The sequence below is a fragment of the Phoxinus phoxinus genome (assembly GCF_949152265.1).
Source record: "Phoxinus phoxinus genome assembly, chromosome: 12".
Lineage (NCBI taxonomy): Eukaryota > Metazoa > Chordata > Actinopteri > Cypriniformes > Leuciscidae > Phoxinus > Phoxinus phoxinus.
Window position 1 is genome coordinate 29,189,949 of NC_136887.1, and position 143,738 is coordinate 29,333,686.

Genomic DNA, 143,738 nt, shown 5'->3' on the forward strand with positions numbered 1-143,738 from the left:
TTGATAAAACGCCTGTGAGGTTTATTCCCGTTGATCCATGCAGCCCAACTCTTGTGACGTTTACAGAATGTCGAGGAAAGGATATACGGACGTTGTGCATCCAGCTTCGTGTGTATTCTCATCCCATCAGGACCTTGAAAGGAGTCCGTCGCTGATTTAATCAGCAGCCTTTTTGTTGACTTTTTCTCAGAACAGGAATTATTGATTGGTGATGTCACCGCGATAAGCAAAAATGCCAGATAAATGGCGATGAAAGACATGCAGTTCGCAGACGCCTCACCTTCCTCTCAATCAAATACAGTGTGCCGAGAGAGAAGCTCTGATGCAAACTGTGAATGTCACTTTCATTCTCATTACTGAAATTTCCCAAAGGACATGCGCGGTGACAACGGTTAATATACAATCAACAACAGCTAGTTAATAAACAATTAAAAGAATGCCTCGAATAATTGAAACCGCCTCTGATAGTGTTACTGATTAGATTGTTAAATCGCTTCTTATAATGTCTCAATTATGAGGAACGTATTGTTGCATGACTTAAATGAAAGATATTCTCCCTTAAGTAAATCACTGTCAGCGAACTAAACATAGAACCAAGCTTCATTTGATATTGAATTAGATTGGATTACAGATAATTGCACCTCCTGTTAAATTCCACAGCAAAACAGGTCATGTAATGAGGTGACTAAATAAACCGATGGCAGACAGAAATGAAGACAAATTCTGGAAAAATTGAACAGACAGGGACATGTTGGAAACACTAAAGGGTATGACATGAGGGCATTTTTGAGAGTCTTCGCTGATCAGGAATCCAAGTTTGAAACACCCAGGACGCCATGACATTTCTCCCACCATGAATTTAATTACTGGGGTTACTAAGGGCAATAGGAAAAAGGAAAAGGACAGAGAGAAAGAAAGAAACTTGATACACAACAGCTACAAAGTGGAGCACTACTGCCCTCTGTTGATTTGAAACATTAACCCATTTGATCTCATATTTGTCAGGATTTTACTCTTTGGATAGGGCAAAAAACATAGAGCATGTTTTATTCCTGTAACACATATAGCAAACTATAGCTAAAATAGGCTCATTATAGGCTAATGTAAATTGATTGATGAGATTGATTACTTAAGTCACTGTTTACCAGACAACGCGAGGTCATTCAGATTTAAAAGAAAAAAAAAGAATTGTATATTTCATGATCTTTCGCGTATGAACACGAGAACACGAATGGTTTTCGTTCTGCCTCTTGTCTTCAACAGTCGCGCGCACGCACATTGATTATTTGGGGTGATTGTTTTACGCATACGTGTTACGCAATAGATGATGTCATTGAAGGCACCGAGACGACATATGCCAGTTCATTTTTCTCTTCGACGAATAACAGTTCAATGAAATCGGCCTACCAGCTGTTTGGCAAGAATTTAATAGGCTTATAATCCTCGGAATATGGGTCTGCCTTAAGTTTTGAGTGTCTGTTTGGTATATGTTGGGTTTATAAATAAACAACTTTGAAGAAGAATGTTTTTATATTATATTATAATATTTCTTTATTAATGACCCAGGTGTTTGGTAAAATCAAATATGTTAAAAGTCTCTGAAGCATGTTCGTCCACTTCGGGAGCTCCGCTATTGACGGTACATTACTGCCATCTGTCGGGATAGAGAAAACGCCACGACCATTTGAACCCCTCTAGATGCATTCCATATTAGTTTTTAGTTTTTTTTTAAAGAAAATAGATACATAAACAGCACTGGTAGGTGTTTTCTTGCTGGTCGTGGATGGTGGTGTACAGGTTTATTATGTCATATTCTTATTAGCCTTAATTAATTATTATTAGTCAGTATAGGCTACATCAATGTATAAGTAGAAGACATAGTCTCATTACTCCCTCTGTTGTTTGCAGCCACGTCTTTATTTAAAAAGGACTCATTAATTACCTGCAACTCTTCAGGTGTGGATTGTATGCAGACCTCTCTGGCAATCACATGTCTCAGAATGTGTTGTGAAAGCAAAGTTATTTGGACTTATTGAATTATGGGTGCCACTGCTAAATTGTTTGCCTATGAGCCACGTGCCTCTCGGTTTCCATATGCCACTATGACGCGTCATGTTGAGTTTTACTGATGATCATGCAGAATTATAGTTGATTTTCAGACTACCATAACACTTTATAATAACTTTCAGTAATCCAACTTCACAGTCAACATACCTTCTTTTCTTTTTTTTAAGAAATTAATGCTTTTATTGAGCAAAGATGCTTAAAAATGTTTAAAAGTGACAGTAAAGGCGTTTACATTGTTTAATATATATATATATATATATATATATATATATATATATATATATATATATATATATATATATATATATATATATATTTCAAACGAATGCTGTTCTTCATCAAAGAACCCTGAAAAAGTCTATCACAGGTTTTTACAAATATTTAAGAACTGTTTTTGCACTATTTTTTATTCATTTTGAAATTACAGCCTTATAGCACAAGAGACTTATGACCCCAAACTTTTGAATGACAAAAATATAAAATATAAGATAGCTAAATATATGTAGCCTAAATAGCCAGCAATTTGGATGAAGATCCTAATGCCTGCAATTCCACATTTGCTATGTATATTTTTTGAACGATACCTTTCTTGACAAAAATTAAGAGTTTTTAACAAAATCACTAGAGTAAACATATTTACGCAATCAGACTTTTGACTCAAAACCAGTTAGCCTACTGAGATAGGCTAACTCCTAGTGAAAATATAAAAAATATATTGTTTCATACATTAAACTATAATAAGGAATGTTTCAAAACTATCCATGTCACAGTAAAAAGAATACAAGAAAAGCATGGGACATGTTTTATTGTGCATGTTAACCCTACTTTACTGCACATCTATGGTTAATATTGACTGTGCTGTATTGCTAACTTGCACTCCCAAAGTACATATTGCATTAACTGACTTCAGCTGAACTTTTTTTTTTTTTTTTGTAGAGCTTCTGTATACAGTTGAAATGAACTCATTGAATAATTTTCCTGTTTATCACTGTAAAGCTGCTTCGGAACAAAAGCGCAATCTAAATAAAGGTGACCTAACTTGACATAACCCAATGTTGGTTTGGCCTACACTTTTTGTCAGGTCCCCTGTGTTTTTTTGTTTTTGTGCATTATAGGCCTATAGGCTATTATATGCATGTGGTGTAGCCTAGTGGTTGGAAAGTGTTCATGAAACCCCAATAAAAACAGCATTAAGAAAAAAGTTTTGCTTTTGGTTTAATATGTTAATTATAAATCATATTTTGGTAGCTCATCTGAGCAAGATTGGCCGCTATAAACATCAAAGATCTGATCAATGGAACAATTGCATTGAACAAATGGTTAATGTAGCCTAATTATTGACGGCATTGATCCATCATAATATAATGTGGATTTTAATGAGCCCTTAGGCTCAACAGAATATTACTTCCCTTCCTAAAATTAATGAGCCGCTAATTTGCTTAATTTGCGGGTAAACCCCTAAATTAGACTCAGAGTGACAAGACAGTATCTAAAGCAGCACGTCCGTACCTCGGGCTGAATTGGAATAATTACATGGGGCTGAGATCAAGGGCGGTGTTGAGATAGGCCGAGCGATTTTCACTGTTTCTCTGTGATATTGTCTATTGTGTAAAAAAAAGTGGAAGCGTTCGATCTCTGCAGGTCTTTAATTAACTAAAGGAAAAACAGGCGATGCACGCGCACCCCGGGTCAGACGCGGATCATTCACCCGCGCTTGACTGAGCTCTGAAGAAAGAATCTATCGTTTCAGGCTCCCCACCACTGCTGGAGTTTATCGACGTATTGTTACTATTACTTCTTACATAAACACGGGCCTAGATGTTCTATTTTTACAGTCTTTCATGTTTGTTGTGGACACGTGGGCGGGGCGCATAGGCCTATTTTCACCTGTGGCAGGTTGCATAAACTGCTAGACCGCATCACTTGTTTTGTTTTCTTCAAAACTGGTCCTGACTTTTTAAATTCAGTTAGCCAACATAAAAATGCATCAGTCTTATTTAAATCGAAAAAAAAGAAAAACGAATAATGACCTTTTGATCAAACTTCTTAACAGTTAGAGGCAAGTTTTTGCAAAATAGACGCGCTCACAAAAGCGCGTGCCTACAGGTAACCATAGACCTTATTCAGAGCAGCGTCATGACATGAATGAAAGCGAGCTGTGTGTATGACCGAGGGATAGATTTACAGTGTTTTCAATGTCCACACACTTTTCCTCTTTTGTCTACTGAAATTTCTTTGAAATAGCCTATATTTTTTGCAGTGTTTCGTCAGCAGAACAATCCAAAAACACAAAAGAAAAGAAAAAGATCAATAGCTTAACTAATGTTTTTAAAGTCAGTTTGTATATTAAGTTGCAATGACTTAAGTATCCAAGTTCATTGAACTTAACAATTTAAGGCAGCAACTTTTTTTCTATCTCTCTGGCCCTTCAGATATTGTGAACAAGGTCTATAATGGTTGGGCACTTGACAAAATATATAATACACTTATTTATTATAAGGCTAAATATAAAAAATAAAGCATAAACAAATATGTCAAATAAGCTGACATTTGACGAAGGGTGCGTGGCAATTTGGGTTGCAGTCTTATTAATGACAGTTGATTAACAATTATTCCAATTATTTTTGAAATAATTATTTTTTTAAGAATTTATAATCGAAAACAATCATTTTAATTGCAGTCATATAGCCTCTTCTTCTTCTTCTTCTTCTTCTTCTGTTTTTCATTAATCACTCGTCACTTTTGACGCTTTTCTGCCAAAACCTTACTAAACACTGTGCATCAATAACAATAATGACGCCATGGGAGCTCATAAATTGACCTTTGATATGTTCCCAACACCTTCCGCGGTCCTCCACCGTCCGCCACCCCCGTCTCAAGGCCTATACAGCAGATGGGGAGTGTGTCTCTGTCTGCTCAGGGCTGCAGGCTGTTGCGCTGGCAGTAGGGTAGCGAGAATTAAATATTCATGTAAAAAATGAATGGAGAACCCCTGCGCGGAGAGCGTGCCCATTTATTCAGCTCGCGCAAGCCTCATTAACCCGATGACTGGCTAGCAGGTCACGCTGATTTCCTTACCAACATTTAACATCTACCGCCTGTCTCCAAACACACACATACACACCAACAGAGCGACAGAGAGGAATTTCAGACCTTCCCTTTAGAGTTTCAGAAAATAATTGGCCTATTCAGATAAAACTGGGTATAGTTTATCATGTCTATTCTACTGTGTCTATGGTTTTGATGTTTTGTTTTTTTATGTTCAGCAAATGCAGAAATTCAAATGTCTTTTTTAAAGTCGCTCGTAGGGGCTATCCCTTACAAATATTTGACCACAGTTGTCAAAATACCATTATGTTATTTGCCGACACTGACACCAAAAATAACGATATTAAACAACAAATTACACAAAATGTAGCCTATTAGGCTAGTTTTTTTTTTTTTACTTAGCCTAAAAAATTCGTAGCCTAGGTTAAATTTAGTAGATGCAGCTAGCCTACTACAAGAGGTATCATTTTTGCGTTTAAAAGACGTCCAACCACAGCCCTGACGTCTACATTAGGCCTACAAAAAATAAAAAAATTGGGACTGTAGCCTATAAGTGAAAATGTCTAATAGTCTAACCTTATCCCAATAATAGAAGCACAGGCACGCGCATAGAACATGTCAAAGAAATGAAACCAAACACCTTGTAATCACTGTTGACTTTGCTTACATGATGGGATAGCCTATCATAGCCTACATCACGTTATTTGGTCAAAACCGACATAACCAAATTCAAGGTTATTTCAGCCGGACTATATCGTGTATTTAACCACGACGGTTAAATGACAGCTATTGCTTGCTAGGATAGCTACATTTTTATTTCAAAAAACATGCAGTGCACTTTTTGAAAATGAAGAATAGGCCTACTAACTGTGATTTTAAAGAAGCATCATTATTCCATAGGCTAGCCTACTTTAAGAACTGCGCGCGAGGCTCGAGAAAGCTGGCCCTGTAAATTAAAATGATGATGTTGCAGTGCTCAGTGATTAACACTGTCATGGATGAGGGGGAAAAGTGTGAAAGTTAAACGATCCCTGGACGCGTCGCAGCATATGGGAGACGTTAGTGTCGGCCTCTGACTGTGAGACGGGTGCCAGGGGACAACAGATGACTGGGCTGAAGTTTGCTACTCTATTCAACTCTCATGAAGAGCAGCCTCAGAGGGGCCACTGTCATCTCTCTCTCTCTCTCTCTCTCTCTCTCTCTCTCTCTCTCTCTCTCTCTCTCTCTCTCTCGTTTTACAATGTTGACATAGTATTTTAGAAATATGGTTCTCTGTGCATTTACCAAATTTGATCATTATGGCATGCACATACAAACAAGCAAATAAAAACACACTAGGCTATAATTAAATAAACATGCAAATACAATATAGGCTACCTTTCAACGGCGTTTTTAAATATTTCAGTAACCACAAGAACAGAAGTCCCCTTCGCTTGAGGAGGTAACACGCAGTTTCCGTTCAGACGCACGCCGACACAACATAAATCCTGTCATTGTTTATAAAGGCTATTTCGAGATTGTTTTGTTTACACCATAAGCACATTCAAAAAGAAATAAACAATTGGTGTTTTATTTAAAACTTCGTTAAGACTTAAGTCAACTGCTGGCTTAATAAAAATATGAAGAAAAAGAAGAATCAATATGCTAATGCATTAAGTAATTTTCTTTAGGCTAACTCTAATCAACACGGTCGTTTCGCGTGTCGTTACTGAGCGTCTCCACCTATGATTTGTCCAAATATTGTTTTGCTTCATTGCTAAATGATTTATGGCGAGACTGAAGACACTTATCAGTTTTCCTGGACTTCGCTGACGACAGGTGCGACTCACGAACTGCTTTCCACCTGCTCGTTTTATTGCTGCAGATTTTACAGTTTATTTGAGAAGAAATATGACGCTGCTATGCAAGTTTCTTGCTAGATTTTATTGGATACCAATTCCGTTGCTTATCTTAAATATAAAGTGGATAAGGATGTTCAAGTCCCCTGAGGTTTGAGATTTGAGTTCTTCTGACTAGCTTTTCTAGCTTTTTTTAGATGCATATAGGCTAAAACAAGACTGTTTTTATTTTATTTTTTATTTATTTATTAAAACAACCCAGAAAACACACCACAAAATATGTCATGATTAGATGTAAATAAAATAAAACAGTTTTAACATAAATATATGCTATTTAAATCCGAAGTAGGCTAGTTAGGTTAAACCAAATGTTAATTAATTCCAGTTGGTTAAATTCTAATCTGTGTTGTGATCATTCTTTGGGAAATCCACCCCAGGACATGCGAGGAAGAAAAAAAAAAACTCTTTATTCTATGGAAGTTTGAGGAGCATTTTCTATTGGCTGTGAGTACTCAAAAGGAGCATTCAGGGGAGGAGGGAGGGAGGTGATGCCGCTATAAGACCGACAAGGATCCTGTCTGAAGGTAAAGGGCCCACCCAAAGGCACCAAGATTGAGTTCAGCATTCTCCATACTTGATTTTTATTTTTTATTTTTTTTGTAGCCTACACTGTATCAGCCATGACAGCAAAAACCAAACTTTTGCACTGGTCAGATGGAAAATTTCGTGGACGACCGGACGAGTTTTCCCTCTCAGAACATCCGAGGTTGACCCGCAGTGACCCACGGGCCTGGATGACCTCCGCGACCCCCACGTACTCATCCGCAGGCGACCACTACACTCACACGTCAGTGGATGCCGCCATGGACGAGTACATGTCTGGAGAGAACAGTCCTTTGACATCGGAATCTGATCTTGGAGGATCTAAAGCACATGGGGGTTCCAAGCTAAATCCCCCCGGACCTCAAAAACACAGACGTGTGGCCGCTAACGCGAGAGAAAGGCGGAGGATGCACGGACTGAACCGAGCGTTTGACAAACTGAGGAGCGTCATTCCGTCCTTGGAGAACGAGAAAAAACTCTCTAAATATGACACCCTTCAGATGGCGCAGATTTACATCACAGAACTGTCCGATTTGTTGGAAGGTGTTGTGCAGTCGGACTGCAGAGATCTGAGGGATGGATGCAGCGCACCTGGCAACCATGGAAACCTTGGTCAGAGGAGTTCAGCTCAGACTTTGAGGACCAGCAACCCTTACGCAATGGACGCATCTTCTAATTTTGCTCCGGAGAAAAATGATGTCACGTTAAATGCGAGTGATGGCGAATCGTCCCATTTCAGCGACATCGAAGAAGGACAGACTGGAGGACGCTGATGGCTTTGCTGGATTGACTTTGAGACTGTGGCACTCTGATTAATCATAATTTATTTGTCTGTGTTTTAGTAGACACTGAAGGAACCAAATAGATAGGCCCTGTTGATAATGGTTAGTTCTCATAGACAATGCTTCAGTAGGCTACTTGATTAACAACATTTCTGAAAACTCACAAAAAAGGGAAGGGAAAGCCCTTTAATTGCACTTTAAAACAGACAATTACATAAATTTGGATTTTTCCATTCCACGTGTACAAAACCTTCATCAGTAATGACAAAAATGCTATTTATGTCTCTGTGATTTTTTTATTACCTCAAAAGTTTAATAAAGATTTTCTTTTCATATATTTATCGGGATTGCTTCTATTCATACATTGGTTTCAGCAATCTGAATGGCTGAGAGAAGTTGCACTTAGCCTATTACATTAAAAACAAAACAAATCAGCACAGGTTTCATATCACATTCCATTGATTAACCAGCACTAGTAGCTTTTGAAACAGTTTACCAAAAATTCACTCTTTCTTTAGGTTACATTTCTCCAGTAGTTGGCGACAAAGTAGCCTAAGTGTCTTTTAGTGTGTTGTGCGAGTCATTTCAACGGGTTTACTCAATAGATTTGTTCACGACTGAAACAAGTAATCGTTAAAAAAGTTACAGGGTTGGGAAACGCTGCATTAAAGTGATAGTTAATCAAAAAATAAATATTGTGTCATCATTCACTCGCCCTCAAGTTGTTCCAAACCAGTAAGAGTTTCTTTCTTCCGTTGAACACAAAAGAAGATATTTTGAAAAATGTTGGTAACCAGTTGACGGTAGCCATTGACTTTCATAGTAGGAAACAAATACTAAGTCAATGGCGACCGTCAACTGTCTGGTTACCAACATTCTTCAAAATACTTTCTTCAACAGAAGAAAGAAACTCATACAGGTTCGAAATAACTTGAGGACAAGTAAATGATTACAATTTTCATTTTTGGGTGAACTATCCCGTTAAAAGGCACAGAGGCGACAACCGCACCCAACTATTTCATGCCAGCAACCAATTGTTTTAGACAATTTTTGATTGGTTAGTAATACACATTTTTACAAAGACTTTTCTAATAAAATCATTTGCTTTAGTATACATATCCGTTTTCTCTAGAGATTTAATCATTAGCCTATCTCACATATTCTGTACATTATTATTGAAAAAGTATGTGATAAATATAACACATATCACTTACATCAATCAGGCTAGCAGTGACCTCAACTATAGACATAAAACCTTAATCTCTCATCTCCTCATCTATATTGTCTATCTGATCGCTACTTCCCCCATGTGACCTGGAAGGAAATGGGGGTGTCATTTTGGACGGCTCTCTAAAAAGAATGCTAGAAAGGGTTTGTTTGAAGTCGACAGGCATATCGATTGAAGTGATCACGGGAGTTTGCTGGTCAGCGTTTGGCTGCTCTTGACCATCGTTGTCCTCAATCTGTCTGTTCTTTAACTTGGAGGTAAAATCCACTTTGCTATACAGATCCTCAATATTGGGTGAATCCTCCTCGGCAGTAGTCTTAGCAGTCCAGTTAGTGTAGGAAGGAGCCTCATCATCGCTGCTCTCAGAAGGTTCTTGTGATGATTTCCATTCCTTCTCTTTCTCCACAATTACATCTGAATCCGGATTCATGTGAATTCCAACGTGTTGTGGTAGACTGGGAGGTGTTGCGACACTTGGGAGATTCATTTTTGTTCTTGGTTTTGGTTGTGGAAATATTACTGAATACAAAACATCATCTGGGCTACTCACAGAGCTTTTGACACAAGAAGGTGGATCTGGTAAGGAGATGTTTCTGCGTGATACTGCAGGACATGGTCTTTCTTGATGTAAGGTAGCCGGAGGATGCTTTTTAAGCCTGTCCCGTGGTTTGGTTTTAGGCAAGGGTGGCGGCAGTGGAGGGGCTTGATGAGGAGGGTTGGATGATGCCAGTAGCTCTTGGACATTTTGGTGTGTGAGAGCTCCTTCCATGACCCTGTGTTGTGGCTGCCCATATTTCTGCAGTGCAGGTGGGCTAGGTCTTTCCTGATTCTTTTTGACTGGAAAATACTTATTGACTTTAGTTTTGGGTTTTGGTGAAATTGGTGGGGTTGGAATGGCTTGCGGAAGGGGTTTGGGTGGTGGCCGATGCTCTTGGAGACTCTGGTGTACGAGAACCTCCTCAATGGCTTTGTGTATCGGCTGTCCATATTTGCATTTTAATGCTGGGCGCGGTCGCTCTTGGCTCATGCTGATTGGAGGAAGCATTTTCACCTTAGACCTGTCCTGTGGTTTGCTTTTAGGCGAGGGGGGCTGGGGTGCAAACTCTTGCGGAAGAGCAGTAGCTTGTGCCAGCAGTTCTTGGACACTCTGGTGCATGATGGCCTCTTCAATGGCCCTGTGTATTTGTGACCCCTGTTTTGACAAGAAAATGAACTGACCCTCCCCAGTGTGACAGCGACGACCAGCCTCGATCATAACTCCCCCCTGAAAAGACATAAATAGTTCAAATTCAAAAACTTATATTCACTTATATAAAAAAAAGATATATATATATTTTCAATCATTAAAGATTCTCCTTACAAAAAAAAATCATAATTCAATATAATTTTACTATATACATATATTTATATATCAAGTGACAATATTTACATTTAAAATGTTACAAAAAAATGCCAATACATTCTGTTTCTATTCATCAAAGAATCCAGAAGAATTTTCCACAAAAATTGTTAGCAGCACAATTGGTTTCAGCATTGATCATTATTATACCAAATTAGCATGTTAGAACGATTTCTGAAGGATCATTTGAGACTGGAATAATGATGCTGAAAACCAAGCTTTGACATCACAGAAATAAATATTCAAATACATAAAAATTTATTTATTTATTTTTTGTAATAGTATTTCACAATATTACAATATTATCAACTAAATGCAACCTTTGTGAGCATAAGGGGTCATTTACATGACACCATTTTTATTTCAAAGCGGAATTTTTTTTATGCGGTTAGGCCGTTCATTTACACGACAACTGCGTTTTGAAATGACTGAAAACGCAAGCTTTTGAAAACTACACCGTTATCGTCTCCATGTAAACAACAAAAATGCAAATTTGAAAACAGTGATGTATTACGTGTTAAGTTTATAGGCACATTGTGTTTCTCTACAAAGTGAAATTGCCAAATACTGGCCTGACAGCAGAATACAGCGTTTTAGTTGTTTTCGCGGATCCGTGTGAACGGAAAATCGTTTTGACAAAGTTGTCATCTGTACGCAAAACACCCAAAGGAAAAACTTTTCAGTTTTTAGAACATCGTCGTCGTATAAACGTGCCCTAAGACAGTGGTTTTCAATCATGGTCCTTTAGGGCTATATACGTTTGTGTGTGTGTGTGTGTGTGTGTGTGTGTGTGTGTGTGTGTGTGTGTGTGTGTGTGTGTGTGTGTGTGTGTGTGTGTGTGTGTGTGTGTGTCTGTGTGTGTGTGTGTGTGTGTTATATACACGAGTCAGAGGGTTACATATCTCTTTATTCCTCATGAAGCACCTTGACTTGGCCAAATCTCCGGAGGAGCCTGTAGGGCCAGCGGTAGATGGACTGTCCGGTCTTGAGGTCCAGCAGGCAAACAGCCTCTTTCTCAGAAGACAGCAGGTATGACCCAGACATCTTGCACCTCTGAGACGCATCTGTGCTCTGCACTGTCACCTGGAACTGGCCTGTGGGGTGGAATTCATAAAAACATCAAACCAAAGTCTCTCTGGACAAACCCTGTGATGTCAGACCAAGTAGTAGTAGTAGTAGTAATTTATTTATTCGGTCATTATGAACATTTAAATCTTAGGTCACATGTAATTCAAAGATCCTGTACACAATACAACAGAGAGAAAAAAGAAAAAAAAAAGTGTACATTAGAAAGATAAATAAAATGTATACATTAGGAGTTTAAATGCTAAACAATGCCTGACCGAATGGGTTTAGGCATATCCTAACTTTACCAAAAGTTTCTCACATTTCTTCAATCATTCTAGTTAGCCAATTCGCACGCACACACACACACACAAAAATGTAACTCACACCCTTGCCTCATTTAGTATACAAGGTTCTATATGAATATGCAAATTCAGCAGTATTTCTGGATAACTAAAGTACATTTGATACTAAATTAGTTTTTCCAATTTAGCACACTTTAAGAATACCCATTTAGTATGGTAAAAGTACAATTGCAGGGTATTCATATTAAGTACATACTAAAAATATGTAAATGTATTTGTAGTATACTTAGCATAATACATTTTTCTTTAGGATATAGGGCCCTTAGTTTCTAACACTTTTTATGCACACATAGATCTATAGTCCAACAGCAGTACATCTGTGTGGCTCAAAAACAGATTTCGGATAACCGTTACTTTTTCAAAGCATTTGCGTTATCAGTGTCGCAAAGTCATCTTGAGACTGACCACTGAGACTAGACTTCTTATCATTTATAACTGTTATTTTACGCATCTCTGGGTGAGCAGTTTAATACTAAGAAAATGGGGGAAACCTAGGAATGAGCTGCATAATATTTATTTATAAGAAAGAGGAACGTAGATCCCCAAATGTCTTAAATAAATCAAATGTACAAGGTAATAAAACAAGATCTGTAACTTCTCACCAGACTACTTCTAATTAAGACAGAAATATGTCAAGACGCTGAAACGAACAGGGAGATATGGTGCAGCACCAAAGACGGCCATCTGCACGAGTACACAAAACCAACAATAAAATAAAACAAAATATTAGACAGATAAAAAGACAAAAACTTAGACTGAAACCTGAATACTTTTAGACTTAATGTTCAAAGATAAGGAGATAAAACAATATCTTGACACTTTTTATAACTTTTTCATTTATCTACCCCAATAATGTCTTTGAACTGTCTTCATTTTGGGATTTTTCTCAGCAAAGAATATTGATCTGCCATTATTTCTGAATCCTTTTATTAATTAATCATCATATCATGTAATGTAATTCAATTAAATGTTTGACAACCCTAATGATTGTCTCTGTTTATCAAATAGTATGTGTGAGAGTGATTATTTCTGTGCTCTTTTCTTATTATTTTAGACCGATGTATAGATAGGCTACAGGACCACATCATGGAAACAGAAGTACGTCTGCACCATTAAAACACATCCTCTTGCTTAACTGCAACAAACAGTTGGTTACACCTAGTTTAACAATAGCTAATCGTTATCGTGGTTCTGGATCAGGCTTGGCTTACAGCGAGGTGTATTTTCAGAGCCCAGTCTCACCTGCTCCCCAGGTGGAGTACAGTTCATTATCAGCCAGTGGCATGTATTTATCTTTCTGGACTTTCCTGGCATCTTCAGTTCCTTGGGTCTTCTAAAAAATAATAAAAATACAAATAAGGCAGTTGATAGCAATGTACATTAGTGATTCCTCTTTTCATGTTATCAATCTTTGAAAAGAACTATCTTGTGCAATCATAAACTCAGAGGTGTGGTTATCAACACTTCCTCTGTGACAGCCAGGCGAGCTGTTGTATGAAGATGTACCTTAAAAATAAGGTTTCTCATAATAGATGTGTTGTTTAGTACTTGGGAAATGTACTTCCATCTAATGATGACTCGCTTTATGAGGGCTTTAGGTGTCAAATAAAACTTGAACTGGTTTTGGATACATGAATGGATCAAAAAGGGTAACTTCTGAGAGGAGACTGGATCCACTGATATGCTCCTAGATCAAAATCCTTATTCGTAGTTGCTTGAACAATTTATCAATAATATATTTAAATCATTTCCCTTTGATTTTAGCAGTGCCTCATATCTAAAAAAGGCAACATATCACACACAACTTTTTAACTTAATGCAACTAATTCGCTCTAATTGAACTAAAATACTTTTATTTATCTAATGAGATAGTCTTTTGAACTTAAAACTTATTTTCAAGGCAACAAAAAAGCTAGTTGAGCCTTAAAAATTATTGTCAAGGCAACTAAAACTAGTTGAGCCAACTTGGAAAATAAATAAGCCACCCTATCACACTCAACTTTTTAGGTTAACTCAAATAGTTCTCTCCGGTTGAGCCAACTTAAAAACGTTTGCTCATCATTAGTAAAGTAGCCAAACTTAAACATTCTTGTCAAGGCAACTATAGAATGTTTTGCATTTAGCAATGCAAGCAGCTCCCATCTTTGTCTTTCATTTTCAAAGATAACTTCATGACATGAAAATGGTTTGCCTCTTAAAACCAGAGTAACGCCAAAAGTTGCAATGAGATGTACAAGTTTTTGTAGCTCCAACACTCCATAATGGTGCTACCAAAAGGTCATGGGTTCGATTCCCATAGAATGCATGAACTAATGAAATGCAGAATGCAATGTAAGTCGCGTTGAATAAAAACATAAGCCAAATATGTAAATGAAATGTAATTGTCAAATTTATGGTTAAGGATAGGGTTTGTTTGACCCAAGAACACATTGTACACGCAAAATCCTCATACCTGAAATGCTAGCTGGCACAGAACAGAGATCCAGTCCTCTCGAGTGAGAGCAGCGATGGTGTAGGTGCATGAGGTGGTGTTTAAAAAGAAGGCAGAGCAATCCGTGGGACAGCTCTCTCCTGGGGCCGGGGTGATGCTCAGACAGTCTGTCAGGCGTATCACCCGTTTGTCCATCTTCCTGAGCCCCGCAGGCCTCGCAGCGGCGAACCCCTTCAGACCCCCTCCATCACGCATGTCGTACAGCTCCATGCGACCAATCCCTGCCGGGCTGGGCTCGAACAGAATCAGCCACGATTTACGCCATATCTTCTGCAGGAACAAGGGGAAAATGAATTATTTTGTGGGAAGGGTCTATCAGACTGTCTGGTTCGGGTACTCCTCCACTGGGACTGGTTAGTTTCTGGGAGAGCATGCCAGAGGCAGCAGAAGTTATGAAAAGTTCCTTCGTTTTATCTCCTATGCATGATTCATAGCTGTTAAACGCTACCATGAAGATGGAAGTACCTCAGGTGGTAACCAGCTGCCATTTCCCTTCTATATTAATAATGTACAGTTGAAGATGTCTGACCATCTATAATTCCCAAGGCTAGTTGTAAATAATTAAAGAGATGCTTTAATGCTATTATAACTGTGATTAGCAATGATTTTCCTACCGTTTCCTTTCAATTACTTCCTACCTTCCTAATAAATTGTAATTACTTTAAAGGAGTAGTTCACCTGAAAACAAGAATTCTGTCATCATTTAGGCCTACTCACCCTCATGTTGTTTCAAACCTGTATGACTTTTTTCTTCTCCAGAACACACAAGATGATATTTTGAAGAACGTTGGTAACCAAACATTACAGTCCATTCACTTACATTGTATGGATAAAAAAAAATTACTCCACAGAAGAAAGAAAGCTATGCAGGTTTGGAATGAAATGAGGATAAGAGTAAATGATGATTAAAAAATTATTTTCATCACTTTAAATCTGTTGATATTTATGCATCTGCCTGACATTTTTTATCAAAGTGATCATGTTTCATCAGTAAGTGCGTTCCCATGCAAGTTTAACCCATGACCTCGACCTGGCTAACTTCACACTCAAGCAATAAACTATATAATATACTATTAATATATTCTTATTAATATAATCTTATATTAATATAATCTTATCTATTCTATTCAAAAAAATAAAAAAAATAATGAATGCGCGTTGCATTGTACTGTGAAGGGTTATAGCACTTACATACTGTTGTCCTACTGCTAGTTTAATTGCTTCTATTGTTTCTCATTTGTAAGTCGCTTTGAATAAAAGCGTCTGCTAAATGAATAAATGTAAATGTAATATAAGTAATATAAAATGCATAAAAACCAACGCATCAAATATAATAGTATTAATAATACTAGAATTAAAATAATGAATCAATAAAATTAAAGCCACACAATTTCCACCTTGTGTAATTGTTAAATTATCATTTTCAATGAACAGCCTTACCTTCCCAAACTTGACCCCCTGCAAAAAGAGCGGTCCCTCTTTAGAGATTACGTCCATTTTGCTAGTTTGCCTCTAAGTGCTTCTGTTCAGTTCCTGTATTTTCTACAGAAGGTGACGAGAGAGAGAGAGAGAGAGAGAGAGAGAGAGAGAGAGAGAGAGAGAGAGAGAAAGAGAGACACAAGAGAGAGAGAGAGAGACACAAGAGAGAGAGAGAGAGAGAGAGACACAAGAGAGAGAGAGAGAGGTGGATGATGCTAAGTTTGATAATCAAGCATCTGTGAGGGTAGGGGCCATGTCATTCGCCGCCGAGAGGCCTAAAAATGGTTTCCCACAAACGCTGAGAACTTTATATTGATGTGCTTCTTTATTAACAATCAGCCACGCTTAGTCATAAACAGGACGTTGCAAAGAGATGTAATCAGATATTCAAAGTAATCTCAAAGAAGAATTTTATTTCGCATCATAAAACGAAGAGCATGAATTGACGTTCGTATATTTACACTGGATGTAGCAAATAAACAATTAACTGTCAAAAACACGCCTGAGTGGATTTCAGATAAACACTAACACTTTAGCTGTTACATAATTACAAGCAAAACCTGCTGGAACTAACTAACTTCAACATATTTTTTACTTATACAAAGCTGTATTTTTGACTGTATTTTGCAACAAAAGGTTCACTGAAATTAATGAAACAATGTCCAGTTCCATGAATAATACATTTTGTACAAAATGACATTAAAACATAACACCGAAGCCTCTCTCAATGAAGAATTTAACATCGAACGAGTAGACAGCATTAAAAATCCATGGAGCTGTTGGCCAAGTAGTCTTTGCGGCCGATGTTGGTGACCTGTTTTGTCTGCATGGCCTCCAACTTGGGACAATCTGTGATCCTGTGGCCCAAACCGCCACAAAATGTACAGCCTCTCTCTCCTAGAAATGAAAAGCAGAAGTTAAAAATGCCTTTATCTTGTACTTTTGAGCCTCTTTGCACAATCAACCAAATGTTGCAACAATGTTGTGCATGTAAGCCTATATAAACTTGTTTCAGCAATAAGTATGTAGTCTGTACCTCCAATATCCAGCATTGTCTCGTCTCCAGTTTGGAGGACCTGCAGTACAGGAGGAACCTTCTGTTTGGCTTCAACCAAAAGAGCTTTCAGATCCATCAGCACAGACTCGTCTATGAAATAAAACAAGAGTTTAGATGCACAATAACATCTATACAGTATATTCTTGGAAATTATTATATTGGCTGCATCCCAATTCGCCTACTTATACTACGGCCTAAAAGTATGTACTCTTTTTGTGAAGAAAAAGTATATACTTTTGAGTGTGTAGCAAAAGAGTAGGCAAACTTTGGGACATACTACTTCCTCATGTTTAACGGACAGATCTGTCGCGTGCAACCTGTCAGTAAACTGCCCTGTCAATCATCTTGTCACAGTTAAAATCCTCCATTCAATCTTAATTAATTTCCTACCGTTTCGGAGAGAAATGTAGGCACGTTCATCTGCCAGTCGCGGGTCTTTCATGCGGAGACTCTCCTCATGTGTTTGCAATTTGAATGTAATGATGCATTTAAAATTTAATGGCTAAACGTGTCTTTACAAATGTTCACAATGCTGCAGCAGATGCAAAAATATAATGTAGACAACATTGAATAAATACATTTTCGTCAGGTTAGATACTGATAATGAATCACTCAAACCCGTTTATCTAAACCTCTCTACATAACCGCCAGACTCGCGCGTCCTCCATGTCTGTAGTTTTCTAACACTTTTCACTCGTGTTTGTAGTTCTAACCGAATCCTCGTCCAACGCGCGATGGGTTGTGGGCAATATTAGCCGTTAGAGTGCGCATCAATCTGCACATCAGATTCTGACCGGAAATAGTAGACCATCCGGGTGTCTTTGGAACACTCATTTCAACATACTACGATTTGGGACTTACTAATTCTACTTTCGAATACTATTTAGGACAGATAGTATGCGAATTGGGACGCAGCCTAATTGTTTGTGGTAATTTTATCTTGGAAGAAGCAACGATACAATAAATAGAAATTAAAAAGTAAAGAGAGAAATTAAAGATCAATCTATAAATAAATAAAACTTACCACATCCTTTGTTGATAAATGTTGTTGCTATTCCTGTCTTTCCAGATCGACCTGTTCTGCCTATTCGGTGGACTGTGGAATAAATGTGTCACACATTTCATGTTAACATACAAAAAAAGAAAAAAAAGAGGCATCTACAGTTATGCTGGAGCTTTCATCTTTACGAACTACTTTTCTGAACCATTTTTGCAATGACATTTAATAAGCTAATTTCATAAACTTCAGTTAAATGGAGAGCTTATACTACTGTTATTTAAAATAAAGGCCACTTGTTTTGAAATTTTGTTGACATCTAAAACATTCCTACATGTGTGGCTTCTAAATACGTTTTAAACTGTATGAACCATATTAAATACTAGTTTGTTCAAAGGTTTGTGTCTTGTGCTCAACAGTTGATTAAGAATACTGTAAATACTGTAAAAACATCTGGAATTTTATTACAATATAACTTAATTTGTTTTCTGTTTTAATATATTTTCAAATTAACATATCAAGATTGAAAACAGTTGTGCTGTGTCACATTTCTGATGAATAGTCTGCTAAATGACTAAATGTAAATAGAAAAATAAACAGAACAGCATTTATTTGAAATAGAAATCTTTTGAAGCATTATAAATGTCTTTTTATGTCCCTTTAGATATTTTTATACTCATAAAAATCATTAATTTATAAAAAAAGAAATCAAACCTTTAAATAAACAATCATCTGAACACCTACCATAGTTCTCAATCTCCTCTGGCATGTCATAATTGACTACATGCTGGATAGCTGGGAAATCCAGACCCTTCGAAGCAACATCAGTAGCCACTAAGACGTCTTTCTTTCCCTCTTTGAACGCTTCAATGGCTTTCGTTCTCTCTTCTTGGTCTAAAAAGCACAATTGAGGAGTGTGTTACTGAACTGTATGATCTGTTTACTTTTGTGCTGAACAGTCACATTCATAACAGACTATTAGATAGTTTAGGTAACATGCACAGCATTAGCTAGTGCGTATGATCAGTGTCAAGTGAAGCCACAGAAATTCATCGCTCCTTTGAGGTCAAGTGAGTTTAAAAGTTCTGACAGTTTGAACAGTGGTTTAGCACTATGATAGCAGCAGAAACTGACACCCGGTGGAGAGCGCCTGTAGCTGCAGGAGCCAGCATGCATACATACAGCTGATTGATGGTGTGTGCTTTACAAGCAGATTGAGATGGATGATGTGGTACCTTTTCCTCCGTGAATAGCCACCGCCTCCACACCTTTCAGCAGAAGATACTCGTGTATGGCATCTACATCTGCTTTCTTCTCCGCGAAGATTAATACCTAAGACACAATGTACGTAGTATGACCTTTAGAAGAGATAATGTAGGGTTCTCAGATGTGGTTTAAAAAGAACGAGGCGCTACATACCGGAGGTGGGGTCTTCTGAAGACACTCAAGGAGATAAACCATTTTGGCCTCCTCTTTGACATATTCCACTTCCTAAAACACACAAATTAAAGTGAGGATGTATATAAGAAAAACGTTCTGTTCAGATTAGGGATGCACCGAAATGAAAATTCTTGGCCGAAGCAGAATATATTGAAACACTTGGCCGAAGGCCGAATACGTTTTTCCCGCCAATTTTTCCACCATTGCATAAATTAAATAGTCAAAATGTGTATATGTGTACGAATATTTTTTTATCTTTGAGCTTATATTAGGCCTATAACTAACTGCTGAAAGAATGTAACGTTTGTATGCCTATTGCCTACAACAGAAAAGTGCATCTTTTCTTGTTTGATTAACATTAAAATGACAGACAGGTATTTAAGGCTGCTGTCATTTTAAGACCAAATGCTTGGATCTACCGGTAATACAGTATACTGACACATATCCGGTTTTCACAGATCGGTTAAGCCATAACCGACTGCATTTACCCTATGGTATTTACGTGAGAGAGCCTACTCCACATGATGGGCAGTTTGACTGACACCTGTGTGTCAGTATTTCACCATTCAGGCGCAAAGAGAAGTGAATTCGGGATCGCGCGCTGTCTGAGAGAGCGCTTTTGGTGCGCGTGATTCAGCCCGATACAACATTAGTTATTTTTTCACAACTTACTGCGCCTAATTTATAACTTGACACTCTTTTTGAAGATTCTCGTTAAACACACGCGTCTCTGACTTGAATTATACTAAATAGTGCAGTAGCCTAAGTTTCTGAAGATGCACCCCTCGACAATTCAGCAGAACAGTGTCTGCAAATGGACATTTTTTGTATTATCTGTATTATCACATTGATCAATTTAATGCATCTTGGTGTTTTATGACCTTTTCTTTTTTAAATGGTGTAAATAATTAATTTCTTCCAAAAACAACCCCCGTTTTCTTTCTTTTGCAGAACATCAAGGAATATATTTTGAAGAATGTTGGTAACCAAACAGTTTCAGTTCCCATTGACTTCTGGCGGTCACTTGGGAACTGAAACTGTTTGGTAACCAACATTCTTCAAAATATCTTCTTTCAAGTTCCACAAAAGAAATAAAGTCATACAAGTTTGGAGCGTCATGAGGCTGAGTAAATGATGATAGAATTTTACAAAACAATTAAAAGGATTGAATGGAAGATGAGGAAAGAATAATAAAGGGCCATAATCTTAATGTCTTACCTGGATGACATCCAAGCTTGCAGCTCCAGCTCTGCCCACATTAATGGTGATGGGTTTCACTAAAGCACTTTTGGCAAAGTTCTGGATCTTCTTGGGCATAGTGGCACTAAAGAGCAGCGTTTGTCTCTGACCCTAAAGCAGACCATAATATTAGACCAAAAACACTCTTATCCTGGTGAAATTACCCTTGATGATAAAACCACTACATATTCAGCAAAACATTGAAAAGGCAGTGACATTTAATTATATTTACTGACTAAATGTTCAGAATAGATGTGCAGAAAAGTACCTTAAAGTAAGAGAAGATAGTCCTAATGTCCTCCTCAAAACCCATGTCAATCATCCTGTCAGCCTCATCCAGAGCCAGATAGCGGCAGATATCCAGACTCACCATCTTCTTGTTCAGCAGGTCCATCAGTCTGCCAGGAGTGGCCACCATCATGTGCACCCCACTACAATCACATCACCATTCATTAGATTATAGGGATTTCTAACTAAATCAGCATTCAAATAAAGACCCAGTCTCTTTCTTTTTTAAATGGTGTAAATTTAAATAATTTGACTTACTGCTTTACAACCTCCATCTGGTCTTTGACGGACATGCCCCCAATACACAGCGCACAGCGCAACTGTGGAGCCCCTTCATCCTCTAGGAGTTTACAGTAGTATTCAATGATGCTATGTGTCTGCCTCGCCAGCTCCCTCTACAGACGAAGAGAAAGACGTGCAATATAAAATACCATACTGTTGCCATCGGACTCTTGACTTGTGATTTATATGAAGAAATATTGTTACATATAGGTAATCTGCCATATTTCTAGCAGATGACACAGGATGTGTGAGAGACAGAGTGGGCTTACAGAAGGGCAAATGATGAGGCCGTAGGGTCCCTCTCTCTTACAGAAGGGTAGCCGTTTCTCCTGCTCCAGACAAAACATAGTGATGGGCAGCGTGAAAACCAGGGTTTTTCCTGAGCCGGTGAAGGCAATGCCAATCATGTCCCTGCCATAGAGACTAAACAAACAAACAAAAACACAAGTTTATAAAACAATGTTAATATTTTGAAATGTTTGCCATATGTACGTGTGTGTGACTGTGTGTGTATGCATGTATGTATATACACTGTATATAATCATATACTATATACTGTATACACACATTCACACATTTTAATATGAGAATATTAAAATAGTTCAATATGTTTGATTCAAATTCAAGCTAAATGTTTCTTTGTAATTTTTTAAATGAAAAACAAGCTAAAACCATCTAAAGCCCCCCCGACACTGTATGATAATGATTGAATATCGCCCCAAGCAATACAGCCCCACATGGAACTCACATGGTTGGTATTCCCTGAATCTGAATGGGTGTTGGGTGAACGATTCCTTTCTTCTTCAGTCCTTTCAGGATGGCTGGAAAGACCATTAGAGTTAAGAGCGGGCCATTAGCGTGAAGCTGTGAGTGAGGTGCTGCATGTAAAATAGGTGAGATGGATCTTACCCTGAGGAAGCTTCATCTCTCTAAAGCTCTTAATGGGTGGTGGAATGCCTTCACCTTCAACAAGAATATGGTACTTCTTCCGTACACGTTCGTGCCGTGCTGGCGGCATGCCGAGAATGTAACGTGGCGCATTCCAGCTGTAGAGAATATCAGACATGGTTTGGGGTTGTCTTTAATGCAAACACACATTATTTGATAAATTAATGGAGATTGAAAGTCAGCTCACCTTGTTTTTATTGGGTCATCGTATGTGATTCCTTTGGCCATTTCCTTCACAGACATTAGAGCTGATAAAGATAGAGCAGGTTTATGATAAATACTTTTTACCAATACATTTAAGAACTTGGCAAATGATTCTGTTTCAGCTTACCTCTGCCTTCAGCCACACTTTCCAGAATTTTTTCTTCCTCTTTCAACTGCTTCTCCTTTGCAGACTCCTTTCGAGCTAGAATTAATGTAAGAATTGAGAATAAATAAAAATGATGGAAGAAAAAAACAGACCACTCAAGAAAATTAATATAGGCCTATATTTTTTTCTTTTTGAAATTATACTATAAGTGAAAACATTAAAAAAAAGAAGAAATCTTAGATCTTTTTTTATTTCCAGGTTTAAATTAAATTTTTAATCCTTGAATTTTACACAGGTTGAACAAGCTAAAAATTGTGATTAAAAAGCAAACATTTATGAAAGTAACTCGCTAAAAAACCTAATTAAAACCTCACAAACTAAATACCTCAACTGAAAGTTTGAAATGACTGACGCACCAAAGACAATCAAACGGTTGTTTCCATACGTACATACACACACACACAAGTTTGGAAACACTATTTGTAATGTTTTTGAAAGAAGTCTCTTATACTAATAAAAAAAATACAGAAAAAAACAGTAATATTGTGAAATATTATTACAATTTAAAATAATGGTTTTCAATTTTAATATACTTTAAAATATAATTTATTTCTGTGATGCAAAGCTGAATTTTAATCAGCCATTATTCCAGTCTTCAGTGTCACATGCTTTTTTAGAAACCATTATAATATCCTGTTGAATTATCATCAATATTGGAAACAGTTGTGGTGCTTTATATTTTTTATAACTTGTGATACTTTTTTCTGCATTCTTTAATAAATACAAATTTAAAAAAGAACAGCATTTATTTAAAATAGAAATCTTTTGTAACAATATATACTACCGTTCAAAAGATTGGGTTAGTCATTTTTTTCTATATATATAAATAGATAGATGGATCCATGGATGTAATAGTCTTCTTCAGGCTTTCAAATATTGTTAAGACAGTGGGAGGCCCTGAGTAAAAAAGGTTGAGAACCACAGCATTAGACACAAGGGAGGGTGTAGAGACCTTCAGCTTTCTCCTTGAGGTGTTGGTGCTGGTCCAGCAGACTGACATTGGATCGGGGGCCCAGACCCTCATCCTCATCTTTCTGCTCTCCACCACTGTCTTTCTGTTCCTCTTCCGTGAGCCCTTTCCCACGCAGACGCATCACCTTATGGAGCTGAGGGTCACAGCAAAAGAACGAGAGAGTTTTTCAAGAACCATAGCAAATATCCAAGACAGTGGCAGCGAGCCACAGAGCTGACAAAGGAAACAAAAACACATTTCTCATGACAATCAATGACCATGCTGTAGTAGAGATTGCTTACCATCTGCTGTTTTCTAATCTTAACAGGAACATACGGCACATAGTCATCATCCTCTGAGCCTTCTGATCCAGACTTCTCAGAGTAGTTTCTCTGACAATTACACAAGTCACACAGCATTACATGTAATACAAACTGCATTCATTACATATCAAACAGCATCACAGAACGTTATAAAGCAGTTCAGGAGCACACATTCTCTTCGTATATGTGCTTATTTACACTAAAGCAGGGTGAGCTTTAACATATTAAATCAGTTTGTTTTATCAAAACACAAACAAGCACATACTCGTTTGCTTAATCTTCGTTATTAAAACTCGTTATTTAAACTGCTAAAACGTAACTTTATAATAGATAAATATAGTAACCAGTAAGGAAAAATCTAATCGATGTACAAAATCACACGTTTAATACTGTTACGTTATATGTGAGTCTGTTTTCTTTATTAAGACCCATTTATTTACATAATAGTAACGTTACTCACCTTTTTTGGTCGGTTTTCTGTTTCCATTATGCTCGACGTTATTAGCTTTAGTATTACAAATTATTTTACGATGATATTTAGAGTAAAAATGTCAGATAAATGTTACATTATCAAGTATTGTTTTTACTCTCTAGCATGCTACGCTGCTACTGCGCAGCAGATCCGTGATGTGCAGGTTACGAACACTACGGTGGCCCATAAGGGACTAAACGAAACGAAAGTATGTCGGATTGTCCATATTTCTCCCATAATGCTGTTCCAAAAACATTATGTTGGAACACACAAGGAAATATTAGGCAGAATGACAGTCTCGGTCACAATTAATTATTCCAATCCCAAATAATCTGCCTAAAGCTCCTTCAGAAATCTCCGGTTTCAAAAGAAACGAGAGTGAATTAATGATGACAGATTTTTTTAGCATAAACTTTACCTTGAAAACAACTCCACCTTAATTTGGAACTACAATTTTCTAAATAATTCCCATTTGTTTATTATATTTATCAATTTCTTATATTAAAAGATGTGCATGGTACAAATATGTACGTTTAAAAAGCAAACACAACACATTTTTTTCTCAAAACTGTCATGTTTTAATCTTTCGGCATGAAAGATTTTCACAGTATCAAAAGTGAATAATAATAATAATTATAATAATAAAAAACAACAAAATAAAACAGAAAGCCAACATACACTTGGCCATTAATGGTATAGTATAAATCTACATTCCAAATGTTTAAGATAATGTTTTCTAGTTGAATATAACCTGGATAGTCAAAGATGTCGGAAAAAAAAAATATGAAAACAGAAACTCAAAACATTTCTCAAGAGATCTCAATCCTTCAAAGGAGATTCAGACGATCATAAACCCAGAGACCCTAATATTCAACATGATGTCATATCTGTGGTTGGGATTTTTACCAGAAGGGGCTCAGTAAAAAATACAATGCAGACATACAAAGCTACAGAAAGGGAAACCAGATGTTACAAGTGCCGTACCACTGTGGAGAGTCTTAAATTATCATGAAAAGTCCTTGATTGCAAATGTAAGTGAAAACAGGTCTGAACTTGTCACGCACTAGTGGACTGAAACTACACGAGCAGAACTACTGCAAGTGTCTGGGATGAACAAAATGAGGTCATGCAGCCGAAACAAGGGTGCACTGCTGGAGAATCAACTACAAACTGAAACTCACAACAAGAACGTGATCACAGCACAGAACTATATCCAAACCACCACGAGGGAGGATCAGCAGGGACACTACCATAAGATTTTGCTCGGGGAATCAGGGATTTTTGCCAAAAGTCAGTTTTGAACAGCATTCCATACAGTGTTGAAGGAGATGGGAGAGGTTTGTAGTAGCCTACACTTGTCAGTTTTACTCATCATGCAAAGGAAACGTAGCTCATCTTGCCCAACCTTCAAATTTGTGTATAAAAGTGACAGTCAACGGATACAGGTCTTTAAAATCAGTTTCTTTTTAGTGTTGATTCCTTTTTCTTTTCTTGAAAATGTCCAAAGTAATAAAACAAAAGTTTCACACGTCATACATTGTAAGCATATGCACTGATGCTCTCGTTGTTGTTCTAAAGGACAACCAAGTCCATGTGCACGGTTCACTTTTTGTGCATATTAACGGTCTTGGCTTTACAAAGTCGACTGTGAAATCAAATGACAGGTGTGGTATAGTCTATCCAGATCTTTGTATTTCACATAGACAAACTACAAACTTAAACACATCAGTGATCACAACAGTCTTTTGCTGCCTTTTTAACTCCATTATGACAATCAGACATGATACAGCAATTTGAATTTTGCATTATCAAAAAATCTATTCTAAGACTACAGTATATTTGCAGGGTGAGTGGCGTCTGCAAAAATGCATGATGGTGATTTGCAAGTGGAGAAGTACCTTTTAAAATGAACAGCTGAAAAGGGCTTGATGGGTCAAACCGCGCCATTGTTGCAAATTTTAAAACATTTTTATTGTAAAATAACTGTGTACATACGACATAAAGCATATAGATGAACTGGATCAGTACCCAAATGTGTTTTAGCGACTTATGCAATAACAAGATGCAGGTTTTCGGACTGAGGTCAGGGTGCAGTGTGATTCCCCACGAACAACAGGTATAACGAAAACATGTTTGATGACTGGTGGTCAAAAATCAAGGTCCCGTGGCATAGAGGCAGAAAGGGCTGTGAGAGGGAGCAACCTTAGGCCGATCGAGTGTTAAGTACAGTAACCAAAGGCCAAACTGGTTTTTAGTACAGTCTTGCTGGGAGAGGAAGGGGGTCTGTTTACCATCACCCATCTGTTACTGAGCTGCATTTGAGGGCATCTTTTTGAGGCTAAAGTTGGACCAGTTCACGGCCACCTTCTGTCGGGTTTGTTTAGCAGAGTCAAGGCAAAACCTAAGAAAAAAGGGGGAAATTAAAAGAATGTTAAGCAACGAGTGAGACTTTTACATCTGTATAAAATTCTGGTTGGTTCCGAGAATTATCTGTGAGGCGATAAAGAGACAAGCGATATCTTTTCCATGTAAACCTAGTTGATATCCTAACAATGAGCACCAGGAAGTTTTGGTTACCTTATCTAGATTTTAGTCACTATATCTGCACTTGGTAGCCTTAGCGACAGTCAAATCTCATTGGAAAAATGGCAAAATCCCATTTTGCATAACTGTATATTAAGCATCAGATATGTTCTAATTGGCATAAAACAGTAATATTATTACAATTTAAAATAACTCCTCTCTTTAAATGTTTTTTTTTTTTCTTTTTAATGTAATTTATTCCTGTGATGGCAAAGCTGAATTTTCAGCATCATTACATTACTGCTAAAGAAACATTTCTTATTATTATCAATGTTGATAATAATGCTATTTTTGTTTACTGATGCATTTTTTCCAGGATTCTTTGATGAATAGGAAGTTTAAAAGAACAACCTTTATTTGAAATCTAAATATTTTGTTTAACTTTGTCTTTACTGTCACTTTTAATCAATTTAATGGATACTTGCTGATTAAAAGTATTAATTTCTTAAAAAATGCTTTTGGTCTGTAGTGTACCTACAGTAGTCTGTGATGATCACCACATTAGAGCAGATTTATATTTATAAAAATATTAATATAAAATGTAACTAAAATAAACTTCTATATTGTATCCTAAATATGAGCAATAATAATAATGGTGATGCTTGTCTAAAGAAACACAAGCAGAGCAGTTTGTCTTTGTAATGACTGGGTTTTACCTCTTGAAATATTCAACCTCACGATCGATCTCATCCATTTCGGTAGGGTCAACATCTTTGGGAAGGAACACATCATCTATCAGGGATAAAGGGGGTGAAAAGTAATGAAGAGCTGAACATTGTCAAGAAAATATGATTAAACAGACCCACAAGATCAGACCAACTTGCTAATTCCCAAATGTCACTTACCGATTGCACTTGACTTTTCCGTCTTGTTTTTGTTCTTATTTTTAGTCTTTCCCTTCGGTTGCTGTGCTTGCTGCTTTGAACTGTGAGTGTTGGAGGTGTTTTTAGAGTCCACGTCCCGTGTGTCCGAGAGTTCGTTCTTCCCCCTCTGCGTGTTAGACCCTGTATTATGGTGACCGTTTGAAGCTCCGTTGGATGACTGCTTGCAAGCTTTGACCTCTTCTGCTCTCTTATTTCCTGTTTTCTGGGAGTCTGTCTGCTGCTGCTGGTGGTTCTGTTTGGATCCACCTTTGGTGTTCTTATCTGAATCAGCTGCCCTTGTTTCCTGTGCTTTGTGCATCTCGGTTTTTGCTGTTTTCGTATTGGTCGCCTGCTCTTGAGTCGCCTGTTCCTGCTGCCGTTGATTCTGCAGTTTCTTACCCTTCTTTGTCTTGGATCCGGCTGCAGTTAAGGTCTTGGTTTCAGGAACTGCATCGTTGGGTTTGGCAGCAGACGCGGTGCCAGGCTGGATGCTCTCTGACCCCGTGGCTGGGCTTCGTTCTGGTGACTGAACACGGATGAGCTTGGAAAGACTGGGTGTGGAGTGGAGCCTCTGGATGTCTTTGGCTGCAGTGGTGGTGTCCTCCCAACCGTTCACTATGTCTAGGTCCCTCTTGAAGTTCCTCAACGAGAGCGGTGCCAGATCCAAGTCTATCTGCTGCAGATCAGAAGATCCATTGAGGTGAGACAGCAGATGGTTTCCTTCCAGTGTCGCAGCCTTCTTCGGGAAGTCGTTGACGTCCAGGTTGAGGTCGTACATGCTGAAGGAGGCACGGATGGAGTCTTTTATGGTGTTTTTGATCTCCTCCAGACGACTGGTGAGGAAACTGTTAACTCGCTCCAGTTCCAGCTGAGGCCACTCCAACAGTCTGTTCGCTTCCCCATCTCGAGTCGAATCTTCTACGGGATCAGGGGGAGATGCCGAGCGGGGTTCACCGCTGGCTGCCTCAACGCTGCCCTGAAGAGCCCTCTCCTTCTCCTGTTCAAAAATTGTTGATAAAAATCATTCACAATTGTATTTTTTAAAAGAACGTTGGAAGAGTAAATGCTGCATTTGCATAAAGACTACAACTGGCAAGTTGGCTTCAAAAAAACTATTTCTGGAAATCAAAAAAGCCAAAGCTTCAAAGGTACAATCTGCAAACAGAAGCCTGTTAGAAATCAGTGGCTTATCAGTAATAAAATTCTAAATAATCATATTTTTAAGCATATTATTCAAGCACACACACACACACTACTGTTCAAACAATAAAAATAGAGAAATAATTGTTATAGTTTTATATATTAAAATTATAATTTATTTCTGTGATGGGAAATCTGAATTGTCAACAGAAAAAGGTGTCATTTATTTACAATTAGCATAATTGGAAGGCTTAGGTATGCTTAGGATTCTAGCATATCAACATACAGCTATTACTATTTCTGCAGTTAAAAGTGTCTATATTGCACACAGTCAAATGGAAAACAGTGTACCTTTTTCTTCTGTTTGTGCCGTGCCCGTTTAGCAGCCTTGGCACTGTTGATGGGTTTGGGCTCTGAGCTGTTGATGAAGTCCAGGAGTTCATCCACATCTCGATGGTCTATGGCACTCGGTGCTGCCGGGTCTAGATCCTGCCTCTGAGGGAGTTCCTCTTTACGGCGGGTCAGTCTGGACCGAAGCTTCTCCCTGATCTCAGCATAGTTCCGACTGGTGGGGGCAGCCGGAGGCTGTAGAGGGGAAGATGACGAATACTTTTATTTATGGTTGACAGAACACACAAACATAATGTGTTAGAGCCATGTCTAAACATTAAAGATGGAGCATTAGGTAAACAGTACCGCGTTGTGGCCGAAGAACTCGCAGTAGCAACAGTCACAGTATTTCCCGTCCTTCTGATTGTTGGAAGAGGAAGCACAGGAGCTGCGCTCTGAGCTGCTGTCCTCATCATCTCCTTCTTCAAGCTCACAGGGCGGAGCGTGACACAACGACCCATTGGGCAACTTGTGCCCTTTACATGCCTGGTCCCTGCTCAAACAGAACAATACAACTTTAGACACACATTTTCTTCATTCAATTTCAATTCACAAGCTTGTGATTTGGTTTCATTTGATTTGATATAGATTCATCTGGAATGGAAATACTGTATATCAGGAACAGTACATGTCAATTATTCTCAAGGAAAACAAAAATACCTCTCAACTAAAGCTGTAAACTATACAGTGAACCCTGTCAGTTGGTGCATTCCTGTAATATTAAGGATTCAAACTAACAACTGATTAAGGATACAAGCATTTAAATTTGCACGTAAGGCAGTTTTCTATAATAACAAATTTATAAGAAAAAGTTTTTAATGACATAATTATGTTTCTTTAATAAATATATACAAATTAACTGTGCCGTCTTAAAAAGTAGTTTAAATGATTGATTTATTCAAACATACATTATATATTGAAGAACAGGTTAGGTAAAAATCAATGAATATGTAACATGGTGCATATATTTATCAAAATGCTCCTCACTAGGGTTCATTTTTCAAGCTAACAATCGAGCTGTAGACACTCTGAGGTAAATGTGACCATTTCATCGACGTCTTTCTGTGGTTGAAACACTGATTGTGTTGTACTGTATCTTTCAACATACAGTACCTTCTGATGTTCATTCATGTTTATTTCACGATACAACTAATAGTACAGAGGAAGAGATGATCACTAAGGCCGATCCGCATTACAGCGATCCGTTGTGCCAAAACGCCATTTATTATTTGAATTTCAAAACAACATTGACGGACTCTAATGCTGAGACTTTGTTTCATATCATAACAAATTTAGCACAAAGCACAAAGTTTATTGCGATTTATTGGATGGGAGGCACGCTACAAATAATGTTAAGTAACGTTTTGTTTATGCATCAATTGAAAACAGCATAGACTAAAATATAGATTCCTGGGATTTAAGAATAGAATCGATTAAAGTGAATGAGAATGATATTTTCAACAAAGCCCTACCAGTTAACATACAGAGATGTTAAGTAATAAAAACAACCAATGACCAATCCACGTCCACCGATGCTCACCTGCATCCCCCAGACGTCAGATGGCCAGCATTGGAAGAGGCTACAGGGCTGCCGTTACTGTGTCCGTTGCAGGGGTGACTGCAGCCTATGAGTGAGTTGCCGAGTTTGCCGTGTTGCGTGCTAACAGCGGGAATGTGGGAATTCTTGCAGGCGCTGGGCTTGTGCAGGGCCACCGGACTGTCCGCCCCACTCGAGTGCTTGGCTGCGGGAGAGTGAATGTTTGGTACCAACGGAGAGAAAGGAGCATGCGAAGGCAGCCCCGGACTAGCGGAGTTGACGTGAACATGCTGACTGGAGTTTTGTTTGGGAGGCAGCAGTGAGGAATGCTGGGATGAGAGACCCGTTGGACTGTTGGGCGGCACTGACAGGTCTGCAGCTTGGTGGTGATCGTTTGGGTGGAACGCTTCACCTGGAGAGAAACACATATTTTAATACTTTGGATATTTAGGCTAGTTGTCTTTAGGGGACGTACAATTAGTTTGCATTCAGATGGAAGTGATAAATCAACTAGAGTGACACCAACAAGAAACGGGACACTTTATCGTTTTTTTTGCTGTGTGTTCAGTGGCACTGCCCAGTGAAACTTCATTGGTTCATAGTCCCACCTTACATAACAGTTTATTATTAAATATTGAAATGTTCTGATTGGATGTGATTGTGACACTTTGCAGCAACATTTCCTTTGCAGTGATGTCTGACACATTCTTGTCACGTTGAGTATGGTTTAGGAAATGGTGTAAATTTGAAAGCTTTGCGGCTCGCACCCATTACATAATGCGGTGCAATATGAACAACTGAAAAAGCAAATGGTGAAAGTATATGAATTAAAATGCATTAAAATATTAACTGTTATTGTGTACATTAAAGCTGAAGTGCATGCACACATATTCTCCCACACAATCCCTTTTAGTCTTTCTACTGCGCTAAAATTAGAACAAGCGCTTTGACCTGCAATCTATTATCTTCTATCCCTAAACACAACGTCAATAGAACCATTGGGATAAAAAAAAAAAAAACCCTGAATATTAACAGATTCCATATGTAAATACGCCTAAACAAAGTGGTAAATGACATTCTAGTAACACTTTAATTTGATAAAGTTAGTTAATGCATAAGTTTTCATGAATTAACAGTGAACAATAGTTTTACAGCCTTTATTGATCATGGCTAATGTTAAATTCTACATACAATACCATTCAAATGTTTATGGTCAGTACATAAAAAAAAAAAAAAGAATAATTTTTAGCAAGGTATAATGAATTGCTCAAAAGTGACGGTAAAGCCATTTTTAATGTTACAAAATATTTATATTTTTCAAATAAATGCTGCTCTTTTGAACTTTGTATTCATCAAAGAATCCTAAAAAATAAATATTACCGTTTTTCACACAAATATTAAGCAGTACAACGGTTTTCAACACTGATAATAATACATTTTTTTTCTTAAATTAGCATATTAGAATGATTTCTGAAGAATCATGTGACACTGAAGACTGGTAGCCTGGGTTTCCCCAGACTGCCTTTGCGCAGCGCGATTTTATTCACGCTGAAAGGCAGTCTGGATACCATGGACCAGATTTTCGCCTCATCTATAGGGAACCAATCACAGAACGGGGAGGGAGCAGCAAGACGATGACGACATCTATGCGACACAACTAAGCAGTTTGTTTATATCTATGTATATCTATTATATTCAACATGGCAGCAGACGCGAAGCTACCTTTGATGCAGCCTTTTGTTTACACAAAAATATCTTACCCATCGTCTTCTTCCTTGTCTAATTTCTGTCACTCTACATACGTCATCTGGTATAATGGAAACGATTGGCTATGAGCTAAGTACAGGTGCATTTGATAGACATTCTTAGCACCCAATAAACGGCGCCGGGCATTCGTAAACCACGCCTCAAATACGAGAAAATGTAAATGTGGTTCCCAGACCCAAGTCTCAACGAGAATTAGGTCTGGCGTTAGCCAGGCTAGAAGACTGGAGTAATGATGCTGAAAATTCAGCTTTGTCATGACAGGAATAAATTACATTCTCAGTTATTTTAAATTGTAAAAATATATCTCAATATTACAGTGTTTTGATCACATAAATGCAGCCTTAAGATCATTCTTTCAAATATATGATTTATCATTACAAGTAAATTAACATTAGTTAATGTATTATGAATGCACATGAATTAACAATAGCATATTTATAAATGAATATTAACCTAGAAGGTTAAATGTACAAATAATTGTTGCCTGTTGTCAGTTAATGATACCCAGTCCAATAACCAATAAAATCATATTGTGTTCTCACCTGGAGGAGTTGGTCGTCGACACATTGTCTTGAAGTGCTTGGGGTTGGTCTTACATAGATCAGTGGAGGCAGACAGTGTCCCAGGAGAAGCTGCATTGGAATTCTGGGATGAGGGATGACTGTAGGGACAGACTTTAGTCCCAAATGTTTTGGCAGCCTTCCCGGGAGCATCATGAGAAGATCTCTTCTCATGGCAAGCTGGTCCCAACGTCCCGCCTACCAGGACAAGAAATAACACAATCAGTCTGTCTTATTTCTACAGCCAAGTTCTATTTAATACTTAAAGGGGTCCTAAAATGCCCTTTTACGAAGATTTTACACATTGGTGGTGGTGGTTGAGGAGATTCCCCCCCTTCTATGTAAAGCGCTTTGAGGTCTCAGAAAAAGCGATATTTAAATGTAATGAATTATTATTATTATTAACCCTTGTTCCCTCAAGTAGGGAACGGAGACGTTACGTCCAGTTGCCACATTTGCTGTGCTCGCTGGGCGGCCAGCTCACTGGCTCGGCTCCTCGGCACAAAGCAAATGTGCATTGCATCAGCTTCCTTATTATACCCGTGCGACAGAGCGCAAGATGCAAATCTCGCATGCCAAATTTCATTGGCTTTTTTTAGTTTACACTCGAAGGTGATTGGGCTCTCAGGCAAGATCCCAATACGTCGGTGACGTCGACGTAACGTCAAACATGACCGACTGGAAGGGACAACAACTACAAATAATAAGGCATACTTTCAAGTTGTGATCCACAAACAACAGATTGTCCCAACAAAGAGGGAACTGCTCCATTTCAGGAGAAGCTTTTGTGTGTTGTAAGTCAAAGCGACGCTGCTTTTTCCTCAACTCATCTGTTTGACCTTCCTAAGGCTGACGAACTTAGATTGGTTAAAATTTGAAACACTGTTCCTGAACATTATAATCCCAATGTTTATTTGTGTGCTGCACATTTTACGGAGAACAGCTTCCAGAAACTAAGAGAGTATAATGTAGGCTACATAGCAGCAGCTCAGTCAGGCCTTGTCCGCTTTTTTGCGTATTCCGTTGACGGGGATTATTTAAATGAATAACATTATGACTTCACAAACCCGGGAAAAAATGTGTTGTAGTCCAAACGAGCCGTTCATTGTAGTTCTTGAAAAGGGGATTCAGTAAAATAAAATATCTCCCTTTGGAGTGGACTTTGTAACCTTGGAGCTTTTGTAACCTTGCAGATCGTTTTTTATGCTAAAACAGCAATATTAAACACTAACTAAAGTTGACAAAGTGAAAAAGCATAATAGAACACATTTAAGAAAACCACTCGGCAGACTACACAAAGTTTGATCAGGTCTTAAATCAACCCTGAAGCTGTTTATTTTGTCACAAAGCCTATCTGACTGTACATTATCCTGCTTGTTACACAGCTAAGTACCAAATAAATCAATTAATGAGCATGGCATATTGATTTAAGTTTATCATCTGAGAATAGAGATGAAATTATGGAGTGATATGAAACCTGAAACTTGCACAGTTATGTAGAAAAATGGCTGCCTGAGACGGTCAAATCAGTGGAGATTATACCAAAAAAAAAATCTGAACACACAATGCTGCATTTGACCAATCAGAATCAAGTGTTCAAGAGTGCCATGTACTGAAGTAAAAGAGCAGGAAGACGTACCCTGTGAAAGTGTAGGTGTGCTGTGGTTGCAGTGAGACCCTCCATTAGAATGAGCCGAATTCCACAGGCCAGACAGTTTGCGCGCGGAGAGGAAGGAGCTGGGGTCCCAATCCACCGAGCTATGCTCTGGATAACCATTCCCACAGCTCTGAGACTTACATGAGGACGAGTGGGACAGCGGCACCTGGATAACAACACATCCATCTTTTAGACAAGTGACAGAAAGCAAAATGTGAGTCTGCACAATCTTTTAGGGATCTTTAGGGTGCACAGGAAATTCTGTTTCACTAGACATGCGAGCGCTATCAGACTTTTTTTGCCTGTATTATGTACACAGGATTGTCCTCAATGACCTGCTGAGCTTTCCTGTCTAAAGAAGGAACGGTTTTGGTCACACGTGTGACACACTAGGTATGTTTCCATCCACTTATTTTTATCCGCATTTTGGGATGTTACATAGAAAAAAACGCTGGGTGGAAACGCCAAGATGCGCTTAAATTCTAAAAATGCGTATTTGCTCAATTGAGGCGGATACATTGTGGCACAGCAGCATCCGATAAGAAGACATGCACATAAACTATGGCGGAAACACATTTAACCAATAAATCCCTCAATGCGCAACAAAAAAAACTCGCGTGACTTTGCATCAACAGTGGATGAGATTAGATAACTGGACTAAACAGCCGATCAATTTCATCGCACAGGCACTGCATCTCAAATGTGTCATTCTGAAATGCCTGAGCAAAAGTCTGTCATCAGAATGCTTTAATATAATGACCTCCCAGAAGTGTCTCGCATGATTGCGTTCCCAAACACCAGGCATCCGAACGCAAGATAGCATGACAGCATTAATTGTGTTTCGTCTGCGCGTCCTGAGACGCAAGTCATTTATGATGTAGGAAAAAGAGCCACAGTGGCTTCCCCGATTGCAGCAACTTCCATTTTTATTACAGATATTTTGCGACGACTTCCCAGGAAGTGATGATTTTGTTCTCGTGAACACATTCGATGGAAATGCTGCTGTATTTTCGAATCTTTTAGCCGATATTCCAATTCCAATCATAAAAACATAACTACTGTTCTTCTTCATGCAATCAAAGGATAGAAGCAAACGTAACTTCCTAAAATCTTTATAAACACTGCACAAACAGCTAGTGCGATCTTCCAATAAAAATAAGCCAGACAAAAAGGACCACTTGATACAGTACCGACTTACACCTCAATACCTAAAAAGCATTTGGACGTTTAACACACGTAATATATGAATGCCGCTGCATTAAATAAGAAAATATTAAAGTGTTATTTATTTTTTTGTGTTACTGTTTTTACATTTATTTATGTTATTGCATTTTAAATGTATTTCCTTTTAAGGAAGGTAGTAGCACAAGAAAACATTTACAAAAAAGTTTGTTAGGTATGAAATGACGAAAGAATGAAGACAAAGTATTTGGACACGTTGTGGATGTCAAATATTTGTTAGACGTGTGTGAACTTAAAGGGAACGGACTTCATATACGGTAGCTACTAAAGTCACTACTATACTGGTGGTTGATTACAATGAACAAGAATAAGTTAGTTTTCAAAAAGGCTTTAGCATTATTTGTTTACCACTTGTATTTACAACTTGTATTTAAGGCAATGATGTCTATAGTGTCCAAAAGTTTTTTTTTTGTCATTCTATATTATATATTAGGAAGACAGTACAAATGATTTCTTCTTACAAAAATGTTGACATGCTTATGGTTAAGATAAATATGCGTAGATCAGATTCAACGCATTCTGAAGTTGAGCAAGTTGTATCTATAAACACTAATTACTATGAATTAACACATAGCCTAAATATATATGTAAAATATTCTGTCTCAATAACCTGCGTAGTTTGCTCCTGAACCGTTCTCCTCTCCTCCTCTTCCACACTCTTCCTGCAGCTCTGGCAGATCCACAGCGGCACCTCACCCAACAGCGACTGAGAGAGCGAAGGCACGGCGTCTGCCAGCTTGCGGCCCGGAACCTCCCTCAGCAGGGCCTGGGACAGCGCAGGCACAGCCTCCGCCAGTTTGGACCCGTGACTGGGGAGCCCGTTCACCTGGCCTGCCCCCCAGTCTTTAAACTCCCGATGGCACAGCAAGCAGCAAGTATGCATGGACTGTGTGTTCAGAGCAAACGAGTTAACAAAAACAGACGGACAAATTGTAATGAACTCTGCATCTGAAACCAAGAAATTATATTCACTAAAATATCTATGAATTTTTAATGGGATTTTTCTACTGTAACCCACCAAAACAAATACCACACATTCAGAATCCACTGTACACACTCCAATCACGGCAAACCCATTGTTAAATGCATAAGCTCAAACATTTTATCGTTATTGACGTTTTTGTGCATTGGAAGTGTAACATTTTAGAGTGTTACAGATATTAGCAGGTTGGTAACCCTGAAAGGCAGCCAAATTTGAATCGTATGGCAATAATGTATTGACAAATAGTAAATATGCCTCTCAAGTCATGTAATGCACAAACACATAGTAATTGTGTCAGCGCATAAAGTGAGACTGTGGCTGGGTTAGTAGCGCCGCTTTAGCTTGAGCTCTACAGAAATTATTTAGTAGCCAGCCACAGCAATAGACGACAGCAACACACTGTTAGCTTTGTGCTTCACGGACTTTCGTTTAGCTTTCTTGAACCAGCTAACGTTATATCTAAACAACCAGTGACGTATAAAACATTCAGATGTAAGGTACTGCACTGCTTGGGGCTATTAAAACGCTGTGAAGGCAACACATTTATTTATTTATATCGTTGCATAGGTTGCGAGCGAGCTAGTGCTGCTCCGCCCGTGCAGCGCGAGAGCAAACGTAGTGATGGGAAATCCAATTCATTTCCGAGAAACGATTCTTTCGAACAGTTCGTTCCGAAGAACCGGTTCCAAAAGAGATTCAGGTATTATTTTACGTCGGGAAGTAATCGGGCCATCAACATGGGACATATCCATATATTTGGTCCATCCTATGGTGGCATATTATATGCAAACTGCACATATTATTGTTTATTAGGGTTTATTTTACGTTTTATAAAAATGTAATTCCAGGTATCCAACTCCTAGCTCAGTTTGTTTTAGACATGATTCGGCTCATTAAAACAAAGTCATTTTATAATATAAATATAATTTACATTAAACAATAATAAGATTTACATCAGCACTGTAAACATTACAATGTAAACAAACATTTTCATTACGATTTTATAACATTTCTGTTATGGGCTATTAAAATAAATGTAAATAGAGTAATGTGATAAGAGCATACTTTTTCACCACATCACTCAAAATGCTCTTACTATCACATTACTTACCGGCTTCAGCTCCATACAAAGCGTGCGTTTCTGAAAACGGCTGTCAGTCAGAGGTTTTGATCCGAGAACTGCTTTGACAGATTGCGTCCGATTCGTGAACAAATCGTTCAGACTAATTTTACGAATCGGTTCAACCAAATAATAAAAGATCCGACTCCAAAGAACGAGTCGTTCATGAATCGGACATCGCTAATCAGGCGCTACAAAACGCAAAATAAGCGCGAAAACACAAATAACTTTACGTGCAATAGAGCCCTAAATAAAGCGCCCGTTAAAATAGTTTACAAAACCAAGTCTTTAACGGCTCGAACCGGCTGGAGGAGGTGTGCTGTTGGATGGACGTGTTAGCATTAGCTACCTGATTGGTCCTGCTCGCTCCTGCATCTCCTCCAGCACCAGCGCCTCCGCCTGCTGTCGCCGCCGCCGCCGCTGCTGCTGCTGCTGCTCCCGCATCGCCGGGCTTCTTCGACAGGCTCTGCTGCTGCTGCTGTCCCGACACTAAATCCTTGGCTCCGACGCCCTGCTGCTTGCTTTTTTTCCTCGCCATCGCTTTAGTCCGTATTATGCCCGTCGGCTGGTCTCCAGGCTCGGTGTATAAACACAGTTTCGGTTCTTGTGGGCAGTCTCGAATGCTCCCTGTTCTTTCTCAAGGCAAGACAACAGTGAATATGGCGGAGGGCTGGCACGCACACACACACACACACTCACACTCTCTCTCACACACTCGAGCAGGTTCAGGGGTCACACGTACTGATGGCAAACGGCTTCAGTAAGGTAGGGGAAAACCGAGGACTCCATGTTTAATGAGGGCAAGATTTCCAGGTGACAGAATACTGTAAGTCAAACTACAGTAGTGCAGGATAGAAGGAGAAATATCAACATAGTAATCACGTGCCGCTTTAATACGTACATGCAAATATGTTCTTTAATGAGAGGTAATGCCAGTAAAATTATACATTACAATAAAATATCCCTTTTTATGCGCTTATGTTGTGTTTAGAATATTATATGAATTTTAATAATTTGTTTATTTATATATATATATATATATATATATTACACGATCATTTTGAAAATCCATCTATACACTGTAAATAGTCAATAAGTTATGACGACATATGTTTTTACATTGCTTTAACTAATACATTTTCAAAAGTTGTGCAAATTATATAAGATAAGTTATTCAACTCTTTTTAAGTCAGTTTAATAACATTTATAGTGAAATTACTTAAACATCCAAATTGATTGTACTTAAATTTAAGGCAGCAACTTTTTTGTACATGGTATCACACAAAACGTTATCTGTATTTACATATTTAAAAAAAAAAAAAAAATGTACTCACAAAAAGAGCACAGAACATGCATATTTCTTTACCCTGTCATACATCTAAATCACTAACCATACTTTTACTTAATTTCTCTAATTGTTAATTCTGGGTAGTTGTATGATAATAGATTAAACATTGTTTTTTATACACTTTATTTATAAAATGTATTAATTAATATACCTTGTCTGTTTATAAATATATATTCTCACACCTTTCATCTCCTTTTGTCAAAACATTATATGTTCTCATGTCGTTTCTCCTGTAGTTCTGCCAATGTAAAGTTGTTTAAAAAAATAAAACTTAATTTCTCCATTTTGTTTACATTACTGGTGTTGTATGCTGAAGAAAGAAAAGTCTGATAATCATATCTTACAGTGTATTTGTTTTGATCTCCAACTCAAATATTGTCATAATATTTTACTGTCATTTTAGCAGTTAGTTTATAAGTTTCATTTTGAAGAAGAAAAAAAATGACACTTCAACATTTAGGATTTCCTTTTTATTTTACAGGGGAGAAACAAATGAAATTAAACAAATGGCTCATGATGAATATAGTGAATAGTAAACCGATGGCAGATCAGATCAAGTGACAGTAGTGATATATAAAACATTTACATTTATTGAAACTACAAGTGTTAGTTGTTACTGTAGTATTGGCAGTGATTAGGATTTAAGAGTTTGAAATACACGCGCAGCACTGATTTTTAAGAATACAGTTCACAATAAAAAAAAGTGTATTTTGAATCCTCAAATGAGCCCCAGTCATTGCTAAAAATCTGTTTAAGTACAACTCATCTGAATTTGTTAAACTTTTTTTTTTTTTTTTTTCATATCTGAGATTAAATCAAGGGTCTGCCCATGACAAGGCCATTTTCCTGATGCATTATTTTCTAAAAACAGGCAAACATTTGCTCTGCAAATTAGGATATTCTATGTTGGTGAAACAAAAATATAGATTTCCAAAAGTTCATTTATTTGCCTTACAATTCAAAATACTATATTTTCAGAGATCTGCTTCATTAAGAGATTTAAAGACACCTTGATGTGTGAGTGAATTATGGTTTGGAGGCACATCTTTGTCTCGTTTGGTGAATTATGTTTCAGTCATGATTCTATATATGATTAAAGGCAGTGAGGTCAGGAAGACAAGGTTAAGTATGGGTTGGGCACATGTAAGTTCGCTTCAGGTCACTGTGAGTTTTGAGGTGTACCACACAGAGTAACACAGTTCTGTCACTACAACCGCTGCACACTGCCTCCCTTTGGTTACATTTACACAGTCTTCTGTAAAAATCTCGCTCATCACATTCAGTGTTCTCCATCTCCACATACTTTCAAAATTCTTGTCAGTGCTGAGTCCCAAAAAATCCATGGCTATAAGCAGGAATACTTGTGAAGATACCGGTCGTAGGCGTCGTAAATCGCTTGCCTGGAAGTCAACAATCAAGCATGAAATTCAAAAGTTAATGCATGCATTTAAAATGATTGGACATATGGTTAATTCAATATGCTACAGTTTAACCACATAATTAACATTGATCAGTATTAAAGGAATAATTTACTGAAAAAATAAATACACCACAATATATAGTATTGTGTTCAATACACCCAGTGTTCAAATGTTTGGAGTCGGTAGATTTTTAAATCTCTCTTATGCTCACCATAGCTGCATTTATTACAACATTTGTTATTATAATCAATGTTGAAAACAGTTGTGCTGCTTAATATTTTTGAGGAAACCATAATACCATTTTTTTTTCAGGATAAACAAGGACTGAAAAAAAACTTTAAAAAAATTATGCAAAACACCATAAAGAATCATGATGAATGTAGTGCATATGATTTGTGTATATTCAAGTGTTCTGAAGTTGTTAGTTATTCACTAATAATCTTGACTTCCACACTCATAAGAGAAGCTGGGATTTGTGAACAAATCATTCCTTTGAATTTGACTTTTTCAATGAATTGATGTAGTTTATAAACCACTCTAAATGTTTCGTTCACTGACTAAATAATCCATGCTTTTTTAAAGCTTGAACAATTTTGCATCATTGTAACTGCATGGGGGAAAAAAATAAACAGAACATCTTCAACAATGATCTCGTTTTGTGCTCTGCAGAAACACGTATGAGCCTTATTGTAAAGTGTTACCAATACAGGTTTTGGGTAAACTATCTATTTAAACTCCATGGATATTTCCCTTTTCTAAAATTTGTCTGTGCTTACCGAAACAGTCTTTGTTTGAAAAGGTAGGCGCTGATGTGACCTCCATTGAGGTAGCGAACCTCACAGCCAGGCCAGATCTCCTGTAAGCTGCGTACTCCAGTGCGGGGAATATAAGCGTCTTCCTTTGCTTGGACTATAATGATCAAACTGGGATCCACAGGCACTGGAGACAAAGAATGCAAAAAAGAAAGAGGATCGAACCCAGGAACACAAGACAAACCATGTCCAAAACAAAACAGATGTAGTACCTGAAAAATTGGCGATGTGTGTGCATTCGTCCATCACTCCCTTCATGAAGCAGAAAGACTCCCGCTGCAGCGACTGCCGCCTGCCGGTCCCGTAGGTGATGTTCTTAGCATGTAGCATGTCCAAATGAGGCCCGCTGCTGCTCACAGCGGACAGCATCTGATCTAGTCCATCTCGCTCTCTTCGCCCCATCAGCAGGGCGGAGTCTGACGCGTGACCTTCAGTCCCGGGCTGAGAACACGAGGAGCGTAGCCCCATCTGCTGGTCCCTCTCTGTTGAGTGGAGGTCAAGAAGGTCATGGCCAAGATCCAGGTCAGAGAGACTGTCAAAGCTGCCTGGGGCATTTTTGACGAAGTCCTGGCCCATACGGAAAGAGTCTGTCTGAAAATCAGGGGTGTGTCAGTGAGCGATTAGTCAAAAATGTTGCACATTCAACATCAGTCATGTGACACATAATGCAAGGAACAAATCATATCTTCCTCTGTGATCTTTTGTGGTGTCCACAAGCTAAAACACAGAATAACATACTTACCCCACAATACTCCAGCATACTGATGATTTCTTCCTCATAGACTGTGTGAGCCGCATACTGCTTTTCCAGTTCTCTCCAGTTCACGGCTCGACTTAAAACACCCTGCAGAAGTTAAAATGAATAAATCTGATGTTAAGAAAGACACCCAACCGAGTTATTCATGAATGAATAATTGTGAATGGGAATGAGTAACACATGGTGACATCTGTATAACCACGTTCTGATGCTATCTATTCACTGACATAGGAATGAAGACGTAAAGCTATTCATAGCAACAAAGTTTAATAGCTAAGTAACTAATACTGTCTTTATGTCATGGGAAGTCCCTACATACCAGGGTTATCATAGTTAATCTAAAACCATACAAATGAAAAATAAACATTTTCGTTACATCCTAAATAAACCCTGATTGAGATAAAATAATATAAGAAAACTTAATTCAGATAATTGCAAAGGCAACATTTTTATTTTTAGTTTGATTTGATGTATTAAAATAATGTAAATGAATAGTTCACGCAGAAATTAAAATTCAAGTTGTTCCAAACCTGTATGAATTTCTTTCTTCTGCTGAACACAAAAGAAGATCTCTTGAAGTATGTTGTTGGTAACCAGACTCTTGACGGTAGCTGTTGACTTCCATAAAAATGTTCTCCTTGGAAGTCAATGTCTATCGTCAATTGTCTGGTTACCAACATTCTTTAAATTATCTTATTTTTTTATAAGATAATATCTATATATTTTTTCCGTTTCCAGTGTTACTAAAATAACACTGCTGCATACTTTCTTTCACTTTCTTTTCCATTTTCTGACAAACATAAGCTAAAATGCAGGAGCTTTTCAACACTAATGCCATTGATGCTTTATCTATGGGTTTTGTCATCACTTACATTCTTGTGCTGCCACAGAGCCTTACATTTCATTAACCTGATTTAAACTAAATCAAGTTTAAGTTTCTCACTGGAAATTATGATTTTGTGGCATCTTAGAAATACAACCAACCAATCCAAAATGACTTGTAGGCAACATTAATACGCCACAATATTATGCAAAAACATAGTTGTTTATATCTTACTGTGGTAAAAACACTTGAAGCAGTCGTCCAGGATAAACAAGGTATGAGCGGAATTGGTTTGGGCCAGTTTGTTACAGCTAATGATGCCATCTAGGAAGAAAATGAGTCAACAAACCAACTATAGATTTTTTATATGTTATAAAGGATATGGAACATGTTCTTTTAACATAGTTGATTGAAAACAACTTGAAGTAATAAAGTCAGATAATGTAAATGAGGAATGCAGAACCTACATGTCCGCCCATAGAAATGCCAGTCATGCCCAGAGGCCAGAATCCCTCACGCTCCAGCCAGTGTAACAGCACAGCAGACTCCAGGATCAGTGCCCCACCCATCACAAACAGGTCGGATACGTTCTTCAGACTGGAACGACTGCAATAAACGCAAATCATATACATTGTAATAGTAAACATGCATTGTTCATACTAACGCTCCATATAACAAAGACATGGACAACAATAGCTTCCACCACAGCTGCTGCCGGTAATCAAACACTCACAGTTGGTCTTTAGGTTTCCTGTATCCATGTACAGCTCAGAGTCAAGGAGGTGTCAGATGAGATATAGTTATTTTTGATATTAGGAGTCCACATGGCAAACTAATATGTCTATAGTTTAGCATTTTTAAGGATATAATAAGGATTCTCCAACAGAAGAGATGCCATCCCTGATTCTTTTACCATCGGCCTGGCCATTAGTGTTCGCCTTCTCCAGAAAAACTGGAAAAAAAAATGATAAAAAGATAGAGATGCATCAAATTCAAATAAAACTCTAGATGATACTGATATGTTTTGGCCGATAATTGATACATATTAATATTAAATACTATTTCATCTTTATTTTTAAAAACCATAAAAAAATTTAATAAAAAAAGATGAACACCCCTAACTTTTGAAGTTTAGTGTATATTGTTTATCCCAAAGCCAAACTTCATAAATGATGCTGAGATTGAATAGACGCACAGCCAAACAATGGCAGCTTTTGCGCACTCACATGGTCTCCTGTTCCAGCCAGGTGAATACAGACTGGCCTGTGCCTCTTCCATTTCTTAGGTACAATGAACTGGAATCTGGTGGTAAAGTTGAAGCAAAATGTCTTAATTTGAAAGAACTTTGAATACAAGCCACACAATAAGTCACATTAATCCTTCACATTTGCATTCAATGTTTGTGAGTGATTTGTTTTGGCTACCGGGCTTTGACGGACTCGGCTGGCAAGATGCCCGGGACAAAGTGCTCCAGTGGCGATATGAAATGACCGTTGTGAATTTTGCAATCTGTTTGATCTTCCACCTTTGGGCACAGCGGTAACACGCAGTTAATGGGTCATTATGCAATTTTTAATTGTGCTGAATAATATACAGTATATGCATATGCTATAGTTACTATTACTAACAATAATGTCTCTTACTTTGTCAATAAATATTGGGTAGTCCCTCTGTACCAGATCTTTGCACCTCTCCCTGTTGCCAATAATCTTCCGGAACTCAAATATTCTGTAATAATCCATAAAGCAATTTAAATTAAACAAGTTAATATCATTAAAGGTGCACTCAGTGTTTTTTTTGTTCATTGTCAAGCTGGTTGTCAATGTGGATGCAGCATCATCCGAATGCTAAACTGTTACTTTTTGTGGCAATCCACAATAAACCATGATTAATAATTTCCACTATTGAAAGCTTTCAATAGTAGGAAGGTTACAGAGAAAATTTTCTTAATACAAATTACAATCAATATTACCTCAATAAATAATGTTTTTTTTATATACACAATTTAGTGTTTTATTTACTACTACTATTCATTACCATGATGTGACTGATCATGTAATATTCCACTGCCTGTACGCAAGACTACATGCTCAAAATGTTATTCAAACAAAGTCATTTTTAAGTGTGCATTTTTGGTCCCTACACATATCCATCTGTTATGAATGTTTATTTTTGTTACAACAAAAAATAACTGAGTGCATCTATGCATACATCTAGACATACATCAACAAATATAATGTTTATACCACTGCTAATTATTATTTTAGCATCAATATTTTATGAATAATTATCAAAAAAGTTTCTGTGTAAGCTTCACCCCACTAATCATAAGTGAAGTCATATGATGCCATTTGTTTTTATTGTGTCTAGTTTACCTTTTCAGGTCCTCTGGCTTCCCCCATCCTTGGATGAAGAGCTTGGTGAGGAGAAGCCTTCTGTACAGAACATCAAGCCGACTCACACCCATTGACAAAAAAACATTCTTCTGCAGAGAACAAAATACACTTAATCAACATAATCCGCCAGTCAGCTTTAGGCTTTACACATTCCAATATATAAGAACTGAGCAGCACAACACACACTTAAAACATTGGCTAGACCAGGCTTTTCAATCATTTAGATGCAACGGACCCCCAAATATGATCATCCTCATGTCAGGGACCCCATCCTAAAATTTAAAAGGCATCTATCTTTTATAAACAATTTATAAACTGAAAATTGTATATTATAAGTGTAGTATAAGTTTCTATTAACTTACATTATTATATTTTTTTTCTACTCATACGGATTCATGTATTATTTATTTAATTCTAGGCATAATCAATTTTTTTATTATTAGTTTATTTTATTCTATTTTAATATAATCTATTTCAACATTTTTATTGTAATCACATTTTTATTCCTTTATTTTAATCTAATCTATTAATTTACTTATTTGAACACCCCACCGGCCCGCTGTCACTCTTATGGAGCCCCGGACCCCAGTTTAAAAACCCATATACAATACAAATGATCCATCAATTGTTATTAAACTTTTAGAGGGTGTTTTAGACTATTAGAAAAGGAAGTTACTTAACTTAGTTTCTGAAACAGAGCATAAGTTAGACACTGGACATGTCATAACCTCTCATTCATAATGAATGACTATTGAGTTACTATTGACAGACACACATCAATAGGTTTGTGTGAAATCTAGAACGTTAAAATGATTATCGGGTTTCTCACATTGCCCCTAAAAGATGAACAATGTTTGAACATCCCACACTGACTATCTGTTGTAACGTAAATCTAATCAGCTGTCAGTGATGAAGCGGCAGCAGAGTCTTTGTATACAAAGTTACTAACTGCTTGTCTCTTCAAGCCCACAAATACTTGAAAACAAAGTGCGGATGAATGAACGTAAAGAAATAAGTATATACCTCGAGCTAAAAGGACGGAAATGTGGGTTTCTCTGAAGAAGCTGGATCAGTGCACATGACAGAGGGCGAATTCCATTTGATGGCGCAGCGCCATCCCAGCGTTCAACTCACTGCCGGAAGTAGTAACTCTTCTTCTACGCTTGTGATCGGCAGCAGTGATGTACTCAGTTGCACCGGTAGATGGCAGTGTTGTACGTGTTGTACAGGTTCATTTTACAGTCGAGCTCTAAGCAACACCAACAGCTACACTATTAGGCTACACATTATTTTAATGTGTAATTTAAAACCGACACTAACTCTATATCATATTCTTATAGGATTTTCATAGGATTCCAACATAAACTAAATGTACACAAATTCCATTACCACCATTATTATGATTTCTTACATATCCCTGTTGCACATCCAAATTATTTTTATTTTATTTTAAAACGCCTAATGTTCCAGATGCAGTTTCCTACCCCATCTCATATAATCTATACTAAAAACATAGGCTATATATTTACAATATATATATTTTATTTGTATTAGGAATAGTGCATTTACTTCACCATTTTGTAGGCTATAGCCTATTAAAAGTTGATCATTTCATCCTGAGCATCACTGTAATAATAATAATAATAAGCAGAGTATTGTTTAAACTTGGTTTAAACAATGAAACAATGCTTGAAACAAAGCCACTTCAATTAGGATAACTTTTCTGTCCTTTAAGGTGATTTAAAAAAAAAATGCTTTAAAAAGTGTGGGTGTAAATCATAGACAGTAAAGGTGTAAATATGGAAGTTACATGCAAATATATTCTCAACCCTTAAATAAAATATCTTAATAATATCTTAATGTTTAAAATATAAAAGGGCCACTTTCGGGTAATTAATCATGTCAATATTTGCACTGACTGTCTGTTACATGTGGATCCATAAATATTTTAAAATGTCCGATTATTGTCATTGAAATTGAATTAAAAAAAATACGCACCGAGGCTCCGCCCATAAACAACAAATTATGCAAAATGTTTGTTAGTGATAAAATTAGCACGACGTTTTCTTTCGCTTGTTATTCACTGTATTAACTAACTATTTTGTAGAAGTACGTGTAGGGCTCACTGGATTGTTTTGATGGCGCTAGCAGCTAGTTCTGCTAGAATAACATCAAATTGATCGACCGCAGCTAATTCAGTTTGAGAACTTTATTTGTGGGTGAAACAAGCGGAATTTATCATGGTGGGCTGAGTGCCAAATGGAGGCGCGACATATTGGTCAGGTCACCGAGGATACTATTGGGGAAGAAATAATTAACTCTTTTAATAGTTCTTATCTTTTTTTCTTAAGATGCAACTTTCTTCGCATACGATAGATTTAGTCCCCTGGAGTCGCGCGCCGCTCCCGGGATAATCTCCAGACGGGACATTTCAAGCTGCGTTTGCTTCATTCGGGTCGCTTCAGACTGAAACGTGTGGTCTGTAAGCATGGCAGGCATTCCCAAAGCTTTTACTCATGTGTTCATAGGCTTTCTAATAACTGTAATCTCAGGATTAAGAGCCAACTCTCTGCAGCAGGTTTTCGTGAAGGATATCGTAGCTGTTTACGGGAAAAACGGTTCACTGGATCTCAATGGCATTAACAGTTTATTGAAGACAATTGTGCAAGACAAGCCTTTGGATCCGAACATTCCGCATGCTCAGGTAATATGGTTACTTTAACTTTAGTTAGTCCTACCAAACACATTTACTAAACTTGTAAAGAACATTTGACATTTTATTTTCTGGCATTGGTGCCATACATTTTGAGAGCATGAATACAGAAAAACACTGATATTCACACTGTTTAATAGGACTAGTCTCGTCATTATGGCCTTATTTCATTGACTTGTGACCCTGTTTATCAGTGTGTGTCCGGAGAAGATATTCTGGTGCATTATGGGCTTCAGAACCTCTCTCATCTAACAGAGGAGCATCTGGTCACTGTCTGTCCGGCTCTGCTCAACCAAGCAGTGCTGCCACCCTGTTCAACAGAACCTCCCGTCCTCACTGATCCCACAGACCTTCACGGTGAGTCTTCTTACATATGCTGAAGAACCTGGATCAGAGGGTGAAGCGCCATCAAAGACCTACATATGCTGTCGAAGATCTTTCTCCTGATGTAAACCAGCTTATTGGAGATTTTGAATCCTAAAAGCAGAGAATGATGGGATGGATGTGCCACATGAAATAAAGTTGTAGGCCCTACACTTTATCTTAAATTATAATCATGTCAATTAAAGTAGTTTCCCCTCTCAATTCTCATTAACGTAATGCAAAACGATCCTGGGGAAAAGTATCATTTAAAATAGTATTGTATTTGTATTAGTACTATTTTTTTTAGCATGCTATTTGAATAAAACACTGCATAGGTTTTTACTATAAAACATTAAAAATGTTCTGTATGAAAATCAGAGTTGAGAATAATGGCAATTACATGGCAATTACTTTGTCACAAAGCAAAAATATTTTCTTATGCCAAAACACAACGTCTAATTAACTTAGACATAACAATAATTATATATTATTTAAACTGGTATTTTTAAAAGTACTATTTTTGTACTGCCTTTAAAAGATCGATGCATAACAATAGTTTGTACTATAATAGATTAAAATGTATAGTATTACAGTCATGAAAATCACCATTGAGAACAATGGCAATTTCAGACAATTGTGTTTAATTCTCTTAAATATAATATTACAAATCTTTCTTTATGAAAAACACAAATTCTCACAAACATAAAAATGTAGTTTAAAAATAGCACTGTATAACAGTATTGAAAATTCAATGTCAATTACAGACAACTGTGTTTAATTGTCTTAAAAATGAAAGAAAACTATTTTCTTTATGTAATCTCATAGATCAAATATAAAAAGAATAGCTAAAACTTTACAATAAGGTCCTATTATTTTATGCATTAACTAACAATGATCAATACATTTGTTACAGTATTTATTATTCTTTGTTTATCTTAGTATGAAAATCACCATTGAGAATAATGGCAATTACAGAAAATTGTTTAATTGCTTAAATAATGTCACAAAGTTAAAATCTTTCTTTACACAAAGCATTTTCTTTCTCTTTTTTAGAAACTAGGATGACATTTTTTAAATGTATACCTTTCTGTATAACTTTAATTCCTTCTGCATACAGTATGGGGATATGGCTTCTTGGCTGTCACCATCATTAATCTGGCCTCACTGCTGGGTCTGGCTCTCGTTCCTGTCACTAAAAAGCCCTACTTCCCCAAAGTGCTCACCTACTTCATTGGTCTGGCTGTTGGCACGCTCTTCTCCAATGCTGCTCTCCAACTTATACCTGAGGTGAAATGCTTTTTTCCTTATTTCATTTACGTCAGAAGCTTTCTTCATGTCATTTAGGTCAGTTGTTTTTGAGGTCAACCTCTAGGAGGTTGTTGAAGGTCAAATTGGTGGTATAGCAAGATTGTGAACCCAATAACCAAGACTAGATCACATCTTTAATTGCTGCCTTATCAACACAATGATGCTGATGCAGATTATTTATGCTTAGCCTATAGTGATTTCATAATAATATAATACAAAATGCTCTTTGAACTGGACTCATTAATTCCAGACATTTTTATTTTCCTGAAGAGTGCAGATATGATATGTGATGGCATGATCGTTGCATGATATTTGTTTTGCACTGATTACATGTTGTAATATTTATTTTGGGTTTGCTAAACTAATAACATGCATGTTTACATGGGAAAACCTGGATATCTGGCTTGACTTGTTCAAAGACATGATTGATTCCTCTGATTGAACAGGCCTTCGGGTTCGACCCAAAAGCAGACGGTTACGTCCTCCAAGCTGTTGGGATCTTTGGTGGTTTCTATGCGCTGTACTTCACTGAAAAAATCCTGAGGATGCTCCTCAAACCAGGACATGAGGTAGGTAGGTTCATCTCAGTATAATGAGGACTCAACAGAACTCCGTTGACCGTTCGCAAAGACCCGCCCCCCTTAGTTACTGTTGCTATGTCCGACAAGCTACGCCGCTCTCACGCCACACCATGTTCTCACGCAGTGAAAAATACATCGCAGAGCAGAGAGGACACTGACAACGCGCTGACAGACAGGACAGACCAGGTTACTTTTGATATTAAAGTCTCACCTTTCAAATTTGGTCATTTTTTAAAAGAAATTTGAACAATAAATACTGTTTTGTGGCTCTTTAATGTGTCTGACAGATTTCTATAGAGCCTTAGTTAAAGCTGCTCGTGAACCGATCATCTCTTCCTTCTAGTTAATTTATAGCATCAAATAAACATGAATGAACATAAGAAGGAATGTTGTTTGAACCGCGGAAAGGTCTCTGTGGAATACTTGCTTCTGATTAGTCAGTCACATACCCACAGCTTTTGTAAATTATTTTCTTATGTAATAAAATAATTAAACTCAAATCAGTATATCATATTTTGTTTTACAAATACAATAGTTGCATAGTGAGTAGGACAAGGACAAGGTACAGTCAGCTGGTCATTATCGCTGAATCAACTTCAGGGTGATATAAAGTTTATTTTGTCATTATGACCTGTTGACTATATTATCTCATTAATATGCATGTAATCATGCAAGAAAATGGAGGAGTGGCAGAGCTTTATTGATGGTCAATAATGTATGTTCTTTCAAATCGTATATGATAATCATACAATTTATTTAATCCTATCTGCTTCGGTACCTCAGCATGGACACGGACACAGTCACTTCCTCCCCTCAGAGAGTGTCCAACAGAACGGCGTCATCATTGCGGCCGACTCTGACTTCAGCTTTGCCAGCGGTGACAAAGCCAGCATAACCACTGACCCCCCAGTGGAACAGGTACAACTGGTCACATCTAAAAACAAAACACAAATAGTTCCAAGAGATATGCGCTTGACCTAAATATAGCTGCAAGTTACATAAACGTTATAAAATAGCTAATGGTTAGGAGAAAAAAAAAAAAACCCAATTCTGATTCATTCCCACATGAAATGAAGTAAATGTAAATGTACTATAGTAAAACTACATTTTTATATTTTGCAAGTGGAGCTTGTACATCTAAAACACGCTAACGGGATGCCAGGACGTTGCTTTGTGGTTACTAGGGTGTTCTAGATGGTTGCTTACCGAGTCAACTAAATAATAGGTATAATATAAAAAGGATATAATATGTACACTTACTACCATTCAAAACAAAAGTTTGGGGCCAATAAACATTTTTTGGTTACACTTTATTCTGATGCTCCCCTTAAGACATTCTGTTTACCATTGGTACCTACATGTCAACTCTCAAGAGTATTAGTTAAGTATTAGTAGACTGTTAGGGGTAGGATTATGGTTAGTATGTAGTTGCAAAGTTACCTCTAGTCAGTAGAATGTCTGTTAGTGGAGCATATAAAGTGTTATCAGATATTAAGCAGACAGTCTACTAATACTCTACTGACAGTTAGTTGACATGTAGGTGCAACATAAATTATAGTCAGTAGAATGTCTGTAGGGGGCCAACTTTACAGAAATCAAATTAAATGAATGTTACCTTTTTTATATTGAAAGAAAAATAATACTTTTACAAATGATTTCTATTTCAAATAAATGCTGTTCTTTGAACTTTGGACAAAGAATCCTAAAAAAATTGGCTTGGAAATTATTTTATCAAATGTAACTGTTTTTATAGCACCGAATCAGCTTAATATATTGATTTTTGAAGGATCATGTGACAATGTAGACTGGAGTAATGTAATGAAAAAATTTAATTGTAGTAATATTTCACAATATTACTGTTTTTAATGTATTTTTTATCAAATAAATGCAGCCAATGGAGAGCGTAAGAGACTTCCTTAAAAAAAACATTTAAAAAAATCTTACCAACCCCAAGCTTTTAAATGGTAGTGTATGACAAAAATATAAAATATCATACATATGATATAAATAGGCCAGCCATTCCCATGTGAAAGGAAACTAAAACTAGTACATTTTCTGTGATGCTTGTCCATGCAAAAACAGGATGCCAATGTGCAGCTTTGCAGTTGCTAAGGTGTTCAGAGTTGTTGTTAGCACATTGCTATGCGTTGCATACTCTTATAAAGCCCACCTGCTGTATAAAAGGCTCAGGAACCTCCTTCAGTGTAAGCCTGTAGGATTTTGTGCCCGCTTTTGTGCAACAGTCTCCTCAACAAGCCGTATGATTTAAGGTATCATACATGTCTGCAGCACGAACGGTCCAGGACAAGTGATGCACCAAAGTTGAATACTGATTGGCTTAGCAAACAAACACCTCTAATTACTGTACATGTCTCCTACAAAAAAAGACTGTTTAATTATCGCAGTGGTAACCAATTTATGATTACATGAAGGTGTCTGCAATTATCAAATACAGATAAATGCTAATTATTTGTCATAACAACCAGGCTATTACATTATTAAAGGGATAGTTCACCCAAAAATTTAAATTAGCCCATGATTTACTCATCCTCAACTTCAAGTCATCCTAGGTGTATATGACATTCTTCTTTCAGACGAATACAATCGGAGTTATATATAAAAAAATGTCCTGGCTTTTCCAAGTTTTAAAATGGCAGTGAATGGCGGTTTCTGTTTTGAAGTTTCTGTAGAAATAAAATATCCATCATAAAAAAAAAAGTTCTAGCTTCCGGCCAAACGCAGTCTACTTACGCCTAAAGTGCAACTTATGACGTCGAAAGTAGCGTAGTGTGTCATGGCTAGCGTAAATATATCAGCAGTACGTACGTGAGGGCGAGTCATTTATGGGCTAATTTTCATTATTGGGTGAACTATCCCTTTAAGTGTAGCATCAGACTGTAGTCAATGGTTAAACCAGATTCCTGGGTCATGTGATAACAGTTGTCCTTCAGCGGGATCCAGTACAGTTCTTTGAATGCCTTCAATCATGTATGTAACATGTAACACACATACACACACACACACACACACATACACACACACACAAAATAAATAAATCCTCAACCCTGAAAGGTTTTTCCGAGGGATAAAAAGCATTTTTTTAGTACAAAATTAAAGTAGTACATAGTGTACAGGTCAGTGCAACATACAGTCCAGCCGTTGAGACACACACAGCTGTGTTTACTTTCATCTGTTACAGCTGCCAGCAGAAACAAGATTGTCTTCTGACCTTTGACCCTAAATCACGAGCACCATGTAATTGGGATCGTCATCTCGACCCTGTAACAATACAAAAAGTTAGGCCTTGGGGCTAAAAGTAAATAGTATTTGAAATATGAACCCAAGCTCAAGAGGGTACAGTAATGTTGTCAGAGAAGACAATGAGCTTTTAATTCAGATGTGAATGTGTTTGCAGGGGTCTTGCAGATGGCTCAGAGGAAGACGGCTGTCCAGCGTGAAGACGGTGGCATGGATGATTTCCCTGAGCGATGGCCTACACAACTTCATCGACGGACTGGCCATCGGCGCCTCGTTCACGGTGTCTGTTCTCAATGGCTTTAGCACTTCTATCGCTATCGTCTGTGAGGAATTCCCTCACGAGCTGGGTAAGAGGAATACAGGGATTCAACAACAATTTGTCCACCTGGAAAACCTTTCAGTTGTCAGCTCTGACCTTTAACCCCTGAGCCACACCACCTATATGACTACTGCCCTTTGAATGTTGACCTTCACTAAAAGTTAATGGGAAAAACATGCAAGGCACATTTGCGCTCTGTCTCCCCCTGTAGGCGACTTCATCATCCTGCTGAACGCAGGCTTGAGCATTCCACAGGCCGTCTTCTTCAACCTGCTGTCTGCCATGTCCTGCTACGTGGGCCTGGTCCTGGGCATCTTGTTGGGCAACGCGTTTGCCCCCAACATCATCTTTGCCTTCGCTGGTGGCATGTTCCTTTACATATCCTTGGCTGATATGGTAAGAGCAGTGTGGGTTAGTAAATACAGCACATAACATTTTATTTTTGGATTGTTTTCTTGGCGCATTAAAAAACATACACTACTGTTCAAAAGTTTGGGCTCAGTAAGATTTTTTTTTTTAAGAAAATACTTTTTATTAAATCAAGTCACAGAAAAGGGGGGAAAATCTGCCATTGGGTTTAGAAAAATAAACAATTCAAAGGGAAAACTTTTTTTTTTTTTTTTTTTACCTCATTGGCAGATATTATTTCTTGTTTTTAGCAAAACTCACTTAATTTTGGTCAGAAAACAAGACTTAATAGTAATAAGTAAATGTATTTTGATTTAAGAATTTTTAGATATTTGTACCGGAAAACAAAACAAAGTTTTGTTACGGAGTAAGATTTTTTTTTTTACAGTAAAACAAATGCTATTTCTTTGAAATTATGTTTATAAAATAATCCTGAAAAATATAATTTTAAACAAAAATACTAAGCAGCACAACTGTTTTCAACATTGATGCTCCAGAAACATTTCATATTATTATCAAAGCAGCATATTATAATGATTTCTTAAGGATCATGTGAAACTAAAGACTGGAGTAATGATGCTGAAAATTCAGCTATGCCAATAATATTTAATAATCTTACAGTTTATATTGTAATTCTGATCAAATAAGTGCGGTCATGGAGAGCATAAGAGACTTCTTTTAAAAAAAAAACTTTTTAATCTTGCCGACCCTTAAACTTTTGAACAGTAGAGTACAGTAGAGTATTTCAATGCTAACATTTTTACTAAGCAAATAGATTTCGGATTTTTGTCAGAATCTAAACAAATCCTGACAAATAATTTTTGGACTTATACTGACACCTAGAGGTGTGGAGGCAGCATAAAAAGTAGTTTTTGGTTACAGATGCATAGGAGAAACACACTGTTTATAGTGTGCCACAGATAATACATTCCGTGACCGATAATAATGGTGTTAAGATAAAAGTGTGCCGTGTCAGATTGGCCATGTCTCCAAAATGGCCACCCCCATGATGTGACCCGCTCCATGTAAAATAGAACGGCTTTTATTAGGCTAGTCAAATGACTGGAGACTTAGATGATTTTAAACCTAGAAGTATTCATTTATTTAGGGGTAAAATCTTTTTGAGGGAAAAATATGACTGTGGCTCCACTTCCAATCACTAAACGGAACATAAATCTGTTTTAGTGGCGCAAATACTGAATCCTCTTTCTCTCTCTCACTAGTTGCCTGAAATGAACATGATTGCCAGTGAACAAGTTCAGAGCACGAAGGACGATATAATTTTTTTCGCAATCCAGAATGCTGGAATACTGACAGGATTTACCTTGATTCTTCTCATCACATTGTTTTGTGGGAATATTAGCCTGGGCTAATGTCCGTTTCATTCTGTGCCTTTCCTGTCACTTCCCATTCCAGATGATACTCTCATTTAAGCTATTTATTTGAGAAAAAACTACTTTATACTATTTTTTTAAATCATTTGTACTGAGGAAACTTGAAAATCATTAGGTGTAAAGTAATTCGATTTGTATAAGCTGATTATTCTCAAAATGTACAATTCTAGCCATTGTATACTGCTGTAAATAAACTGTACTGACCTACTAATCATGTTTTGTAGAAAAGATTAATTTGTTTGGTCCATTTGGTGCTAACTGAATGAACAAGTTTGTTACTTTGTACAATAGGAACTTCTAATATCATGCAAAATAAAACCAGAACAGAACTGTATTAAAAAGTCCAAATTTATGTCTTTTTTTCTCATTGGACACATCCATCTGTTATACAGCTGATTGATATATCTATACATTTAGTTATTTTATATTCATTTAACACAATGTACACTTAAAAACATCTTTAAAACAGTACAATCAGTGCAATATCTTTACAAACCAAATTAAAAACATATTCTCTCCAAAAATATACATCTATATAGATCTCAGAACATTAATTCTAACCCACTTTACAAGAAGTAAGAATAAAACCATAGCAAGGAGGTAAAATAACTTTAAACAGTTTTGAACAAAGTTATTGGGCAAATCTCATGAAACCTGTCAAGAACGTGTCCGGGTCATATTTCATCCCAAAATCAAAATAAATGCTTAATATTATTAAAAATTATTTTCATGATGCTGTCAAGTATTTACACAGAATTGTAGTCATTGTTGTACTGCGTTTAATTAACACAAATACAACTGGCAATTTTAAGTTTTTAAAAATCATAAATAAAAACAATAAAAGCACTGCACCATCTACACTAAGAAGAATCTAACGACAATAATCAGTGGGAATTATGGGAATTAGTGCTGTCAAATTGATTAATCACGATTAATCGCATTTAACATAAAAGTTTTTGATTACATAATATATAAGTGTGTATATATATATATGTCTCTGTGTGTATATACTGTACATATATAAATATTTGCGTATACAGTATGTATATACACAGACACGCACACACATAGATAATATATATATATATATATCAATATAATACTATTATATACACACACATATGTAAACAAACATTTTTATGTTAGATGCGATTAATTGATTTTGACACCACTAAATTTAATATATTTTTTCTTTTGATTTTAGGAGTAAAATGTGACTGATTTTCGTGAGATTTACCCTATTAGGAGGCACATCAGCTCTAAAAGGACCTAGAACAGCACGGTTCTACTTCATAGTCACTGAACCAGCAGAACAAACAGAATGGCATCGAGTTAAACGCACACGTACGGCAATACTGCAGAAGTTCTCGAAGCACTTATATGAGGCACTATACGGGCCAAACCACACCACAGAACAGCACGTTAACCCGAGGGCTTGTCATGGCAAGAGGCACAACTAATGCAGAAATCACCACTGTACACACTGCTGGCAGATCAATGACACGAGAGAGGGCGAATCGGCGAGATAAGATTGCATCTTCTGATTGGATCTAAAGAAAAATGACAATGAGACCTAAATCATCGGTCATACTATATATATATAATCGAATGCACTTGGTCAGCTTTTCATATCTGTCACCATTCCGAATATTCCCAGACATGATCCATGAAGTGCAGGAAGAAAAGCAGGCGCAAGTCTTTGGAAGAGCTTGGCGGAACTTGATTCTCGGAGTGATGCGTGCCGGTGAGGTAGATGAGGTCAGACAATCGCCCGCCCGTAGGTGGCAGAGGCTTTAATGCATGCCTGATGGGAAGTGGAGCGTCTAACTGATCATACATACAAAATCGAAGGCCAGCCTCATGAATCCATACAGCTGGAGCAGGGCTGACCAGTCACTGTACAGAAACGACATATACACGCCACTTACTAGCAAATATATATTACAGCACTGCGCTCGCCTCTAGCTTTAGCTTTTTCAACAGGACGAGTAGCTTTACACGACTGTCTACTCTGTCAGACGACAGTAACATATTTATTTACTTACAAATCAATGCTTTCACCAGAACATGATGAAGCTACGCTTGGCTTAAAGGTTCATATGACCAGTTCAACTATAAATACAGAACTTGCTACGTGATCTTGCGCGGAATGTTTGATCAAGTATCGTACAGCGTTATATTACTATTAACACCAAAAGTGGTGCATATGTCCACGAACATTCATCCTTTGTAAAATCCACGACTCTTTAGTCACAGTATTTTTCGGTACCGCCCGTTCGAAAAGCTTTTCATCTGTCTTTTACAAAACGGCTGTGATGACACCAGCTTGTTTACTCACGTTCTGCTGAGGCGTGATTGGGCCTACAGTCTCACAGCTAAGCTACAAAATTTATATACAAAGACGATTATCTCTCCACACTTACACATTCAAATGTGCTATTAATGAACAAGAACTAGAGTTGTTTGTACATATATACTGCATTGTTTTGGTTTAGATACTTGTAGAAAGCTACAAGGGACTGCTTTTGCAAATTAACTTAAAGTAAGAAATTAATCATAAAGACGAAAATGACCAGATGAAAGTCAGTTTTTACCATAGCATAAACCAAAAAAAAAAAAGGCAAGATGCGAGTATTAAGTGATAGTCTTAACTTGGCGAAGTTCACGAAACTAGTTTTTGGCATTTGTGATGCGCACAATGGGATTAAACACTGGTTGCTTACTCATATGTGCCATAGCATTTCAGTGATGGACTACTTTAAGACAATATTGCCTCTTAAAAGAAGATGCAGATTGGCAATCGAAATAAATCCGACAAAATGATCTACACCAGCATGAATCTAAGGCAAAAACAGGCCGGAAACAGGCCGAGGGCAGCTAAAGTCCTGAGAAACAGACTGCAGTGCTATCATCTGATGAGGCGTTTGAACACTACAGACTATGAGATGTTAGAGATGTCGGTCTGAGTCATACATTCTAGTTCAGCTAAAGTCAATGTTGATACCCACCCAAAGTGAAACAAAGAACAGAGCAAAGACTCAAAGAAAAGTTGTCAAGGCAACAGTAAAGGGCTGTCAATGAAGTGTTTGTGAGGCTTGTCACTGCCCGCCATCACTGGGAGCGGGACTGTCGGAACGGCCTTCCTTCAAACTCCCCGTTTGTTTCTTTTGTTTGCTTTTGGACTTTCTTAGCATGCACACCTAGAACAGAAAACAAAGCTGTTTTAAATGCACAGAACTATAACATCATTTACAACATAGCACTAATATATATATATTAAATATCTTCCTTTGCTTCTTTGTCTGACTCCGTTTAAACATTAAAGGCAGAACAGTTTCTGTCATTAGTGTGTCTGCGTGAGGTAATCGCAGCTGCTAACACACATGAGCTCTTGAAACCCCGCCCTCTGCAGCAGCTCATTTGCATTTAAAGGGCCAGGCACAAAACGGTGCGTTTTTGCAAACCCTCAAAAAGTGACAACTTTAACATGCTATATAAAAATTTCTGTGGGGTATTTTGAGCTAAAACTTCACACACACACTCTGGGGACATCAGAGATTTATTTTACATCTTGTGAAAAGGGCATTTTACCACCCCTTTAAAAGTCTAGTGTGTGACTTGCATTGTCAATACAAGATCTTATTCTTGACCAAAAATGAATGGACCTCTGGATGGAAATAACATCACAACATTTATTTCTATCAAGAAGTGCATTTTGTGGAAAGATCTTGTATTGACAGTGCAAGAGTCGAGTACTCTGGGATGTCCTGGAGTAGACTTTACAAAGACTTTCAATGCCAATTCATGTGTGAAAATGATTCTTCATGCTCTCTCCCAACCATTATTTCACAGTTTGAGCCTGATGAATCTTGACATTGTCATCCTGGAATATGTCCATGATGTGTCTTCCTACACGCTTGTTTAAGAAATGAAAAGCTACACACTCCATCAATTAGGGTTAGAAGAACTGTTGCCAAACAGATTACATGCTAGAAACATAATCATCACTGCAATCATGATCCAATCATAGACTCTTAAACATTTGCCTATTTAAATCCAAACAGCAACTTTTTTTGACCGGGCAGTGTAAAAATACAATGTTAATTCAATGAATCAAGCCTCTACCATTGTACGACTGTTAAATTCACATCTGGGAATTCCACGTCATTAATGTTGTGTCGTCTTTACACAGCAGCTCTGGAGTTCATGGAGTTGGCCAAGCAATTTAGGAAATATGACTGTGTTAAACAAATATGTAGAAGTACCTTTGGACCTGCGGCTGAGATGATGATCTGTCCAGGTGATTGTATCCAGGGTTCTCCGTCCACCTGCACTGGAATGGGTTTGGTCACAGTGATGCGAATATAGCTGCCCTGAGCGATACGAATCCCAGAGCGCAGCCCACTCTGAACCTGACCCTGAAAAACAAAAAAGCACATTAAACAATGTATTAAACAATGTAAAAATAGAATGGAACATAAAATTTATTTAGATAAAAATTATCAAATTATGTTTAATAAACAATCTACAGTAAAAAAAATTACATTACATAGACATTTTGGCAAACACTACAATTCAAAAGTTTGGGGACAGTAAGATTTTTCTTTTAAAGACATTTATAATAATTTATTCAGCAAGGATGCATTTAATTGATCAAAAGCGACGTTAAAAGACATTTATAATGTTACAAAATATTTATATTTTAAATAAATGCAAAGAGCCCGCAAAGGTTTTCAACATTGATAATAATAACCAAATCAACAGAATGATTTCTAAATGATCATGTGACACTGAAGACTGATGCTGAAAATTCAGCTTTTCCAACACAGGAATAAATGAAGTTATTTTTTATTGTAATAATATTTTACAATATTTCTGTTTTTACTGTATTTTTATCAAATAAATGCAACTTTGGTGAGCATAAGGGACTTATTTAAAAGTGTTAAAACTTTGTTTAAAAACAGGAACAAATCTTGCCGGCCCAAAACTTTTGAACAGTAGTGTATGTACTTAAAGGAGAAAATCTTCTTAGAAAGAAGAACTCACCATGTGCACCACGCCAGTAACTCCCACAACTTCCAGCATCCCATCATCTATCCTGGGCCGCCTAAACCGAGAGTCATTGTCTGAGCCCCACAGGTCAGCACCAGAACCCCAGCTACATAAACACACACACACACACACCAGCTTTAATCTTCTATAACAAACTCCCGTGTGGGGAATTGTCTTTACTTTCATTGTGTGAGACTGACGTGTGTTTACCTGGGAATGTTGAGGAATATTAATCCCTCTATACTGGGCAGTTCCACATCATGTCTGTCCACTTGCAGTCTGATGTCTTTATGAAGGTTTCGTGTGTGACTCAACTTCTGCAGGCCCACCTTCACGTACACACCTTTATTGTGAAACCTGCAAGAACAATGACGAAGTCAAAATAGCAATGCACACAGACCTCCCTCACCTTAACTCTGAGCCACATGGCCACCCTTTAGAGTAAAGAACAATACTTTCCTGCTATTAAACTTGTCTGGATCCTCCTCGCGTGCGTGATGAAAGTCCAGACTCAGTTCAGCATCAATTCCCAGCCCAAAATAATTATTCATCTGCACAATCTATAACACAGACAGGTACAACCCTGTTATGCATGTTTTACTGCTTTACTCTAGTAACTTACAAAATGTGTGCAGTGACAAATTCCTTTGCAGAGCTAAAAGCATACAAAATGTATTATTAAATTATAAAAAATTAAAGTTTAATTAATAAATAGAATAATGATTTATTATTGAAATAAGAAATGTTATTTTTTATTGTTATATGCATTGATTATACTTCATATGTAACAATTATATATATATATATATAAATAAAAGGAACGTACATATGTACATATTACAATTACATTGATTATATGAATAATTGTTCAACTATGTTAAATAAAAAAATATACTTTATTTTAAAACATAATAAATGATAAAATATCATTAATTATTCAAATTATGTTTGTATTATACATTTACATTTTATTATTTATTATATACGGTATAGTATATTATTTAAAATTAATGTATATATATATATATATATATATATATATATACATATTATAATAATTGCATTAATTCTATAAAAAAATTAAACATGTTTTACATTTTTTTCTTCTAATTTTTTAAAATAATACAATAAAAATTGACTATAGGTGCATTTATGCAGAAATCATAATTATTGTAATTTGAAGTCTCAGGGTTTGATTGCGTACCTTGGGCGGCTCTAGGAAGCCGTTCTCTTTGCCGTCCTCTGCCATATCCTGTGCGTCCAGAAGAATTGTCCAGCGGTCCATTTGCACTAGCTCTGCCTCGTCCACAGACACCAGGATGTTGAAGGGATCCTCGCCGCTGTACCCCGCCCCCCATCGCAACACCCGAGCCAGATCGTTCCCTGAACACAAACCACAATGGATGCAAATAATTAAAACTACACTAAACTACAATTAAATCATACACTTTTTTCCTCCATCACGAACCTGTGCCCAGCGGTATGATGCTGATGGCTGGCTCAGGACAGGCAATCTTATGTCGGATGGACTCCAGAACCCCCAGCACCCATCCCACCGTGCCGTCTCCTCCACACACCAGGATACGGAAGTGAGGGACGTCCCTGAACACGTGCAGGCTGTACAAAACACACACTAATACATGTGAGCAGGGAACCTACAGCATTCATCCATACATATCCTAATCGAGACATTAATATCAGTTTGACCATCATTCAAAAGGAGAGGAGGTCTAACCCAGGAAGTGGTCCTCCGCTGGTCAGCTCAAACACTTGGTGAGGGTTTAGAAGTTTCCGGAAACTGTATAAGATCTCTCTGCCCTTTAGCCCACCACTTTTAGGGTTGACAAAGACCAGCAGGGGGCAGCTTCCTTTGGCCAGCTTGCTTTGCTGTTGGGAGAGAAAAGAACATTTTGTTACACTTGCTGTTGAATTGTACTGTAGTTTCTCACTGGGCCACTAGAGGGCAGATGCATCTAAAGCCTGGGCCAGCATTATGAACTTTAATGAACAGCCTTCTATTGTTGCAATGAACAGCATGTGACCTACTGATCACAATGATGTCAATACAGGCGATTATTTTGAATCAGCTGTGGGTTCCATATATCTGATATTTGGACACAAAATACAAAATCTGTCATATACTCACCCTCATGTCATTCCAAGCCTACTACGACATGGCGATGGAAAATATATGAGATGCAAGAAAATGTATATTTCAATGCTTTTGCATTCTCTCGCTAATTTTTTTTCTAAACATTTGTGTGTGTGTCCCCTTCATTGGTTAAACAAAAAAATAATATTTTAATAAGATTCTGTTTTGCAGACGAAATAAGGAATGACATGGTGGTAAGTAAATAATGACAATATGCAATGTCAATGTTTAAATCGCACTGCATTATACAATAAATTATCAAACCAAGTGGCATTTGTTTTAAAGAAAGAGCATAAGAACATTTTCCATATTCACAAAAAGGAGTCTGTTGCACCCACTGAGTGTCAATATTAGATTTATGGCTTAGTAAAAAGATGTTGTACCATGATCTCAGGTACGACAAGCGAGTAGAGCTGTTTGCCGCTGATGCTGATGTCTTTGGCCAGCATGTAAATCCTCTCTGCCTCTGAGAAACAGCTGATCTGCAGAACCAGAGCACCTGAAAACAGCACACCAGCTCAGTCACACAAACACACTCACTAACACCTGCTCAAACCTGGGACACAATTATTTTTAGCTCTGAGCACAATTATTTTTACCACCTATTATGATATGATGGAACAAAACTATGCAAATCCCAATGCAATCCTTTATAGAGACCAGTGATCAGTAAGTAATTTTTTTTTAAAGATAAAAATTAATACTTTTTCCAGCAAGGATAGGCTATATTAAATTGATTAAAAGTGACAGTAAAGCTATTTATAATGTTTATAACATCAAATAAATGCTGTACTTTTGAACTTTCTATTTATAAGAATCCTAAAAAAAGTGTCACTGTTTCTACAACAACAAAAATAAATGTGCAGCACAACTTTCAACAGTGATAATAAGAAAACTTTGAGCAGCAAATCAGCATATTAGAATCCTTTCTGAAATATAATTAAAAGTTCAAGTGTTGCTGGATTTTCTTCTAAAATGATTTCTGAAAGATCATGTGATGTTGAAGACTGGAGTAATGTTGCTGAAAATGTAGCTTTGCCATCACATGAATAAACTCAATTTTAAAATAAAATAGAAATAGAATACATATTTTATAATATAATAATATACAATAGAAAACATTTTAAATTGTAATATTTCACAATATTAGTGTTTTTACTTCATTTTTGTTTAAATAAATGCAGCATTGGTGAGCATAAGAGACTGCTCACTGTCACCGACCCCAAACTTTTGATAAGTATATTGTAGATTAATTATTATATAAATTGATTAAAATATATATAAATAATAGTAGTATATATTAGATCATATTACATACGTATTATTTAGTTTAATTACTTTAATTATGATAATATTATATACATACATAATTACCGTACACAGAAAGGAGAACAACACTTCGATGTATTGGCCACTTTGCACCATTACATGCCCTTTTGTACCATTTTTTACTAGTACATAGCCAACGACAGAAAATAATAACGAGTAGAATAGTAATAACTCAAGGTGTCAGAGCTTGTGTTAACCGCTACATACTTTAAGACCTCCACACAAACCAACACGCCGCTGCAACAACATTAAAAATGCGTTCAAAGCATCAAGGCGAGTGAGCCAGTGGGCATGTTGTGGATGACTGAGAACAACCGGCAGTTCTGAGCGTGTGTGTGCAGAACAAGGCCTTTCATTTACAGAGCGCTGACAGTAGGCCAGATTATGGCCCATGGACACAGCGAGCGGTCTGTTCTGCAGCATGCACCAGCAACCTTCAGTGTTATCAAATAAAGTCATGCAGTTTAGTTGTACTCGGAACAAAGACGGACATTATGAGTCGCCTTTAATTGAGGGATGCATTTCCTGTGACGAGGAAACGGGCCGTTCTCCCACAGAACCCTGTGATTTATGGATGTGGTGGTCACTCTTACCTTGTGCGGTGTATACGTGAGAGATGGTGGCCAAGTGACCTGGGTGGGGAAGAGAGAGAGAGAGATGAGATATGTTAGTGTTAGTGTTAACCATGCATTCAAGAAAAATCATCAGCTGTCACTATATTATCTGCTCTAATCCCTCTTTGCAGAGTGGCGTCAGTCATACTTACAATGAGTACACAAGATGACTTATGTCAGAGTTATAGGTCAGCATTGTTTAAGGACACTTTCATGGAAAGATTAGAATCCAAAGAGATTAATGGGACGAACGGCTAAAATCCAAAGGATCGCAGCAGTTTAAATCTTGAGCTTACACATCATTCAGGCACACACTGACGTGCAGACTCACTTTTGACGGCTAGGTGTTCAGATAGCAGGTGTGCGTATTCCTCCTTGTCGAGTTGTGTCGGAAAGCCTCCCAAAATCAGATTGACCTGCACCATTCGATTCCTGCCTTCTTCGATGTAAAACCGCGTCTGATTCATCTGTCGCAACGATGTCTGAAAGACACATGCTCGGAATCAGAGTTTGAGACAACCGAGAAGCTCTCACAAGATGTTTTCCATAACAATCACACAGACAGACACTGTAAAATGTGCGTGCTGTGCTTATCAGGGCTCATCAGCAGGAGTGTTTTCCAAATGCCAAGCAATATCAGCATGACCCACCCCACATACCTTCCGTATCTCCAGCAGTTTGTCCAGTAAAAGCTCCTGACCGCTGAGGACTTGCCTTTGAACTGAAGATGGGTAAGAAACACAAGGTTAGGATATCATGAAACTCTTCCAAACTTTTTGAAGCTGTTCTATGTTGAAAGCGGTTGAACCAAAATCCCTTTCATGATGCCAATCAGATTCTTAGGGTACTTGAAGAAAATTACATCAAAATCAATTCACATTTATTTGAATAGCACTTTCATACTACACATCGTTCCAAAGCAGCTTTACAGAAAATGCATCCACATTACAATTTAGAGAGATCTGTTATCAGAGGTAACTGTCTAAGTTATGCATTTCAGAAATGTACAAATACAAATACAAATGACACAGTTAGCTAAAAATTTATTAATTTAAGGCAGAAACAATTAGCTCATTGAAGTAATGAATAATTGTTTGTTAACAAATGAATACGACAAAAAATAAAATCAGGCAAATTCCATTTCCCATTACGGTCTGTATTTGTCAACTGTAAAATATAAATAAATAAATAAATAAATACAATTCCTTATGAAAATAAACATTTTAATTATTATGTGCATATATATATATACACACACACATTAAATGTTTGGCTCAACGTAGAAAATCTTATTATCTAAATCTTATCTTATATCTTAACACTGCAAAAAACTAAGAACGCTGCAAAATTAGCAGTTACTGTGGAATTATTATGTATATGTAACTGTGTGAGTAAAATTAACATTTTTGATTTATTCTACAAACTACTGACAACATTTCTTCCAAATTTCTAATAAAAATATTGTCATTTAGAGCATTTATTTGCAGAAAATTACAATACTAATGTTTTACAATGTATTCAATATTTAGTGGAATAACACTGATTTCCAATCCCAGCCTTCATGCGCCTTGGCATGCTCTCTATTAGTCGGTCACATTGCTGTTGGGCGACTTTATGCCACTCCTGGCGTTAAATAATAAATCCAGAGAAACTGCTTATTTTGAAGTGGTCTCTTATTTTTTTCTAGAGCTGTATAATATAATATAATATAATATATATATATATATATTATAATACATGTAAGAGAACTTACCTTGTTTGCTGCTCATGAAAACTTCTACAAGGTTAAAGTCAGCAGGGTTTTCATTCTATAGAAATTTGCAAAAAGAACATGAGGATTAACATGCAAATTGTTCATCAAATTTTGACTATTTTTGCATTTTTAGTAAGAATCTATTGTGGTATTTCCCAGTGCAAAAGCTGCCACGGAGACACAAGGGTGTTACAAGCAGTTGCTATGTGGTAGGCAAAAATCAGTTTAAAGAAAAAGCAACAAAAAAGGTTAATTGCTTATAAAAGTAATGGCACACATTTCCACGCGTGTTTTGAGGCATCATCAACGTTTGTGGCACAAATAAGTTGTGTGTCAGTTCTAACATGCAGGATTTTTGAGAAGTGAAATCCAAGTGACCTGTTTTCCTAGTTGTGGGAGCACTTCCTTTATGACTGAGTCTACCATGCTGCTTTTCCCAGCAGTCACTGAGATGTAGGCGACTCCAACCCTGAAACACAAATGTGAAACCCAACAACGTTCCTCATTACACCATCTTTTGAAAAGGTAAAGCATTGAAAAACAATCCATCCAATGATTTACCAGCAGTGTGGCACTGTATACATCATCTGCTTGTCTGCCACTGAAACTTCAGACAATGTTTTGATTTACTGTGGTCAATATTACATAAGAACAGAAACTTTTGATTTTTCTGGCACTAACTGTGTTAAGCCTGACTCAATCCCTCCCTGACTCAAAACTATGTTAATAAAACATAAAAATTTTCATTAGTTCCAGACCCATGTTAACAAAACAAAACGCCTCATCTAATGAAAACATCAAACACTTGCGTGACACTGCTCTTCTTTTTAAGAAATCTAAAGGTTCCCTGATGAGTTTTTGTAGGTGATGAGGGTCCATCAGCATTTGTGATCCATTTTCTCAACAACATCTTAGGTAAACCACGGATGCTGTGTCACCTCATCTCCGTGGCAACTGGACACACAACAGCGAGGCTATCATCAGTCGAGCAATGCGTGTTTTGATGGGTTTCATATACACACTTGCCCTCGCTGACTGGTACACGACACAACTATTGTCCATTTCCTTGCAATGTCTGGTGATGATACATGGTTTGTTTGGAGAAGCTAGGGGATTGATGTGCCATAAAACCCTCAGATAAATAAACGGTAAGCTAGAACCTCCGTTCTGACGCAAGAACTGAGCATCTTTACGATGTGTTTGTATGTAAAATCCATTCTGTTCTGCTTACCTATATAAAGCTAACAGGACACTCCTGTAAAAGAGATTTTAATCTCAGTGAGGTTTTCTCCTGGCTAAATAAAGGTAAATAAATAAATAACTCCGACTTCTAAATAGGGGTGTGGGATATGTATTGTCTATGTCTACGATAGTATAACAAAGTGTAAGCTGACTCTGAATGACCTATTAGTATACAGAACACCCTCAAAATTCAAGATTGGTGCCTCAAATGCATCTGTCTATTGTCTAATTAATAAACGTTATTGACTTAAAAACCAGAAAATAATCAAGATAACAATTTTTGTAAATATCGCACATCCCTACTTCAGCGTTTTCTTTGTGCAGCTTTTGGGTTATTTAAAGGAATATTATGTTTAAACTTAATATGAAATCATTTACTTTCTTAATACACATTACTGGTCGAATTGTACATGAGTCATGACTAATCATATCTTTTCAAAATATAATAAAAAATGTAAGGTAAGAAAAATAAAATAATTAAAATGACTTTCCAACTGATGTCACCAAGTCTTCTCATTTTCGAACATTCGAAGTCCTTGTACATAAAATCAAGGTCCATACTACATTTTTTTTCTCTCATTAGATATTCAATTTCAGTTCAAATATATTCGATTATGGAAGAACAATGGGTTGCAAACACGGTTTCATGTTGACTTTAAATACCATGCCACATGTGCGGTTGACATAACTTGAATTTAACCTGAAATATTGCTTTAAAGAATGTGTTTCTTCGACATTCTTGTACAGTTCCTTGTGAATCAATATATGCATGTCAGTCGGACAACACTAAACAAAACGGTAGAACATGATGCAGTAAAAAAAGCAGAAGTAGAGCTCACTTGTGCCAGCTGGGGTAAATCTTCACCACCTCTGTTTCTCTGGGTTTTGCTCTGAGCACCAAGGGATCAGACACCGTGTCTTTAAAAACGGGCTTGTTGTCTGGGGTGCCGTTACGGTTGATGATGTCATCTGTAAACAGTCCCTGTTGGCTGGAACTCTGTAGCTCATAATCCTGCGGTTCATCTGGGATGTAGAACGCCCTGAGCGCCGCTTCCTGTCACAACCGGAGATCAGAAACATCAGAATAACACTGACAGTAAAGTTTGAATGTTATTCAAGCATGATCTTTATTAAACACTTTTGGTGTATATATTCATTGTAAAAGTTATACATTGTAATTCAGGTGAAACCTGATCATTGAAAAAACATCTCACCACCACTTCCTCATTCTTGATTATTCGAGGGATCGAAACCAAGCGGAACTGATTGCGCTTAGCTGCATCGTCTCCATCGAAAACTTTCAGCGTCTGTTTACCTAGGCCAAAAGATGGGAGATTACTTTGCGTGCAAGTGTATTTACCATTTGCCATGATGTCATTTTTGGCCAGTTTTGTACCCGTGTCAGGTGACCCCGTGGACTGAGTCTCCTTTGATGTTACCGGACTCGGAGTATCAACATCATCCAGGTTATCTGAAGGAAACACACTTCTCTATGAGCATTTACAGACATGTGATCTTGTTATTTGATATTCAAAGGTGAACAAGACAGTCTAACAATGAAATAAAGGGCTAAATTTGAAATGTGCAATTTCCCAACCATCTCGTTTTCAAGGCTTACACATTTAATGGTAGAAAAATGTAATTAAAACGAAAAATAATTATTGTGCTCATTGACATTGAAGAAATGTTCTGGGTTCAATACAAGTTCAATACGTCTGTGACATGTGCAGTCGAGTACCAAAGAAAACAATTGTGACATGTGACATGCCTCCCAGTTTGTAAAAACAAGCAAAAATCATGTGTTCAGTAATGGAAATCTATAGGGCACTGCAGCGGGATATTAACCACAACATTTCTAAAGTACAGCCACAAGACTTAGCGATTATGGGTGTAATCATAACTTTGCACAGTTTATCAATCAAGTCTTATATCCAATATTATCACTGTAACTTTCACATGACACATGCAGGGATAGCAAAAAGGTCTGAATATATATATTTTTTTAAATCCATCTGTCTAGAGTTCTGTAACAAAAAGTATAATTTAGCAACTTTTAACCTTTGAACAGTGTCAAGATAGTAAGATTTTTTTCATGCTTTTGAAAGACATTTAATGTTCACATCACTAAGGATGCATGTATGTGATAAAAAATACTGTAAAAACTCTAATACTGTGAAATATTATTATAATTGTATAATTATAACTGTTTTCTATTTCAATATTTTTAAAAATGTTATATATTACTGTGATGGCAAGCTGAATTTTCTCATTCAAAGCTAAACCATTCTAATATGCTGATTTGAAACTTTTCTCATTATTATCAATGTTGAAAACAGCTTAACATTTTTGTTAAAAAACTAGATTTTTTGTGCACAGAACTTGTTGTGAATCGGAACATTCCTTTAACTTTAAGGTGTCTGCTCAGATTTCCGGGATAATGAGGAAGTGTCTAGGCAGCATTACCCATCTCGCCGTGCTGGGAATTCTCGGAGATTCTGTAACAGTGCATCTTGCTGAAGTTCCGCGAGCAGATCCACACGCAGCTGGGGTGAAGAATCATGTTCCGCAGTCGTCCCAGGCTGCACTCCGGGGACATGATTATGTAACATGACGCATGTCCCTGCGAACATATAAACACAGATAAGCTCACAACCTACAGTACAGCTTTATGATAAGTCAACTGCATTTTTTCTAATAATAATGACAACAGATGGTTCATTTATTTATCCTAAGAAACATATATGGACAGTGTTCCTGTATTAAGGGCGCTATATCAACCAGGGGTTAGGTGGCTTGCTGAAGAGCACAATGGTCTACCATTCATGGATTGACCTTTGCAGGGTTTCTACCAACAACCTTCTGGTTTCCAGTCCTGATCTTTGACCACTAGACCACACCACCCCGACTAAAATAAAATAAAGCTACAGTCTTTTGTGTATAAGTTCTTTTTTCTTGCGTCTTTGTTCTCAGAATCCTAGAGGTTTGTGCTTTCAAAGTATTAGAGCTGCATACAGCCATTTCAAATATAGACCCTGAAGCCTCTGTCCTCAAAAAACCCTTTTGTTCAGGCGCTACTGCTTACATCATCTACTAACCTACAGTACATGCTGAAAAACTTGAGAGCTGGGGAGAGGATGGAATGGATGCTAGTGTTCAGAGGGACATGTTGTGTTAGCTGGAGTGCAGTAGAGTAGAGCGTTTTAGCACCCGGAGCTAAATAAAATAATGCGTGGAAAAAGAGTGGAGGGTGAGCCATTGGTACAGTGACATGTAACTCTATTGACACAGTGGCTCTCTTGCAAATATTGCATCTTCGATGTAGGCAGGTGACTTCTAATTCAACATCTTAACTGAAATGGAAACTCATAAGTGAGTGATTTGGAACATGGCCACACAATTAGTCCAAAGTGGCTGACTCAACAACTGATTTAAATACAGGCATCACGAAAAGACTAACAACAAGCATATATTATAAACCAGTAAGGGTCAGTAAGATTTTTTTTCTTTTTGAAAGAAATTAATGCTTTTCTTCAGCATAAAATGTATCAAATGTGATAGTACAGACATTTGCAATGTTAGAAAATGTATTTCCAATCCAAATAAATGCTATTTCTATTCATCAAAGAATCCTAACGGAAATGTATCACGGTTTTCACATAAATATTAAGCAGCACAACTGTTTTTAACAGTGAAAATAATTAGAAATGTTTCTTTGAGCACCAAAATCAGCATATTAGAATGATTTCTGAAGGATCCTGTGACTGAAGACTGGAGTAATGATGCTGAAAATTCAGCTTTGGATCACAGGAATAAATTATATTGTATAATCTATTAAAATAGACAACAGTCGTTTAAAAATGTAATGATATTTCACAATATTACTGTTCTAACTGTAATTTAGATCAAATAAACGTAGCCTTGGTGAGCATTATAAACGTTCAAAAACATTTAACAAATCTTACCGACCCCAAACTTTTGAATGGTAGTTTAATATACAAAGAACACACAAATTGTGGGAGAAATATTCAGTTCTATTTAAACTTTTTATAAACTAATTATTTAAAACTGATTTTTATTCATACTTTTAAGCGTTTAATGCATAAGTACATTTCTCTTGCATCATTCATCTGTCATCTTGGAATTATAATTTTTTATTTCAGGCCAGAGTAATGCATTCTGGGATTGCCTTCTCAGTGAAAAATATAAGAGATGTTGTCTTGGGATCTGGAAAAATAAATATCTTAAGAGGCAGCATAATTAGGTTGCCTACCTTTTGATGCCTTAAAATGGTATCTATAAAGGAAGCATGATTGGTTTTGAAACAAAAGGCTTGTTTTTCTGGCAATCTGGCAACAATCAAAATTAAGAAACCAGGCCAGGCAACAGTAAAAAATAGCCACTGCCAAGATGACAGAGGAATAAAAAAACAGCAAGCAGCAAAACTTTTTTTCCTGCATTCAACTTTGACCGAGTACAATTTTGTGAGTGCTGACAGGAGCTGCATCCCACATTGCACCTGTTAAATAATTGATCGATTCTTTGAGACACGACAGCCTAAGAGCCCACTCACCTTCATTCTTATGACTAAATAATGAAGCCGTTTGTGTGATGAATACAGTCGACAACAGGCAAACTGAAAGCGTTGAATGCTAAGACAAGTAAAGTTTGGGTGCACTGTAAAAACGAGAAACAAACACTTACCGTAACGCCACACCACTCACATCTCATGCCAGCCAGGACGTCTGAGGAGCTGCAGGTGCGACGGCAGAACTCACAACGGGCACCTGAGGACATGTTGCCCTCCCGCCAGTGATGCTGGTACGTGTCCTATCAGAGCAGGAGGAGATGATGGGTTAGGAAAAGCCATGTGGCCAATAACACAATCTAGAGCAATAACAGAGATGTGATTTACCCAGGACATGCGCCTGGATCAACATCCTAGTTACACTTTTTGCTGGGGTTGAACAACATTCTTATCAACCAATCATTTCCCTCCGAATTTAACAGTAATTTAGAGTTTGATCTATAATTAGAAATGATCTAATTATATCATTCTAAGTAGAAAGGCAGCTGACTTGTTGCCTTGCTGCCCTATAGGTAATGACTTTACAGGCAGCGTTTGCGCACGAAGGTACCTCGTGAGGTAGCATAATGGATTAATGATCTACAACAAATCATTGGTAGTAACTAAGCGAAGATTTAATTACTACAATAGTAATTTCTCGCTAGAAATGACATCAAAAGTGGAAAATGTTGGCCAATAAAGTACATTTACACACAAACTGACCACCAACCACAACTTTCAGATACAATCTTTCTTTTTTTTAGCTCAAATGTCACAGAATGGAACACACAGGATTGTGGGATATCAAAGGCAGTGGAGGATACATCTATGCTGCCTTCAAAAATTTATCAGATGATGGTATCTCGGTTGAAAGGAAAAGAAGCGAACCTTGGATTCAGACGTGCCTTGATGCCATCATACCTCCGAAGACAGTTTTTTTAAAGCCCTCAAGCGAAACTCCGAAATGCGTGGACAACAATAACGTTGTGCAATCACAAATAACAGTAAGTAGGCAACATGTCGTGTTAATAATCAGTACTGATGTAATTAAAATCTACCAAACAACATCATTTCAAGTGTGAAGAAAAGCTTGACAAGCTATGAAAAATTCAATTACTCTTAAATTGAGGTCAGCCCTGCTGGCTTTAAGTGTCAGGTTAATATATCAGTAGAAACAGAAGGAGATGGTGCAGTCCTGGTTCTCATACTCACAATGTCTTGCCCTCCATCTTGATGAGAGAAACGACAATCGCTAACACTGAACGGGGCACAGTCGCTGTGGACGTGTAGCTCACACACTGAAAGACATGTGAGGTAAGGTTATTGAAAGAATAGGGAGTGTCTTTATGTGGTTTATCCACTAAGCAAGCATCATCTGAGGGAAACAGTTGGTATTTTCATTTTATCAGCACAAGCACTATTAGTAGGCTACTGCTTGTGAGGTGTTACAGACCTAATAGAGGGAAAAGCCACTTAATTCATATTATTGTAGCAACTGTTTAAGTGTGTGTGGGAATTAAAGATCGACTTTCCTTGTGAGCTTCATTTGTGCCTTTTGTATGTGAGAGAGGAAGAGAAATAAAAAAAGAGAGATTTGGAGTGTGATGTTTTTCTTTTCAGCTCAGTCCTTAGAATTCAGCCCACTGCAAAAGGCCATTCTGCCATTTCCATGGAAACAGCAGCTTTCCAAACAGGAACAGCCAGCACAGACAAATGAGCAATAACAGAAAAAAAGAAAAGAAAAAAGAAGACCAAGACCAAGGGTTTGGGGAAACAAAAAAGGTTTTAGAAGAAACATTTAGAGAGCCTGATTATATTTTGCTTAAAAGTCCCACTGTGGTGAAAATCAATCTTTTAATGTTTTTTTTTTTTAAGTGTCCATGTGGTGTTGTTTTTATATGCTTTAAGACAAACCATGCGCAAATTCATAAATCAACACCATTGCTGAGTATTTTCTCCTTAAAACGCTGGTTGAAATTGCTGGTGTTTCTGATGTCTACATTGTAACCACGTCAACGTGTGATCGTCAACGACTGGATCTCTGAGCTGGTGTGCGTGAGTGAAGGCGGGGCTAATTTGCATATTCATAGAACCGCATATTCTAAATTAAGCAAGGGTTTACAAATGCAAAGTTACATTTCAGCTATTTTAAGGCATGAATAAAAAAAATTCAAGGAACAAAAACTTTTAAATATGTCGTTTTGGTGATCAAAGTTGAGTTTTAATAATAATAATAATTCATTACATTTATATAGCGCCTTTCTGGACACTCAAAGCGCTTTACATAGAAGGGGGGAATCTCCTCAACCACCACCAATGTGCAGCATCCACCTGGATGATGCGACGGCAGCCATATTGCATCAGAACGCCCAACACACACCAGCTTACTGGTGGAGAGGAGACAGAGTGATGAAGCCAATTAGTATATATAGGAGGATGATTAGGAGGCCATGATGGACAGAGGCCACTGGGCAATTTTGGCCAGGATGCCGGGGTTACACCCCTACTCTTTCGAAAGACATCCTGGGATTTTTAGTGACCACAGAGAGTCAGGACCTCGGTTTAACGTCTCATCCGAAGGACGGCGCTCCTTGTCAGTATAGTGTCCCCGTCACTATACTGGGGTGTTAGGACCCACACAGACCACAGGGTGAGCACCCCCTGCTGGCCACACTAACACCTCTTCCAGCAGCAACCTGGTTTTCTCAGGAGGTCTCCCATCCAAGTACTAACCAGGCTCAGCCCCGCTTAGCTTCAGTGGGAAACCAGTCTTGGGTTACAGGGTGATATGGCTGCTGGCGGGTTTTACGGGATAAATGATTGACTACAGGGGTCTTTAAGATATCTGCAACCCTGCAGAAAAAAAATCTAACTCTACCTACTTTTGTCCTTTAAGGGAGCTATATGTAGAATTCAGAAACCCATGTTATTAGCGACACCAGTGGCTGTTAATTGAACTGCAGCAAGCAACTTCATAATTGTGCTCAAACTCGTGCACACGTAACGTACAAGAGACTGAACATGGTTCAACGTCCCGATATAATCACAGCAAAGTCCTTTTTTGTTCTCCGCTTAAAAGTAAAAGTTGGAAATACCTTTACAGTGATTTACTATTAACGAACATCTAGATGCCGTCAACGCTGCCGAGAGCGCAATTTAGATGAATATGCACATGTGCTGCACGCTTTCCTCTCAATAACAAAATAAAGATACAACAAAAATAACAGTGGTGAGAAAACAGCAGATAAAAGCATCTGATCGTAGGGTATGTTTGCACCACTCTGCAATTCACCGGCATCATGTCGGCAGATGAGGTAATGGAAATTACACTGATATGATATGATAGTTTGATTATAAAATATGTTTGAGAATATAGACTTTATAGATCTTACTATGTGAGACTAGAGTTTGAATGAATCCCATTTCTTTGAATGACGCATTGGTATTACAGTCCAAAATGGCTCTTATGGGATTATCCTTAACATAAGCATTCGTGTGACATTGACCGGAAAAGATTCTATCGGGAGCACATGTAAACGCACATCCTTTTAATGTTCCCGGCAAAAACGTCCTGAGTACTTCACATAAAAATCAGGCTTTCATACACAACCTGGGTAGATGGGGAAAGTCTACTTAAAAAAAAAAAAAAAGTAGTGAATACATAAAAATTCTTACATATAGCCCCTTTTAGCTTGTTTCTAGCTGGTTTGCCGGCCTGGCCGAGCTGGTGTGGAGCTGGTTGGTCATCCATACAGTACCCAAAACCTCTCTAAAACTAGCAAAACAAATCACCCTGATCAGCAAATCATATTAACGTGCTTCAGCAATGGAAATATCTAACCAAAAGCAGCTGATCGGCTTCAAATAGGTCATATCATACAGCTTTCTAGTAATTTTGGTTATTTTCCAGGAAGATCGCTTCTGAGTCAAAACTATAATTTAATTTAATGTGAACATTTTCCACCCCCTCTCTGACCCGTAGAATTAAACAGGCTGTTTTCGGTACTACACACAGATAGTTCACGAAAAATTTAATTTCTGTCCTCATGTTGTTCCAAACTTATTCAACGGAACACAAAGATATTCTGAAGAATGCTGGTAATCAAACAAAAAATTGTCATATGAGCCCAAATTAGTTTAGGTTATTATTAACACTATTTATTCTGAATTTACAACATCCTCCTTTACACACATACACACACACACTCACACACCTTCACAGCGCAGAGCCGAACTGCCTTCCAGATGCTTCCGGCAAACACCGCAGAACCTCTTCTTCTGACCAGCAGGACCGAAGCAATGTGCTACAGGAACCTGGACCACAAACAAGGAGAAGCATGATTAATAAAATCAAATCTTCAAATGCACTTGGGAAACTTGTTGTCGGAAAGTAGCCTAAAGTAGAAGTAGCCTAAACAAAATTATAGCTACATCTGAGTTAAAAATATAATTTATATCACTATGTACAGGATATCCCATTTATACGTGAAGCAAACTGTGAAAGTTGAGAGATTAACACCATTCGTGACAAATTTGCTTTCCACTAACTGATCTCTATACAGATTATAGATGTATCTTCTAAATATAGATCAGTGTTTCCATGTTTCAAATAGACATACCCCTTCCAACTTGTGTATCATCTAAAAAGTTTGCCACAATTTCGCTTGGTCGTTCATGTGCTTAGAATTGGTAATTACGATATTTCTGACACCACTTGAAGGGCACATAGCCCTGATCCACACTGAAACTAACTTACATAATTTCATTCACATTTCGGTCACTTTAGCGTATCAGTATGTTTAAATGAAGGTCAGGTCCACAAGAAATCTACACCCAACTCAGTATAGATTGGAAAGTTTGCCATTCATCATTTAAATTAGTCATTCAAATAATCTGCTTAATCATACTATTAGTCACAAATCAGACATCACTAATGGGCTAGTCATGTATCAGGGAGCAAACCGGCAGATCTGTGCTTCCATGTGACATCACTTCCTGTCTGAGTGGTGAGAATGGTGGGAAAGTGCGCAGATGCCCACACTTCCTTCCCGTCTGGGGGAGGGAAGTAGAGAATTTAAGGATTTAAATAGCCAATTTCTTTTCCCTTTGACCTCATGTACCAGCATTGCAGACCACAAATAGACTATAATAGATATAATAATACATACAATAGAGGAAGGTTTCAATGTACAGTATATGTCTTAATAATAAATTAAGGGATGGGAAGCACCGTATGGGCCATATTTTTTGTTTTTGTTTCAGCGAACAGTAAAGCACATTACGTGAACAAAATACAACACTGAAACCTAATCCTTCCTCTGAAAGCGTTAGAGTGCATTCAAGCTTTATATTTAAAAGTGTTTAACTTGTTTAACCAAACATATACAATTAAATGCACTCAAAGAAAGGGGGCATGGCCTGAGAGCAGTTCTGCCTTTCCTTCCAACAGAGGCCCCCTTCACATCTAACATGCAATTGCATTTATCGAATCACAATCAGGTAGCACTTGACCGCTTTGTCTAAGTTTAAATGAATCCCGGATCACGTAAACTGCATTTGAATCATTATTGCATACAACAAAGAATATATTATGCAAATCAAAAATGAATCAACCCGAATCATAAAGATTACCACTTCTAAATGGAAATGGAATCCAGCTAAATGACATCCAGTTATCTGGAATATGACTCAAATGTGAGTCTGTCTGGAACTAGCAAAGACCCATAGCAAGATGTTCTGATATAGTGAAGAGATGTGGTGACAAATCCCAGCCGGCTGTCATGATGCGTGTGCCCATCTGTAACGACTGATTTCACGGGAACACATTGTGAGTCACACAGAAGATTGTGACAGCACAGAAACGGGGGAGGAGAAGTCAGCCTTTCTGCCCTCTCCTTCCCATTCTCTCACTCGGGATGGGCGGCACTGTGACTCTGGATAAATATCTCCAGGTCTTTCGGTTTGGTTTGGATTGATGTGCAGGTTTGTAAAAAAAATTATACAAATATTTTGGTGGGGTGGTGAATTAGTGGTTAGAAGTTTTCTGTTACCAAACCAAACATCTAAGGCATTTTGGATAGTGAGAGTGAGCAACATCTGGAGAGCCATATCTTACACTGCCTCCATCATGCTCTTGAGCTGATGGTCTCCATTCGCGTACTGAAAGTCAACAAACATCCTTTTAAATTCCCCACACACAGGAAAAACTCCCTTTAATTGACGGAAAACTCCCTTTAGGATGTCTATGCAGCTGAACATTTCCATTAAGCATTCTTAAAAGTGAAGTGTGTCATTTTTCCACATCCCAGTTTCCCCTGCCCCAGTTTAAAATGCAGAGAAAATACTGAAGAAAAACACTGTGGCAAAATTAAAACACTGCTAAATTAGTTTGAGCATGTTTTTGAAAGTTTCTTCTGCTCACCATGCCTGCATTCATTTGATCAAAGTAAAAACAGTAATATTTTCTGTTTAAAAACGGTTTAAAAAAATGTGTCGTTTATGATTTTTGTGGAAACATGATGCATTTTTCAGGATTCTTTGACAAATAGAAAGAACAGCACTTATTTGAAATCTTTAGTAACATTATACATGTTTTTACTGTCATTTTTGATCAATTGAATGCATCTTTGATGAATAAAAGTATTAATTATTAGTAAAATGTATTAAGACTCCATATTTTTTACCTGATCTAGCCCTAAATGGTCCATATTAGCATTAATACTGTATGTACCCTTAACTTACTAATATGTATTCTTTAGGGGTAGATAGCTACAAAGGTGTCCAGTGACAAGTTGTGAACAAGCACTGCAAAAAGGCAGGGGACATTAACTCCATTTCTGTGCTGCTAGGCATACCTGTCAGCTTCAGAGAAAAATTAAAGTGACATTAAAGGGCAGACATTCTCACGACAGCACGCAGCTCAGTGAACGACGGGATAGATTACGTGTTTTACTCAAGATTTGAATTTATGGCTCGGAATCGGAAATACAACGAAAAATAGCTTGACCTTTGCTCAAGCAAATCAGGATATTTAGATGCTTGTCAGGGTGCCAGAAATCGAACTCGCTGATGTCTGTGAGCTCACAGACAAGGAACAGCTGTTTAAAAGTCTGGACTTTCTTGTGAAATGTCACGAACCAAAATATGACGACTGCACAGAAAATACCTAAACTCTAGGGACAAAAAATATATAATTCCACATAATACAGAGGACAATATGGTGAGGTTTTGTGTTTTTAAGGTTGCTAAGGTACTCAAAATCCCTGCTGACGAGGCCCCAAACGCGCGCACACACACACACACACACTTTGCATGTGTCCTTGAGCAGCGGCCCATCTCTCCCTCCTGCAGTGGACACATCCTTACTGGCTCTTTCCCTCCCTAAGGAGTTGCTACAGTAGACTGCAGAGCATCCTACCGGACATGACCTCGTTTCCTGTTATTAACCGCCATCTCTCTGATCCTAAAGGTGATTGGCTCCTGTAAATGGCTACTGCTGAGGTAGCCTACTCGGCTTGGAGTTCTTTCGGAAAAAATGGATGAAAATACATTATGCTCATTATTGCTAAAAAGCAAACTGTTTGTTCTTGAGTTCTGGATGAGAGATATGTAATACTTTTCACTCTTTTTTGCTAAATTAAATAAATGACAATATTTACTTCCTTAATAAATGTCCTTGCAGTGCTGTTACTGGTAACTAAAACTAAAACTATTAAAATGTGTTTTGTTTGTGAATACTGTAATGCCATGTCAGCTACCATGGCTATATTCATGGGGAGTAAAAAAGTGAAAGACATAAAAAGTTAATAAATATATAAAAATATAAAACTTTTCAGGGATTGAAATAAAATGAAATACTTCTTGGAAAAAAAGAAGAAAGAGAAGACGGCTTTCTCAAGTTTTAAAGGACATATTCTCGACTTTCAGTAATAACAGTGTCGAATGGCTGCAACTGTTGTGTTCTTATTTCCTCAGATGTGGTTCAGAGAAGTTGTTGAGTAAAGGTTAATGGAGCAGTTGGCAGTGGCACTCAAACACACACACGCGTACGCGCGCACACGAAAAAGGTCTTCAGCCAGTACAGAAAAAGTCATATCCACTTCCTTTTCAAACTGAATGCATTACTCTTAAAGCCTAAGCAACTAGAAAAAGAGAATTAAAACAGTGCATTTACTTTCTTGTTTTGTCTCTTCATTCATTATGCATTAAGGCAAACTTCCAGCAGATTCTCTGAGGGCCCGTCTTTGATTCAGACCAGTGGTTTCTGTTCCACCTCATTATCTTTTGGTCTAAATTAAGTTTTGCTGTGGCATGGTGCTTGACTCGGCCTCCTATCATGCCCTGAGGCTGCTCTGATGCGATTGGCCGGTCAGTGTTACCTCTGTGCCATCTGGCTAAAGCAAGGCGGGTTTTGCTGGGTGGGAACTCAGCCCTGATCATCAGCACATTGAGAGGATGCAGTTTCTAAGCAGCGAGCATCTCATGTGGTTACTTTTTCGCTAGCTGGTAACCAGCAAGATGTGTCATTTTTTACATGCTAAATGTACATCCTGTTAAAAAAACAAAAACAATATAGCAGTTTTTCTTCAAGTCACAGCAACTGTTCAATGGAGATTGTATAGACATTATTATAAAAAGAGCCAGATAAATCCCAATTATTACATTCCAATCCCACTAATTAATTGTTATTTAAATGACAAATAATGAATTAATTAAATGCATGGACACAAAATAAATATTGATTTTAGTTCAATTAGTAAAATTTGTTCATTACAATGTCAAAAACAACTGGCCTAGCAACAAGGCAAACAGATGTTATCGTTAACTAACACTACAACTCGTAACAAACATTGATTGGTAATTTAAATTGTGTGTGTATATGTATGTGTATATATATATATCTTGTACTAAGACCGACACAAAATGAAAAGTTGCGATTTTCTAGGCCAATATGACTACTGACTAGGAACTATACTCTCATTCCTGCGTAATAATCAAGGAACTGTGCGGTCGTACCAGCAGGCGCAATGATATTACGCAGCGCCTGAAAATAGTCCCTAGCTTGGTAACTTCCAACGTGACCGGCACTAAGTTTGTAATATCATTGCGCCTGCACCCATGGTATTTTCTGTCGGTCTTAGTACACGATGTAACTACAGAAGAGTCAAGTTTTAAATAGGAAAAACATCGAAACTCTTTGGTCATTTTTTTGAGAGAGATTTTGTGTAATCAGATTCAATGATCTATGCTAAGCTATGCTAAAAGTGCTACCGCCAGACCCGGAGATCGGCTGAATGGATTCGAAAACGGTAAAACTCAACTGTTTAACTCTAGGGGAAGTTGGAAAATGAGCCTATTTCCAAAAAAAGTGGAGTGCTCCTTTAAAAGAAAAAGTCAAATTAATTTATAAATTCTCATAAGTGACTAACCATTCACAATCAAGTATTCCAGAGCAAAGTATAATAAACCAAATTAGCATGCCAACACAATATGTTCATATCAGCAAGCCCACTTCCAAAATTCACAGGGATCGGGACCTGCATCAAATCAGTACAATGAGTTTATCAACTATAGATTGTGTTTATAATCAGTAGTGAGTACACTGGGCCAAAAAAACTTCCGGTCTAGGCTGATAGCAGCTCATCTAGATTGCTAGATGAGCTACTATCAAAGGCACAAAGGCTGGCTGACAGTTGGCCTTCATGAAAGACCACAACGCGACAGGAAGTCATCAGTAATTCATTATGAAGGCTGGACAAAGGGTTACACTGACTGCTGTGTCACTGAGCAAAACAGCTCCAGTCAGTATATGAGGACTAAATTATTTAATGTAGATTCAGGACATAATGCACTTCCTGTTTGTAATGCAAAGCCACGAAGACGACAGGTAAGCATCAACTGCAAATTATGATCTTTCTTGCATGATCATACACTATGAAACGGTTTGATCATTCTTCATTAACAGCATAATTGTTCGAGACTTCATGTCCTGTATTATCAGAGCATCCATCCAGCATCGTGATGCCTCAATAATGTTGTTAGTGGGGTGTCCGAGTAAATAAACCTTGTCTTGCCTTATGTAGGTGTAATATTCACAGTGTCTTATATGGATGGATGGATGGATGGATGGATGAATGAATGAATCTCAAGATCATGTCCAAGTAACATATATATTACAAAGAAAATGAAGCCTAAAAATTACGGGTGTCACCAAAATGAATACACAATCTCGAACTTCGAATTTAAAAATGGAATCGTCGATGCTGCCACGCCCCCATGTCACGTCCGGTCGGCTTGCCAAGCGGAAAAAAAAACAAGCGTGTTGAAGTGCTGTGTGCGAGTCTAACTTTGGCTACAGCCAGTCAAAAGATAGCATGGCAAATGCAGGAGACCCATCGACAGAACTTGAACCCCCTCCTCTTTCACTGAAGTCGCCGGTGTGGAAGTATTTTGGATTTCCAGTGAGTTATGTTGACAACGTTCGCGCTTTAAAAAAGCCACAGTTTTGTCAGCATTGCGATTCTCTTTGTACACATATACACTCTTTAATAGACATATTCACGTTTAAACACAATATTATTCAATGCATTACTTCTATATAGGTTAAATATTAAGTTGCTCAAGCAAGTGGTAAAATTGAACCATGTACTAAATCGCAAACATTTTAAATTAAAACTTAAAATTGACAAAAACAGCCGACTCTCACGCCTTTTCTTATTTTTGCATTAAAATTTTAATACAATAAATCTTGGATGAAACAAAGAACTTGTTTTTCCACCTCCACGAATGAGACGAGTGTTGTTCATTATGTCGCCTTGTTGAGGTTGAGGGCATCGCTACAGGCACCACAAAAACAGATTTATCTGTTAAACCAACAACTGTTTGTTTATTTTGTTGTGAACTAGAATGTCATCTTCTGTGAAGAAGACTGCAGTTACAAAAGAGAAACTAGATGGCAAGGTCATTTTGCTTAAGTTTCCAATTGACTGAAGATATAAGTTATTGTTACATTATGTTGTTAACTTGTTAATAAATGTTTTAAATTTGACAATGTAGTGTGGTACATTGCGAAAAAAGGTCAGATATTATATTGCATAAAAGTCTAGTCTAAAAATAAATGTCATTGCAACCTGTGCTTTAAAAAAAAAAAATGTGAGAATTGAATCGAGGATTTGGAGAATCGTGACACCCCTACTAAAAATGTATACGTTTTGCATCCATATGATTTACTTTTATTGACTTTTAATAATTATTTTTAAGAAGAATTTATTTTGAATAGTGATTCTTATTAGATTTTAGCTATGAAAAAATACATTACAGTAATACTTTTAGTTACAGTACCGGTAACAAGAATTTTGGGAGAAAATGTGTTTACCGTAATTGCGGAAAAAATAAAGTCAAAATGCAAAAAAATAATAATAATCTTTAAGCATTTTTTCTTTCATTTTTTTTTATGGGGTAAATTATGACCAGGACATGTTTCTTAGAGATTTCTTGAGATTTACTCACATAGTTACTGATGTTATGTGGCACGTGTCACTCACCCGGACTTGCGTGGGAGCCATACAGGAACACACGGTCCTGACGTGCTTCAAACACTTCTCATGTGACATGAAGTTACACACTGCAAAAAAAGAGAAAGAGAGAGATTTAGTGCGAGCCACAGAATTATGGTGCCAAGATATGCAGTTACAGCAGCTTTAGCAAAAAGAAAACTTGCCATTCTTTTTCAGCGGTGAATTCACAGCCGTGTCAGCCAATGCCACTTTGTATTTTGTAAACAAACAATTCATTTATAGCACTAAGAGAATTTCCAAAATAGCATTTGTAAACCGGTTTCCCACACCCATCTGCCAGTCTTGAGGGGGAAAAAATACAAAAAGTTCTGCCCCAAACTCGTTTTATTTGTTGAGTGAGAGATCGACCTGTTGGACTGCTCACAAAAACAAAGTAATGCTTATACTCTAAGGGAAGGTCAATTAGGCCAATAGACTGGACAAAATTTCATGAACATTTCCAAACATCAAGCAGCCGCATTTACCGCTTAAGAGAACAATTTGCACCAAAGACAACAGCACCGATTGGCTGTCTCTATGGTCGGTGACTGCTGGATCGCTGTGTGCCCAATTTATGCTGCTGTCAGAGCCCACTTTTTGCCCTCAGTACAGATTGAACCTCACTGATACATTTGTTGGTTTTTCATGCTTACCAGAGACAGGAAGTGATCTCGCTGGCCAGGCTGAGCTCCTCTCACTATCACAACCACAAGAGCATGTAAAACATTCTAAAGTTTAACGTAACCACAGACGCCTTCTCATGCACACTGTTAAGTCCACCACGCTTGTGAAATCAGAAACAGTTTAGAAATGACCTGCACACACTGCTAAGGGCAGCACAAAGACTGTTCTGTTTACACATTCTTAATCAACACAAACATCTGTCATATGAGAACATGCAACTGTTTTAGAAGGCTGCATTTTTGTGAAGTCTAATATGCAAAACACTAGTGACAGTCCATTTAGCCAGGGTTTCCAATGTCCATTCCCAAAAAAATGGATGTCAGTCCTAAATTACAATGTCAATTCTGCAACTGTTACATTTAAGAGCTATCTGTGCCCGATTTAACCCATAAATGAGTTTAGTTGGTATAAAATAATATAGGTTAAAAATACTTTTGGACTTCAATGAAACAATTTTTTTACGATAGACAAAATATCTTGGCTGAAACAGAGATAATATATACTTTGGCATAAACAAAGAATTTTGTCCATTAAATTATTCAGTTCCAATCATATTTAAATAGTATTGTAATAAAGACTTTATTCAGAGCTGCGCTTTGTCTGGTGTGAAAGCGAGGCCGTGAGGGATTACCGTGTTTTCAATGGCATCTGCTTTAAAAAGCTGTTTAAAGCTCATAGATAATTAATAATTTTCCACAGCTCATATTGTTTGAGTTTTTTGTCCACTGATATTTCTTGGAAAGATATTTTTGCAGTGTTCCGTCAGCAGAACAATAAAAAAAACACATTAAATAACAGTAAAACCCACGGAAGAGATGTGTCTATCCCTCACAGTCTTGCATTCTTTCCCGTTAAAAATGAAAGATGGTTCTGCTGTGAATAAGATAATAGTTATGTATGCACAATAGAAATCCTTATTTTTTTAATAAGTAAAAATTACATTTAAAAATAACATTTAAAAGTTTTTCCTTTACATTTGTTAATTTAAAAACAATATTTAAAAAGTTGATAGAGCCTATTGTGCATCCACACCAATTGAAAAAAGCTACTGAAGCAAGCTAGTTTTGAAAGCATAAGATCCCACCCTCCCTTCAGAGCTTCTACAAAGCCACGCCTCCTTCAAAACACATGAACCCTCACAGCCAGACCAGAGTCTGCAAAGCATCACGAGAGATGGCATTAAATGTCTCAAAGCACATAACATTACAATATTAATGAGAGTAAACTTTTATCCCTGACTTGTACCACCTGACTGTTGCAGATGTATTTTGGTGTTGATAGTGTTGCATAGAAAAACGCACAAATCCGAGTCCGAGAAAGTGAACCGCTCTGAGAACAATGTCACGAGTTGCCATCTTGTCACGGTTACGACATGGCGTGAATGCAGGATATACTCGTTGTTTTGGTTCAGAAGGAAATGTAAAAGATGGCTGCTCTTCATTTGTGGCGCCCTGCGACTGTCTACAACTCTGCATAGCCTTACGGAACGCGGAACACAGGACATCGCATCAGAACGAATGCAATGATTTGACGAACGTTTTTTTTGGTCCTGGGACTTCCACAGACGGTATACACTGCTGGGCAAAAAAATGGGCCAAGCCCAAAATGGCTAACCACTAAGCATTTAATTCTCTTAACCACAAATTATTGGTCAGGAAATTAGCAGAATTTAAGCAAATGCACTACTTAAAAAGCCATTGCTGGCCTGCCTTAGAAAAACATCAAAGACAGAATTAAGTTTTTGGCAGGAAATGTGTGTGAAGTTGTGTGTGAAGTGATGAATCACAATGAAACGCGAGTTGCATGGTGATGCTCCAGAGCGGTGTCTTCAAACATCTGGTGAGAGATGTAATAATAAATGCATTTCTACCACACAGAAGCATGGAGGAAGAGTGTCATTGTGTGGGGAGGCTTTTAGCTGCTGGTATTGGTGAGATACTTCACTGTGAAAAGTAATTTAATGCTTTGGTGTACAGGAGAATATTGCAGAAGCTTGCTTCACACAAATGAAAAGTTATCTAAAGAGGAATGATCAGATGTTATTTTTCAACAATACAATGCTAGTGCTCAAACGGCAAAGTCAACCAAGCAGAGGCTTGAGAACAAGTCCATCAGGCTCATGTTTCACTTTATCTACAGTATTTGTGCAATTCTTGCTAAATTCCTGACCAGTGATTTGTGATTAAAAGCACTTTTTTTGTGCCATTTTTGGGTTGGCCCATTTTTTTTTACCCAAGAATTTATGTAATTTTTTTTATATTTAGACCACTTTTTATTGATTGATATCAGGGTGTGAAGAGAGTTTCAACCAGTATAACAAAATGTTTTATGAAAAACATTATCTAACCTAAATTATTATATTTCTAACATTCATAGAATGGATAATTATTCCAAATAGTAAATCATTTAATGTTAGAATTGATCAGTAATATAGAAGAATTTAAATGTATGTGCATCAGTAAATAATATTGCACATATTTAGCTTTTAAACATTTTTTTTAAAATTAATATAAATGTTAATTTGCCAATTGTAAGTACATCTTATTTATCATGAATAAGTATATCAGCATTATATAATTTGACCCCTACTAGTCAGGTCTTGCATTAATAGCAACAGTAATGAATATATAATGACATGAATTCATTAGTCTGAGCCTGACACGTTACTAGTCTCTTCACCAGTGCAATAAACACAATGAGCATGAGAACATTGAGCATGCATGTGTGTTTATGTTCTACTCTCGGTCTGTCTAGCTACAGCATCCAGTCTGCCGCTTTGCTCCATTGGACTACGTGTTGCCATGCCAACCTGGAAGAGTCAATCACGACTTCACTGCAGCACATTACGTAACAGAAACGTCTCATTTCTGCCTAACTCTGCCTGGTAACATCCACATTGTCAATCAACATCTGCCTTTCTGCCATGCCAATCTCATGTGGCGACATAAATCCAGTCCACTTGTCTCTAAAGTAACGCTGCTTGTTGCCATAATCATTCATAGAGGAATTGTGGTGAAAACCTTGATGAATAGGATAGCATTGTGGATTAATCTCTCCCTAGGAAACAGCAACAGGCTTTAAAGGGACAAACCCGACGGATCTAGTTTACATTCACTCTATGTGTAATGTGTATGAGGATTTGTTTTTTAATCCATATAGAAATCAGATGGAAGAGGATTTGGCCCATCAATGATTCATTTTGCAGACCATAAAAGTTTAAAACCTACAGATCAGCAGCTTTGTGATGACTCCTCATAAAGAGTCAAGAGAAATAAGCTCAGGCGTAGATTACACTCTGACTGGTCTTTAGAGAAGATATTCTATCACAGATTCTGCAAGGCCACGGGTTACACCAGTACTGAATACAAAAGGGGGAAAAAACAGTTCCTTTTTTTTCTATGATTGATTACAATAAAAACTATCAAGCTTCATAAAAAGGACCCAAAACTAAGCATAAAAGTGGTACGTGTGACACTATATTTCAAGTCTTGCTTTGTGTTGTTAATTTAAATCGCTATTACTTGAAAATATTTATCTCCACCCTAACTTTCATTCATTAGAGCTTATGAGAGAAGCGGATTCATTTGTTCAATTATTTGTTTGCAGTCATTGACAACTGACTGGATGGGAAGTTTATCAGTGAATAAGGGATTACATGTTGATCTGCTCTTGACTTCAGAAAACTTGGAATATACTGTTGTATGGACCCCTTTATGGTTCTTTTGCATCTTTTATAGCTCATTGTAATCTAGGCTACTGTAGGTTTGGATCCTGCAAAAGGTGATCAATGAGCCATTAGAGATTTTTTTAGACGGATTGTCCATAGGTTGCTTTGAATTAAAGCCTAATCTAAAATGCCCAAGAGCTACTTGCTTATTGTTTACCCAACTGAGCAGCTCTGTAAAGAAAAAAACTGACGCTTAACATCTAACTAAAAGAAGTGAGAATGGTACAGATCTTCTCTCACTCTCACCGGCCTCCATCAATTAGATGGATCTCATCAAAGTGTCCTAGGAGGAGTGTGCTGGATCGATCTGCATCAATCTGTCTTCCCCATGTTAGTAGACAAGCGATTCGATTCTGTCGAGAGGGAGGTGTAGAGGGGAGAGACTGAATTGCTTGACATCCTCCATCTATTTTCTAACATACCGTATTCATCCCTTCCCTTTACAGGATGGCACGTGCACAGATAATAATCTGCCAATCAAAGTTGTCAATCAAAGTGGTATGGGAAAATTAAATTTGGAACAAAAGCACTTGCACTTTAAATTAAAAAGTTAAATGACCCCAAATACATTCAAAAGACCCACTCACAAATATCGTGTTTAGGGAGTTTATGAGAGTATTCATCCAATACTATGGTATGCAACAAATGACCATGGTATTGTCGTCTAATACTATCACTGTGCCATACTACTACCACAGCCGTTTTGTTGTTTTTAGTAAGAGACACTTTGTTGACATTGCTTTGCTGAATGAAACATGCCGACCAAGTGAATTCATAAAGCACCTCACCTTCACAAACAAACCCAACAATCCCCCATATGAAGTCGCTGCAGTGATGGCAGAAGGTCGGTTTGGTCAGGGTCACTTTCCGAAAGCAGTGTCCGGGAGCGTTGACACAGTACCGCGCCTTTGAACCGGGCGACTGCTGCGCCTTTTTCCTCCCGGGTCCGGGGCTCGAGCTTGGGCTGTCGATCTTCACCCGACCGCTGTCTGCCATCTCTGTCGGTTCCAATGGAAAATCCAGCGCAAATGAAAAAATGCTCCACGAGATTGGTTGTTGTGAAAGTCACATATGTGATTTGGCCGTTATGTTAAACCCAATCGAGTCATCACTGAATAAAGTGAATGTTTATTCGCTCCCGCGACAGTGTATCAGAGTCGGAAACGCGCTACAATATATCAATGTAACAGAATGCCTAAACGTTCCAATCAAAGCGCGAGTTACTGTGAGAGCTTCACTATCTGACCATCTAACCAAACTCAATAAATATGCCAGTCTGCCTTTACCGACGACAACCAGCAGTCTGCAAATGCATGAGGGAAAATAAAGCCACCGCGTCCACATATAGGCTATGATGCGCGGATGTTTTAATCGTCATAAAACGCCTGCTGCTTATCATTTACGATGATTTTCACTTTCTCAGCAGAGGAGATTTTCACCAACACAAGCGCCTGTAACTTCCGCCTGTAGTAGAGCTCCGGCCAGAGAGAGAAACACACACATTCACACGAGCTTCACACCAGCAGCCTCAGCTATGGCAAGCCGTTTTAATATGAATTCTTTTGAAATTACTGTATCAGAACCTACATTAAAGGTGCAATAGGTGATTCTCTGCAGAATTTTTTTTTGTCATGCTGGTTGAAAGTCTCCTCATATCCCGATAGCAGTCACTATTTTAAATGGTCTAAATGTATTTTTTTATAAATATAAATCGTCTTTGGAAGGCTTATGACCATAATGTTCGTTCAATCGTTGCATATGATCCGAATGAATGAAAGCATGAGTTCCCTGTCAGGCTACGTTTACACGTGGATGGCTATTTTCATAAACGTTTCCCCCCTCTCCATTTTAAAAAATAACATCGTGCACACCTGTCAGTTTTCAGAAAAGTGTTTGTTTACAATAACCGTGTCGTCAAGAGCATGCCAAATCCCAAAAATAGTCACATAGGCCTACTGTGACCGCGGCTGCCTAAAACTTAGTTTTTCTCAGTTTACATGCAAACGTGCAAACAAACTTATCCAAAATCTCTACTCTGGCCGGAGTTTTTAGAAAGAATCGTTTTCAGAGGCGAATCCTCCATTTGCGTGTAAACGAAGGGCACAAACGAATGGAAATGTCTCCGTTTTTCAAAATAACCATGTACGTACTCAGTCAATGTGTTTGCATATCACTGCGCAGCCTGTTCACACAGATAGGCTACCATGCATCATCAGCGCGTTCACCTACGCTGTGCAGACAGAGCAAGAATCAGAATGGCAGGCAAACAGTTGTTTACGTTTGTTATTATAGTGTTGTTACTCACTCACTGTATACTGTAAAGTTTTCTCACCAGTGAATGACACATGATGTAATCCAATAACCTTGTCTGTGGTGATCTTGCTTCTGGTCTGTACGCGCCGCTCTCATGTGTTTTTGGAGGAGGTGTGGCTTTGGAGAGTATGGCGTCTCTGCAGAACAAAAGTGGGCGTTTATAAATTTGTGGGTGTTTTCTAACTGATGGGTGTTTAAAAAATCATGCAATTAGGATGCAGAGAGCTTGAGGCTAAGCACCAATAATAAGAAAAAATAACAGAGACATTTTAGGTATTTTAGCTAAAGATAAAGACAAAGATTTAGAGATTGACCTTCAAGCACATTCCCCCTAAAAATCACATTTCCAGACGAATTACATCATATGAATCACCACATACTAAAATAATAATGTTTTCTCATGAGATCTGGTTGGATAATTCTATTCTTATTGGTAACAAATCACAAATGGTTTGGCACAAATGGCCATTGAATTCTAATATAATATATCTTTAATATATTATCAGCGATTCAATTCATCGTAGTATGTACTCCGGTCTTTTGGAATACACATAGTACCTTATCTAAACTATTGGGATAGCAAACTATTAGCAAAAGAATAAGCAAAGGAATACGTACACTGTAAAAAATAAAACATAGATTTCATTTATATTTAATTAATTAAAATGAGGCAACAGATTACAAGCAATATTATTAATTAAATTTTACAAATTAGAATTGAGTATTAATTAATCAAATTAATTCCTTAAATGTTACACTGTAAAAAATAAAACATAGATGTTATTTATATTTAATTAATAAAAATGAGGCAACAGATTACAAGCAATATTATTAATTAAATTTAACAAATTAGAATTGAGTAATAATTAATCAAATTAATTCCTTAAATGTTACACTGTAAAAAATAAAACATAGATTTAATTTAAATTTAATTAATTAAAATGAGGCAACAGATTACAAGCAATATTATTAATTAAATTTTACAAATTAGAATTGAGTAATAATTAATCAAATTAATTCCTTAAATGTTAACCATTTAAAATGAGTAAATTTTACAAAATATATGTTATTGCCAACATTGAAGACACCTGATGTTAACAAGCAGAATCACTGAAGGAGAAAACCATAATTAAAGTCACCATTATGGAGATGAGTGTGTGTTTTAGTTGGGCTCTTCACCCTTAAATTATTAACTTTAAGTTTTTGTTTGGCTGCTGTACATGAGTTATAACAGCCAGATGAACAAACGGTGATCTGATGATGTTGGTTGTGTTTTAACATAATCATTATTTCACAATCATTTGACCTGAATCACTGAACTCAAATGGAGTACAATTTGTGACTTAAGTTAACTTTGTTAACTATAGAAGTACTGGCCTTGTACACCATAATATTTTTATCTTTTACAATGTAATTCAAATAATTTCTAAAAAGTTTCTCTTGTACAAAAAACAAACAAACAGACATCATGAATCAGCCTGTGCATCTCAACAATGGTGACATTTATAAAGCATGTTGCAGTGCATTCTGGTTTGTACCAATCACAACTCATTCATGGCTCCCATCATGTATTGCTGCATGAATAAATAATGAGCTCAGAGGTTGTCACCATTGCTGAGATTCATACGCTAAATCTTGATGTCTGTGCGCCTAAAAAAAAAAATCACATATATTTTTTATTATTATTAATTGGATCATTTGGATTTCATTGAAAAGGATAATAATATTATGCAGCTAGAATTAATAAAATAAATTTAACTCATAAATTGGACTCTACATGAGATCAGTGATTCAAGTCAAATGATTGTGAAATTATGAAACACAACCAACACCATCAGATCAACATTTCTTTTTGTTCATCTGGCTGTTATAACTCACGTTCAACAGCCAAACAAAACTTAAAGTTATTATTTTAAGGGTGAAGAGCCCAACTAAAACACACACTGATCTCCATAATGGTGACTTTAATTATGGTTTTCTCCTTCAGTGATTCTGCTTGTTAACATCAGGTGTCTTCAATGTTGGCAATAACATATATTTTGTAAATTTTACTCATTTTAAATGGTTAACATTTAAGGAATTAATTTGATTAATTATTACTCAATTCTAATTTGTTAAATTTAATTAATAATATTGCTTGTAATCTGTTGCCTCATTTTTATTAATTAAATTTAAATAAAATCTATGTTTTATTTTTTACAGTGTAGTATAAAAAAAGTATTAAAAATGACTAGATTCTATTCCCTAGTACTATAGAAGCTATTTTCCGGCACGAAAAAAAGAAGAAGATAATTGCGACTTTTTATCTCACAATTTCTGACTTTTTTCTCACAATTGTGAGTTTACTACGGAGCCACTAAAGGGACATGGTGGTCAATTATTATTATTTTTTAAAGCTTTTGCGCTTTCTCGCAAATGTTTTGCTCACAAACTTTGAGTTTGCTTGCAAATGCTTTTGAGCTTTTCTGACTTTAAAATTCACAATTACAAGTTTAAATCACACAATTATGACTTTATTGATATTTCTATATCACTCAATTCTAAGAAAAAAGTCAGAATAAAAAAAAAGGTTGCAATTACTTTTTAAAAATGTTTATTCGTTGGCGGAAACAAGCTTTTATAGATTACTTATTATTAGTAATAAAAAAAAAGAACAAGACGTAGTATAAAATAATATTCTGGCTAGTTATCTGGCGAAATGTTCAAACAGCTTGCCATACATACACACACACAAGCTCCAAGCAGGATCCACAGGCTGTTTTTAGAATGCGGAATTCCGTTGTGACGTCGACGCTCGCAGCACATTATGATGTTCTGCAGATGCGAGAGTTCCGCGCCCTCCTGGCTGCTTACATAAAGTCATAATACGTATTTTATGTCATAGAGTAGTATTAAAAAAAGAAAAGAAAAAAAAAAGTTTTTACTTGTGTGAGGACATCCCCAAAAGGAGGCTTTGTCGCTAACTTCTGTAGGCAATTTGGTTCCCGAAGTCTAGCTAAAAATACCTTCAGACAGATGGGTCATTCCTGGGATTCGGTAATATTTCAACCTTGACTTTTTAAAATTTTGAACTACATATGATTACATTTCTAAATACCCCACATTATTAGGCACATATCAAACCTTCAAAAAATCATATTTTCCCATCTCAGGCATTAAAGACTTTTTATTATTTTCAGTTTTTTCAGATTTGTACACCTTTTATTCTCAACCCCGTAACGGACAAAATTTAAGTAGTTTAAACAGGATTTTATACAAAACTTGCTATAAAACAAACATCTACCTACTGCTCATGTGTCCCTCATACCAATTCAATGACTTCAAATGTAACATTCATGATAATTTTCACATTTGTATGTGATGGAAGTTACAATATTAATGTGACAGGGTTGAGAATACTGTGATGGGGTTGAATACTGTAACAGGGTTGAAAGGACACATTGGCCTACTTTTTGTATTTGTTTAATACGAAAATCCCTCTTTGAGACTCAAACAAAACACTATTTTATTTTAGGCAACCATGTAATAAAGACATAGTCATATTTAGTTTCTTTCGTTTTTACTTTATTATCTGAACTGCAGTGAGAATTTGCGAAACGAAACTGCCTTTGCCTCTCTGCTGTTGATGTGGGTGCCATTTCTGATTAGGATGCCTGTTGAAGTTTAAGTGGACACATTACATAAAATATTTGATCTATAACAAAAATATGAGTTATGATTTTGGTAATATATTTACTGAAATTAAATTTTTTAATTGAAATCATTGATTAAATTAAGGGAATAACTCAACCCCGTCACAAAGTTTACAACCCCGAACCAATGACAGTGACAGGGTTGAGTGTGATGGGGTTGAATTTTTTTGCTCAAAATGGCCACTGCTCTTAATGTGGTGTAGAAGAGTGGGCCACATGGCAGCCAATTAAATAAGTATATTTTAGATTTTTATGGATTAAAATAAAATTTAAAAAAGTCATAATTTTCCATCTTAATTGTATGTGATGGGGTTGAGTTGTTAAGCTTGACAGTACCCTCCCTGACTATAATACACCTCAAAAAATGAATAAAAAGTGTGATAACACTCAGCTTCTTCTGCACCATGTTGTTGAAGAGAGCTGAATGATGCAACTTCCTGTGAATGATGTCACATATGGGTGGAGTCTAAATTATTATGGGCGGAGAATGGTTGGCGTGACGGGGTTGAGTTCAGACTGAGGGACATAACTTTATAAGTTGTTTTTTATCAAATATCTAGCATTTAAAAAAATATATATTTTCAAAAGCAAAGAACACAAATAAATACTTGCATTATTGCCGAAAATTATAGACACTGTGCACATTTTATTAATTATTTTCCAAGTACAAATTCAGCGAAGAACCTCAGGGACATGACAAAATGCTTGCTGTAAGACATAAATAAGATTTTTTTTAATGATAAAAATTATTTAAATGCAATAATTATTTGTATTCAGTATAAAGGACATACCAAAGTACTGTGAAAAGCTTTTAACATTTAATTTTCGTGAACCACCACTTTCAAAAATCTAGGGGACTGAAATATTACCGAATCCCAGGAATGACCCAGATACAATCAACATTGGGTGGTCACAGCTCTTTTGTGTGCTTCCTGTTGTCATACAAATTTCTTTTACGTGCCTCTCAGATTGCTAAACACATTGATGACACGCCTTTAACATACCTGGAATAATACGCAATAGTGTAGCCTACAGGCCCAATAATGTTGCTAAAATTCACAGGACCCGGGACTAAATTTCAATGGTTGGTTCATCTGAGCACAACGAGGAAGCAATGCTGTAGTACAGTGATTTTCATTTGTCAACCAAGGATAGCCTACTGGTTTGGCTTTGTAAACTGTAAAACAAACAAATAATAAAAGTTTAACATGACATTGAATAATCTCGAGAGATTTTTCTTCAGTTCCTTAAAGACAGAAAATAAACTATTGATTAAAATGAATGAGCATGTTTATAAATGTGGATGTAACTTATAGTAAAATCGCCTAGATGTTAATTTGTGAGTCGTTTTCACTCAATATCAGATGCTAACACATTAGGACAAAACATACTGCATACACATTTAACATTATGTGTGCTATAATAATGTCAATTATGGCAAATAAATTGTTAAAAAAGAAAGAGGAAAACTTGGTTGAAAAATAATGTCTATTAAATTATAGAAATGATAAAAGGTACACTTGATTGTTAGGCTTACAGTTAGCTTATTGCAATTTAAATTAGCTGAAGACTATTATATAAAAGTGAAAAGATATGAGGTATATGAGAATTCAAATGGATATTTCAAAAAGTAAGATATGACTCCATCTGCTGGTAACAACCGGCAAAATGAAAATTGCTGTATCAATTATGGAGCAGATACAAATTTGTGTGCAATATGGATTGTCAATAAGTACAGGAGATGTAAAATTAAATTTCAATACAGTAGTACAGAATGAATAATTTTATTATAAAAGTATCACAATAAAAACCAGTTACAAAGCACACACAATTTTCCCTCTGTGCAACACTGCTTCACAGGGTACAGACATAAATACCAATTTACAGCCAAAAATACATTACAGTGCCTGTCAAACCTTTAGTCTGGGGTATTGGATGGTTTTGCTGCTCTTTTTAACATTATTTACTATAGTATGAAAAATATTACTGCGGCTAAAAGCATTTTGGTGACGTGAATCCCCAAGTCAGTTCAAAGGTCAGAGGCCATGTTTAGAACATTTCATAAAGCAAAAAGAAAGACAGCTGATCTGGGATCAGTTCTAAATATTCTGTGATGCATGAATAGAACTGATTCTCCATCAGAATATTATTGGAGTGATGTTTTGTCTTCTACAGTTCACACACAACAGAAGGGAATGAGAATTAACTTCTTTTTTTTAACAGAAGGACAAAAATGTAACTACAAAAATATTTCTTAAAGGGCACTTGAGGCATCTGGTCGAAGCAATACACACATACACACAGACACACACACACACACACGCACACACCATCTAAATCTAGTCAAACACACTCCAATCACTGCTCAGGACTGACCCTCCTGTTTTTTTTATTATCAATCAACAAGTGGAAGAGAGAATAATCTCTCAAAGCTTATGATTTTTTTTTATTATCAGAACCCGTGAGCAAATATTAGGAATTACAGGTAGCACCACTAAATGCAAAATAAATTCCATCGCCAACCCAAATAACAGCTGAAAGGGTGAGTATGAAGGGAAGAACTTTTTCCATCATCCAACAGATTCGATTGGTCCAGAGGGTCATAATAATCCAGTAGACCTCCTTTTCCTCTCTTCCTCTTCCTGTATGTCATTGCATTGCACTTCCAAAAGAAAACCCTTTGCAAGCAAATGACTGAGGAAGTCTGCATAATAGGTTATCAAAACTGAAGATGCTGTTCTTAAATCGGATTGTTTGTTAAAATATATTAACAAAGGAAATAGTTGAGGCCAGACTTAACAAACCAGACGTTACATTTTATTTTATTTATAAACAATTCAAGCAAAAAAAAAAATGTTGTTTTTTTTGCAAATCAGGCCTGAGAATCTAATAAAGTTCAAGACATCATAAACCAAATAAACATTTAGTTTATTTATGTAACATCTAGGTTCTGGACGTCATTGTTCAGCTTAAGCACAAATGAAAACAGCCACTTTAATATACCTTTTTAAAGCTATATTATAGCTATTTAAAGATGATATAGCTCTTATAAAAGGAAAAAAATAAATTTTCAAATAAGTGCTTTTTTGGTATTATTCATATTAAAAGCTAAAAAAGAGAGAGAATAAAATCCCCATTGCCAGAGGACTCCCCAGCTTAAGGACTCCTCAGAGTTCAGAGCTCATTTGCATTTTGGGCGTGGCTGAGCAGCATCCACAGAGGGCGCTGGCCAATCAAAGGATTTGGAGGCGTGTCCTGAGGTTGAGTGGCACTGCTGCTGTAGTGAGGAGGGAGAAGCTGGTCTTAAGGGTCAGGCCTCAGTTTGTGCGATTGTGTTTGGAGTTGGCGAGACCAAAACTGGGGCTCTAGAAAGAGGTCTCAACCCCGCTGTCACATATCCCACTCTCTTCCTGATGGGGGCCCAGTGTCAAACCCTGAATGGACTTACAGAGCCCTGAAAAAAATAAAAAAATTATATGACCATAAAAGCATTTAAAATCTTTTCCCTAATTAAAGAAAATTCTTATATATTTTTTTATTATACAATTATAAAAGAAAATAGATTATATATAAAATATGTTTTATTTATATAGAATAAAAATACTTTTATATAGAATAAAAATGTCATGAAAGGTGCTTTATAAAAAGAAAATGTTCAAATTAAATTGCCAATATACTATGGCGCTTCTAAAATTAATTATATAATGCCGCGCCAAAATTCTCTCTTTTTTATCATTGTGTTTGCTTGGCAATCGTAAACCACAGAGTCACAAGCAATCGTAATATCTTTTTAAATTGGATTATTATAAAATGTAATTACAGATGGGTCTAAAAGTTTGCAAAAAAATACATTAGAGAATCTAATATCACCAGGTTAACCACTTGAGTGACAAGTTGAATAAAAATAAAATATGTCCGAATATTTGGTTTGTCCCTATTTTGCATTAACAACAATACTCAGAATATGAAAAATTTCACATCACATAATTGTACATCATGTTTCCTAAAACCTTTGTCTCCAGATTTAGAATCCCAAATGTCATGTGGCCTCTTTTGAACCCCACTATATTTATTGAACATTGGTGTTTTTTTTAACAAACAACGTGCCACAATAATATGGACAACCACGAGAAGGAAACCGAGACAAGAAAAAAACAAAAAAACAAAACTTTCCCTTGCTGGCTTACACAAACTCAGTGAACCCTGACGATGAACCCTTCATATCAGACAGCAAGGTGGAAAGACTGGTTTCAAAGAAACTGTGCCAGATACAAAAACCAGAAGTGCCATATCTGGCTTTCACTTCTGTTCCTGGGAATCCCCCTCTCGAGTGTCCACTTCCCCCTGAAACATCGGCATCACTGCAGAAACTATATGTGAACACTACAGCAGAGTGTCGGGTCACCCCGAGACCGAGGGGGAACTCCCTTAGAATGCAGTGGCAGTGCTGTTTTGTTGACATCATGCTTGAGTGCACATGAGATGATGTCAGGACCACAACGTGATATTGTTACGGAGAGAGGGGACCGAGACTGACAGTGATTTAGTCTGGGGGTTTTACAAACCATATTGTGGGACAAAAAAAAAAACTCCACAACAGAGGTCTGTAGTACACAATCTCACTCATACTACGAAATGTCACAAATGATGACATGCTCTTGGGAAAAGATCCAAAATGCCTCACCGATGAGCAAAAAATACCTTTCCAGAACATGAATCTTTGAGGTTTATGTTCTGGTACACAAAACAAAATAAATATTATTTCACTATAAGACAATGGTTCAAGTGTTATCTAGCATTGTAGTATTTGTACCTTTAGCATGTAAATTAAAGCAATAAATAAAGCAGTCAAAGCCTTGTTACTGTGATTTTTGACCATAGTTGAATCTTTGGCTTACTGAGTCGATTACTGGTTTTCTAAAATGGTTACAACAGAAATGTGATTCAAATATTATCAAAATTGTATGTAGTCAATGTATTAATAATAAAATCATAATAAACCATTCTTCTGCCAGACAATTTATTAGCCTAGCTGTAATTTTACAATGGCTTTAAACACAGCACATCTAATCAGATTTAAAAAAAATATTATTTGATGAATTACTCATTTACTAACATATCCAAAGGGACTTACAGTGGAAAAGTTGCTGCGACCAACCCGTGATTATGCATACTGAAGGACACTATGGTAACGGTTCATGGATCACCCCTTTTGGGCTAAAACCAACAACTTTTGGCTTCCCAGCTTCCCAGACCAAATGTTCAACTACTTAGGCCACATCACCCAGAAATGCACATATCAATCAATATTACCTGTGAGCTGAGGTGTGGTGTGGACAGCTTCAGGCTCCTTACACACAGCCTGGAGTAAACTGACAGCACTGCTGTTCCCAACATGCTTCAGTCCCTCCAGCAGCTCACGCACCGTTCCTCCAGACACCTGAAGGAGACAGAAGATTAGCAGCTGAGACCAGAGCAACTACAGCAAGCACATGATATAGTTATTATAGTTATTGTTAGAGGAATTCATATCTTTAATGTCGTTCTGAGAAATATAGATCGTTAGGTTTAGCCTTAAGCAAAAATGCCATATTTCAATTCAGTATTTCTGGATTAAAAAAAAAACAAAAAACAGTTTTGTTGTTGTGATTGATTATATAGATATGATATATGATATGGCCTGTCACAATCATGACGATGTGCTGACAATGAATTATCATACAAATAATCACAATTAACAATTTAATTCTGTTTGGTTCATGTAACTTACAATGTAAGCCTACTATGTTTTTTTATTTTTTTTATATATATAATATAACATAATATAATGTAATGCAATATTAGATAATATAAACACACAAGCCTTCATTTTGTATGAAGGAAGACCTTTGACTATCTTGTGTTCTTTTATATTCTTTATTCTTGACTCCCTGGCAGATTATGATTCCCTTGCTTTTATAGAATAACCATGATTTTAAAATTAATATTTGTGATGGGCCTAAATCTAATCTAATATAACAAATGGGTCGACAGGTTTAGTCCTAAGCATAAATAATACAAAACTTTTTCAGTTCTAAACATTTTAAGTTCTGAGATTAAATACATTGAATTGAATGTATTACAAAGTATTGAATACACATATCTAATCTGTTTGGGAAAATCAATTCTCTTATCAAATCCGTTGATTACAGCTGAGAACTGTTGCTTCTGCAGGATGGCAGTCAGTTAAGATCAGATTAAAAGACAACTACTTTTTCTTACTACTGTCCAGTGTTTATGTAATGCCTGGTTCAGAGTACACGATTTTGGCACGATTCGTTTGACGTAGGGTGTCGTGGGGATTCGTTATGCGTATGTATGTGTGCGAGTGAATGTGTGTGTGTGAGACGGCACGTGATAGCTGGTCGGAAAGCAACGTGTAGTCTGACATGTTTCTTATCCACGACACGACAAGATTTTACGAGTCAAAATCGCGTAATCTGACACAGTGACTATCGTAACAGACAAAAAAATTGTGTAATCTGAACCAGGCATAAGACTGAAAAAGGAAGTGAATTTGTTTACCTCGTAGCTGTCCAGCAGCTTTCCAGCAGGGCATGAGGTGAGCCTGAACGCGCTGGTCAGGATCCCAAGCCCCAGAGCATGAGCCAGACTCTCCCAGCCTCCCGTCTGCCCCTCCAGTGCCTGGCAAAGCTCCTGCTTCATGTCAGAGCTCAAGCTCTTCATGTCACCTGCCAACACCAGCCACACACATTTCAAATGTTCTCAACTTTGTAACTTTACAAAGTTAGAGGTCAGTGAGATTTTGAAATTTTTGTTCAGCAAAGATGCATTAAATGACAGTAATTGACAGTAAAGACATTTACAAAGTTAAATATTTCAAATAAATGCGGAATCCTGAAAACAAGCATCACGGTTTTCATCAAAATTTTGAGCAGTACAAAGATCAGAATGATTTCTGAAAGATCATGTGACACTGAAGACTGGAGTAATGATGCTGAAAATTCAGCTTTGATCACAGGAATAAATTACACTTTAAAATATATTAAAAAAGAGAACGCGTATTGAAATTGTCATAATATTTAACAATATTTTTGATTACATAAATGCAGACTTGATGAGCGTAAGAGACTCAAAAATTAGTACGAACCTCAAACATTTGAATGGAAGTGTACATAGTAGAAAAATAGTTTTCCTTTTTTGCTAAAAGTATTAACATTTTCAGAAGCGAGTATATTTGTTGAAAATAAACAATCAGGGTTCCCACACCTTTACATTAATTTCCATGACTTTTCCAGTCCACTGACTTCATGATAACTGGATAAGGGTTTTTAAAATTTGTTTATGAAAAGTAATTAAATATTTAGGGCTGCGCATAATTATATTATTATATTTCCACCATAAATGTTACTTCCATGCCAAGATTTTATTGATTTACATAATTTTTTTGACCTAAAAAATAAAATAAAAACTATAAAAAAATGAACATGACAAGAATACAAAGACTGGAGCTCATACCTTGCGGTGGAACGACGATAGTGTTGGGCTGATACTCTTCTCCATTAAGAATATCATACACCTGTCAGCACAGAACAGACCACACATTATTTTCACAATCAATGACAACCAGCAATTCAATTACATTACATCCTACATTTGAGAAACCCACCTCAGGTGATGTTGCCATGTTCAGAGGGGCCGTCCCGGGAATATAGCCTTCATCCTCCTCCTCGTCCTCGCATGTGCCACACAGCTCATCATCTTTAAAGAACAGCGGTTCAAAGTTCTCCTTATGAGGATCTGCTCCTAAAAGCAAAGCACACAACACTAGTCGGTTACACCATGTAACGGTAAATGAATCTACTGACTGGATGGACACAATTATAACATTTACGACTTGGGATGAGACGTGATTATGAATTTGCTTTAGAATTATTCTAACAGATCTATATATAAATCATTAATGGCAGCAGGCAAAGACAGTTATTGTTGACCTGTCATGTTAGTTATAAATGAACACACATAATTCCTCACCTGCAGCCATTAGAAGTGCGCTCAGTTTGGTTGAGTCCCGTCCTGCAGCAATGTGCAGAGGAGTGGAGCCGTTATAGGTGACGCTGTCTACATATGCGTTACCCTGCGTAGACAAAATGTTACACGTGCAGTGTGATTCATCAAGAGATAACTTCATGAGCACGTTATTTCTGCTTTCACGTTTAGCATTCGTCTCCTCACTTTCAAAAATATATATGGAAAACAAGATTGACAAATCTGACATCAAAATCTTATATATTAAAATGAAGGACAGTGTATACTGTGATACATCATGTGACCACCTTTGTTATCATATGCACCTCCATTCAAAAGTTTAGGGTCAGTAAGATTTTATAATTATTTTTAAGAAATTACTTTTAAGATTCAATTGATTGAAAGAGACAGTAAAGAGATTTAAAATGTTACAAATAATTTCAAATAAATGCTGTTCTTTTGAACTTTCTATTCATCAAAAAATTCTGAGAACAAAATATCAAGGTTTCTACAAAAATATAAAATAATATTTATTGAGCAGCATATTAGAATGATTTCTGAAGGATCATGTGACTGCAACTGAATATTAATATTCGCAATAAATAAATAAAATAGAAAAAGGTTAGTTTAATGTATTTAAATATTACACAATAATAATAATAATAAAACATATTCTTTTTTATTACAGTCTTGGTGAGGATAAGAGACTAAAAAACACAAAAAACATGTACTGACCCCAACAGCAGTGTAAACATTAAGTATTTGATAATTTGAAAGGGTTATTGTTACTCATTTCACACGAAACGAGCTTAGCCAATCATAACAGACGTTATTTAGCAATAAAAGTCTTAAAGAGAAAGTAGAACCAACTTCTAACAGTGAGGTCATGACAGACTAAAATATACACTAACATTTATAAGTGGGCTTCAGTTGAAAAAACAATAAAACAGTAGAGTAAACTTTAAAATAGTAGAAATACAGTATATTCACTAAAGTAGCATCCTCCAAAACCATTCACTGACTCATTGATCATGTAAGGAGGTGTTAGCAGTACCTCCAGCAGGAGGCAGCCGGCGAGGGAAAGGTTTCCCAGCTCTGTGGCCAGATGAAGTGCTGTGCGGCCACAGGTCAGCTCCTGAACCTCCACGTCTGCCCCGCCATCCAGCAGGGCCCGCACACAACTCAGACTGTTCGCCTGTACAGCCAGGTGAAGCGCGCAGAGACCTGAACACACACATATAAACACATCAGAGCCCAAAAATGTTGAATGCATTAACGATTCTCAGATAGTTAGTCCAGCGTACCTGCTGTGTTGGGGATGCTAGTTAACTGCGCCACTGACTTGTGCTTTAGCAGCAATCGCACCATGCTTTCCTCTTTCTGCTGAGCCGCCAGGTGAAGCGCTGTGTTTCCATGGCGATCTGTCAGCGTGACGTCCACCTTGGCCTCCAATAAGGCCTCGACTACCTCTTTCTGCTGCGTCAACACTGCGAGGTGCAAAGGAGTCTGGGACAAAAATATCAGAGGATTTTATTGGCTGGCGAGTTGTGGGAAATTTCACAGGCCTCAGTTGTAGTGAGAAACAGAACCTTTTTTTAAAGTATTATGTGAGTTTTTAGTATACCTGGTAGCAGGGCTGTGCGATTAATCGGAATTGATTTTCGACTGATTTTGGCATCCAACATTATGAAAACAAGATAATCGAGGTAAAACGATTATTGTGCCGCTGCCGCCCAGCGCACTGTCCTTTCCTTCACAGCGGTGCACTCTCTTCCTCCCTAAGCCAAACTTAATTCATATTCATACAGAAGTTCAGACAGGTTTGGAACAACTTGAAGGTGAGTAAATGACAGAATTTTATTTTTTGGGTGAACTATTCCTTTAAGGCATACAGTGAAGTCTATATGCCGTTATTTTACTTTATTCAATTTCTGTTGTAGGCTATTACTTATCTGGATACCACAGTTAGTACATCTTCCTATAAATCCTAAAGCACTGTTTATTTAATTTATATTTTTGTTCTGTTGTATTTTTATTAGTTTCTTTGTTCTTATTGCATTGCTGACTGTACTTGTCTTCTGTAACTGTTTTGAGGACCTTGTACTTAGCTACATTAGTTAACCTAATATTAGTGTTTGCTGAAGTATCGATAATTGTGAAGTTTTACTGAAATCTAAAATTTAGGGATGCAACGAAATGAAAATTCTGGGCTGAAACCAAAACTTCTGGATGCACTTGGCTAAAACCAAAACTGACTTTTAAAAAAAAGGATTATTTCTTATTTTAAATGAGTTTTTTTTTGTAAATTGTAATAGTATAGACTTTTTATAATTATATTTAATCTGAATATAAAAAAAAACACAAGCCAATAAAATTAAATAACCACACCTTTATTTAAAGTAACACAACAAAATTGGACATAAAACATATTAAAATAATATTAAATATCAATATAATATTCTTCATTCTATGCAAAAATGCATATTTTTAGAGGTAGACCGATAGTGGATTTTACCGATAACTAGGTTGGCCCACGCTGGCCGATTACTTAAAAAAAATGTTTTTTTATATAGATTTGGAATGAAAACAGACATAATATATAAAATATTACAACAAAATTTAAAACAGTACTGAACCATGAAAATGTACCGTACTTAAATACTACATTTTATTTTACCATACTAAAATATTAATATATTAATTATAGCTTGATCATTCGTGTTAGTTCATAGTGCAACTAATGTTAAGAGAAACGACTTTAAAATGTAAAAATCTATTAATAAATGATGAAATTAACAATGAATAATACTTTTAATAACCTTAGTTAAAGGGGACATATCATGAAAATCTAACTTTTTCCGTGGTTAAGTGATATAATCGGGTCCCAGGCGTATCTACCAACCCATAAAACGGGAAAAGTGATAACCCAGTAACTTTGTTTTGGTAAGCCTTTCTCTGCAAGCATGTCAAAAAAATAAGCCGATCAGATTTCGCTCCCCTTCTGACGTAGGAAGGGGATCTTATTATAATAATATTACCGCCCCTTAATCTGCACGTGTCCACCCACGGCGCCGCTGAACACCCACGACAGCAGTGTAACCAGTTCTATCGCAATGGCAAAAATTCGAGCAAAGCATGCAAACTGTTCTGCCATTGGCTGCACAGAAGAGCAAGAAATGTCACAGCTGTCTTATAAAGACCTTAGGGAACTGTGTCAACTTGTGTAAAAGTTAAACATGACGGTACGTACAGTAGGTCAAAGAGATGAATCAATGTAACTCCACAACAACCACATAAATGTATCCACTAACCCTTCAGAAACATCCAGGTGTGTTTAAAAGTTGCAACATCTTCCTGAGTCTCTCCGTAAGGCTGCACTCCGCTACTGGTTATTTCTGAGATTTTTGATGAGTGAAATTACTGTTTTGTTATTGGCGGAGTATCCGAAGCTCGTGTAATGGTTCGGCCGTCTTCTGAACGGCGGCTCATTTTTTTTTAAAGGGACACACACAAAAACGACGCGTTTTTGCTCACACCCAAAAAGGGGCAAATTTGACAAGCTATAATAAATCATCTGGCGGGTATTTTGAGCTGAAATTTCACAGACACATTCTGGGGACACCATAGATTTAAATTACATCTTGTGAAAAGGGGCACAATATGTCACCTATAATAAATGGCAAAACCGATCAATCGGTCGACCTCTATTTTTTTTTTAACCAATTATCAAAATAAAGTATAGTTCTTACAAAGCTATCATTATCTGTGAATGAGAGGGTAGTGTTTTTTACCAGCATGGATATACCAGCACAGTAAGGCTATTGCAAACAGAAACAAGTCTACTTCAGATCAATTTATTGTCTTTGCTTTTCCGGTGAGCACGAGTGGTACATGAATGGAGCGTTTGCTTGGGCCGTGAGCGACTGAGCAGAGAGCGCACGCACGGAGAGGAACATTGAGCAGAGCAAACTGGGTGCCGGTACAGACTTACCTGCTCAGCCAGTCGCTTCAGAAGCGGTAGCGCTCGAAAAGTTACTACAAATTTGAGAGTGAAACCTGAACGCCGAACACGAGGGGCGGGGCGGTGCGGTGTATATTTACGCCTCATATTTTCGGCCTTTTTTCTTTGCCAAAAACTGAAAATGCCATTTTCTGTGGTCAAAATATCAGTGCATCCCAACTAAAATGACTCCTATCACAAAATAAGACTTTGATCATATCACCCACCAATAATCGTAATTTCAAAATTGACCAAAATAATAATGATTATGATTTTTGCCAAAATCGAACAGCCCTACCTGGTAGAGATCATTCCTCATGTTGAGTACATCCGCTCCAGGGAGATCAAAGATGACTTGTGCTAGATTTCGCACAGCATCTGTCTGACTGTGGATCACTCCCAGATGTAAACCCCTAAAAACCAAACCCAAAATTTCAGTAAAAAAAAAACCTTCAATCTTTGGGTAAATAAGACAAAACAACATCTGAAATCATTTATTCCCATTTGACGTGTTTCGTGAGAAGTGGATAGTTTTATGTGAATAGAGCTTCTACAAAAACACGTGGTTGGTTTGTCTGACTTACGTGTCTCCGTTCTCGTCTTGAGTGGTCATGAGGGGGCGCTGTGGAGCCAGAAGCATTCTAGCATCACCGCTTAATGCGTAATGAAAGAGAGCTTGAGCATGTCTTCCAGCTAGCTCAGCCAAATGTGTCTCTAACACACATCCTGAAATGAAAAATGCACAAATTTATCCAGAGACGAGTTGAAAGATTTAGATGCATCGACTATACCGGGAAGTCAAACTCAGTCTAACCTGTGGCGTCTAACTCGAGATCTTCTGTAGGCTGTGCGTCATCACTAACAGGTTCAGGCTGGTCACAGATTCGCACCCCTCCACCTGAAGCAGGATCATCATCTGTATCACTGTCGCTATCCTCTTCACTGTCTTCTACTGGGTCTTGATACGCTAAAAGAGGAAGGAAAACTGAGAAACGGACTTTGCTGCAAGTTTTTAATTTTTTCCCAATATTTTTTCTTATAACATTTTGTACACTCCCATTCTTAAGGGCAAGTAATATATTTTTTAATATCTTATAAAAGAATAGTTTTATTAAGCAAGGACATATTACATTGATCAAAAGTGACAGGAAAGACATTTACAAAAAAAAAAAAATCCTGAAAAATATACTTTTTTTTTTTTTTAGTTAAATAACTGTTTTCACCATCGGTAAGAAATGCTTCCTGGGCATTAAATCAGCATATTGGAATGATTTCTGAAGGATCATGTGAAACTGAAGATGCTGTGATGATGGCAGCTTGATTGACAGCTTGGACACTCACTATGCTTGATGCTGGTCCCGCCTCCTCCCATGCCTGAGGAGAAGTTGTATCCAGGGCCATAATTGTTATAATTTTGATATCCCTGGAAAAAATGCCCTAGAAGACAAAAACATGAAATATTTTGATCTAAAAGATTTGGCCAACATCAATGCATCAAAGCAGTGCACGGTTTAAAACGTTTAATTAAAAAGTCCAATGCAATATTGAAGTACCTCCTCCTCCTCCACTGGGACCGCCCCCTGCTGTAGACCCACCCCCTCCTCCTCGAAACATGCCTCCAGCTCCGCCTCCTGCTCCGCTGTAGTCCTGGAAGTTTGGCAGGGTCTTTTGTCTCTTTCTCTGGACTTCTTCTTTATCTAAAAACAATTTAAAAGAGAAATTCAGTGGAAAAGTAAACCAGTATATGGGCAGATATTGGACTTTTTACTCAATTGCTATGCAGTAAAAAAAAAAAAAAATCTTAAATTGTTGTGTTGAGTTGATGCTGTGGTTAAAGTCAAAACTTTTGGGAGATGGGTAAAGACTGTACCTATAATCTGTGGATGGTAAGTGAATGGCTTGGGTTCACTTGTTTCATTGTCTGACTTCCTCTTGAGCTGCACAAACACAGAGATGGGCTTCTGGAGGTTCTGGTCTCGATATTTAGGCGTCTTGAAGACGATGGCAAACTAATGGATGGAAATGAAAGGTGGATTATTCATTCCGCCAGAATATTTATTTTATTAATAATAATAATATTACTATATAATTACAGTCATTTAAAGTCAATATGTAACAGTGACTTGATGAATAATTAAAAAAAAATTCGGCAAGGATCCATTCAATTTATAAAAAGTGACAATAAAGACATTTATAATGTCACAAAAGATTTCTATTTCAAATAAACACTGTTCTTTTGAACTTTCTATTTATTAAAGAATCCGTAAAAAGATGTATCAAGGTTTTCACAAAATTATGAACTGTTTCCAACACTGATAATAATAAGATTAAGCTGATCATTCAGCTTTGCCATCACTGGAATAAATTACATTTTAAAATATATTAAAACGGAGTAAAATTGTAATAATATTTCACAGAATTACTGCTTTTACTGTAACAAATAAATGCAGCCTTGGTGAGCATAAAATACTTCTTTCAAAAACATTTTAAAAATCCAAAACTTTCAAACAATAGTGTATAAAGAATGTAAATAGGATCAGTTTTGATTCAATGCTGCCTTAATAAATCCTCAATAGCTGTGCTTCTTCTTCAATGATTTAGTAAAAGTTAGGATTGGTCTATAAGAAACAGACTGACGGCATCATCAAACCACAAAGCAAGTCACTAAACATAAAGAATCAGGTTTGGACCAGCAGGGCAGTTCCAGTTCCTGTGCTGACCTGTCTGTGGACGTCAGTCGGGGAGAAATCCCCGTAGGCCTCCCAGGTAAGACCTGAATCATCATCTTCATAAAACCGCACCTGGATGTCATCTGTCACAACAACAAAAACAAACAATGACATCACATAAGAGGAAAATAAGAAAATGAAATTACTGTGAACCAACAGGGAAAGAAAGAGGAAACAACTGTCACCAGACACGCAGTCAAATTTGAATATCTGTCATCACCGTGCAGAACGCTCTTACTTCCTCAAAAGCCATGATTTAATATAATAAAAACTTCATTCAACATATAAGCACATTACAGACACATGATCCAGAAACATATCAGATCTGCTGTTCTCTGTTCTCAGTTGGAAATACCATGGTACTTTGAGATATACCATGGCATGATACCAAACAATAAAAATAATTGTCAGACTGTCTTTTCATATTATTAGGGCTGGGGATCGCCAATGCCCCCACAATATGATTCACGCAGCAAAACCGGTCATTCAATACATCACAATACCATAAACGGATCATGACTGAAACTGTGGTATGAATCTTATTCCTCATTTTGAAACACTCCAGAGCTTGTTGTCAATGTTTCAGAGGATTTAGTGGGTAGTAATGGTGAACACTGTTGATTATGTATTTCAGGTTCAACCAGAAACTGATCCTCTTTTTTTTATAATATGACTTGTGCATGAAGAGACGTCTTGTTTGTGAGCAAGGTGAGGATAATATGAGAGAAGGGAAACGGCGAGTAGGTCGTTGAAAAACTGACGTAAAGCTAACTTTCTCCTGCCCCCGAATTTGCATATGAAATGGGGAATTCCCTACAGCTGGAAATCTGCAGTGAAAACTTCCTTTAAGAGTGAAAGGCGTCCAAAATCCTGTCCAATGACAAGAGAACAAGAGAACAAGTATCACCTGTAGGTTAATAAAGCTAAAACTGTTTGAGGGTGGTTTCATTCAGAAATCTGACAACATGTTTTTTTCAAATGTTCCTGATCCTTAAAACATCCACATTTACATCCCATTCTCCTGAAGTCAAGAATTCTTGCACCAAAAACAGTCACTACTTAGTTTCAAGACCATTCTTCACACTCTCGTTGTGACCCTTAGCAAAGTCCCTTTTAAAACAAGTTAGTTCCCTCGGCGGCCATCTTGGTAATGCCCAGGGCACTATTACCAGTCGTGCAAGTATACCGGCCATTAATGGCAAAAGAAGGAAATATCTGAAATTGCTTGTCAATATTACGTTTAAATGACATTTCAAATGAGGAAAAATATCAGACAACAATAGGCTCATAATCTACGCTTCTTTGGTTGAAATCATGCTAATTCAAGTTCAAGAGGCTCTATCAAAAAGGCGATTGGCTCTTTAAACCATAAAGTGGGACTTCCAGTCCTTTATTAAAATGCTGATTTGCTCTGCAAAACTGAGCATTACGATTTCTCCCATTCACTTTTACGCATCTCCTATTCTACTCTGTTTTTGCTACTTTACTTTAAGATATACTACTGTTCAAAAGTTTAGTGATGGTAAGATTTTGTAATGTTTTTGATAGAAATCTCTACGTGATCCTTCAGAAATCATTCTAATATGCTGATTTGACCAGTTGTGCTGCTTAATATTTTTGTGGAACTCGTGATACATTTTTCAGTGTTTTTTTTTATTATTAATTTCTTTAAAAAAAGACCTTACTAACCCCAAACATTTTGAACAGTAGTGTGCAAATTATCTTCTTTATGACTGGCTAAACTGCAAGGGAAATAACAAGAATTGCTAATGCAATTGTCAATGTTAATTTGATCATGGTTGTGATGTCACAACCACAGTAATCGCTGAATAACTCTTTAAGATCTCCATTGTAAATGTTACAATTTCAAAGTGGCAAGGAAAAAAAATCCTGTTTTTCATGATATGTCCTTAATTCTGTTCAGCAATAACAGACAGGCAGAGCATGCCATGACCGTTATGATATTGCTTTCTGACCTTTCTGGACTTTGTCACATAGCAGATAGACCTCCTCTCCTCCCGTCACACAGCCGGCGGTCCGATCCATCCGCACGATCTTCAGATTGGAGGCATTTGGGGCTTCTAAAAAGCAACAAGAGAGACAGGGGTGTCTGAAATTAAAAAGTTTTGTGGAATTTCCTTATTTCTTTTGTATAAGGCGAGTCAGAGATTATCAGAAAAGGGAGGGGAAATTGAAAGTGTAGGTAGAGTTTCAGGGAGGAAGCAATACCTGACAGTTCTCTGCCAGAGAGCGAGAGAGACAGAATAAGAAAAGGAGAATGAGACTGAGACTGAAAGTGAGACCTTATAACAATCATTAGCCCAAAACTCAAAATCACGTGACCACCCCGTTGTCAGAAACTTCTGGGACAAAGAAGAGAAAGAAAAGTGTTTGTTGCTAAATTATACATATTGGGCTAAAGGCTATGATTTCTAATGACTATGAATGAGGGTTATTATAGTTAACTAAAACTAATACTAAAACCGTTAAATAAAACTATTTTGTTACTTGAAATAAAATAAACATTCACTGAAATAAAATAATATATAATTAAGTTTATATTATTTCAGCTAGTTTCATTTTCAGTTAGTTTAACTAGATGTGCTAAAATAACTCAAATAAAAAATAAACACTATAAAAACCAAAAATTATTAAAAATGACAAACACGCAACAAAAAACTATAAAAAAATAAAAATGGAAAATATAAAAATAAAAACTAATTAAGAGTGTTAATACTGTACAATAAGGATTCATTTGTGAACTTAAGTTAACTAAATAGTGAACTAACATGAACAAACAATGAGCAATTGCACTTTTATTAACAAACATTAACATACACATTGCTCCATGTTAGTTCATGTTAGACAATGCATTTACTCATTTGAACAAATGAGACCTTATTGTAAAGTGTTGACATAAAGACTGTAATTGTATCTCAATGATACTAAAATAGCACTGCTAGGAATGCTTCTGATTGACACGGTCGGCATCAAGGAGGATGATACTCACTGCTGTCAAAGATGGGGTCGGAAATGACCGGATCCAGTCTGCGGGAGAACCCTCCGTCGCTGTCGGGCAGGAAGGCTGTGAACATGAGCCGGACCACACTCAGGTCCATCTCCTTCGACTGGTTATTGGCTGCAGTGCTAATCAGGGTCCTCTGAGGTTCTGAAATACATGTACACACAGTCACAATGTGCTGAACACTTCAAGCTTTCTTAAAAAGAATCATTAATCTCTTAAACCTTTCTGTTGATCAGAGTATTTTCAGATCATCAGGAGACATGACAATTCCTATTTAAATCCATAGGACCACTGCCCTCGGACCAAACTGGGGTTCATTTTCTTTGTACAAAGTGACGAGTGTTCGCTTCTTGTGGAGTTTAAACCTACGACCTTTCGGATACTATTCCTGATCTTCAACCATTAAGCTAGAACAACCATAAGCAATATAATAAGTTAAGTCACTTGTGTGACACTTCAGTGTCACATGATCCTTCAGAAATCATTCTAATAGGATGACTTGGTTCTAAAGAAACATTCTGAAAACAGTTTAATATTTTTGTGGAAACCGTGATCAATTTTTTATTTGATAAATATTACATTTAAAAGAACAATATTTATCTGAAAAATAAATAATTTGTAACAAATGTATTTTTTACACTTTTTAACCAATTTAATGCATCTTTGCTGAATAAATCATTTACAACAAAGTTGTGTTTTTTTTTTACTGCCCCTGTAGATGTAAAAATACATCTAAATACAACAATAACGTTTATAATTCTTTTTGGTGGTGTCCTGATACGCACGTACGCATGCACACACGGACACACACACACCTGCGAGTTCTCTGGGTATGCGAACTTCTCCTTGTAGGGCGTCTATGTCAGGATTGATGAATATGCCGTAGTTATATCCCATCTTGTAGGCCTCAACCATCCTCTCCTCCAAAACTTTACTCACATTCTTCTTCGTCACGTGCAAAATGCCCAAGTTAGGAAAACTGTGAAACAAGTGCAAGTGGATATTAATTATGACCCTTATCATTGCATGTACCAAAAGTGTTGTTGCTCAGAAAGAGGTATTTTGAATCACTGGATGTTGAGGGAAAAATTCAGACCAGATACTTGAGTCTTTGGGCAGCAACTCGGCAATGCAGATTCCTTTATCACACTGTTTGCCCACCAGACTGTGAGCATGAAGATGCGGCTCCGGAGAGTTGGTCACCAGCTGAACAACCACGCGTGCTGCTCCCTGGTAGTTACAGATCTGTTGTCCCACACACAAACAGAAAATAATGACAATACAGTTTTAAAAAAAGACCGATTCAGATCAAAATCTGCTAAAAATTTGCCACTTTGCCATAATAATCGTCAGCATCATCATTTATCAATAAAAATAATTACTGATCATTATTTATATAAAAAAACAATTTAAATTTAAAATTTAATTGATTGTGAAATAACAATAATCACATATAAATAAAACTATTGTTATCATTGATAGATTATTGTGATTGTTAATTCTCAATAAATTATATAATAATTTATATAATTGATTGTGAAATAATAATAAGCATCCTCATTATCTATTTATAAAATAATTATTATTGATTGATTAATAACTGATCCATTGACAATTATCATTATTATCTTATGATAAATATAATTTATATAATTTAATGTTAAATAATAATATCACCATCATCTAATTAATAAAAGCTGTTGATAAATTAATATTATTTATTTTACAATAATCATTTATTGTGAAATAATATAACAACAATAGTTTTTTTAGTAATATTTTTGTCTTTATTATTAAACAAACAAATAGTACTACTAAAATTACGATTCATACAAATACTGTTCAGAAAGGCAAACCAGAAGATATTAATGGCAAAGGAATGTCATAGATATGTTAAATCTCATTTCGGTGGGGGAAAACCCTGCATTCACAGGGAAAGTGGGCGGACCATTTGTGGACTTTTCCACAACATAATTTGCCCATTCTTATCAACACCATCCTTAATAAACACACAGAAGAGGTCAAATGAAAACAAGAGTGCCATGGTGGCCTGGATAACAAGTAAATCCCAAACATTGATAAGAAAAGACTTTAAAATCATCTCTTCTTGACTCATATGCCGGGGTGTGTGGTTTGACTGCTTATAGGCCGAGTTCAAATGTGGCTTATAAGAAACTTTCTCTGGGAAGAAATGACTCATGCACATACTAATATCAACCCCCAGAAAAAATTACCCAGAGAATATCAAAGAACATAAACGCAAGCCCCTCTAGAAAGATCGTTTGATGATATCATGAAAGCACTGACGCCACACATGAAAACATACATGTGTGTGAATACGTAAATAATAATTCTCCATTTCGCCCTCTCAGATCCTGCTGAGAGTCACACAAAACTGAAGACAGCTGAGCTGAACAGTTGATGTGCAATATGGGCAACAGCTGAGCTAATTGCCTCTTAGCAACACGGAAATCCCTACAATAAACCTGTGTGATTGATGTACATAGTAGAGCGAGAAAACTAATAGTAGACCACAAATTAATTCAACATTATAAACAAAGGATTCCAGTGCATGTGTTAAGATGACCAAAACAGCCAGATTTTAAAACAACAGACTATTGCATGCTATGTAGAGAGTGGTTACGGTGGTAAATTTCCATAGTTGAAGTTGAAAAGTTTTAAAGAGGTTATATTATGCCCTTTTACAAATTCTTGATTTTGTTTTGGGGTCTAATAGAAAAGGTTTTCATGCTTGAATGCTCAAAAAACATTATTTTTCACGTATTTGTCATTGTTGCAGCACCTCTCTTCCCAGTCTGTCAGTAACGCTCCATTTAGTTCCGGTTTCTATGAAGCCCCTCCTTCTTAAAATCGCGATGTGCTTTGATTGGTCGGTTGGACCAGTGTGTTGTGATTGTTCAACCAATTTAAGCATGTTTTGGCAGTCACGTCCCTTTACCATAACCACGAGTTTCAACACTCTAACGCAACTCAACCAGACCTCGCGCCTTTTGGGCGGGAATTATTGAATGTTATGACATGCAAGTTCCCAGAACAAAAAAATCAAGACTACAATCGAGCCTGCAGCAGCTCAGAAACAGAAACTTTTTTTTCATGAATTTTTATCTTCCTCTGCTTTCAGAAGTCATCAATATTGTGTGGATTAAAGGGGAAATTAAAATTCTGTTTATAGTCTATGTGGCTCCATAGCAAAAAAGTACATTCACTTAGCGGTTCTAGAGCTATTAGCGAATTTTTTTTATTATAGTGTCTATTATAAGCCTATTATAGTGCCACCTATTGCCGGATGTATGTGTGTGTGTGTGTGTGTGTGTGTGTGTACATCTGAGTAGCAGGTGAGATCTGGGACAATTCTACCAAATTTGGCGTCTGTGATTTAATGGTTTTTGATGCCCAGACACTTCTAAAAAATAAAACATTTATACAACATCAATGCATACCAAATAAAATGAATCTGATTAAGAATTTGGAGTCCCAGTAAAGCCCACACTTACTCAGAGTACAGTATGTACACGCACACACCTCTCTTGTTGCATGTCAGAGTGTGTCGGGGCGAGATTTGCCATCTCTGACGCCACATTACACAGAACGATTCTTCCCACTAATTACCCCAGTGACACACTGAGGAAATTCCCAAACAGACTGCCGTCATGAAGGAGAACATGATCACAGAACAAAGTCCTTCTTTCATTTCTCTCCTCTCTTTCCTTATTTTGTTTCACTCACTTTCGAAACCTTGACCTCAAAATAGCTGTCCTGGCACAGACAGGCAGTTGTTAGAGAAAGCAAGCTACTATTTTTAGCCAAGTGCTCCAGCAAATATTGCATCATTTGGATTTATCACTTGATGAAAGACCCGCCATGTCAGACAGCGCTCTCTCTCTCTCTCTCTCTAGATCTCTAAACTATGCAAACTAAACTGTAAAAAAAAAAATGTTTGTTTAACTTGGTTATCTTCACACATTAGTTATCTAAGTTGATTTGACAAAAGATAAAAAGTTGTGATAACAAATCTTTTTTGATCAATTTAATGCATCCTTGCTGATAAAAAGTATTAATACAAAATCTTAAGATTTTCAACCTTTATTTTTTTTACTTATTCAAGATGATAAAGTCTGCTAAGACCACAAATTAATAACAGCCTACTCAGCTTGATTAGCAGTGGAGAAATAAAATAGCAGAGCATAGGTTTATCCTGTCAATCAAAACCCTATTGCCCAACCAGAAGTGAACTGTAAGAGAATGGTTTGTTTATCCCAAAGCATCAGCAGAGCTCTAACTGGTTGAACCATACCTTCACTTGTGGGTAAGACTTCCTGTTCTTCTCGCTGGAGGCCCCAGGGAGTCCTCCATGGGAGGGGCCTTCACATCCATAGCGGAACCTGAAGCCCCTCTGGAGATGACAATGTCAGAATTAATGTTGTGCTACACTGAGTTTGTTATTCCCACTGCCTGTTGCCAGAGTTACCAGTCCCTTCTGAACCTTTGTGCCATTACACAGTATTTAACTTAAAAACACTTGAAGAAGCAAGAAAACATTTCAGTGGTGACAGTTTTTGACTAGTTTAAATCATTTAACAAGAGCATTTGCCAAAATAATAGGTGCATTACCTGTTTTGGTTGTTCGATGATTCGCAGGCAAGGTCCGTCGACTGCAAAAGGAGAGATGCAAAAAACTTAAATGAACTGTAAAATGAAAATTCCCTCATTTGTTTTCTTAATCTTCCACTCTACAGTCCTTATCAAATAAGGCCAAATTTGCCCAGTGGCCCGTGTCCATCATGGCCTCCTAATCATCCTCCTATATATACTGATTGGCTTCATCACTGTCTCCTCTCCACCAGTAAGCTGGTGTGTGGTGGGCGTTCTGGCGCAATATGGCTGCCGTCGCATCATCCAAGTGGATGCTGCACATTGGTGGTGGTTTGAGGAGATTCCCCCCTTCTATGTAAAGCGCTTTGAGGTCTCAGATAAAGCGCTATATAAATGTAACGAATTATTATTATTATATTTCAAATTGAAATGTAAAACTTGTAAGCTGCAGCAAAAACAACGGTGGCGTGAACATTGTGTCAAATATCTCTTTTTTTGTTTCATGGCAGAGAGGAATGACATTTTTCGAAATATCTTCTTTTGTGTTCATACAGGTTTGGATGGAACAACTTGAGAGTGAGTAAATTATGACATCATTTTCATTTTTGGGCGAACTATCCCTTTAAGGATGAACCAAGTTGTCATGTTTGCATAGTTATTGCATATTCTGTGATTTAATTTAGACAGTTGCCTAAACTACCATTCAAAAGTTTGGGGTCAGTAAACTTGTTATTTTGAAAGAAATTAATACTTTTATTCAGCAAGGGCACATTAAATTGATTAAAAGTGTCAGTAAAGAATGTTACAAAAAGTTATTGCGAACTTGCTATTCATTACAGAACCCTGAAAAAGATATGTCACGGTTTCCACAAAAATATGAATCAGCAATAATGTTTTCAACATTGATAATAATAAGAAATGTTTGTGGTTTGAACTGAAATGTTCGTCTGAGAACGGTTTGTGGTTTTTCCTCTAATAATTCGGCTTATATTGTCCATGTCACACAACAATGCAAACAGCAATAAAAGCAAACATGACTGGCTGAAAGGTTCAACCAGGTGTGGGAAAATCAGAAGGATTACAATTCAATTTTATCATGCAGACTTTCTAACCATCAAGCATATCAAAACATTCGCTGAGAGGCTGCAGACATTTCAAGGCCAGAGCTCTCGCCGTACCACGTGTTTCCACAGAAGCGCAAGCCTCTTCCTCTTCCTGTGCACAACAAGGACTAAGACCACATCCTTGGTGTAGCGCAGCTAAATCAATCTGCTGCCAAATCTGCAGAATTTAACCTTAGAGCCCAATTTCCATGTGTACACCTCTGCCAACGCACTGACATTAAAGGAACGGATCTATAAATGTTGACGGGGACAGCCAGGTCATTTATTTGGTTAGATATGGCATAATGTACTGTATATCATTATCATATTTCCAACATTACCCATCTCACATTACCCATCAAGTCTAAAGCAGATGTCAAAACCACAGGTGCACTGAACTCTAAATAGAAATAGAAATACATCATCCAGTTGTTACACTGAATAGTGTACACACCATCTCAAAACAGAGAAGTAAGCTTGAAGCAACTTCTACTTGGTGTTCCTACTTGACCGCCAGCCAACTGTATCACTATCTGCATTTGCCACTATCTGGTATTTGCCACATCGTGCCACTGCATGCTTGAGAAAAATTGAACTCTGCTCACAAACTGACTCTGTTGCTCATGTCGCCTCTAATTACCAACTCTCATTGAAAATAAATGATGCTGGTCGCTTTCTCGCAGTTAATGCGATGCCTTTCCTTAATAACCCCCACCAGTTGAAACTTGAAGTCAGCATGAAACAAAAGTTCAGATAGTCTTTTCTTCCCTATTGTGACATATATCTGAGAGAAACAGCTTCTCGAACAAGAAAAAATGTAGGGCGGGACTTGATTTTGTCCATTGGGAATCGATCGGATGATTGTGGTTTGTTATTGCTGTGATGTCATGTGAGTGACAGGTTGCCTCACCCTCATGCCAGTAAACACATCATCAGAGAAGAGATGTTGGGGAAGTTCTTTTGATTAAATATTACCACATGAATAAAAAAAAAAAAGTATGTGCATGGATAAATCATTTTATAATAAATACTGCAATATTCCGTTAAAAAAACAAGAATTCTCCATTCTTGAAATGGAAAAGACTTACTTAGACTTAATTCATCATTAAGGGATAGGTAATCCAAAAATGAAAATTATCATGTGGTTCCAAAACTGTTTGACTTTCCTTCTTTTGTGAAACTCAAAAGGAGATATTTTTAAGAATGTATGAAATGTTTTTTTCCCCCCATACAATGAAAGTAAATGGGGTCCAAAATAATAGACTTTCATTGTTTTTGTGTCAATAGACGCATTTTTTTTTTCAAGCAAAAATGTAATTAATTAAAGAATTGTTTTTATAGTTTTACAATATCACAACCATGGTACAGGTGTCTCATGGCGGCATATACTGTACAATCATCCATCAACTGGTAGTTCAATGAAGGGTAACAGCAAAAAAATAAAAATTATCAAGACAAAGACGTTCAACATACATTCTCAAGAAAATTCCTAACAGGGGACCAAATACACCGGAAATTATAAGATCTCCGGCGTAAGTCACAAGTTAGTTCATGGCTGAGGTGTAATTCAGCTTTACAATTCACTCCTGTAGCGACAACCCACATAATACACAAATGACTGCGGGTGACATCACTGAAACAAGGAGTGAGATGTTCTTGGGATTTTTAAAGTGTCTGTACTTCTCTAAAACATCACAGCGCTACACTGTGCGGTTTATTGGATTTAGACCTCTGACTAAATCTTAGGGTGCAGCGCTACTGTTTTCTTGAGGAAGGAATAGAGCAAGAAGAAGAAAAAAGGGAAATGCAGGCTAGTGTTGCTGCATCAATTCTGCAAAGTTCAGCAAATTATCTCATTACTAAAGTCACCATGAAATCAAATTGAACAATTATTATTGTTTTATGGAATATTGCCATTGTTATTATATGTATATTAATGATTTATCTGTGCACATAATTTTTGTTCATGTGGCCTATTCATCTTTATTCAAAATAACTTTCTCTCCCTTTTGCAGCAACATCTCTTCTCTGAGGATGTGTTTCCTGGCATGAGGGCGGGGCAACCTGTCACTCACATGACATCACAGCAAAAGCAAACCACAACCATCCAATCAATTCCCGCAAGACCAAGTCCCACCCTACAATTTGTCTTGTTCAAGAAGCCGTTTCACTCAGATACACATCACAATAGGGAAAAAAAAAAAGATCACAACTTCTTGAACTTAAGACCTTGATTGAACGACAAGTTTAAGGAAACTCTTACCTGTCCTCATAACATTGTTGTTGTGAATGCCTGGAAATGGTGTCGGGTCCATGGTCATCCATATTGTGTCGTTACTGAACTCAATTGGTTCCATGAACTTCAGAGTATAAAAAGAAAAACAGTGAGACACACTGACTGAGTTTATAAGCACAATAATATTCCTATTATTATTCATATATTTAGAATTTGGTCAGATTATGCATGTCATGTAAACATATTAATCACATTAAAAGGCATAACTTTTGACTGACTAAAGATACACAGCATAATAAATCACATGCTGGTTTCCATATATAATATAGAGAATGATTTTTAAAATAAAGGCTTATTCAGAATAAAGACATCATAAAATGATATGCATGAAATTATGACGTTTAGAATTCAATTTAAGCTACAACGTACTTTAGGTAGAGCTTCATGACTTTGTGCCATAAACACAGAGTGCTTTTTCAGTGTTGCATAAGGAGAGAGTTTGAATTCAGGAGTCAGATTATTAGCACAGGTATAAGATGCATGAAGTGAGTGTAGACAGACAGACATATGTGGATACAAAACTGAACAAACTTTAGTCTCGATCTTAATTTGCTACTGTGGTAGGGGTGAAATATCAACCACAGCAGGCAGGAAAAAGGAAAACCTCCTCAGCTTTCTAAGAGACACTTCCTGTGTGATGCTGTGGTATTTGCAGAAATTAATATGTCTTGTTTCAAATTTAATCATTTACTATCAGGCGTGTATGCCTTCAAAGGCATACATCTGTTACAAACAACACAAAAATAGCTCTGTGTTTATCTTGTGAAAATAATCGTAAGGCATGAGCTTCATGCTACCTGTACGCTGTCTGCTATCTATGTGGTCTTCATGACAATAAACATTTTCATAAATAAATCAGCAGGTAGCAACAGAAGCTTAACATGAAATCAAAACTGAGCCTATTTACTCCCTGGTCTTACAATGGACACCAAAGTCAAAATATTCAGAAAGATGTCAGGTTCCTGAAGTAAAATAAGTTTGAATGGCAATTGTGACTCCAAACGTTGTAGAAAACATTTCCTCACCCCTGTATGGTATGGGTCCACTCCAGCCATGATTCCTAAGAAGAAAAGTAAAACAAATTAATTTATGATTCATTTTCAGAAAATAGGCATGTCCAAAAGTTGTAAAACACTGAAAATATAAGATAGAAAATATGAGGGGGATGTGAAACGCTAATTTTAGCATTTTGTTCAGTCAATATCCTTTGCAAGGAAAGAAGGCGGCAAATGCATTAAAGTCACTATGAAATCAAAATAGACAATTCTTAATTTTTATGAAATAATCCATCCCCAAGTCCCGACCTACTACATTTTTTTCATGTTCCAGAAGCCATTTCACTTGGATATGTCACAATAGAGAAGAAAAGACTACCACAACTTCCGTTTCAAGGAACTTTTAAACGTGTTAAATGACTGATGGCCAACCATATACAATTAAAAGTGTTAGTCCACCTACAATTCTTTCATTAATTACTCACCCTCATGTCGTTTCAAACACGGAAGACTTCTGTTCATCTTCGTAACACAAATGAGGATCTTCTGAATGAGATCTGAGAGGTCCCTCCTTTGACAGACCCTATGCTCCCTTAAAGGAGTAGTTCACATTAAAATGAAAATTACCCCATGAATTATTCACCCTCAACCCATTCTGTGTGTGTATGACTCTCTTCTTTCAGACGAATACAATCAGAGTTATATTAATTAAACACCCTGACGCTTCCGAGCTTTATAATGGCAGTGGATTTAAACCATCAGTTTAAAGCTCAAAAAAGTGCATCCATCCATCATAAAATAACTCCACACGGCTCCGGGGGGTTAATAAAGTTGCGCTTTAGACGTAAGTCGCGTGTATGGCAGTTTGGCCGGAAGCTAGAATTTTACTTTGTAACTTATGTTAAGTTAAAAACTCATCTTTTTGCTTCAGAAGGCCTTTATTAACCCCCCGGAACCATAGATGGGTGCAATCCACTGCCATTATAAAGCTCGGAAGCGTCAGGGTGTTTATTAATATAACTCTGATTGTATTCGTCTGAAAGAAGAATGTCATATACACATTTGAGGGTGATTAAATCATGGAGTCATTTTCATGTTAAAGTGAACTACTCCTTAATTAAGGAATTTGCGCAATAGAGATTGACAGTCCACGCAACTGACGCTTTGACACTTCAAAAAGTTCATAAAGAGATCGTAAAACTAATACGAATTGAGCGGTTTTGGCCAAATTTTCATTAAGAGAATTGATCGCTTTATAGGATGAACAGATTGAATTCACATCTAAACATTCATCAACTCACATATCAGTTGTGGTAAACCGAAGCTTAAGCATGTTCGCTTGATGCGCCAGAACCAATGAGGTTCATTCTCGTGTTATGCAGCTCATTTGAGCTTCAGCAAGAACCAATGAAGTTTGTTCTCGCGCTTCAAGCAGGTTCGGTTGAGGTTCTGTTTATGTTCGCTGATCAATGTTTATATGTGAATAAAAGCCTAAATTCGATATGTTCATCATATAAAGCGATCAAGTCTCTTCAGAAAATTTGGACAAAACTGTTCAAATCATATGGATTAGTTTACGCTCTTTTTCTGAACTTTTTGAAGCATCAAAGTGTCAGTAGTAGGGGTCTATGTAGGGACAGAAAGCTCTCAGATTTCATTAAAAAGTTATTCCTTTGTGTTCCGAAGATGAACAAAAGTCTTACGAGTTTGGAACGACATGAGGGTGGGTAATTAATGTCAGAATGTCATTTTTGGGTGAACAAACCCTTTAAGGTGATGGTCTTTTATTTATAACAACAAAACAGTTGCGAGGGATTTAAATGCAAATCTGTTTTGTTGTAATTTGTAGGGAATCGGTTGAGTGAAAGATCAAGTGAATCACTCACAGCAAAGAAAATTAAATTGTCTCGCAGTCGCCACCTACCGGTACTACAGGCGTTGTGAATCGGTCACTGAACGAATCAATGAGCAAATTATTTGAGGCGTTTTAAAACGTTAAGCGTTATTGGAATTAATCAAAATCTCAACCACTACTAGGCTACTCTTCTCAAACACCGAATGACACTAGACTCTAATAGATCCCAGCTCATATAAAACAAACTAGATCTCGCGCGTTTGGAACATCAGATTTGAAATTCGAAAAAACAACAACTTATATTTTAACCAACTCCGGATGTTCGGACTGAATGCGCTTTGATGCTCACTGTCTTTATTGATAGATTTTGACACACGGCCAGCACAACACATAGTCACTTATCTCAAACCTTGTACTGTCGGATCCTGACTAACTTTCATCAAAAACACATTAAGTTATTAATGTGCATCATAAGTTGCTCGTACTCACCCAAACGAGTTTATCAAAAGTCCTTGATAGCTGAAATGTGCATTTGGCCTCTGAGGCAGAAGTAGGAAGTTCAGCAGCACTTGATACTGTATCACAACAACCTTTAGATGGCAACATGGGCAACTCAAAGACAACAAGCATGGCTGGATCTACGAGGGTGCTTACCTTTCCTAGCAGATATTCGAGGTTCAGGATCAACATCAAACAGCTGGGATCTGGGATTCCGAGTCAAGTTTTCTTATTCGTTACAACTTATTTCTCCATGTTGCGCTGAAGTCAACTAATGTAAGCTCATAGAAAGTCAGTTCAAGGCAGGCTCCTTATTCAGGAAGATTGTTGCGTCTGCTAGACATGGATATGCAGAAGGCCCACTGAGGTTAAAAGGCGCATCGGTCGATCAATCGATTTTAATCGCCGGTCGCGAATGATCACAGTAAATCATGTCGAGATCAACGCGACGTTTGAATAGACGGCTTGACTTCCTTACTGGAAATTCCCTGACGTAACTCATGTTCATGTCTTGCTTTCAAAAACGTCCTGTTGCGCCTACTTGTGGAAGAACCTGTGTTCATTTATTGTTTTTGAAAACAGTCTCTAAAATGGTTTACAGCCAGGTCCCATATCCTTTAAAAGGTTTTGGGCATATTTAATATCGTACAGTAAGGGAGGCCTTTTAAACCATCTAAGTTCAGCAAAAATATTTATTTGTACCTGTGTGGGTTTCTCCAGGATTCTTTAAGTGTCTTAAAAAGCTCAATTAATTGTGCTTTTTGAACATGGGTACTCCTCTACATCTGTCCACATATACATCAATGACAACTTCAATGGTGTTGGTAAGCTGCTATTCACCTCACTACTGGGGTCCCTCCTTCAGAGAACTAATTATAGTCCAGCAGTTGTTGAGAGATCTCAATTGGACGATAGGTCATGCATGTTAGCAACATGGTCAAACAACTACAGTATACAATTCCGTGCATTCACGTAACATTATTGTCCCAGATATTGAATACAGTGAAATTAATAAAGTGCAATAGTGAAGATATGCAAGGTTCTCAAAACGACTTTATCTCAGTGATACTGCAGAAGGAAACACAAAATGATAGTTTAGCAACTTTATTGAGCAAACAAAATGAACAGCTAGTGGAGCTATTAGTTGATCGGGCATCCGTTGAGAGCTTCCAATCACATATTCAGTGCAATGAGAGAACAGTGTTTAGGAGGATAGACAAACTAATAGCTCCCCATTCTAAAAACATCAAAAAGAGGAGAGAAAAGGAGTAACAAAATAAGTTCTCAGACTCTAAAAGTGGACATGTATTTGCTTAACATCGTCTGCAGATATTCATTTTTGGCAGACCACAGACCAATTACTTTAACTGTTCCATTAACATGCAAAATATATATTTTCCGTAACTGCTGATACAATGACGTGACTGATTTGGTAAGAAACAGTCAGATATAAGCAAGAATATATTTCACAGACCATAGTTCTTCTCATTGCTATTGTAAAAGCATATAAAAACATGAAGGCCAACCGAGCAAAAGATCGACTTTTTGAGGTACGCTGGCACCTGCAGAATCGTTGTTTCTTTTTCTGAAATAGCACCTCTAGCCATTGGCGTGAGTCAGAAGCGTTCGATGGTTTCACCTTAGTTATGTTTTTTCTTTTCTTATCTCAATAAAAAAGGTCTGAGCTCGTAGTTAAAACATGCTTCTTTGACACGAGAATTTTTCTGAACATAAAAGTTGGTGATCTTTGCAATATTGTGGTCTTTTTTTTTTCTTTCTTTTTTTTACAGCATGTGAATGAAGGTTGAAAGGGGTCAAAAAAACAAAAAAACAAGCAGAACTGATATAGTCTGAATACATGGGGAACTGTCAATTCATTGAGGGGAAGAAAAAAAAAATGTTGTTCAATTCTTTTTCCAGCTAAACTGCAGATTGGTCTGATGTTCCTCAGGTATCACATGGCGTACTTTTGAGTCCATTCCCGAGCTATTCTGTTGTACCTGTGCAAGAGAAAGAAAGAGAGATGAAGTGTGGCATTGGCGCAGAGGCACTGTCACACATGCTGGGTAAGCAGACCGTCTGCCAACTCGGCACTGGCCAACATAAACACACAGAGTTGCAGAAACAGCTCAAGGTCAAACACAGTGGCATCTTCTCCATGTCTACACTGCTACTCTAAACATTACTTATAGTATTTACTTATAGTATTTTAGATGCTAGTTATAGTCTAAACCGTTTACCTCAACCAAACCTTTTATCATTAAACCTAAGATAAAACCAGACATATTTAGATCTGATTTTTGTATGCATGGCCTTTACATTTTAAAAAAAAAAACATAACTGGCTGGTTTGTGTGAAAACTGCTTAATTTTTCAGATAAATAGCCTAATTTATCATTTATTTCCACAAGTCATGAAAATGAATTAAATCACAATCAAAATAATAATGCATAAAAAATATTCTGGAAAAACACATTTCAGAGAAATCATTAACACTCAACACTAAGTGAATTTGATATATACACACACTTACTGTATATGTACAGTATGTGTGCGCGCACACACACACACAGTACATAATATATTACAAATCAATCAAATTTATATGCAAACATTTCCCATGCATAGTGTTAATTTCAGTAGCAAGAAAACAAAAACTCAAATGACATTTTTACCAGCCATACTACCGTTCAAAGGTTCGGGGTCTGAATTCTCCTTTGCTCACCGAGGCTGCATTTATTTGATGAAAAATTCAGTAAAAAATGTAATATTACTATAATTTAAGTTTACTTTTCTATTTGAATATATTTTAAAATTGTAATTTATTTCTGTGATGGCAAAGCTGAATTTTCAGTATCATTACTTCAGTGTCACATGATCCTTCATAAATCATTCTATGTTGATTTGCTGCACATTTTTCAGCATTCTCTGATGAGTAGAGAGCTCAAAAGAACATTTATTTCAAATAGTTTTTTTTTTATTGATTACTTTTTAATTTTATTTATTTTTTATTATAATTTATAAATGTGTTTACGGTCACTTTTGATCAATTTAGAGCATTCTTGCTGAATAAAAGTTCATTTCTTTAAAAAAATATTAAACGGTAGTGTTTGTTTCACATGTAATACGATTTTTTAAAAAGCTACATCCAGTTATGAACACCATCAATAACATTAGAGCATCCAGTAGTATGAACACCCACTAGTAGTGACCAACAATTCTGCAGCATGGTGATGTCCAGAGATTAGTAAGCCTTTTCATGCTCACACAAAAACACTCTCCCACGATACCTTGCTCACCTTACCCCCTATAACATGGCATATTTCTCTGTCCATTCCCTGGCTAGTTTATTATACCTGAAAGGAGACATCAAACTATTCACACTACCTAGAAGTAGAGGTGTGAATGATGATACACACAGCTCACGAGACAATACACGATATTGGTTCCACAAGAACAAGACGAGACAATATTTTAACACTATTTTTAAAAGAAATGCCAAAATATAAGACAAGTTTACAAGTTTATTATTTACAAGATACAAGTTTATTATTTTGCATCCTTGATTATTTGTCAGTTCTTTACCAGTTATCGTAAAACAGCAGTCAAATGTGAAATGTTTAGTTAAGCTACTTACATCTCATCTCGCACTATGATCGTTTACTGAAGCGGTGATTTGTGCTCAGACGCTTTTGTGAACATAAAGCCCGCCTACTTTGATTTGATTGGTCATCTCAAACATTTTGACGAGCGGTGTTAGACCGCTGAGGCAGCTCAGATGGTTATTTATCTTGCGGTTCTGTGATATCTTTGCAGCACCAAAGTAGAGTTGATATTAGGCAATTATTTTACAACCTTTATTGTATACACTTCAGAAGAAGAGGTCTGGACCTCAATGGTAGGTACAGCCCTGTATGCAAGCACTGTAAAAGGTTATGCCACAAACTCAATTCCGTCATCCCGATATCGTGAGACAGCTTTTCACCTCGACGGTTAAATATCGCGATACCTTGTGGTACAAGATCTTGTCACACAAAAGGCATCTCTATTATTTGCATCAGCTAAGGAATAAACAGCCTGGAATTATTTATAAGGCTCAAGACAAACAAATACACTTACTTTTCATTGTCTGTTTTATAGATACGTGCTATCTCTGGCACTAATGGATCATCTGGGTTTGGATCACATAACAGTGAGCAGATGGACAATAGAACTGCAACAGAAAGAAGAGAGAGGTTGGCACATGGCATAAACAATATCAGTGCATATATTGGCCATCCAATAAAATGACTCTTGAGAAAAAGGTATTATGTTAAGGTTAGTGATTTTGTTCTCTGTTCATTTTAATTGGCTCACCTTTAGAGATAGTTAACGCAGGAGACCACTGTGACCTTAGAATATCCAAACAGATGCTGCCATTACTGTTAATATTTGGGTGATAAATTCTTGTGGTGAAAGCAACCTGCAAATAAGAGGGTGAAACAGACAGTCAGACCGCATACATTTCAAACCAATTGATATTTTACTGTAGATCTAGAATAGCAGCAGGTTTCTCTTGTGGAACCGGACTATGTGCAAAATACTGCTAAAGCCGGACTCAGACTGCAGGAGTTTTTAAATCTTAATTGTGATCTGATTGTGAAATCTGGTTGGATCACGCACAAAAGGAGAATCTTTGCAGATTTATTCTTTCAAATCTCAAACCTGCACACACTACAAGATATGAAAATCATGGCGCATCACAGACTACAAGATATTCTTAAGATTATCATGCCAGCTTTCTCACCGGGAAGAGGATGTAAACAAAATGGATGCTGTGTTGCGGCAACATGCTGTAGATAATATATGAGGAGACATTATAAAGACAGTCGTGTTGCCATATTTCGCCCAGCCGTTCCTCCATCTCCATTGTCCACCGAACCCACACAGCTGTTTGTTGTTTCGCGGTCGCCATTCCCAAAGTCCCATCGCTTGTGGACTTGTCTCGCATTAGCTAGCTATTGTGGAAGTACTGACATAATCAGTCATAATCATCCCAATTTAAAATCCTAAATACCAAACATGTTTGATATTGTCGGGGCGGCCCGACGTGTCCGCGAGCAGATCAGGAGGTTTGAGATTTGATCTGTAAACATCTCCTCACATTAACAGATTATCTGGGCCGAACATTGGAACCGACCGATGCCCTGGACGCGATTTTGCTCGGAATGTCAGGATTAAATCGGCCATAAATTTTTAAACTCCTGTAGTCTAAGCCTGGCTTTAGATGCACCCAAAAAACCTTAATTTTATTAAAATACACTCTTAACAGACAGATTAAACCTGAAGTTTGTTTAAATACTTGATTCTTGCCTTAGGTGGTTTGAAAGGGTAGTCTGTAGGAAAATGAATGGTCAAGAAAAACACACCCCCTTGATATGGACTGTCATTCTGTAAAGAAAAAGAAAAAACAACAGAACAATGTTACACGATTTCCGTGACTCCTTTAGTTAATTCAGTGTTATAACAGTACAGACACTGCATGCAAATAAATGCCACAATCCATCATCAACATGCATATGCAAATAAGGACATATATCCACTTACAGGTCCCATAATTGTTGCCTGCCAGTGAAACACTGCAAATAAAGAGCAAGAAACGTCTCATTACGGTGAGCTCTGTGATGTGCTCGAGTACAGGTAATGAAAACAAACAGCGAAATAACTCACAGTCATCTCCAACCGGCCCTGCGGAGCACTGCGCTGGGGGGTCCCGGCCCAGATCAGTCAGCTCCTAAAGACAGAGAGGATGCATCAGTATTGGACACGGGACAGGATCTTTTATTTTCTTCTTAATTCTGGGTATCCCATCAACTAGCCTATGTCATCTTTCATCCATCAATACAGTTTCCATACATTTCATTCCTGAGGTAAACAGCAAAATAAAAAATACTTTTTCCATTGCTCCCATGTTTCATGTCACTATTGATACAAAAGAATATAAATTATTGATATAATAATATAAAGCTAGTTGACTTTTGGAAGCTGACATGTATACTGAATCTTAAATTATTTGAACAATTAGGTTCAATCTTATTCTTTCATAATTCTTATACATGCAGCTTTATAACCTCATATTATTTCAGAGTCTACATGGAACGTGTCAAAAAATGTCAATTTCCTCTTTTACACCGTAGGGCTGTGTGTAAAATGGAAAATATTCTTGAATAACCAATAACCTACTTGGTTTGAAGCAATTAAGCATTACACAAGACACAGTCAGTGCAAACGTTCAGTCATCACAGTGGGTGTGTCACGGAAGTTGCACAGCTGGTTCGTAATGTTATGTATAGCCATTTAGCTTTTACAACAAGAGTCTTATGCCACTATCAGGACAAGGAAGACATGACACCAGTTATAATGTACCATGCTCTGATTGACCGTATCTTTTAATATACGGGTTTTGATACCAAGTACATTATCATTCAGTCATTGTGTCAGTTATCTGGTTCTATTATAATTCACATTTAGCCACTTAAACAGCTGAAATCTAAGATGTCTCTGTAGACAGTCCTTTCATTTGAATCCAGATGCATTCCTCTTCCAGACAGATAACACGTAATTAATGAACTGTCACAACTATACGCTCTTCTGTCCCCGAGGCCCAAACTGTTGACCCTGGAGAACAGTCAGAGCGAAGACTCATGTGTCATCAGGATAAGATAGGAACAGTGGACAGATTATCCTCTAATTTCACATGCTTTCACCCTTCACTGATGTGAATACTGACAGCTTTCTCAACTCTTGAAAAAACAGGCAGGAAATGACAGTCCTGATGTCGTCTTAATGTAACTTTACAAAGAACATCAGAAGTTGATAGCAAAATGTTCTTTTGGTTTCCTCACAGTCATCTAAAAACCACAAACCCCAGCAAGTTCAGCAAAAACAATCTAAGGATCACTTCAAACCGTTTTGATTTTATATTGTCATATGTCATATTCAGAGAAGTCTGATATACGTATCCCCTTGTACCTAGTTAATATACTTTATGAGTAAATGTGATTTCACCAAGTACATTCCAATCAACCAATCAGATTTGAGGGACAAGTTTACAGTTTATGTCAAGTTTAGGCTTGCAACCAGGGTTAGGTGCTTCTACATGTTATTCTCCTATCATTTCCCTCTGATTTTATGGATAAGTAATGGGTTAGGTTTAGGGGTAGGGATAGGGATAGGGATAGGACTAAATTTTTGGACAGGAATGTTGCTCCAGGTCCAGGATCAGCAAAATATGTTGTCCTTGGCAAAAATCACGGTGACCAGATTATATGACCCGATATTAAAGAAATCAGCCTTTTCATTTCTTTGCGGGTTATTATAAAGTCAAACCAATTTAAGTTATTTTGCCACACAACAACCAAATATACATTCTATAAATGATAGAGTGTTTGATCACGATTTTGGAAGCCTCTAGAGTAAGAGCTGGTCTGATGGCTAGTTCACGCTGCCCCAATAAACATTTCAAACATTCTGCAGTTTCTTCTTAGATTTAAAATGTTGGGAAACAAAACCCAAGGTCACACTCAATCAACAAACTTCATCTTATTATTTTTTTTTTAATAGGCCAAACACTTTTACTTGTACTATTTTGAGACATTTTTTTAAGTTTTATATCCAGAAAAGATCGTCAAAGTAACTTGTGCTTATATAAAGACATTTTATAATATTTGAAAATATTTATATTTCAAATAAATGTTCTTTTGAGGTTATTAATCAAAAAGCATCCTGGAACAATATTAATCACAGGAATAAATTACATTTTAAATTATATTTAAATTTGAATACCATTTCACAATATTTACTGTCATTTTGATGCAAACATTGAATGTTATTACTATTAGTAGCTAGTATATAAGCATTATTTTAATAATGATAAAAATAATAAATGCATATTAGCATCATGCAGATTATATTATTGTAGTACAATTGCTTTAGTTATAAATTTATTATTATTGCATTAAAAAAACTAAAATATACTAAAATAATCTTAATCATGTTGAGATTGTCATAGGCCTAAATAAACGAAACCAACATTGTCCAATCAACTCCCAACAAAATCAGCACTTGATCAAGGTCTTCAGGTAGCACAGATTTCAATGTTTCTGCTTTGGCTAGATTTCTAGGTGAAATAGAGTTCACAATAAGGTGTATAGGCCTAGCTGTGGAATATAATCGTTTTTATGATGCATCGCGATGCTGTGAACATTTCTGCATCCATGCATAAAAACAAAAGAACCGATTTTTTTTTAAATGTAATTAAATTGGCCTATACTACTAATACATATTATTGTGCCGTTTAATTTTAAATAAAGTAGGTTACTCTTATGTTAATAAAAATGATGTGTATGCTTATGTCCTTTCAGTTTTTATGAAAAGAACATGCATGAATTATGAAAATAAAGCACAGGATATGCTTGATGGCAAACAGAGTTAAGCGCAATAAGCCACGAAAAAGAATTCCATGCAATTCTGCATGCAATCCTGAGTTCAGTTCTCGGTGTATTTGCGCTAGAAAGGTCAGACACACACAGTATTATTCCGAAACATCTGTCTTGGCGAGTACTCACAGAAACATTGTCGATTATGTTTTAAGTGAAACTTAAACTGGGCACTGCTCATTAATGTTAATAAAGCACCGAAAGAACAGAGGGAATCACTCGCTGCTCTTGACTGAATAGCCTATCGTTCGTAGCTTTATTAATAATCAATTTATTTGTAATTAACAGACTAAAGACAATGCAGTGATGTTTACATTTGATTATTATATTTCTGTATTATTTCTAACCTGAATCCTTTTGTTAAATGGAAATAAAATTAAAAATTAAAAAATGTATAGCACTGTTGTTTCTTATATTGTGTTTGTTCTACTGTATTAAAATAACAAAAATAAATAACCATTGTGAATATTAATATTAATGTGAATATATTACAATCGAATTGAATCCTGTGGCAAGTAAAGATTCACACCTCTAATAAGGCGTACACTTGCACTGGTTTAAGTAATAATGAAGAATGTTGGTATAATGAGCTAGTCTTCTGATCTCTGGCCACACCTAGACATTTAGACAACAAGGAAATAACTACCGTTCTAGATCTTTCGGTCTCTCTTTATGGGAAAATACAGTGACTATATAAACCACTTCTGAGAAAATAGCAAGTTTCTGAGAATTCATGTAGGCTATGCGAAGTGCAGGCAACCCTCTGGCAGTGCTTGCCTGTGCATGTGAACATGTGACCATACAGGAAGTAGAGGTCAGAGCTTTCTTTGATGATGAGAATGCCTGAGATGGAAACATCAAAACAAATACAGGTAGACTCACTGTTTAGTGCATAACACTGTTGACAGGTTGCACATCTCTGAATACAAAACCAGTTGACGAACATACAAATGCATGCCTATGAGAACATCAGTTGCTCAGACCTGAAAGATTATGGGTAAAAATTAAAACCACAGACTGATATTGTTTTTTTGTTTTTGTTTTTACCGGTATCATGATTCATGATTATTGTCCTCTTACAACCAATTTGAAGAACCAAATGTATTTATACTTTTTGACAATAAAAACATATACACTGTATTATTAATTATAATATAAGAATATAATAAGAAACTGTATTCTGATTTCAATAACAAAAATGGCATAATTTAGCTTTATGAACTTGTTGAAACGTCTTTGCTGCGAGAAGCAAAATAATCAAACATGGATCTGAGATTCATTAGATCCATCTCTGAGGTACTAATGAGGAACTTAACCAGTCTAAACTAGAAACTAAACAGTCAGTCACAAGCCACACGAGAAAAACAAAAATGACAGAGCTAAATCAAGGCCATTCGGTGTAAACAACATTTCAGCTTATTGTTAATTGACAGACTCAGATCGAGGCCAGATCAACACAAATTATCATCCTTAAAGCTGCCTGGATGTGTGGAGGAAGCCTTTACGAGTGTCAATGTACGACACCAGCCAACCAATATAGGACAGTGTGAACATCAGCACTACAGTGGCAGCTATTTTTACGCCTGCATACTTCAGATGAGGGTGTGGGGAATAAACTAGCCCTCCCACTTGAGATAGGTCTACACGTTGCTGGTATTTTCAACCAGTCGTCTGTGTGCACACTTGGCATTTGCTGTTCCAAAATTCTCAGCTCATCTTTCAATATCTGTCATACTTTTCATTTCCGTATTAAACAACCCAAAGCACTGAAAACTGATTGATATGGGTACAACAAGCCACAGAAAGTGGGACCAACTCAGTATTTGGCCGTCTGCCTGCAAACTAACTGCTGCGTCAGTCTAATTCATAGAAGCTCTCAAAGTCAGCGAAACAGGTGAAAATGATCCTTTCCCCAAGTTCAACAACTATTGTGCAACTACTTCATGCTGGTATGGGCCGGATATTTCTGATTGGAGTATTATGTACTCATAGTAGCTTTCCAGGAAGCACTTCTAGCAATGACGCAAAGTTATTGTTGCGTTTGCCAAAATGAAAGAACATCACCATTACAAGAGATAAGAACAACCCAAAGGACTAACAAGTCAGCATTATATGCCCATAGGATTGATTTACTCAAAATCAGGAATACAAATCCTGTCCCAACCAGTGCTTCTGTGGCTGAGGTGATTCATTAATATTCCAACACCATGAGTTCAAACATGAGAAATCCCATAAGGTTGTGTTTACCTGGATGTGACTCACAGAGGAAACACATCCACATAAAATCCCCCTTATCCACCTTCTAAAATCTGATTCCAGTATTTCCTCTGTTTTTAACCAGTAATATAAGGAATGTTGTATGGTTATTTTAGCTTTAACTATTACAATGTGGCACATGTCTTTATGGGTATTACATGTAGGCTAATGAATTAATTAATAGATAGATAGATAGATAGATAGATAGATAGATAGATAGATAGATAGATAGATAGATAGATAGATAGGCCTAGATAGATAGATAGATAGATAACGTTAGATAGATATATAGATCTATCAAAAACGTCAGCATTCCTTTTTGAGGTAACAATAATACAATAAACAACATAATAATAATAGTACTAAACATGATTAAACAAAAACAGCCTCCTTCATAGCCAAGCCTGCTATCCTCGTAGCATTTGTTAACATGGGCTATCTTTCTATAACATATCCAGCGAAAAACCAAAGGGTTTGGGCAGTGAATTAAAATTTTTTAACATAAGATATAATATTTTACCTTGTGAATTCGTTTTAATGCCATTCTGTGAGTGTACTGGGCTCCTGCGGCCGAGGAAAGAGGAGATTTATCCGGCTAGCCGCGGTTAGCTGTGCTCGCTAGCCAGACACTAAAGATCCAACAGAAACCCGAAGAGACCGAAACGGAAACGAACAAAATAAGCCGTTAAAATGGACCAACGGAACCCCAGCTGTTGGAGCGATAATAATCCTGACGAGAATTAAAGTTATATTGAGTATGAACGGGAAGGCCTGTATTTCAATACTGAACACTTGTATAGGTATGTGTTTGTCTCCACCTCTCTCTCTCTCTCTCTCTCTCTCTCTCTCTCTCTCTCTCTCTCTCTCTCTCTCTCTCTCTCTCTCTCTCTACAAAATGTCCTCTTTCTCACTCCCATCTGTCTGACGTCTACGCACAGCAGTTTACGGAAATGTTGTGTTAAATGCTGGAAGCAGTGAATAACAGAGAGGAAAAGGCATTATGAAACGGTCTTACAAAAATATGAGGATTTGTGTCAGGGTTCTTTCTCTCTTTTTAGTGGTCGTGTCTCAAAACCTAGTGCCTACTGACAGCAAGTTAAAGTCTCAATGAAATCAAAATAGAAAATTCTTAATTTGTATGTAACATTGCCGTATTTATAATTAGATTTATCTCTGCACATCATTATTTTTTATTTTTTTATTCATCGTTTATTTTATTTTTTTATCTTTATGCAAAATAACTTCCCCTCTTGCAACAACGGCTGCATCCAAAATCGGATTTTTTCCTATAGCCTATAGTAGGCAAAAAACAATATGTGATAAAAGAAGTAGGCTATGTCCAAATTCACATTAGGCTACTCATAAAATAGTAGGCAAATATACTGTACCTAGATGACTTACTACTTGCACGGGACCACAGGATTTATGAATGGCAGTGCGACACAACTGATGTTGGAAGGTCACATGATAATGACAGCATTGCAGATAGGCCTACTACCCATTCATACACTACAACATACTTTTTAGGCAGCTGTTAAGTAAGTAGGCCTACTGCTACTTACTCAAGTAGGCTATACCTACTGAAGAGAGTATGCGATTTCGGATCACTATCTGCATCAACCCGTCACTCATATGACATCACTGCATTAGCAAACCACAACCATCCAATGACCCAATCAATTTCAGATGGACAAAATCCCGGCCTACATTTTTCTTGATCAGAAGCATTTTCACTCGGATATACATCACGGAAAGACTATCGCAAATTCTGTTTCATGTCAACTTTAAAGTCAAATTTATTGTTCCATATGTAAACCTATATAAATATACAAACATATATAAATATAAAAAATACATGATTACATAAATACACATACAATACAATAGCCAGAGAACCTCTGATTGTGAAATCCCCTAAAAAAGGGGCAGTGATGGCATCTTCCTTCCTTCCTTCTGAAAAATCACAGACAACCATGGCTGGACAATAGATTTGGTCATTGGGGCCAGTTTCCTGAGGCCTCAGACTTCCAGGGCCTGTCAGAAGGACCCTGGTTGGTCAGTAAGACCTCAAATTATTTTTTTATACCCTTGCCAGAAATGTTGTGAACTGCAGGAACAATTTCATCTTGGGAATTTAAATTTACATGGACCTAAATACTGTGCTCTAACCCTTCTGAGCTGTAAAAATATTACACATTCTTAATGTTGCAGATGATCCTCCTCTCTGGGGGTCTTAAAGCTACAATATGTAAAAAAAAATGTAATGAAATATCCAAAAATCACTTGCACAGTGTGATATATTTCCTGGCATTGTGTACTTACAATATCCCAAAAGTTCCCAAAGATTTTTAATTTCAGAGAATCTCCTATCTTAAATAATGGCTCGTCCCTGACTCCCTGTTCACTGTCAATGACGTAATATCCGCGGTATCCCTGGTTTCCGTTCATACTGCCATAGTAACCATGGCGACAGACGTGGACAACTGCGTTACGTCTAGCGGCAAACTCACATGTTGTTGTTTCGTTCAAACATTATGGAGGACCATGCCAGACTTTGGGACAAAAGGAGAACTAAAACGAGGATCAATATCATCAGCGTGGCGTTTTCGAGATGCCAAGAGCTTCGCGTCCGTGACCAACTTCGAATTGACAGAGACGCCACTCTTGTATGTACTTTATTAGACAGGTGAGCAACATAAAACTAATCAATGTTATAGTTCAACATGATGAAATGTTAGAATATGATCAGTTATTCTAATGATGATCTAGCTTACTGCTAGTCTCATACAGACAAACTAACATAGAATAACATTATAACTTTCAATACACTGTGTGATAGTGTAGACCAAGTGAAACAGCGCTGCGTTACCTCACAAGTTTCATTCGTCTAATAAACTGACCTGTGTAAGTAATTCAGCACTTGCGGGTTATTCGGTAGAATGAAATGTCCTCATTCCTTGATATCCGAGGGACTCGCGTGTGGCCCTGATATATGTCTCTTATTAGCAATCGCGACCTGCTTCATACCACAGTCATGTTAAAAACATCAATGTATTCACTCATCCATAAACATTAGGCTTGTTTGAGATGAGCAAAATCTGCGCAGAACTGATCACCGGTGATCAGCGCGAGATGCATGCCGGTTAGAAATGTGTCCGTGTGTGGTCTACCTGGCTCTGATGTCATGCTGACGCAAGTAAAAAAAAACTCTTGCGACCGCAAGGCGGACGTGTCGGATTCTGCAGTTGCTCTCCACCGACTGCGCTGATCAAATACATGATGGGAAAAAACTTGCTGACGACACAGTGCTCATGCTTATTGGTTTAAACAACCGTGATGTATTGTTCTCTTTAAAAAATATATATTTTAAAACTGTTTTTATGTGTATAAATTATGAGCGAATATTCCCAAACTTTCTGGCATTGATGTCTATATGGGTTACGTGATGTAATTTTATATAATACATACATATATATATATATATATATAAACTGTCTGTGTTAAATATATATATATATATATATATATATATATATATATATATATATATATATATATATATATATGCTTATCACTGCGTCATCAACCTACGCCTTTGTTATTGTAAGGTTAGTGGTTAGTGACCTCTAGCGGCGAAAAAAAAGAAGTGTAGCTTTAAATGAGAATTGCATATTTGGTATGATTTCGATCTTTACGTTAATTTATTTATTCTAGTGGAAATTGTACAATCTCAAAACAGTTGCGTTTCAAATCTTGAGACAGGAATTTGCTATTAATCTCTCCTGTATTGGCCCTTAACAATTATGTCAGTTGTGCATGTCCTTCTTGAGGTGTCTGTGCAATTAGTTAAAGACTAAATTAATTACAATGTTTATATTTGTGTTATCATGCAGGCGATTCGGCTAGCAGCATTTCTGCCTACTTTATTTACTGTTTCTACAGTTTTTAGCAGTAAATAGCCTATAAGGTTATTTGTTTCTGTCTCTCTGTGCGCATGCGTAAGCGTCAGTTGCGCGGGTGAGTTGAACGTGGCTGTAGCGTTTCCTCTAAACTTTAACGGTTAGTCAGTCAGTTTTCTGTGTTTCTCACTGTTTGCAGTTGCACGATCACAAAACGCTGTATGTATATGACACACAGGACAATGATGATATAGATAAAGGGCATTGCAAGATGACATTTAGGGAGGGAATGTTCGACATGCCATGCGCGTCATTTGGCAGTCAGCTTATTGTCAATCGTTATGTAACCGAATGAATGATATGAGTGGTGGTGATTGACGGCTGTGAACACCAATCCGCAAGGAGGATCTACTATTTAAGAGCTGGTTGGTTGTGGCCTGGGATGCGTCACGTCCGGCTCCTCCCGTTCTTCCGTTGTTGACAGTGGACACAGGTATGCTTCATTAGCCTGTAGCAAGTTTTGTTGTTTGCTGTGTGCATGACAGTAATGATTAATGGTGCATTCTAGCCTGTCTTTTCTCCGCCCGGGTTCCCTCGGCTTGTTTTGAGTGGATGCTAAAGACAACTAATCTCTCAGTATTCCCTGTATCTCAGCTGAATGGCCGTTAGATGAATACCGTATACCCGTGCCTGTAAAGGGATAATAGAGCTCATCTCCATTTTGTGGATTCTCTCTCTCGCTCGGGAGCGATTTGTTTCTGCTGTAGTTGCAGTTCCGGTTGCTTCTCTGTTGCCATACTGCGAGAACGCCGTATCGTCCAACTAATCAAGAGGATTGTCGCTGTTTGGTTTCTTTAAATTATAGTTTAGTGTATTTGAGTTGACGTTCACTAATTTGTGAAATAAGGAGAAGATAACCCTGCGGTTGCTTCTTTCAAGCTGGTCTGAATTGAGTTAATTTGTTTCTTTTCTTTTTCTATTGTATTAATATCTGTATATTGTTTGATTTGATATTACTTTATTTTCGCTCTGTTCTTGTGATCAGTGATATGATCAAATTGTGATTTATTGTAACTGTTTTGAAATTTGTTTCTTTATTTTCTTTCAGTCGCCGGGGTCCCACGGGTGACGGTCTCTTGTGGTGGTGGTGCTCCTCCTACTGTTGCCGTGCTACACTTGTGAAGTGTTTTGGTTGCGTAATCTGAGTGCACGGAGCACGGTGTTGTGTGTGTGTGTGTGCGCAAGTGTGCTTTTGCTTAACTAGCTTAGTGACCCCTTCTTCGTGGTGAACCCCGGCCCTGTAAGGTTGTATTTCTTTTCTTTCCAGTGTGTACTTGATGGTGATGTGAATCATTGTATGTCATTTACTGTTCTTTGTCTTGAAGCCGATGTCAGCCATGCACTGAGTCTACTTGATGGTGATGTGAATCATTGTATGTCATTTACTGTTCTTTGTCTTGAAGCCGATGTCAGCCATGCACTGAGTCATCAGACACATGCTGGTGCAACGGAGGTTATTTTAATCTGAATTTCATTCTTTTTTTAAATATAACTTAATATCAATAAAATTTTGTACTACTTCATGATACCCACGTTTCTGCCTACCTTCTTAAAGAGAGTCGAACCTGTGTGACCTAAATTTTTAGGTATCATTCATATTTCCCGGGGTGAAATTCCCATGGGTGGCGTAGTCGAAATTCCTTGTGTCTGAAACCTGTACTACTCCGTCACAAACTGGCGCAGTCGGCAGGGTCTCTATTGTGTAGTGCAACAACGTGGGTATTGTTTTTGCTGGTATTAGTGTTCTTGGATGTGTTTTGTTTTGTTTTTCTTTTTGTAGAAACCAGACAGCGGCAGTTCCTTTCGGGGGTCTGTAAAACGGACCGGTGAGTTTCGTATCTGTATTGGTAAGTGCTGTGCGTGCTTTATAGTCATGGATGATGAATTACGTGAGTTAAAGGAATTAGTACTTCAATTAAAGGCAGACAATGAAAGATTGCGACAGGAGCAGATGCCAGCTGCACAGCCTGGTTCATCTAGTGCCCCTCTAACTGCCGCTGTGGACCCTCCTCTGCCCACTGGTTCTAGTGCAACAGAGCGATTTGTTTTTGTCCCTCGTGACAGAAAGTGTCCAAAATTTAATGGTAGGTCTGGCATTTTTATCGATGAGTGGGTAGAGGAGGCCCAGGCTTGCATGCGGCTTCGCCACCTTTCTAATACTGATCGGGCATATTTTTTGGTTGATCATTTGGAGGGAGAAGCAAGGGAAGAGATTCGTTATCGGTCGAGGGACGAGAGGGAGGATCCGGAGAAAATTATTCAGGCCTTGCGTAACCTGTATGGCTGTACGAAATCATATGTTGCTCTTCAAGAGTCGTTTTTTTCCAGAAGACAACAGGATGGGGAGAGCTTATTGGAGTTCTCCCTGGTTCTGATGGGTCTTCTGGAAAAGGTAAAAAATCAATCACCTTATGGTATGCCTAATGCGGAAGTTCTGTTGCGCGATCAATTTGTGGAATATGTTAATGACGGTGCCCTCCGGCGTGAACTAAAACAGCTAGTCCGTCGCCAACCTACTGCTACGTTGTTGGACGTTCGCAGTGAAGCTATTCGCTGGGAACGTGAGGGGGTGCCAGGGGGAACACGTGGTCGAAGTCAATCTGTTCCTTCTGCGTATGGTATTCAGTATGGAGTACAGGGGCATCAGCACACGGGTAGTAACGCTGCGTCAACTGTATCTGAATTGAGCGAATTACGGGAGATGCTGAAAATGCAGCAACAACAGTTGAACCAATTGACTCAAAGCATAGCTCAAATTCAAAATCCCCAACCTCGACTGCGACCATCCCGGCTTAATCAGATTGTTTGTAGAAGGTGTCAACAACCTGGTCATTATGCCGGAGATTGTGATGGGGAGCGGCAACCACCACGTTCCCTACCAGCACTCGCAGGTTCCTCTTCGGCGGGGAGTGCGCAGCCACCATCTAGACCACAGGTGTCAAAGTCAGTTCCTGGAGGGCCACAGCCCTACAGAGTTTAGTCCCAACCCTGCTTCAACACACACACACACCTGCAATTTTCAAATTAGCATGAAGGACTTGATTAGCTGATCAGGTGTTCTAAAAAAAAATTAGGGTTGAAGCTAAACTTTGCAGGGCTCTGGCCCTCCAGGAACGGAGTTCGACACCCCTGATCTAGACAGTCGTCGGGAAACTAATTCCCGCCGAGCCGCAGGGCCGCCGCTCGGTTGGGGAAAAGACAGGCTCGGATTTTTTGCTTGGTTCAGATTTTATGTCTCGTCTTATGTCAACTTGTCCGCAACTCGTCGTGGGGATAGGGGGGGTCAAGGTACCTTGCCTGGTGGACACCGGCTCTATGGTGTCCACCATTACGGAGAGTTGTTTCTTGAAGAATTTTGAATCTTGGGGTCAGGAACAGCTTCGGTCGTGCCATTGGCTACAGCTCCGGGCCGCCAATGGCCTCTCAATTCCGTACATTGGTTATTTAGAACTGGATGTTGAGCTTTGCGGGCGAAGGGTTTTAGGTTGCGGGGTGCTAGTGGTCAAGGACCCTCCAGGTGGTTTGTGTGCTCAGGTTCCCGGCGTTCTAGGAATGAATGTCCTGAGCCGCTGCTACCAGGAACTCTTTGGCCAGCATGGCATGAGTCTTTTCGATTTACCGGTTGTGTCGCAGGCCCCTAGTTCTGTTTTCCAGGCCCTACAACATTGCTGTCACATTGACTTTCAGTCAGTTTCGGATCGAGGGGGACGAGTTAGAGTGCGTGGACGTCGGGCGTGTCGCATCCCAGGCGGCACAATGAAATTGGTTGTCGTGACCTGCTCAGCACAGTACTCGAATGGTACAGTGCTGTTTGAGCCACCAGAGGCTGGTCTTCCTGCCGGCTTATTGGCATCTCCGTCGTTGGTGCCAGTGGAGCGTGGTACAGCTTACGTGCCCGTGGTTAACGTTAGTGAGGCAGATGTATTACTATATGCTGGCACGGTCATTGGTACTGTCAACCAGGTTTACGTGGTTAGCTTACCTCCGGAGGTCACTGAGGTCAAAGTGGTATCGGCTAGAGTGAGTACACAGCTGGTCTCTTCCGCTATATCTGAACAGATAGGGGCGATTGATTTATCTGTACTGTCAGTCGAGGAACAAGGTAAGGTAAGGGCACTTCTTGAAAAGTACGTTACTGTGTTTTCTACACATGAGGGAGACCTGGGATGTTCCAATCTTATTTCCCATGATATCCCCCTGCTGGATGATGTCCCTGTGCGGCAGCGATACAGACGTATTTCTCCCTCGGAGTATGAGGTCGTGAAAGCTCATATAAACCAACTACTTGAGTCCCAGATAATTAGAGAAAGTTGCAGCCCCTATGCGTCACCTATTGTCCAGGTCAAGAAGAAGGACGGTAGTCTGCGCATGTGCGTAGACTATCGTCAGTTAAATTCTAAGACCAGAAAGGATGCCTTTCCTCTGCCTCGGATTGAGGAGACATTGGACTCGCTGGTGGGGGCACGTTGGTTTTCCACCATGGACCTTGCCAGCGGGTACAATCAGGTTCCCGTCACTGAGGCGGATCGATCAAAGACTGCCTTTTGCACTCCGTTTGGCCTCTTTGAATGGAACAGGATGCCTTTCGGTCTGTGCAATGCCCCCGGCACCTTCCAACGATTGATGGAACGGATGTTTGGGGACCAACAGTGCCAGTCTTTGCTCCTTTACCTGGATGACATTGTCGTGTTTTCCTCTTCAGTTGACCAACATCTGGCTCGTATGGAGGTAGTGCTAAGCCGGCTACACAAG

General features: G+C 37.3%; 10 protein-coding genes across 26 annotated transcripts in view; 3 read left to right on the forward strand and 7 right to left on the reverse strand.

Moving 5' to 3' along the window:
- Nucleotides 1–7,438: 7,438 nt before the first annotated feature.
- On the forward strand, nt 7,439–8,351 carry atoh1b (atonal bHLH transcription factor 1b). Its single transcript, XM_079630633.1, has 2 exons — nt 7,439–7,537; nt 7,617–8,351. Exon 2 carries the CDS (start codon nt 7,634–7,636, stop codon nt 8,327–8,329), a length of 696 nt encoding a protein of 231 aa, XP_079486759.1. The 5' UTR covers nt 7,439–7,537; nt 7,617–7,633; the 3' UTR covers nt 8,330–8,351.
- Nucleotides 8,352–8,356: 5 nt separating this feature from the next.
- dok3 (docking protein 3) lies at nt 8,357–16,465 on the reverse strand. 2 transcript variants are annotated; one of them, XM_079630632.1, is made up of 5 exons: nt 16,327–16,465; nt 14,848–15,156; nt 13,638–13,725; nt 11,890–12,059; nt 8,357–10,830 (listed from the first exon to the last, which is right to left on the reverse strand). In XM_079630632.1, the coding sequence occupies exons 1-5, from the start codon at nt 16,381–16,383 to the stop codon at nt 9,595–9,597; spliced, it is 1,860 nt and encodes a 619-aa protein (XP_079486758.1). In that variant the 5' UTR covers nt 16,384–16,465; the 3' UTR covers nt 8,357–9,594. The 2 variants fall into 2 exon arrangements, with proteins under 2 accessions (XP_079486758.1, XP_079486757.1); XM_079630631.1 differs by having other exon boundaries at nt 8,359–10,830; nt 13,638–13,728.
- A 203-nt stretch (nt 16,466–16,668) lies between these two features.
- On the reverse strand, nt 16,669–25,074 carry ddx41 (DEAD (Asp-Glu-Ala-Asp) box polypeptide 41). The gene is made up of 17 exons (XM_079630874.1): nt 24,722–25,074; nt 24,241–24,330; nt 23,939–24,092; nt 22,948–23,022; nt 22,804–22,864; nt 22,578–22,714; nt 22,417–22,489; nt 21,938–22,091; nt 21,645–21,781; nt 21,367–21,529; nt 21,078–21,209; nt 19,839–19,910; nt 19,655–19,751; nt 19,164–19,313; nt 18,447–18,518; nt 17,402–17,512; nt 16,669–17,262 (listed from the first exon to the last, which is right to left on the reverse strand). Exons 1-17 carry the CDS (start codon nt 24,746–24,748, stop codon nt 17,126–17,128), a joined length of 1,842 nt encoding a protein of 613 aa, XP_079487000.1. The 5' UTR covers nt 24,749–25,074; the 3' UTR covers nt 16,669–17,125.
- Nucleotides 25,075–25,294: 220 nt separating this feature from the next.
- Nucleotides 25,295–39,412, reverse strand: fam193b (family with sequence similarity 193 member B). 2 transcript variants are annotated; one of them, XM_079631855.1, is made up of 10 exons: nt 38,924–39,412; nt 37,083–37,358; nt 35,213–35,396; nt 33,556–33,771; nt 31,250–31,658; nt 30,016–30,202; nt 29,671–29,904; nt 28,162–29,176; nt 27,973–28,048; nt 25,295–27,134 (listed from the first exon to the last, which is right to left on the reverse strand). In XM_079631855.1, the coding sequence occupies exons 1-10, from the start codon at nt 39,110–39,112 to the stop codon at nt 27,038–27,040; spliced, it is 2,883 nt and encodes a 960-aa protein (XP_079487981.1). In that variant the 5' UTR covers nt 39,113–39,412; the 3' UTR covers nt 25,295–27,037. The 2 variants fall into 2 exon arrangements, with proteins under 2 accessions (XP_079487981.1, XP_079487982.1); XM_079631856.1 differs by lacking the exon at nt 38,924–39,412 and adding an exon at nt 37,491–37,514.
- A 961-nt stretch (nt 39,413–40,373) lies between these two features.
- Nucleotides 40,374–47,274, reverse strand: abhd18 (abhydrolase domain containing 18). The gene is made up of 13 exons (XM_079630703.1): nt 47,155–47,274; nt 46,111–46,220; nt 45,379–45,463; nt 45,160–45,260; nt 44,962–45,037; nt 44,601–44,687; nt 44,469–44,494; nt 44,203–44,341; nt 43,970–44,059; nt 42,898–42,999; nt 42,368–42,746; nt 42,120–42,282; nt 40,374–41,322 (listed from the first exon to the last, which is right to left on the reverse strand). The coding sequence occupies exons 2-13, from the start codon at nt 46,200–46,202 to the stop codon at nt 41,268–41,270; spliced, it is 1,395 nt and encodes a 464-aa protein (XP_079486829.1). The 5' UTR covers nt 46,203–46,220; nt 47,155–47,274; the 3' UTR covers nt 40,374–41,267.
- Nucleotides 47,275–48,156: 882 nt separating this feature from the next.
- On the forward strand, nt 48,157–56,819 carry LOC307008566 (metal cation symporter ZIP8). 2 transcript variants are annotated; one of them, XM_079631482.1, is made up of 8 exons: nt 48,157–48,835; nt 49,039–49,201; nt 50,325–50,494; nt 50,962–51,084; nt 51,880–52,014; nt 54,512–54,701; nt 54,885–55,069; nt 56,305–56,819. In XM_079631482.1, exons 1-8 carry the CDS (start codon nt 48,620–48,622, stop codon nt 56,452–56,454), a joined length of 1,332 nt encoding a protein of 443 aa, XP_079487608.1. In that variant the 5' UTR covers nt 48,157–48,619; the 3' UTR covers nt 56,455–56,819. The 2 variants fall into 2 exon arrangements, with proteins under 2 accessions (XP_079487608.1, XP_079487607.1); XM_079631481.1 differs by having other exon boundaries at nt 48,479–48,835; nt 51,880–52,013; nt 54,508–54,701; nt 56,305–56,809.
- Nucleotides 56,805–90,640, reverse strand: dgkq (diacylglycerol kinase theta). Of its 2 annotated transcripts, none has more exons than XM_079631479.1 (23): nt 89,936–90,640; nt 84,725–84,804; nt 77,396–77,495; nt 74,394–74,479; nt 73,319–73,444; nt 71,081–71,237; nt 70,014–70,088; nt 69,832–69,932; nt 69,457–69,671; nt 67,754–67,844; nt 67,376–67,430; nt 66,282–66,343; nt 65,954–66,104; nt 65,602–65,640; nt 64,063–64,178; nt 63,263–63,414; nt 62,996–63,144; nt 62,732–62,910; nt 61,986–62,087; nt 61,738–61,883; nt 61,522–61,633; nt 60,741–60,893; nt 56,805–59,675 (listed from the first exon to the last, which is right to left on the reverse strand). In XM_079631479.1, exons 1-23 carry the CDS (start codon nt 90,141–90,143, stop codon nt 59,574–59,576), a joined length of 2,757 nt encoding a protein of 918 aa, XP_079487605.1. In that variant the 5' UTR covers nt 90,144–90,640; the 3' UTR covers nt 56,805–59,573. The 2 variants fall into 2 exon arrangements, with proteins under 2 accessions (XP_079487605.1, XP_079487606.1); XM_079631480.1 differs by lacking the exon at nt 89,936–90,640 and adding an exon at nt 85,390–85,468.
- Nucleotides 90,641–96,920: 6,280 nt separating this feature from the next.
- nfkb1 (nuclear factor of kappa light polypeptide gene enhancer in B-cells 1) lies at nt 96,921–124,834 on the reverse strand. 3 transcript variants are annotated; one of them, XM_079630666.1, is made up of 25 exons: nt 124,452–124,834; nt 124,287–124,372; nt 121,973–122,007; nt 120,915–121,011; nt 117,567–117,607; nt 117,250–117,348; nt 114,031–114,179; nt 113,750–113,913; nt 112,920–113,078; nt 111,886–111,990; nt 109,901–109,992; nt 109,051–109,189; nt 108,734–108,877; nt 108,522–108,617; nt 107,995–108,147; nt 107,765–107,906; nt 107,479–107,593; nt 104,485–104,686; nt 104,235–104,404; nt 103,187–103,289; nt 102,822–102,958; nt 102,671–102,731; nt 101,717–101,883; nt 100,466–100,592; nt 96,921–98,606 (listed from the first exon to the last, which is right to left on the reverse strand). In XM_079630666.1, the coding sequence occupies exons 3-25, from the start codon at nt 122,000–122,002 to the stop codon at nt 98,518–98,520; spliced, it is 2,781 nt and encodes a 926-aa protein (XP_079486792.1). In that variant the 5' UTR covers nt 122,003–122,007; nt 124,287–124,372; nt 124,452–124,834; the 3' UTR covers nt 96,921–98,517. The 3 variants fall into 3 exon arrangements, with proteins under 3 accessions (XP_079486792.1, XP_079486791.1, XP_079486790.1); XM_079630665.1 differs by lacking the exon at nt 124,287–124,372 and having other exon boundaries at nt 124,452–124,833; XM_079630664.1 differs by lacking the exons at nt 121,973–122,007; nt 124,287–124,372; nt 124,452–124,834 and adding an exon at nt 121,317–121,579.
- Nucleotides 124,835–125,383: 549 nt separating this feature from the next.
- ube2d2l (ubiquitin-conjugating enzyme E2D 2, like) lies at nt 125,384–136,102 on the reverse strand. 4 transcript variants are annotated; one of them, XM_079630669.1, is made up of 8 exons: nt 135,548–136,086; nt 130,004–130,067; nt 129,881–129,912; nt 129,647–129,724; nt 128,651–128,756; nt 128,414–128,507; nt 127,599–127,650; nt 125,384–126,295 (listed from the first exon to the last, which is right to left on the reverse strand). In XM_079630669.1, exons 1-7 carry the CDS (start codon nt 135,569–135,571, stop codon nt 127,602–127,604), a joined length of 447 nt encoding a protein of 148 aa, XP_079486795.1. In that variant the 5' UTR covers nt 135,572–136,086; the 3' UTR covers nt 125,384–126,295; nt 127,599–127,601. The 4 variants fall into 4 exon arrangements, with proteins under 4 accessions (XP_079486795.1, XP_079486793.1, XP_079486796.1 ...); XM_079630667.1 differs by having other exon boundaries at nt 127,594–127,650; XM_079630668.1 differs by having other exon boundaries at nt 126,082–126,295; nt 127,585–127,650.
- Nucleotides 136,103–139,017: 2,915 nt separating this feature from the next.
- LOC307008727 (transcription factor COE3) overlaps nt 139,018–143,738 on the forward strand; it is a 118,270-nt gene continuing 113,549 nt past the window's right edge. For 2 of the 8 annotated variants that reach the window (XM_079631807.1, XM_079631802.1), the window contains exon 1: nt 139,018–139,086. The gene's annotated coding sequence lies outside the window, so the exon portion shown is untranslated. The remainder of the gene's footprint in view (nt 139,087–143,738) is intronic. The other 6 variants (XM_079631801.1, XM_079631803.1, XM_079631805.1 and 3 more) reach the window with 4 other exon arrangements.

What these genes read in the sequence shown, in the direction of transcription:
- atoh1b (XM_079630633.1), top strand. Translation starts at nt 7,634, where the DNA reads ATGACAGCAAAAACCAAACTTTTGCACTGGTCAGATGGAAAATTTCGT.
- dok3 (XM_079630631.1), bottom strand. Translation starts at nt 16,383, where the DNA reads ATGGACGTAATCTCTAAAGAGGGACCGCTCTTTTTGCAGGGGGTCAAG. An exon ending in GTACTCCACCTGGGGAGCAG is followed by an intron (nt 12,060 to 13,637) that starts GTGAGACTGGGC and finishes TCCACCCCACAG; the next exon opens with GCCAGTTCCAGGTGACAGTG. An exon ending in GGAGATTTGGCCAAGTCAAG is followed by an intron (nt 10,831 to 11,889) that starts GTGCTTCATGAG and finishes ATGTCTTTTCAG; the next exon opens with GGGGGAGTTATGATCGAGGC.
- ddx41 (XM_079630874.1), bottom strand. Translation starts at nt 24,748, where the DNA reads ATGGAAACAGAAAACCGACCAAAAAAG. An exon ending in AGAGATGAAGCTTCCTCAGG is followed by an intron (nt 22,490 to 22,577) that starts GTAAGATCCATC and finishes TGGTCTTTCCAG; the next exon opens with CCATCCTGAAAGGACTGAAG. An exon ending in GACAATGCTGGATATTGGAG is followed by an intron (nt 17,263 to 17,401) that starts GTACAGACTACA and finishes TTTCATTTCTAG; the next exon opens with GAGAGAGAGGCTGTACATTT.
- fam193b (XM_079631855.1), bottom strand. Translation starts at nt 39,112, where the DNA reads ATGGCGAGGAAAAAAAGCAAGCAGCAGGGCGTCGGAGCCAAGGATTTA. An exon ending in AGTTCTTCGGCCACAACGCG is followed by an intron (nt 29,905 to 30,015) that starts GTACTGTTTACC and finishes TCCCCTCTACAG; the next exon opens with CCTCCGGCTGCCCCCACCAG. An exon ending in GAGGTTGAATATTTCAAGAG is followed by an intron (nt 27,135 to 27,972) that starts GTAAAACCCAGT and finishes CTTTTTTCTTAG; the next exon opens with GTTTTGCCTTGACTCTGCTA.
- abhd18 (XM_079630703.1), bottom strand. Translation starts at nt 46,202, where the DNA reads ATGGGTGTGAGTCGGCTTGATGTTCTGTACAGAAGGCTTCTCCTCACC. An exon ending in AAGCCAGAGGACCTGAAAAG is followed by an intron (nt 45,464 to 46,110) that starts GTAAACTAGACA and finishes GGATTATTACAG; the next exon opens with AATATTTGAGTTCCGGAAGA. An exon ending in TGGCTGGAACAGGAGACCAT is followed by an intron (nt 44,688 to 44,961) that starts GTGAGTGCGCAA and finishes TTTTTTTTCCAG; the next exon opens with TTTTTCTGGAGAAGGCGAAC.
- LOC307008566 (XM_079631481.1), top strand. Translation starts at nt 48,620, where the DNA reads ATGGCAGGCATTCCCAAAGCTTTTACTCATGTGTTCATAGGCTTTCTA. An exon ending in TCCTCAAACCAGGACATGAG is followed by an intron (nt 51,085 to 51,879) that starts GTAGGTAGGTTC and finishes TCGGTACCTCAG; the next exon opens with CATGGACACGGACACAGTCA. An exon ending in ACTGACCCCCCAGTGGAACA is followed by an intron (nt 52,014 to 54,507) that starts GGTACAACTGGT and finishes GTGAATGTGTTT; the next exon opens with GCAGGGGTCTTGCAGATGGC.
- dgkq (XM_079631479.1), bottom strand. Translation starts at nt 90,143, where the DNA reads ATGGCAGACAGCGGTCGGGTGAAGATCGACAGCCCAAGCTCGAGCCCC. An exon ending in TTCGGCTCTGCGCTGTGAAG is followed by an intron (nt 74,480 to 77,395) that starts GTGTGTGAGTGT and finishes CATGTCTTTCAG; the next exon opens with TGTGTGAGCTACACGTCCAC. An exon ending in TTGTCGTACCTGAGATCATG is followed by an intron (nt 63,415 to 64,062) that starts GTACAACATCTT and finishes CTCTCCCAACAG; the next exon opens with CAAAGCAAGCTGGCCAAAGG.
- nfkb1 (XM_079630664.1), bottom strand. Translation starts at nt 121,454, where the DNA reads ATGTCTGTCTGTCTACACTCACTTCATGCATCTTATACCTGTGCTAAT. An exon ending in CGACCCCATCTTTGACAGCA is followed by an intron (nt 111,991 to 112,919) that starts GTGAGTATCATC and finishes GTTGCTTTTTAG; the next exon opens with AAGCCCCAAATGCCTCCAAT. An exon ending in ATGTGACAAAGTCCAGAAAG is followed by an intron (nt 109,993 to 111,885) that starts GTCAGAAAGCAA and finishes TTGTTGTGACAG; the next exon opens with ATGACATCCAGGTGCGGTTT.
- ube2d2l (XM_079630669.1), bottom strand. Translation starts at nt 135,571, where the DNA reads ATGGCATTAAAACGAATTCACAAG. An exon ending in TGCGTTAACTATCTCTAAAG is followed by an intron (nt 128,508 to 128,650) that starts GTGAGCCAATTA and finishes TTTCTGTTGCAG; the next exon opens with TTCTATTGTCCATCTGCTCA. An exon ending in TATAAAACAGACAATGAAAA is followed by an intron (nt 127,651 to 128,413) that starts GTAAGTGTATTT and finishes GTCTCCTTTCAG; the next exon opens with GTATAATAAACTAGCCAGGG.